Raw genomic sequence first — 144,179 nt, 5'->3', positions numbered from 1 at the left:
AACTATATGAAGCTCTTAAATATAGATACACCATTTGATGTGTAACAAACTGTGAAACAGCATTGAACGTCGGTTAGTGTATTAATATGCAGTGTATGATCAGGAAATACCCAAAGCTACTAATAAGAACAAAAAGGCTGTATGTAGCTTCTTGGTTTAAGAGCTCTGTGTTTATAAGTGTGTTAGGGGCATTGGCCATTTGGATTAGATGTCATGGAATATCAAGCCATGGGTGCCGTCTCTGCTTTTTGTGGGTAAATGTTCTTGTATCTAGCCGATAAAGCTCTTCCAGTCTGACCTATGTAATAACTAGGGCAATTGCTACAGGTAATTTTGTAAACACCTGATCGTGACAATTTATCATTAGTGTTACTTAAATAGTGGATTAAGTTCTTTTTAAGGTTATTATTAGTGGAGTAGGCGACTTTAAAGCCCTAACTCTAAGACGCACCTAATTTGTAAGAAGCTTTGCCTATAAACGGGATAGAAATGAAATTAATGGAGTGATCTTTATAAGCGGTACCTGGTTTAGATAAGGTCATAATGTTTCTATGTGTTTTCTTGTCATAGATCTGTTTCATGATATTTGGATTGTAATCATTATTTTGGGCAATATATTCAAGTGTCTTTAATTAATTCTGTAAATTGTCTGAAGAAAGTGGAATAGGTAGTGCTTGGTGTATAATTGAGTAGAAAAAGGCCATTTTGTCAAATTTTGATAATAGCTGACAATAAAATAAGTTTTAACATTTTCTGTAAAGACACTGTCTCCAATTATATTATTCCTGTTGATTCCACACCCCCCAAGCCCACAAAATGGCCTTTTTCCACTCAAGTATACACCGAGCACTACCTATTCCACTTTCTTCAGACAATTTACAGAATGAATTAAAGACACTTGAATATATTACCCAGAATAATGATTACAATCCAAATATTGTGAAACAAATCTAAGACAAGAAAACACATAGAAACATTACAACCTTATCTACACTAGGTACTGCTTATAAAGATCACTCCATTAATTTCATTTCTATCCCATTTATAGGCAAAGCTTCTTACAAAATAGGGCACATCTTAAAGAGTCAGGGTTTTCAAGTCACCTACTCCATTAATAATACCCTTAAAAAGAATTTAGTCCACTCTCTGAGTAAACACTAATGATACATTGTTACCATCAGATGTTTACAAAATTACCTGTAGCGATTGCTCGAGTTATTACGCAGGTCAGACAGGAAGAGATTTATCGGCTGGATACAAAGAGCATTTACCCACAAAAAGTGGAGATGGCACCTATGACGAGCAGAACATCTAATCCAAATGGCCAATGCCCCTAATCCACTTACAAACAAAGAGCTCTTAAACAAGAAGCAATGCAGGCTAGACACACTCGAAGAAATGCAAATTTTCAAACGCCTTCTTTATACTAAAGACAACTTGCTTAATGACCAATTGCAGTTGAAAAATAAGAACTTCTTCGAAGGATTTCAGCCCTTGCTTTGTCTACCGCGATGATGCGAGAGCTTCATGTTGCCTGATGCCATTGACCTCTTATCTTTATGTTTACATACACATTTCACGTAATCAGTATTATTTTCTGTTAGTTCAAGGCTATTTCACAATTTGATACATGTCAAATGACGTATCTCTTATTATGAGCTTAAAAGAGATAGCACACAACATGACTTCTTATAGCTGCCTTTATAATGACTTGTGGTGTGGTACACTGCTATGTACTACTTATTAACCCATTAGCTGTTTAGTCCCCCTTAAACATCCTAACAACCACCACCATTAACCCATTAAACCTAATACTGTATTTTGCTTACTACCCACACCAATATCTGGCTACAACATACAGTCTTTTTGTTCTTATTAGTAGCTTTGGGTATTTGCTGATCATACACTGCATATTTAATGCTGTTTCACAGTTTGTTACACATCAAATGGTGTATATACATTTAAGAGCTTCATAAAATTTGCGTGTAACTCTACTGGCTATACTGTCTTCGTAATGTTTTGTGGCATTGCATGCAACTATTATCCAATAAATCCATTACTTTATATAGTCTTATACCTACGTCAGTAGCTGGCTATGACATACAGCGTACTGGTTTTCTTATGTATTAATTGTTGATCACATACTGTATATCTCTCTGCTAACCTGTATGAGACAATTGTCCTTATTATCTTTCACATGCATTAATTCTTAGTTAAGTTCCACACATTTCAGGCACTGTTAACCTTAACTAATGGCCTTTTCTTATTTAAAGGTTCCTTTCCACTATATAACGTCATTTGCTTCTCATAGAGCTGTAACTTCAGTTATTATGGTTTATTTGCCAGTATCATTTCGAGCTGTTGTAACAAATAACGCTGTCAATTAATGTTCATTCATCCTTATGTACCGTACACTTTATATATGTCTTATGCGTTTTATGGAACGGTAACTTCAGTGACGTATGGTTTTAATGCCATCAATAGGCCGAACTACTGTAATAAACTATTTTCCATAATAATCTCAGTTAACATTCACTGGTTTTAAGTCTGTATTACTCCGCATGCATGCGACCACCAGTTGAGCGCACTGCGTCACTGCCTGTGGTGGCCAATTATGACTCAGCACCCGAGGCCTATCTGTCTCGCCCATTGGTGTGACCTATCGGCAAAACATTAGTAGAAGTGACACAATCTTATGACTATGTACTGTAGTACTAACATTTTAAGTTTGACAATGCCAGTATCTGACATGTTTTAATTTAATTTTATATTGTGACATTTCTGAAGAAGGCTACATTATTATAGCCTAAATCTAGGGAAAGTTCCTTTGCTTATGCAACTGGAGACTGAAATTTAATATTTTTACATTTTACGGTTGCTGACTCTGCTGCGCCATGCTAAAAATATTCATTATAGTAATGGCTTCCGTTTCATTGCCACTTTTGACTTCATACTGATTGTCAAAAGCATTTGGACCCAAAACTTTTCCAGTTTTGGGATATGTTTCAAATCCTGATACATCTGCATTATAAATTATTGTTGGTTCATTTAAATTGTCCAAATTATTACCCTGCTGAAGATGCTGATGAAGTTCATTGAACCACTGCCTGATATTTTCCTCAGTAACAGCTGCTCTAGCAGTATTTATGCACTTAGCATGCCATTCTCATACATAAGGGTGACGTTTCATGAATGACTTAAACCATTTTTCACCAGGTGTTCCATCTTTTAATGGTGTAAGTCTTCCATTCTCTTCATCCTCTGTCAGAATTGAACTTGGTCCCATCTTATGCTCCATATGTACTTTTCTTTTAATTTTAATTTTTAGCGTACTGAATGGAATACCAAAATCTTCCACATCTTTCATCATACTACTGCCATCTGCTTGAACTGTTTATATTGCACAGTTTTAGCCTTCCTCAGAATACTTAAAAAATTCTTTTTTCAGCTTACGCTATGTGATAAAAAGTATATGGACATCTGGCTTAAAATGACTTACAAGATCGTGGTGCCCTCTATCAGTAATGTTGGAATTCAGTATGGTGTTGGCCCGCTCTTAGCCTTGATGACAGCTTCCACTCTTGCAGGGATACCTTCAATCACGTGCTGGAAGGTTTCTTGGGGAATGGCAGCCCATTCTTCACGGGGTGCTCCACTGAGGAGAGGTTATTGATGTCGGTCGAGGAGGCCTGGCACGAAGTCGGTGTTCCAAAACATCCCAAAGGTGTTCTATAGGATTCAGGTCAGGCCTCTGTGCAGGCCAGTCCATTACAGGGAAATTGTTGTCATGTAACCACTCTGCCACAGGCTGCGCATTAGGAACAGGTGCTTGATCGTGTTGGGAAAGATGCAATCGCCATCCCCAAATTGTTCTTCAACAGTGGGAAGCATGAAGGTGTTTAAAACATCAATTTAGGCTTGTGGTGAGATAGTGCCATGCAAAACAACAAGGGGTGCAAGACCCCTCCATGAAAAACATGACCACACCATAACACCATCGCCTCCGAATTTTACTGTTGGCACAACACACACTGGCACATGACGTTCACTGTACGTTCGCCATACCCACAACCTGCTATCAGATCGCCACATTGTGTAACCTGATTTCTCACTCCACACAATGTATTTCGACTGTTCAGTCATCCAATGTTTATGCTCCTGACACCAAGCAATGTGTTGTTTGGCATTTACTGGAATAATGTGTGGCTTATGAGTAGCCACTCAACCATGAAGTCCAAGTTTTCTCACCTCCCTCATAACTGTCATAGTACTTGCAGTGTATCTGATGCAGTTTGGAATTCCTATGTGATGATGGTCAGGGCAGATGTCTGCCTTTTACACATTACGACCCTCTTCAACCGTCGGTGGTCTCTGTCAGTCAACAGATGAGGTCGGTCTGTACGCTTTTGTGCTGTTTGTGTCCCTTCACGTTTCCACTTCACTATCGCGTTGGAAACAGTGGACCTAATGATGTTTAGGAGTGTGGAAATCTCGCATACAGACGTATGACACAAGTGACAACCAATCACCTGACCACTTTTGAAGTCTGTGAGTTCTGCGGAGTGCCTCATTCTGCTTTCTTACAATATTTAATGGCTACTGAGGTCGCTGATATGGAGTACCTGGCAGTAGGTGGCAGCATAATGCACTAAATATGAAAAATGTATGTTTTTGGGGGTGTCCGGATACTTTTGATCACATATTGTATCTTCTTTTAGACCCATTTATTAATTCAGTGTTTAGATTTCACTTCTGAAAATAGAGGGATGAAAATAATGGTTGATAAAAATTTTATCTTCGTGTCACAAATATTTGTTGGTTCATCATAAGTAAACCAGTGGATGATTAACCCGATCAACTACTGGGAGCCACATAAATTTCACATTTCCATCGGTATGGTCAGAAGAAAGAAATGCATACTTGGTTCGTGGTTAAAAGCAACTCTTTATGAAAACATTTTAAAAAGATCAGTAATTGTTCAATATGAACAAACTTCTGGAAAACGTGCTTTTATGCACTCCAGTAGTTGATATACCCCCTCTTATAAATCAGTGAAGCAATATTTTACACTTCCTTTGTGATAAAAAATACCATCAATCATTCATAATGAGTTATCTATTAAAAGAGCATGTCATATTTCAGCAATTAGTATTTGTGTCGATAAATATTTGTATCCTGTAACCTAGCTTACGGTTAGTCTAGATGCTCTGACTCTCCACTGCTCAACACAGCATGAAAGGAAAGATTGTCTCGAAGCTATCAGTTCCCTCAAATTTTGTAACAATAGAAGAGACAAGTTTGCCAACATATGCTCTTATTTTCTCCTATATTTTTAAAAATGTCAGTGCCACCAACTCTTAAAATTTAAAGATTAGAATGAAACTGATCAACTACCAGATGGCGATCAGCACCAAAAATATTGCAGAAATGGAATGTGGTGTATGTACAGTTTCCACAGAATGGATCAGGAATCAGGGGCTCATATTATTAGCCAATCAACAGATTGTAATAATCCACAGAATGGATCAGTAATCACGGCCTCATATTATTAGCCAATCAACAGATTGTAATAATGCCTAGAAATTTTATTTTTTGTGTAAACACACACTTAATGAAACAATGCTTGTTGCCATAACTAACTAAAATAAAACTAGGGCAAATTAGAATGTCAGTGGTGGTTTCTGCAGGATTCTAGTGTGATTGTTTGTAAGATATCATATTTTGAAAAGTTTCCACACCAACACTTGTGTAATACCTGTGGTAGGGCACACCAAAGAACAATGTAAGTGCATACACTAATTATGTGGATTTTGACCAGTAATGAGACAATTGATCATCATAGATTGTTTTCAAAATGACCACTGGCAGCGCCAGTACATGCTTCCGGTCTGGTAAGCAAAGACTGCCGCACATGTGCAAGCATTTCAGTGAAGATGTCTGAGCAGGCTGCAGTAATATGTCATTCCATATCATCGGGTGCAGTGGGTATGTCTTTGTAGACGGTGTCTTTCTGCTTTCTCCACAGAAAGGTCTATAGGCGTCAAATCTGGGGAACAGGCTGGCCAAGGTGCAGGTCCTTTGCATCCAGTCCAGTGATTTGGACTGAGCAGGGGCACAGTGGTTAGTTCACTGGACTCGCTTTTGACGGGCAGCATTTCAAAACTGTGCCCAGCCATTCAGATTTACTTTTTCTGTGTTTTCCCAGAATCACTTCAGGCAAATGCTGGGATGGTTCCTTTGAAAGGGCATGGCCGATTTCCTTCCCTAATCTGATGACCTTGTTGATGGGATTTTAAACACGAATCTTCTCCTCCTCCAATGATTTGGTAACAGTTCACAAAGACATGCTGTAGTAATTCGTGCACTATGGGCTGGACAGCAATTATATTGGTACCACAGGTTCCAACTAGTCTGCAGAGGAATGTCTTCTAGTGTCTGGAAGTTGGTCTATTAGAAGGCTGTGATTTACACTCTATGGACACTGATGTTCCAACTGACGAAGCCAACAGGGATTGTTAACAGACAAAGAGTGTATTTCTCAGCATTTTATGTGGCCATGATTGGTTAATTTAGTGTCGTCACTAAACAAATTACATGATACACCTGGAGTATCCTATCTTAATATCCATGTACAGAAGTTCACACAGTTCTCATAACCATTTCTATGCAGCTCTTCATGGAGAGAGATGTGGTAGGGGTGGAAACTATGTTGATGGAGAATGTGTGGACACTTGCCTGACTCATTCACGCCAATGCCTCGTGCAGTTGTGCAGAAGCTAATCAACTGCAGCTGCAGCAAGAACATTAATTTCCCCCTGTTTTGTCATCACTTGTTTCCTGCTGTTACCTTGACTAGGTGTTATATTGCCAGCTTCACGTAAGTGGTTGAAGAAGTTGATAAATAATTGCAGAGATAGGTGATGTCTATTGGGATATCTTGCTGCGTACACCATACAAGAACAAACTTCGTACACTCTTCATACACCATGAGCATTTTAGCTTTTTCCGCACTGGTAGATCCCATCATCCCCTCATGATTTGCTTGCACTATCGCACACTAACTGACTAACAAGCTGCAATGCACTCAAGGAACACACAGGCACACTGTAAGCAAACATAACAACATTGTACCTATCAGCTGTGCAGGTTGAATGGCACAAAGAAGTGTTGATATGGAAACTCCTCAAAATATGATATCTCATAAACAACTCACACTAGAATCCTTCAACAAACACCACTGACATTCTAATGTACCTTACTTTTAGTTTGTTAAATCAGTAGGTATTGCTCCATTTTAAAAAGTGTATGTTTACACAAAAAATCACTTTCTAAGTATTATTACAATCCATTGATTGGCTAACGATACTAGTCCCTGAGTACCAATCCATTCAGTGAAAACCACAAATCGATTGTGCTTTCCATTTCTGATATATTTGTGGTGCAAGTTTTAGATGAATCTCCCTGTATACATATGACACGACTCTCATACTTCCTCAAGGAAAGGAGCTATTGTAGATGGAGCAAAAACACCCTTTCTGCTAGATGGTTGAGCCCAACACAGGAGATATCACAGCCAACAATGCCATACATCATTTAATTTTTAATTTGAATGTCTCCAGAATATTTTGTTCAATTGACATCTTCCAACATAATGTTTACCATACTATTTACTTAATGTGAAACTAACAACAGCATTTTTAAATGCTTGAAGTCACTACATATATGTCAGAAGTTCTGTGGCACAACAGCCTTCCCTACTGTTAACCCTTTAAAGTGATAATTAATGTACTCTCCATTGTGTGGATAGAGGAAAACAGAGTGTCATCCTTCTTGCAACATTTTTCAGATTTCCTTTAACAATAATCACTTTTAGGTGATTTTATAAGATAAGACAGTGTTTTTCTAGCTAGCATAATAAAGACATTACAATATGTACTAAATATGGTAATCAACAACTTCAAATATGGATGAGTTTAGTGGTGCAACAGTCAAGAAGTAAACCAAAGAAGAGGGCTGAATAAATTACACACACACATATTACTCTGGTTCACGTCAAGTAAAGGAACTTCAATTTAAAAAAATTGGAAATTCATGTATGCTTGATATTCCAACAAGGTACTACAAGACATTGGGGTGTAATATTGCTCTTTCTCCATGCCAAACAGATAGGAATTTGGCATTATTGGACCACTCTGTAAGTAGTATGATTACATGTTCTCAGCAACTACTCACTAGAATCCCTGTAATATTTCACTAAACACCCAAACAAAATTTGGAATGAGGAAATGCCAACATGGTCGGTTAATTTTTCTAACTTCTGCAGAATCACTGACTGTGAAAACCATTCTTTTCTGAGCAGTCTTAATACTTTTTTGATTCGGTTATTGCTTCTTTCATAGGTCACTGCACCGTCAAAACTGGCTGGGTAATTCAGTTCAGAGATGGGAAATATAATAATCCCCTTCTGGTTTAGTATAAAAAATTTCTTTAAGTCTTTCAGAGAGAAGTATTATTATAATGATGAGTCTCTGAAATAAAGAAAATTAAATGATCATCATAGTTGGTTTTTGTGGGCAGTCATTAATAGGGTGATGCTAGATTGTGTATCAATAATAAAGATTTGAATAGCTAATGCTGGCACGCATAAAAATGCATTCATCAAATTACAATGAGACTTCGTAAATCATTAAAAAATAGTGGAGAGAAGTTCTTTGAATGTTTCTGCAAATTTGCATATAATCGTCTATAATATCAGCCAATTGATAATGTTACCATATCAGGACTTCCTTGTTGTGTTCTCTCATGCTAAAGTGAAACAGATAACAAATGGGTAGAACAAGGCAGTTACAAACATTTCAGTACACATGAGTATTTCATTTTAACCAATATATAGTCATAAAATGTACAAGCATGAAAAAATACCACACTTCCTAATTACAGCAGATGTCTACCACAAAATAAAAGAAGACAAGAGAGTGTGTGTGTGTGAGTAAAGGAGACAAGATCCCTCACTAAAGAACCCAGTAACATTTGTTTCAGAAACTACATTTAACTTTTACAAAATCGTATTCCATCTGAGGACTGGTTGACTGTCAAAAAAAAAAAAAAAAAAAAAAAAAGGGGGGGGGGGGGTGTCACACAGCCCCCTTGAACAGCATTGACACAGTTTATTACCCAACTTTGTGATGCCATTCAACATCTAGTGAAATGGTTATGTAACACACATATTCATTTCTCACTAACCCATACTTACACTACAATCCAATTATCTACTTCACAAGACATGTTAAAGAATTTCATTTGACAAATATGTAAGGTGAAAGATAACAAATGGTAGTTTTTCTTTATTTACATGGGTATTGTCTTTTGCTCACTTTAGAGTCACATTGTTCTTTTTGTTTCAGCATAACATTCTCAACACATAGTCATTTCATTGTTATCAAAGTAAAGGTTTATTAAAGAATAAGGATAGCAGTTGTAGATTTTTTGCTGATTCTGTATCACATTATGTTTTATGCACAGATGTAGAACCATTGTCTCCCACTTTCTACAAACACTGAGAGCAAATTTACTCTTTTTGCTTATGACAAGACTATTCTGCTTGAAATCCAAACAACCAGTGAACTAGACAATAAATATAATACTGTACTTGTGAATATCATACACTGGTTTAAGATAACGAATTTAATCTAAATATTGAAAAAACTCAATATATAAAATTTCACACATCTCGAAAGGTAATGAAGTAACCTACTTGAACTCTGATAACCAAAATATAGTACTTTGTGAATCTACAAGGTTCCTGGCCATTCTAATTGAGGGTCAATGGAAGCGTCCGATTCCCCCGCCTGCTCTGACCCATGACATAACGGTGTTGTGGTGTGTGACGTCATTACGGCGCGGAATTTACCTTATGATGTTTGACTTTTGAATTTTTGAGGTGTTGTGGTTTGTGGTTTTGGTTTTGTTCTTTGTAGTTGTAGGCGTCGGTTTTTTCGTGTCAATAGTTGTGGTTGACCTGTATAGGTCAAGGGAAATGACCAATTAAGATTTTCGTAGTTTTATATGTAGATATTGGTGTTTTGGTATTGTCAGCTGTGGTCAAGGGAAATGTCCGATTCCAATTTCCGCAGTTTTTACTGTTGGCATTGATTTGGTTTCAACAGCTGCGGTTGGCCTCTTATTTATACGTATGTTCATGTTTGTTGCTGTGTGAATGTAGTCACATCATAGGCGCCATTATGGAGACACTTAGAATAGCAATTTCCGCCATATTGATGACGTCATGCATCAAAGTAGACGGGTGGATTCAGACACTTTCGTAAACCCCCACAATTGTATGATTTGTACACAATATGTATCACAGTTAGTATCAGACACTTGTGGTGGCAAGCTGAGAGTGTGCCAAGTGTAGGATTTGTATACAGCATATATCACAATTAGTAGTGAAAACTGATGTGGGTGACAATGTAAAATGGAAGGGGGGAGAGAGGAGTGCCAAAAGAAACGTTGTTTGGAGAAGATGGCGAGTGTGATTGTGAAAAGAGAGACGCAAGAAAAACTGGCTCGAATTTTAGTGGATAAGAGCGCCCAGAAAAGCTTAGTTTTTCTTTCTCCAGATGAAAAGTGGCTGCTAAAACATAACCATTATTGGATCCAAGTGATAAAGGCTGCAGGCGTATGTTCAGTTAAAGTAACAGTTAATGGCACCTCTTGTGAGTTTGAAATTGAGGTTGTAATCTTACACTCCCACACATCACTATCAAAATTCTTTGTCTATAAAAGTTTTAAAAGTTTCAAGAGACATAAGATATACAAAAGAAGAACTTTTACTTATCTTCAGTTTCTCTTTTTGTTGTTGTTGGCTTCAAGCCTTGTGTCTAGGAGTACATTCTTGTGGCTAAAATTTTGACTTAGTGGGTTCCTGATAACTGATTAACTGATGAAGACTTGCCTGTTGCTATGAATATCTTTTTATTTTATCCCATTCTTCCAAATCATACCGACTTTACAATCTCCATCTCATAAAACCTTCAATTACATTGTTGTTGACAAGATTGGCAAAACACATGCATTTCCATCAGAGGCATGCCCACTACTACCACTAACATTCTGCAGTACTCACAATATTCCAAAGTGTTTACAAAGCAAAAGTGCTTACAAACTTTCTTAACAAAAGAAGAATCATCACCAAGATATAACATTATTTTATAAATGAATCCAGAAATAAATTTAATAATTAGATTGTGCAATTAATAATGTAAATTTTAAGTATATCAGAAATTTTGTAAATTCAAATATTTTTAAAAGAAGAGTAATTTTAACTGTACGGACAGAGTACTAACAAATTAATTTCTTTTTACACATTTTAGTCTGAAGTATAATTCATCGTATACCAAAATCATATGAAATTCATTCAGTTAAACAGCTGAGATAATATTCTCTTATCCAAGAAACGATAATATAAACAGCATCAGTTATTTCTATAGAAAAAAAGGTAATTCAGTATTCAGTTTATTCACCACTGACCACTAACAGTGGAATAGTTCTGAACATTAAATATAAAATTAACAATAACTTTACAGTAAAGTTTTTACAATTTAATTCCACTTCTGTTAGGAATATTCTTATATACTAATGTCAATGATTATTTCAAAATATTCTGTCATAAAATGAGTGTTTGAGTAACCAGTCATAAATCTTATGTTTGAAAATATTACTGGTCAGTGACCGAGCAGATGTTGGAAATTTACTGAGGAGTTTTAAACTCATTACTTTGTGTGAGTTTGCAGTCTTTGTGAGCCTGTGTCTTGGTCTGTCAAAGACCAGTTTGCCTCTGGTGTTGTGGGGATGTATGTTCTCCCTGGTCTCGAACTCATTTAAGTTGCTTTTGACATAAAGCAGTGCTTTGTAGATGTATAGATTTACAGCAGTTAATATCATGTGCTTGATAAAGAGGGGGAGGCAGTGATCCTTAGGCTTAACTTTACTCATTATTCTAATTACTTTTTTTTTAATTTTCAGAATTTCAGTGATAAAGCAAGAATATCCCCATAACAATATGCCACAGGAAATGTACGATTGCAACAGGGCAAAATATACCAACTTTAGATACTCATCAGTGACTACATCTGTCAGTCTCCAGATGAGATAACACACTCTTGCTATTCTCTTGCAGATATAGCTAATCTGTCCTTCCCAGTTTAATTTTGAATCAATGTGGAATTCTAACAGTTTTACTGGTTTTCTTTTAAGATCTCTAGTTAAACCTAGAATTAGTTCTTGTGTTTTATCGGGATTACATAGGAGTTCATAAGAAGCAAACCAATTACTAGTTCTAGTTTTTCCTGTATTGCCTGATGCAGTTCTGTTGTATCATGGTGTGTATTGAGCAGTGTTGTGTCATCTGCATAACACACAATTGAATTTACTCCTACATGGTAAGGTAAGTCATTAATTGCAATGATGAACAGAAAAGGACCTAGGACCAAGCCCTGAGGCACTCCAGTCCGAAATTCCTTCAGCAAGAAGCATCTATTTTTAATTGATATAAACTGTCTCCAGTTACTTAAGTATGATTCGATTACATCTAAAGATGGTTTGTGTATGCCATAAAATTCCAGTTTTGCAAGTAGGGTGTTAAATGGTATGTAATTGAAGGCTTTGTAAGATCACCAAGTACAGCTGATACCAGATCATTATTTTCGAATGCAGTTAACACCTCGTTAACAACTTCAGTGACAGCATGGTATTTTTACCATGTTGATATGCAAACTGTCTGTTGGAGAGGAGATCATGCTTCTCTAAATAGTTATTTAGTTGCCTGTACATTAGATATTCAAGAACTTTAGAGAAAATTGGGACAATAGAAACTGGTCAATAGTTTTGGGGCAGATGCTTATCTCCCTTTTTAAAGACTGGCATCACTTAAGCAGTTTTGAGTGCATGTGGGAAAACTCCAGATTCTAAACCCATATTAAAAATTAAAGAAAGGGGTTGACGGATAAAGTGTATTTTTTTTTTTCATTATATTGTTAGAGATCCAATAACAGTGCATACTTTTGGAGTTGGTGAACCTTGCCACAGTTTTTACAATATCCTATGGGGTGACAACATTCCAGTGGAAAGTATACTTCCTATGGGGCACAGCACCTAGTTGATCTAGTGCACACTTTGCTTGATTTTGTTTTTCAGCTCACTCACTGAGGTTAGGAAGTAATTATTTACTTCTTCTGGGACCTGCATTGCATCTTGTGTGTGGGTTTGTGAATTATATTGGTTGATGATGTCACATACTGCCTTACATTTGTTGGGAGCACTTTCAATGTAATGTTCACATGCATGTTTTTTGGCCAAGGACAGTTTGTCTTTGTAGATGTTTTTACATTTTAGATAAGCTCTATAAGAAGTATTATCTGACTCAGTCCTTGTTTACAAGAATTTTTATATATTCTGTACAGTCTGAGCATCTCCTCCCTAGTGAGAGCTAGCTCATCTGCTTTCCATTTTAGCTGTTTGTTTTTCTGTTTATGCTTAGGGCTACTTTTGATTAATGGTGAGCAGGAGTACCATAACTCTGTGTGTATTTTCAGGAAGTTGTTAAACACCATTTCACCAGCACCCTTCCCAGGTTGTGTGTTGCATACAAAGTCCCAGTTAACATCAGATAATCTCTCAATAAATAAATTAATATATTCATCTTTCTGCCCTCTTATACATGTGGCATTAGACTTAATTCTGACTGATGTGTCTGATTTAGGCAACTGATCACAGCAGACCTTTAAAATCAACGGTTCATGATTAGCTCCACTGGCAAGTTTGACGTCATACAAATCTCTATAAAAATTTACTGCAATATTATCTCAGCATGCATTACCGTGTGTTGGTGTGTAATTTGTACATTGTAAATTTAGTGATCTTAAGATATTAAAAAATGTTCTCGTAACATGTTCATCACTGTTGGCTATTTCAATGTTGAAATCGCCACAGATAATTAGTTTTGTTTTAGATTTTAGTATTTTCCTCATAAGCAGCTCAAATCTTTTGAAAAATGTATTTACATCTCAACCTGGTCATCTATATAAGCTAAAAATTATAGTATTCTCTGCTTTTACTCTTACACAGCTAAATACTCCATCTAGTTCAGCACAGTAAGAGCTAACATCTATTGTGGTAAACATTATAGAATCCTTAACAAATATTAGAACACCTCTATTCTTTCTTTCACTTCTACACATAATGTCTTCAACAGCATACCCTTGAGGAACAAAATATTGTACCTGATGTTCTGTCAGCCAATGTTCTGAGACACCAACAACATCAATGTTTTCAATACTGCAAAAATGTTCTAATTGTAATACTTTGTACCTAATGCTGTGAATGTTAGTTTGCATCACAGTAACAGATTTGTGTTTATTGTTTATTGTCTGTGAACACTCTCCATTTGAATGTTACTTTCAGCAACTAGTTCAAGAACAGGAGGTTTATTTCCTGCCAATTCACTGACTTTTATACTAAAAAATGATGTACATTCCAGGTATTACTCAAACCGCTGCTTTCGTAGATTGTTTTATTCCATGTGAGTCTTTCTTTAATTATTTCGTTGACACGGTCGCACACAAACTTTATCCCTTCGTAGTTTAGGTGGTGCTCATGTCTGGTGTGACCGCAGCACAAATTACGTATTCAGAGCACAGTTCCTTTATTTTAATATTTGTTCTTCAAATTTCTTTATTAACTATAGATTAGATGGGCCAACAGAAGTGTCCGATTCCCCCGCCTGCTCTGACCCATGACATAACGGTGTTGTGGTGTGTGACGTCATTACTGCTTGAAGTTTATGATGTTTGACTTTTGAATATTTGAGGTGTTGTGGTTTGTGGTTTTGCTTTTGTTCTTGTTCTTTGTAGTTGTAGGCATTGGTTTTTTCGTGTCAATAGTTGTGGTTGACCTATATAGGTCAAGGGAAATGACCAATTAAGATTTTCGTAGTTTTATATGTAGATATTGGTATTTGATATTGTCAGCTGTGGTCAAGGGAAATGTCCGATTCCAATTTCCGTAGTTTTTACTGTTGGCGTTGATTTGATTTCAACAGCTGCGCTTGGCCTCTTATTTATACGTATTTTTGTGTTTGTTGCTGTGTGTATGTAGTCACATCACAGGCACCATTATGGAGATGCTTAGAATAGCTATTTTCTCCACATTGATGACGTCATGTATCAAAGTAGACGGGTGGATTCAGACACTTCCGTAAACCCCTAATTGATGGCATGTTAAATTGCTCAAGGCATATTCTACACCTTCAAAAAAGATTCAGCGTGGCAATTTATGCCCTGTGTGTACCCCTGTTAGTGAAATGAGTGCTATCAAAAGTGCTTATTTGGGCTATTTTCACTCTGTCATGTCATATGGTATAATCTTTTGGGGTAATCATCCTTTAGCCAAAATAATCCTTATTTCACAAAAGAGAGCAGTTAGAATCATGAGTGGTGTTCATCTGAGATAGTCTTGCAGAAGCCTGTTCCATAAGCTCCAAAGATTAACAACCTCTTCTGAATAGTTATTTCCTCTGGTGGTTTTTGTCTGTAATAACCATTCTCTCTTTACATCTAACAGTGCGTACCAAGCACACTAAAACAATATCTAAAAATGATTTACATAAGGATCTAAACATCTAAGTCTTGCACAAGAAGGCATTCACTATTCTGCCACAAAAGTTTTCAGTTCTCTTCCATCAGATATTGGAGTCCACATTAATGATCAACCTGTGTTTAAATCTAAATGAAGAAAATATGACCAATGACTTCAGCAGTTTCGTCCCTTAGGACTTCACACACATTTGAACATTTGAAGAAAATATGGAATCAAACGATGGAAAGTCTAGGATGGAATGTAACGGTATTATGAAAAGGAAAGTTGTTACTCACCATATAGCGGAGGTACTGAGTTGCAGATAGGCACAATAAAAAGACTGTCACAAATAAAGTTTTCGGCCAGTAAGGCCTTCATCAAAAATTGATGACACACACACACACACACTCAGCAAACGCAACTCACACACAACTGCAGTCTCGGGCAACTGAAGCCACAATGGTGCTGAAAGCTTTATTTGTGACAGTCTTCTTGTTGTGCCTATCTGTGACTCAGCATCTTCACTAAATGGTGAATAGCAACTGTCCTTTGCGTAATATTGAAGGAAATATGAATAAGTTATTTTACTCTCTTGATAAGTATATGAAGATTAATCAGTGATTATTTTTGTAAACTAGTATTGTGATTTGAATTCATGTTTTGAGACTTGCAATTTCTAATCTGCTAGCCGTTATTTTTCTTCATGGTATGTGATGGTCAATCTATAAATATACTTTTCTTTTTTAATTGTAAGAAATGCTCAGTAATGTATATTATTATGTACACTGTTTATTGTATCTATATAATAATGTAAACCTGATTCATTTCACATCCTTGTGATTCAACACAATGTGCATCTATGGAATTCGAAATAAATAAACAGAGACCATGTGTGATGAGCAATGCACAAGATGATGAGTGATATCAGACCAGGGAGTAAGAACCAAAAAAAGAGAGTTGTCTGGCTGGACTGACAGATGGCATTGCAAGATAACCACGATATGGTTCAGGTAGGCATTGTAGTCCACAATAATTGTGCTGAAAGAAAAGCATCAGACATAGAAATACAGAATTGTCGATCTCGACATCAAGTTCAGGGATATACAGTTAAAACGCTTTTTTATTTATTTTTGAGATCTGTTAAGTTTTCTGTCAAGGGACATGACCTTTTGTAAAGTTTATTTGCCTTTTTTGTTTTCTACTTGTTCACTGCAGCATCATCATGCAAGTTCTGCAGTTACTATTCAACACCACACAGTCTGTATCATCACAATTCACTATAAATGTTCGTAACACAGACTATTTACTAGATTCCATGTCATTCATTCTCTTTGTATTCATTGAAATATTACATTATTTGAAATTCATCAATAGCTGTTGTTCATAGCTAGGATTTTCACCTTGCTGTAAATGTTCATAACACGGACTATTTACTAGATTCCATGTTATTCATTCTCTTTGTATTCATTGAAATATTACATTATTTGAAATTCATCAATAGCTGTTGTTCATAGCTAGGATTTTCACCTGGTGTAAAAAAGGCAAAACAATGAGTTGAGTGTAGAAGCACAGTGTGTAACATGTTCCCATGTGCGAAATGCAAGGATGCTGCCACTACGATGAGTTCATTACCAACAGGCATCTCACACCGTAGACTGCAAGTAGTCCACTGCTTACCGGATACAGTTCAGATACACAAATAGTTTATTCTGTCTTTGAGTGTTTGCAAAATATTTCGTTCACAGGTAGCAACTTACACCAGACACTCGACCCTGCCTAGGTTCAAATCTTTACTTTAAAAAATGCATCACAGCAGGCACACACTTGCAAAATGGTTTCCCACTGTGGATCTTGGCAGGAACTTTAATAGTTTTCTTCTGCATTTGTAAGCATATCCTTGACCTTTACAAAAGTGTTGAATTTGTATCTCATTGGAACAGGTAAAGGTGAACAAATAGCAGTTAGGTCAGTCTGGGTTTTTGAATACACATTTGATACCAATGCTTCATTATTTAAACTTCAGACAAAAGGCATATTCTATATCGTGTAGGAAACATTTGCACATGGCAGAGCAAGAAAAACAGAAAATGTGTTTAAGTCACATGTGAACTAAGTCAAAGCAAAGAAAAGCCCAAATATGGAGCAACGCTAGACTGTATACATACAATTATCTACACTAAAACATTTGTCCACTAGTCACAAGTAGTTTCTTTTTCTATACAGAGTTAACAGAATAAGACCTTAAAAGGCTTTGAATATTCTTGCATGAATTACCAGAAGACCAAAATATATACAGGGTGGTCCATTGATAGTGACCAGGCCAAATACCTCACGAAATAAGCATAAAAAAAAACTACAAAGAACGAAACTCATCTAGCTTGAAAGGGGAAACCAGATGGCGCTATGGTTGGCCCGCTAGATGGCGCTGCCATAGGTCAAACGGATATCAACTGCGTTTTTTTAAAATAGGAACCCTCATTTGTTATTACATATTCATGTAGTAAGTAAAGAAATATGAATGTTTTAGTTGGACCACTTTTTTTGCTTTGTGATAGATAACGCTGTAATAGTCACAAACGTATATGGTATCATGTAACATCCCACCAGTGTGGACGGTATTTGCTTCATGATACGTTACCCACATGTAAATGGACCGTTTACCAATGCGGAAAAGGTCGATGTCGTGTTAATGTATGGCTATTGTGATTAAAATGCCCAATGGGCGTGTGCTACGTATGCTGCTCGGTATCCTGGACGACGACATCCAAGTGTCCGGACCGTTCGCCGTTGTTTAAGGAAACAGGAAGTGTTCAGCCAAAGTGTTCAGCCACATGTGAAACGTGAACCACGACCTGCAACAAATGATGATGACCAAGTAGGTGTTTTAGCTGCCATCGTGGCTAATCCGCACATCAGTAGCGGACAAATTGCGCGAGAATCGGCAATCTCAGAAACGTCGGTGTTGAGAATGGTACATCAACATCGATTGCACCCGTACCATATTTCTATGCACCAGGAATTGCAATGCGACGATTTTGAACGTCGTGTACAGTTCTGCCACTGGGCACCAGAGAAATTACGGGATGATGACAGATTTTTTGCACGCATTCTATTTAGCGACAAAGCGTCATTCACCAACAGCGGTAAGGTAAACCGGCATAATATGCACTATTGGGCAACGGAAAACCCACGAAGGCTGCGACAAGTGGAACATCAGCAATCTTGGCGGGTTATGGTAAGGCATTATGAGAGGAAGGATAATTGGCCCCCCATTTTATTGATGGCAATCTAAATGGCACAATGTATGCTGATTTCCTACGTAATGTTCAACCGATGTTAATACAAGAAAGTTTCACTACATGACAGAATGGCGATGTACTTCCAACATGATGGATGTCCGGCACATAGCTTGCGTGCAGTTGAAGCGGTATTGAATAGCATATTTCATGACAGGTGGATTGGTCGTCGAAGGACCATACCATGGCCCGCACGTTCACCGGATCTGATGTCCCCGGATTTCTTTCTGTGGGGAAAGTTGAAGGATATTTGCTATCGTTATCCACTGACAACGCCTGACAATATGCGTCAGCACATTGTCAATGCATGTGCGAACATTATGGAAGGCGAACTACTCGCTGTTGAGAGGAACATCGTTGCACGTATTGCCAAATGCACTGAGGTTGACTGACATCATTTTGAGTATTTATTGCATTAATGTGGCATTTACATGTAATCACGTTGTAACAGCATGCATTCTCAGAAATGATAAGTTCACAAAAGTACATGTATCACATTGGAACAACCGAAATAAAATGTTCAAATGTACCTACGTTCTGTATTTTAATTTAAAAAACCTACCTGTTACCAACTGTTCATCTAAAATTGTGAGCCATGTGTTTGTGACTATTGCAGTGCCATCTATCACAAAGCGAGAAAAGTAGTCCAACTAAAACATTCATATTTCTTTACGTATCACACAAATATGTAATAAAAAATGGGGGTTCCTATTTTAAAAAAAACGCAGTTGATATCCGTATGACCTATGGCAGCGCCATCTAGCGGGCCAACCGTAGCGCCATCTGGTTTCCCCCTTCAAGCTAGACAAGTTGCGTTCTTTGTAGTTTTTTTGTTTGACGCTTATTTCATGAGATATTTGGCTCGGTCAAGATCAATGTACCACCCTGTACATTGAAAATATGATTTCAATGTAAAATGTTTACATAATGAAAACCTCTTCAGTGCTGCCCATAAAAATTCATATCATTTGTATTCATGGACTTACAGCAGTTTAGTTGGCATTATGGTGCATAGAAAAACGTATAACCTAGTACGTACAATTAAATTCATATTATTCTTCAACATAAAGTCACAATAACCACTAAAGATAGTATAGTTCACGCCTCTTATTCTTTCATAGAGCACAGTGGTTATCTATTATTCAGATAAATTGTTTGCTCAAAGTGTTCACATTGGTTTTACATTAGTATCATGGAAACAATAAATCATTTTCACATACAGATCTTGCTGGTGGCCACTGGTAGTTTCTTGGTGACACAAACAAACAGTTAAAATTAAATTACCATCTCAGAACATAAGTGCATGTCATTTTATGCTAAACAAAATAATGGCTATATGGAATGTATGTGACATCAGATTACTCTTTAGTCATTCATACAGGAGATACATCAGTTGAGTACGCACAGTATACTGACATTAAATTACTATTCATAGAATGTAGTTAAATGTACAAAAACTTGGATCCATCACAACATTTCATAATCTGCTAGTAGTAAACATATATATTTTATGATAATTCTCAGCTTGAAAATTTTGTGGCTAACTGTGTAAATATATTGTCAGATCCTGGTGGGCATATAAACCTTTAATTTTCCCTGATCTTGGAAAAGCCAAAAGATAACTGCCAGGATTAAGTATACTAATGATTTTAAGCAGTATAAATTCAGTTTCTCAAGCATTTATTAGCACCACAGTTACCCCAAACAAAGAGAGTATGCCAAAGAGTAAAGATGCTCTACATGTACTAGGGAGACATACACACCAGTTATTACTATTGACATTGTGTCGGTAGAACAGTACATTATTGTGTATCTTGTACAGATGCTGAATTCTGTCAGATGGGTTGTCTGATAGAAGTGTTCTTAACTTATGCCACCTTGGATCTGAATCCTGCAATTTTGCCATGCTATTTCATATGTCTATATAGTACTGCATGTCATGGATGTCTTTTGTCAAAAGTATTCTGTAGTCTGTGATTTGTTCAGTGAGATCAGAAAGTTCGGTTACTGCTTGTGGTAGCCGTGATGAAATGTCATCGACAACATTATCCTTCCCTTATACACTGAAGCGCCAAAGAAACTGGTATAGGCATTCATATTCAAATACAGAGATATGTAAACAGGCAGAATATGGCGCTGCGGTCAGAAACGTCTATATAAGACAAGTGTCTGGCGCAGTTGTTAGATCAGTTACTGCTGCTACAATGGCAGGTTAACAAGATTTAAATGAGTTTGAACATGGTGTTATACTCGGCACACGAGCGATATAACTCAGCACCTCAAAAGTAATGATGAAATGGCGATTTTCCTGTGTGATCATTTCATGAGTGTACCATGAATATCAGAAATCCAACAGAACATCAAATCTCCAACATCAATGCGGCCAGAAAGAGATCCTGCAAGAATGGGACCAACAACAACTGAAGAGAATCGTTCAACGTGACAGAAGTGCAACCTTCCCGTGAGATTGTTGCAGATTTCAAAGCTGGTCCATCAAGAAGTGTCAGAGTTCACACTATTCAATGAAACATCATTGATATGAGCTTTTCGACCCGAAGGCCTGCTCGTGTACCCTTGATGACTGCATGACACTAAGATTTACACTTCACCAGTGCCCTTCAACACCGACATTGGACTGTTGATGATGGGAAAGGTGTTGCCTGCTCGGATGAGTCTTACTTCGAATTGTATCAATCAGATGGAGGCAACCTCATGAATCCATGGACCCTGCATGCCAGCAGGGGACTGTACAAGGTGGTGGAGGTTCTGTAATGGTTTGGGTGTGTGCTGTTGGAATTATATGGGACCCCTGATACATCTGGATATAACTCTGATGGGTGACACGTACGTAAGCATCCTGTCTGATCACCTGCATCCATTCACGTCCATTGTGCATTCCACCGGACTTGGGCAATTCCAGCAGAACAATGCGACACCCCACATGTCCAGAATCGCTACAGGGTGGCTGCAGGGACACTCTTCTGAGTTTGAACACTTCTGGTGGCTACCAAACTCCCCAGACATGAACATTATTGAGCATATCTGTGGTGCCTTGCAATGTGCTGTTCAGAAGAGATCTCCAGTCCCTTGTACTCTTACAGATTTATGGACAACCAAGAAGGATTCATGGGTGTCAATTCACTCCAGCACTACTTCAGACATTAGTCGAGTCCATTACACATCACATTGTGGCACTTCTGTGTGCTTATGGGGGCCCTACACGATATTATGCAGGTGTACCAGTTTCCTTGGCTCTTCAGTGTAGTAAGGAAAAGAGTGTAGAGAGTAAATGCCGTTGAGAAAAATCACAGAGAAGTTCACATCATTTGAAGTGCAATAAAATTGTTAAAGACTTAGATAAACTGTTCAAGCATCAATTACCTGTTGCACGCTTCCAACGTTTTTCGTCTTAAATTTTACAAGTATTGTCATAGCTATTGAAAATTCACACGGAAAAATTTTCGACGCTACCTGTATGGCGTTAGGAATCTGTAAGGCGCTTTGGAGAAATTATTTAATACCTTTTAGTCTATTTAAAAAAAAGTGTAATGTTAAAAAGTTTTTTACTTAAATAATTATTTTTTATTTAAATTCATAAGCAAATACGGCCTCTTGTGTAGAGTATTTTTTCACGAAAAATATTTGTCATCATTCGTTAAATTCCTTTGAATTGCAGTGCTAAATATAGTTTCACAATACGAATCATCCTTGCAGACATTGTTTACCGCATTGAATTTATTTTGACGGTGACATCTTACCTAGTCAAATGATTTCTCCCATTCGTATATATTTCTATGATTCATATGTGCATGTTTGTAAGTAATGGTTACTGCGTCTTTGTTTTCATCAGCCTGTTGGTACATAAGACTCACCTGCAGTATTATTTGTTTCCATTTAAGTGGTACAAACGAACAAAATACATTTATAAATTTCAAACTTTGCAGCTTCATACAATAATCGAAACACAATAATCTTGACGATGCAACTCAAGGTACACCTAATGGTAGTCTTGCATGTGTTGATATGTGTCTTGCGTAATAGTGTTAAATGTAGATTTGTTTTTCCTGTTGGAAGCATTTGTGTATCGTGTAAATGAAGCTAAAATGCTTAACCAGCTCAGCATTCGCCTAGACGAGTGTGAAGAAACTGCATAATAAACTGCACTCCGGCTAGCTGACAAAAGCAGTTATTCGAAGCGCCGAGGAATCAAACTGAAATGGCTCTTGCATTTCCAAGTCTGCTACACAGCAAACAGACACATTTTTGAAAGAAACACATCTTAAAACCACTCAACTGAATTACATTATAACATCTTGCACCAATTTTCAAATAAGCTGTGAGCGTTCTTGCTCAATGTTACTATGAACACAAATATACAGGGTGGCCCCAGTGCATCAGATCTGTGATTTGACCTTGTGTGTTAGGGGATAATAAAAATTCTGATTCTGTATCAATAAGAATCATCCGATTTGGCATGCCCATATTTCCGAAACTAATAAACATATACAATGAATTTTGTTTTTTGATGGACAGGAAACTCAAAAAGTTTTTTTTCATACCTTTTCATAGGTGTTCAATATGCCCCCCTTGAGACCGGCGTCATATGTCAATGCGGTATTCAGATTGTACCCACACAGCAGCGAGCATGTCTTAAGTTGGTTCCACAGCTGCTGTTATGCGATGTCTCAATTCGTTCAGTCCTTTATAAGCCCCTACAAGAAATAATCAGGTATAGTCAGGTCTGCTGACCTTGGAGTCCAGTATTGTAAGGCTGAATCATTTGGTCCAGTGCGACCGATCCATCGTTCAGTAATACTTTGATTTAAAAATTCCCGCACTTCCAGATGCCAGTGTGGCACTGCCCCATCCTGCTGGTAAATGAAGTCATTCGAATCAGTCTCCAATTGTGGGAAAAGAAAGTTCTCAAGCATATCGAGATATGTGCTTCCTGTAACAATGTTCTCAGCAAAGAAAAATGGACCATTCACCTTTTCCTGTAAAACTGCACAAAACACACTAAATTTTGCAGAGTTCCTCTAATGTTGTGCAACTTCATGTGGTTGTTCTGTACCCCATATTCTCACATTATGGCGGTTCACCTTTCCATTTAAATGGAATATTGCCTCGTCACTAAACACTAAGCGTGCTTACAAACTATCATCCTCCATCTTGCCAAGAACGAAATTACAGAACTCCACAGACTGTTGTTTCACATCTTCATGAAGAGCTTGCAGTACCTGAATTTTGTATGGTTTCACGCGTAAACATCGACGCAACAAACGTCAGATGGACATAGGTGGCACGTTGAGCGGTTGGCCTGCACGGTGAACAGATTTCTGCAGATTCTTTGTGAAACTATGGCGGATGCGTTCGACATCTGTGTCAGACACTTGGGGACTGTCTGGCGATTTGCTGTTACACAAACAACCTGTTTCTCGGAATTGTTCATGCCATCGTCTAATTCTCTGTGCTGTAGGAGGATCCATACCACACCTAGTACGAAGGTCACGTTGAACAGTTTTTACTGACCCGCACTGTAGAAGACAAAATGCTTTGTGTTGTCCTGACACCATTTTTACTAGAACTAAAATGGGCGCACACAGCTGCTACCTAGAGTGAACCATGTAAAACTCGAGAGTTTACTCTTTCCAACAGTACGTTCTTCAAGCACATTTCTCAAATAACATAATAGTTGTCATTAGAGACTGGATTACATGCATTTGCATATTGCACATGCATTTGCGTATTTGGCTCCTTTTCACCGGTAATTGCATGTTATGAATAAAAATTAGTGACAATGCATATTTTCGCTCTATGTTTACAATATTTTAAAAATTTAGACGGGAGGTCTCTAGCTCGATCTAGTTTTGATGTCTCACTCATTGACCGCAACCTACAACTGCGAGCAATCGCTAACCGAGAGGCGCTGCCTAGCGAAATTATTTCAGAAGAGGAACAGGATCAGGCAGACAGAGTCAATGCTTCTGCGCCCGCGCCCCCAGTTAATCCCCTCCGCTGTCAGAAAAAATTAAACTACGCTAGCTTTAAGTCGCACATCCGTTGTTTCAGTTTAGCTTTCTATTTACTTGTTCACAGTCGAACTTATTTACGACGTGTTGTACATAACGTGTTGGGCGCCATGCCACCCGAAAAAAAGAAACCTCGTTTCGTGCATAGCTGACCATCCTGGAACATTTACATATGACGGAATTGTTTTATACTATAGAGTTTGCGAGAAAAACGTTTTGTGCAAAAAAAAAGCTTCAAGATACCAGCATGTCAAGACAAGCCTTCTTATCGCAGGAGTGCAGAAGAAAGGACCACAACAACTTCTGGCAACAGCAAGTTGTAGCAGCAGGCATTTGTCCAAAGGTAACCAAAAAAATCGGTTTAACATGGATCTATGTGAAGCATTCATTACAAGCTATATTCCTCTCCACAAACTTACAAACCCAACCCTCAAGGGCTTCCTGCGCAAATATTGCTTAAATCAAAATATACCAGATGAATCAATATTGCGTAAAAATTACATACCGACAACTTACGTAAATGTTCTGGAAAGATTACGCAATGAACTTAAGGACAGCATTAAATGGATTTCAGTTGATGAAATTACAACCACTAGTGGCCATTACATTGCAAATTTAATTGTTTGTGCTTTAAAAGAAGAGCCGTCTTCTTCCCATTTAGCGACCTGCAAAGAACTTGAAAAAGTAAAACATTCTACTATTGCCAGATTTGTGGATGATGGTATTAGAAAAATATTTCCAGAACCTTCTGCAGATGAAAGGGTGTTTGTGTTTATTTCAGATTCTGCTCCCTATATGATAAAGCAAGAAAAGCCCTCCTGGTATTTTATCCCAATTTGATATGGTGACGTGCTTTGCTCATCAATTACATCGCATTCCATGTTTGTGAATGTAAATAAACTGGTTTCATCGACAAAGAAAGTGTTTTTAAAGGCTCCTGCTTGCATCAAGCCCTAAAAAAGAAGAACTACCAAATGTGCCTTTTTCTCCCGAACCAGTAGTAACTCGTTGGGGTGCATGGGTCGAAGCTGTGTCGCTTTACAATGAACATTTCGAGGCCATTATAGTGGTAGTAAACGACTTCGATAATGCCGAGGCTTTGGCAGTTTGCCAGTAGAAGGAAGCTTTTAATGATTCCGATATTAAAAAGGACATTACTGTGATTAGCACTCGCTTTTCCCATATACTTGCAAGCATTAAAAAGCTTGAAACTCAAGATTTGGCGTTGAATTAATCTATTCAGTTAATGAATAAAATTACTTCTCTTTGCTGGAGGTATTCCAAAGAACACTCAAAGAAAAATTTGATAACATTCCAGACAATAACCCAGTCTTTGAACGTTTGTGCTAAATTGATAGTTTTATTAATGGGAAGGGTGAACTTTCAACAGAAACAGTAAATGCCAACATAGCACCCAACTTCAAATACTGCGCAGTTACCTCAGTTGATGTAGAACAGTCGTTTTCTGCTTATAAAAATGTTTTGAGTGCTCGAAGACGCAATCTTACTAACGAACATTTGGAACAGTACTTGGTCGTTTATGTTACATTAGTAGAAAAATGTAAAATAAATTGTAAATGATGCTTTGGTCCAATAGTGTTAATTAATAGTTAATGCTCTTCAAAAATGTTCATGATTATATGTGCTTTTTAAATATAATATTACAGAGTTTTTGAGCGAGCCCCTCTGCGTGCAACATATCTCGAAGTCGGTCCTGTACGTATCGATTGTTTCGCTGCGACTCACCCTGCATCGCATCGGCTTGTTACTGACAACAATAGCAAAGAAGGAATAATTCTTGATACACGGTATGCGCCCCATTTTACAAATTTTTAGAAAATAATCCCTGAAAGGCCCAGTTCCTAACCTCTATCATAAAGTATTCAGAAAATGATAACAGCGGTCTAAATGTACCGATTTTTTACGTGGCCGGTATGGATTTGCACAAGTTCGATGTTGAGATATAATGCACGTAGTAACTACCATGTTTTTTTTTATTATTTGATCTTGCACATTTCGACACTTTATATGCATTTTTAAGAATTTTTTTGTATATTTGCACGCATATTTTAAGATTATATGATGCATATAATCCGGTCTCTAGTTATGAATTTTTTAAATCAAATGATTTTTTTGGTACACCTTGTATTTCAGTTAGCGTAGGGGAAATTTATAATTTTGCAGCATTGAGTTTCCCCGGATTGGCCCTAGTTTTGAGGGCATCTAGAGGTGTACTGGAAGGATTTTTATGCAACTGTCCGGGGTAAACCCGGACCTTTTTTCGTGTCTGGGGAAATTCGATTGATTGGAAATAAATATAGGGTGGTCCAAAAGTCCGGAAACACCCTCATAAAATCCAAATGGAGTAGCAAACAAGGAAACAGAGTCCCTACACACGAGGAACGGGAAGGGGGAAACTTTATAGGCTAATCCACCAACATGGCGGCCATCTTGAAAGCCGCCATCTTGGATTCAACTCCAAAATTTCAAATGGCCATGTGGTCATGTGACATATCAAACAGATAGAGAATTTCACCAGAAAAACAATGCCGTTGTTATTTTAAACATAGCTTTATTCATTCTCGGGTTATAGGCAGTTACGTGTGGCAGCGGTGGGGCGCTCGGCAGCATGTGTGTTATGTGCCGAAGAGGCATTACGCTGATGTTACACAGTCCCGAGAGACCACCAACGTGGTGGCCACTCCACAGCACCCCTACGACCAATCCACTTTTGAGGGAACTTCACATCCAGGTATGCTCGCAAATTGTGCCCATAATGTGGTGGCGCTCCTTCATGGTGGAAGCATTCCGAAAATGTCCCGTCCTCCGTTAACAATGAGGGAAACACTTCTTCATACAATAACCTCAGATAACCGTTGGCTGTTAACGTACCATCAATAAAAAATGGTCCAACGACTCTGGTACCCCACACACCACACCAGACCATCACTTTTTGTGAGTCGACCATTTTGGAAGAATCAATCCAGCGCCAATTTGTGTCGGACCAGTATCTGTGATTCTGATTGTTCACTTCACCATTGATAAACCAAATGGCTTCATCATTGATCAGCACCTGATAGGGGAAACGTGGGTGTATCTGCAGCTGCTGTGTCACCCATTCTGCGAACTGTACCCGACGGTCTGGTTCATCCTCGTTCAGGTGCTGGAGCAGCTGAATTTTGTACGGGTGCCATTTGTACTGCGATAAAATTCGCAGTATGGAGGTACGGCTAACCCCACATTCTTGTGACAGGCGACGAGTACCCCATTGCGGACTCTTGCTGAATGATGCCAACACGCTCACTGTTGTTGCTTCATTGGTGGCGTAGTTTGGTCTTCCAGCCTTATGTTTATCTTCAACAGAACCTGTTGCTCGAAATTTGGCAAAAGCTTGGCAACTGCGCTGTGAATGATGGGCTGTCTGGTTGGGTGACGACTGTTGAAATCCTCTCCTGATATCCTCTCCTGATATCCTCTCCTGATATCAAGATGATTTCAATGCATTCTTCATAAGTTATGGACATTTTGTAACCTGTAAACAAGGAAACAATGACTAAAACGTTAGCATGAGTAAAAGATAGCTAACAGTTAAACACATGTACCATATCAGGCATGGGATAGTCACTTTGCACCGTTTCAGACTCCATTTTACGACTTCTCAGTGCGTAATACTCACGCTGCCGAGTGTCCCACTGCTGCCACAAGTAATTGGCTATAACCCAAGAATGAATAAAGCTATGTTTAAAATAACGACAGAATTGTTTTTCTGGTGAAATTCTCTATCTGTTTGATATGTCACATGACCACATTCCCATTTGAAATTTTGGAGTTGAATCCAAGATGGCGGCTTTCAAGATGGCCGCCATGTTGGTGGCATAGCCTATAAAGTTTCCCCCTTCCCGTTCCTCGTGTGTAGGGACTATGTTTCCTTGTTTGCTACTCCATTTGGATTTTATGAGGGTGTTTCCGGACTCTTGGACCACCCTGTAGATTGTAACAAACCTTAGCTAAAAATTCATTACATAAGGACCGCCCCATTGGTAGTTTCTTCGTTTCAGTCTATTAAAAAGAGGCATGCACTGCTACACACATATAGGATGTTCCTAAATGATAGGTACAACTTCATTCACGTAGATTTCAGGTATGGGAATATGTAGAGATGTGCGGTTTGCAGCATAATGTTCAGACTTGCAGGAACTGTGAATTCGTGTCAGGGCAGCAACAGCACACGTTAGCGAGGACACACCAGGCCGAAAGTGGAACTGGAATATCGCTTTCATATTTGTGTGCTATAGATTGCACACACATTTAAGGTGACCAATCCGTTACACCGCCCCCCCCCCCCCCCCCCCATCCCCCATTTCCGTTTCATGACATTCATGATTTTTCTAGCTCCGTCCCGAATTTTTCAAAAGTAATTCAGGACACCTGATAGGGTATTTTCCCCACCAAGTAATGCATGGAGAAATGAAAAAAATGTAGTTTGTTGTAGATAATACGAAAGCAGTGTAAGCGACTATAATGAATTATGTTCAAACTTGAGTTGAATATTTTCTCATGCCGTTGAAGAATATAGACATGCTGAAAAAAAATTTATAGTACTGACGAAAATTGTTGTCTTCTAGCACTCCTGCATCTCAGAAGGTACTAATAAAATGTAAATTAATGTAATTCTTGCAGCAAAGTAAAAACTACGAAAGCAGTGTAAGTGACTATAATGAATTATGTTCAAACTTGAGTTGAATATTTTCACATGCCGTTGAAGAATATAGACATGCTGGAAAAAAATTTATGGTACTGACGAAAATTGTTGTCTTCTAGCACTCCTGCATCTCAGAAGGTACTAATAAAATATAAATTAATGTAATTCTTGCAACAAAGTAAAGAGATAGTTTACATTATTACATTTAATTAAATTCTTTTTTACAATATCAAAAGGTTTTTACGTGTCCCGAATTGTGGTCTAGAAAATATGGTCACCTTACCAGACTGATCTCTGTTAAACGGCTGCTAGAACCCTAGCTGTGTATGAACCACACGTTTCTACATCTCCTCATTTCTCAAATATAAGTGATCAAGGTTGTAAAGATAATTTTGGAACATCCTGTATTTTCCATATTTCTCCATTGAGACACTGACAAGGGAACCTCCCCATCGCACCCCCCTCAGATTTAGTTATAAGTTGGCACAGTGGATAGGCCTTGAAAAACCGAACACAGATCAATCGAGAAAACAGGAAGAAGTTGTGTAGAACTATGAAAAAATAAGCAAAATATACAAACTGAGTAGTCCATGCGCAAGATAAGCAACACGAAGGTTAGTGTTAGCCCAGAAGCGCCGTGGTCCCGTGGTTAGTGTGAGCAACTGCGGAACGAAAAGTCCTTGGTTCAAATCCCACCTCGAGTGAAAAGTTTACATTCTTTATTCTGGCAAAGTTATGATCTGTCAGTTCGAGCACTGACGTCTCTGTTCACTGTAATAAGTTTAGTGTCTGTATTTTGCGATCGCACCGCAAAACCGTGCCATTAGTAGACGAAAGGACGTGCCTCTCCAATGGGAATCGAAAACATTTGATCGCAAGGTCGTAGGTCATCCGATTCCTCCACAGGAAAACACGTCTGATATATTCTATACGACACTGGTGACGGAATGTGCGTCACTTGACAGGAATATGTTGTCCACCCACCTAACTTGTACACTTGGCGAATGGGTAAAAAGATTCTTCTACTTTGCCCGATTTAGGTTTTCTTGTGGATGTGATAATCACTCTCAAAAAAGTGATGAAAACATAAGAGTTTGTCACTTAAACTGAAAATAAAAAAATTAAAATTTTCGCGCGATGGGAGACTTGAACGAAGGACCCCTCGTGCCGCATCTGCTCACGCTATCCACGGGACCACAGCACTCCGCAGCTGACAGTATCCTTGATGTTGCTTGTAATACGCATGGACTACTCAGTTTGTATATTTTGCTTATTTTTTCATAGTTCCACACAACTTCTTCCTGTTTTCTCGATTGATCTGTGTTCAGTTTTTCAAGGCCTATCCACTGTGCCAACTTATAACTAAATCTGAGGGGGGTGCGATGGGGAGGTTCCCTTGTGAGAATCCAACAAACGGCGATCGCGTGCTCTGCGATGCGGTCCCGCCAGCCAGGTAACAATATTTTAAATGGCATTTGCCTTCTACTCATTTAGCTGTATTAAAACTGATTTAATTTACGTTATATTCCTTATTTCAAATGAGTACTAATGTTGAATATGAATGCCTCTAAAGCACTTACACAAATGCTTGTTAAATGAGTACTACGTTAGAACACGAACGTCTCTATAAAGCGCTTTCACAAATCCTTGTTACTCTTGTGTGTAATTTATATCTGCTGATGGGTAGGAGGCATGCGTCTGCTCCTGTTGTTATCACAGAAACGCAAGCGAGGAAACATTTCCCCTCTCACGTCCACGCTCCTGACGGAACGTAATGACCATTGGCTAAATTATCGTCGAAAAACTGTGTGTCCGCGAAAATAATCCGATTGGCTTAGATTTTATTTTATTTGGTCTATAGCAGTATAACTAATTAGCCAAATATGGCCCACATGTCCGGTGTTTTTGAAGTTTTAGTCTGAGGTTAGGAATTTAAGTGATGGCAGGCCCATCTCAGCGATACGTGAGCATAATAGTTACGTGTTAATGGCTCCTGGAAAAACTTAATCCATAACAATATGTGGATCAGTTTTAAATGATGAAAAAAATTGCTTCCTTCAATACATAATTAAATAAACATGTATAATGCTTATTTTAACTTTGGCCTACCCCCTGGGATATGCCTTCGCATATCGCGCGGGTGGGGGTGGTCGGCGGGGGTGGAGGGGGGGGGGGGGAGGGTTCAACCGAGGAAATTAGTGCAGGCTGGCTTCACCCAGAAAAATGAGTGCACAGCTCAGTCCAATAAAACATTAAAGAGTGGTTTCCGCTAAGAGAATGTATACGATGTTCAATCGACATAAAAGCTACTAACTGTTTCCGTTTGAGAAGGAAGAATGAATAATTCAATTAATATCCAAAGCTACAAGGGTGTGGGGCTGATGACCCTGTAGTTTGGTTGCTTTACTCCCCAAACCAACCAACTACAACGGAGTTGAATGCTTTCATTCGATTACTCCCACAGGCTTCTTCCACTCGCAGATAAAAAAAGAATAAACTACACACAAAACCACAATTGACTAACTCGATTGTTTTCATTCTCTGCCTCCCGTAGACTGGTTTAATTCAGAACAATGAATGTTTAACTGACCAACTGAACGATTGTTTCCATTCAGTTGCTACTACGGATTGGTTATATTCAAAATAATGAATTATTTATACCGACCAACTAAGCGATTGTTTTCATTCGGTTGCTCCTGCAGATTGGTGTTACTCAAAAGTGTGAATGAATAATTCAACTGAGAAATAAAAATACAACCAAATAAATCGATTGTATTACAACAACCGAATGAATTGATTGTTTTCATTCTGTTATCCCCAGCACTACCGAGGTTGTAATCAAAGGTATCACGAAAGCTGTGACTACGAGAACATTATTGCAGACCACCTGCATATCGTCATGCTTAAAAATGTGAATCTGTGATGTCTCTTCTTTCGGACACGTCTGAAAGAACAGACACGACGCGGAATCTGCAGCTGTGATACATATTACGTAAATTGAAGGTGGAAGCGGGAGAAAGGAAAGGAAAGGAATTCGTGATGGCAGCTGCAACGGGACCTTATGCGAAGTCAGCGGCAACGAGTGAAAAAATGTGCACATCCTCAATTGTCGCCACTGACTTTGCGTAACGCCTCTATGCAGGAGACATCATGAATTCCTTTCCTTACCTTTCACCTCCCCCCCCCCCCTTCCACCTTCCACGTCATATGTATCACAGCTATGGATACCACGTGGTGTGTGTTCCTTTGGACATGTACGAAAGCACAGACGCCACGCATTCATATAACTGATTTGGTTGAAGGGCTATGAATCCGCCACCTTCAGTGCGAATGGACAATGACTTTCAAGCAAAGCAGCGAGCAAGGAACACATGGATGGGGACTGCGGATAGGTGGCGCTGGGTGGGAATATGGGTCGGCCAACGGGTGTATAGAGATTGTCTACGCAATTGCGATAAACACTGTGTCCGAGGGGTGCAGTGGTTTACGCAACTGCTTAGTAAGCAGCAGAACTCAGATTCGAACCCTGATTCAGCACACATTTTCACTCATCGCCGCTGAATCCACATGAAGTCCAAACGCAACTGATGTCATGAATTCCTTCCCTTTCTTTTCCTTTCTCTCCTTCCCCATGTTCAATTTACATCCATGCTTAATGTCTTCCGTGACGGCAATGGCATCTTCCAGTAGGATAATTGTCACTGTCATGAGGCAAGAATAATGCTAAAAGGTTTGAGGAGTATAATAGTGAACTCACGTTGATTTTACTGATCTGACGGTGCTGCTGCGGTTGTTTTGAAACCTGGAGCTTGTAATGTCTCTTGCAGCGGTCTCTCCGCGATATTTTCAGAAATTTTATAAATTATATAACTCAGTACATATCTCGAAATATCTCTTCTTATCTTACCGATTCCTAAACTTTAATATACGATGATTATCAGTGCAAAGTAGTTTCAAGCCCTATTATTCCTTGGAGCGTCCATTTACTCCATGGAATAGCTTCTCTGCTATCTATGTTTTCTCTTATGAAAAGAATGAAGGAGATCTTACCGATTAGCCGTGAAAGAACGAAGATGTATAGGTATGTATTGTTGAGCTAGTCACCATCTTGATGAGATTCTGTATGAGAAGGAATTTAATACATGAGCTAAACTAAAGTAAGTGTCTTCGCGTATTATTTAACTGATTATTATTGACAGTGCCTGCTTACTACGCTGTGTTGCACGGGATCAGTGGGGAACGTCTGATTTACACTGGACGAACCTGTCGTTTTGTATGCTCAAGATATCCAATTTATTACTTCCAATAAATAGGCTAACACGGTCTTACCAGCAGATCTCCGATCTTCCCCATGTGATCACCGAAAGTTAATAATTATTACAAATGTTTTCAGGAGATCGACTGACAATTTTCGTCGCACCGAGACTTCGAAATTGCTTCACTGCCTTATGGAGTTTAAGTTAAGCTCAATTTAATCAGGACAGAACAGTATTGAACTGTGTGAATGTGATAAGCCTGCTTTGTGAATGAAAATTCCCTTAATATACGCATGTTTTTTACTATCCTGATCAGGCCGGTGTGAGAGGTTTCTAAATTTCAGATCCCACAAAAAAAATATTAAAAGCTCTCCCCACAACGTCGGACAAGGCCATGGTTGCTGACATTGGGGTACTTCCTGCCCCTCCCCATATGGCGCCTTCTGCCCAGGCGAGTAAAGCTCCAACTGTTGACAAGGTTCTGCATTCTAAGCCCCCCAAGACAAAGACGCCGAGGGTGAAGGTTTTGCCACCTGAGGAGACCAGTCAGGGTCAGTCCGATGCCGAGGCCATCGTACTGTCTGACATCTCCCTTGGGTCGCCATCGGAGGTGATGGACATTGATGTCGACCGGGGGCGATCTTCTCGCCCCAGGAATAAATCTCCGGCCAGTACGGGCTCTCCTCCAAACCACAGAGGCAGGGTAAAAGTTCAGCCACCATGATCACTGGCTCCCATATTACAGTGGAACCTGAATGGGTTCAGGACGCATGTGGCCGAATTACAACTCCTTGTACGAGAGCGCCCCTCGTGCTTATGTCTCCAAGAGACACATTTTCAGGCCACTGATGCTCCTTCTTTACGGGGCTATACCGTGTATTGAAAAGATGATCTGATGGGGGAAAGGGCAAAGGGTGGTGTTGCGGTTTTTGTCCGTGACATGCACCACTCATCTGAGCTCCCTCTCGTTACGGACTTGCAAGCAGTTGCAGTTGACCTTCTTGTGGGGCGGAGGCTCACAATCTGTTCCGTTTACTTACCGCCTCAGGATGCAATAGACTCTGAGGCTCTCACAGACCTTATTATCCAACTCCCCCGCCCATTTCTCCTTCTGGGGGACTTCCATGCCAATAATATCTTATGGGGCTCTACGACTACTTGCCCTAGGGGTCGCATTCTGGAAAGCCTCATGACGTCCAAAGAACTGTGTATCCTCAACTCTGGTGCTCCCACTCATTTCTATACTGCTTCTGGGTCGTCGTCAGCTATTGACCTTTCCTTTTGCTCTCCAGCACTCGCGGATTCTGCTCTGTGGGAGGTTGCTGCTGACCTCCATTCTAGTGACCACTTCCCCCTTTGGACTGGCCTCCTGGATGAGGCTGTGGCATTACCAGTGCCGCCCAGGTGGCACCTCTGCAGAGCTGACTGGACACTTTTCAGCCATCTGGCTGTTTTGGAACACCGTGCCAGCGTCCACGCATGGTTCGACCATGTTACAGCCGTGATCTCCCATGCTGCTGAATTGTCGATCCCACGGTTCTCAGGTCATCCCAAGAGGCGTCCTGTCCCTTGGTGGACCACTGAGTGCCGCTAAGCCATGAGAGCCTGCCGTGCAACTCTGCGCCGCTTCAAGTGCCGCCCCTCAGCTGACAATCTTGCGGCCTTTCGGGTGGCAAGGGCCAAGGCGCGGCGAGTGATTAAAGAGAACAAACGACGGTCATGGCAATCGTTCTTGAACTCCATCTCCCGCTCCACTAGTTCTACGAAAGTATGGGAAGCCATCAGGAGGATTTCCGGGAAATGCAGCCAACTACCTGTCACGGCATTGCTGCACCGGCATGTCTCCTCACGGCGCCGAGAGACATTGCCCAGACACTGGCCATGCATTTTGCGGAATCTACCGCCACTATTAACTGTGATTCAGATTTCTGCCGCTACCACACTGTCATCGAGAGGGGTCACTTGGACTTCCGGTCTCCAAATTCTGAACCCTACAACTGCCCCTTCACAATGTGAGAACTGGATTCGGCACTGTCTGTGGCTCATGATACTGCACCCAGTCATGATCAAATCCGGTACAGCGTGCTGCAGCACTTCTTGCTGCCATCCAAGGAAGTTCTCCTGAATTGTTTTAATATGATATGGTTATCCGGCACGTTCCCTGACTCGTGGAGGGAGGCGATTTTGATTCCCCTCCTCAAACCGAGGAAGGACCGAACGCATCCCAGTAGTTATTGGAGTATTGCTTTGATGAGCTGTGTCGTGAAGACGTTGGAACACATGGTTAACCGTCGTCTGGTTTGGCTGCTCGAGACCAGGCGGCTCCTTAGCCATTCTCAGTGTGGCTTTTGGAGATGTCGTTCAACTATAGACAATTTGACCCTGCTTGAGGCGGCCATCCAGCAGGCCGTCCTACATAACCAGCATAGTCTAGGTGTATTCTTTGACATTAATAAGGCGTATGACACTACTTGGCTCCGCCTTATCCTCAATCCATCAGTGGGGCTTTCGTGGCCATCTCCCCCATCTTCATTCGGTCCTTTCTTTCCCACCGCCTGTTTCGATATTGGGTTGGTAATGTGCTGTCTGATTTGTACGTGCAGGAGAATGGTGTTCCTCAGGGAAGTGTTTTAAGTGTCACCCACTTTGCCGTCGCCATTAACAGTATCACGTCCACTATCCGGAGTCCTGCCCAGTGCTCCTTGTTTGTGGACGATTTTGCTGTTTTCTGTTCTTCTTCCGGTCTTGTCACTGCTAGTCGGCAGTTGCAGCTTACGATAAAGCGATTAGAGGCATGGACTGCGAAGACGGGTTTTACCTTTTCTGCAGACAAATGTGTGTGTGTTCATTTTAATCGTTCTCGATGTCTTTTTACCTCCCCTTAATTGCGTCTGAGGGACACCATTCTTCCTTTTAGCGACTCTGTGAGGTTCCTGGGCCTCACTCCTGATTCCAAGTTGTCGTGGTTGCCGCATCTTAAAGACCTCAAGGTGCGGGCCTTGAAGGCACTGAATATTTTGAAGTGTCTGACCCATCGGTCCTGGGGAACATATCGGACGCATCTGCTGCAGTTTTATAGGGCTTTCGTCCGGTCGCGTCTTGACTATGGATGCACTGTGTATGGGTCAGCGAGGCCTTCGTATCTGAAGATTCTTGACGCAGTACACCATGAGGTTATTAGGCTGGCCACTGGTGCCTTCCATACCAGTCCCATCCCCAGCCTGTGTGCTGAGGCAGGGGAACCGCCGCTCGTCATCCGGCGGAAACTCCTCATGGTGCGACGGGTGTGTCAATTCCTTGCCTGTCCTACCTCCCCTGCATACGTTACCGTTGCCCGACCGCCTTTGGAACGTCTCTTTTTCCAGTCGTCCCAGGGCAACGAGACCATTTGGGATTCGTGCCAAGCATTTGCTAGAGTCCCTTGATGTGGAGCGTATGGCACCCCAACTCCGGGGTTTTACCCTCCTGCCTCCCTGGTTGCTCCAGAGGCCCAGCGTCCTTTTAGACTTGTCAGAGTACCGGAGGAGCTGCACTCCTGTGTTTGTTTTTACCTCCTTATTTTACTATATTTTAAACCAGCATCCCGACCATGTGCCAGCATTTACGGATGGCTCTAAACAGGGGGACTCTGTTGGTTGTGCTGTTGTTTTCCCTGATCGAGTCGTCAAGTTAAGGCTTCCTGCGGCGTTTACCATCTTTGATACCGAATTGTTTGCGATCTTGCGGGCATTGGAGCAGATGAGATGTGTTCCCAGTCTTAAGTTTCTCATCTGTTCTGACTCCCTGAGTGCCCTTCAGACCATGCAACACTCGTACCCAGCGGATACTGTCGTCCAGAACATCCATGATGCCCTACTCCACCTGCAACGTCAGGGGAAGGAGGTTTCTTTCTGCTGGGTGCCGGGGCACGTAGGTATTAGGGGAAACGAACTGGCGGATGTGGCTGACAAAGATGCATGTTCCCTCCCTCACGTTGTTGAATGTGCCATCCCCCTCCATGCTGTTACCTCCCTTTTGCGTTTTCGTGTTGTGCATCAATGGGAAGAGGAGTGGCTGGCAGTCGGTGAAAATAAGCTGCGTCTGGTCAAGGCCACCACGTGGCCATGGCGTACGTCCTACCAGTCATGCAGGCGGGATGAGGTTCTTCTCACTCGCCTCCGCATCGGGCACAGTACTTTAACGCATGGTTTTTTACTCCGGCGGGAGGACCCCCCCCTCAATCTGCAGTGCTTGTGGCGTCCAGATTACTGTCCGCCATATTTTACTTGACTGTCTTTTATTCTCTGACCAGAGGGCGGTGGTTTCCTTGCCACCGGATTTGCCTTCTATTTTGCAAGACATCGCAACGACTGTGGTTAAGGTCTTACGGTTTTGTGTCCTGTCCAATTTGTTGCCTCGGATTTTAGGGAGAGGATTTTAATGTGCTGCTGGGTGACTGGATCACCCAGGTTTTAGGTAAGAGGTCTGCCAGTCACGATTACCTACTTGTTTCACTTCGATTTCTGTTCTCTTTTCCTTGTGTTTCCTTTCCTTTTTTAGTGCGTTTCTTCTCCTCTTGTTTTGCCTCTGTATGTGAGGATTTGGAACTGCGTCAGGTCTGTGTCTTGTAGCCGTTCTCCTTGTTCGCTGTCCGTCTTCGTCCCTTCACCGCATGTGTTCCTGTTTCTATACGTTTGGGCGCTGATGACCATCTTGTTTAGCGACCGAAAACCTCAAACCACACACACACACGAACCCAATGGAACACATCTGGAACGCCAGATCCACAGCCACAAAAAACCAATCTATAATTTGTGTGACATGTACGTAGACATCTGGTGCCACATACCTCCAGAAAGCTAAAAAGGACTTGTCAGATCCATGGCATGCAGAATGGTCATTGCATTTTGTTCCAAAGGTAGACTGACACACTACCAAGCAGATGGTCATAATGCTTTGGCTCATCAACGTATGCCATTTTTGTAGTTTAGTCAGAGAGCACCATAATACCTACCCCAGCGCATCCTGGCTCTCAACGGCCTGTGTTGATGGCCACATAAAGCGCAAGGCCAGCTGATTAAGCTTTCAAGAAAGAGAAATATATCTAGAAAACTGTAAAACATAGAACAAATTTCAAACGACGGATTTCTCTGAATACAGTTGCTTGGTTTGAGAACATATTTCCACACAGGCGACTTATCATTTGGCGCCACTACCCCTCCCCCCCCCCCCCCCCCCCAATCCTCCTCTCTTTTCCCGCGTACACTCTCCCCGTGAACTGTCATAGGCACTGTATGCAAATGTTGCATTGAGGCACCCCTGCTGTCCCTCGCAGCTTGGTGAGCCAAGCTGGTGCTGCTTCCATTTGTGGTGTGTCCTATGCAGAAATCTTAGGCCGCCCTTTAGCAGAGGTACACTAGTGACGCTACTCGTGACATCATGAGTGGCGCCACTAGTTGCCAGAGGTTTTTGAACTGGGCAACTTGTGGTACCACTTTTTAATAACAGCTCAATTCTCTTCAGGAAATAGATGAGAGAATGGCGTCATATGAAGAACTATTTCTCCTTTAAAAAAGAAAAGCCTGCACAGTAGGAAAAGGAAGAAACATCCAATGTATATTGCTTGATTGACCAGAGGACTGTATTATAAGAGGGGCGTTTGAAAAGTCCGTGCAAAGTCCAAGAGATGGCAGCAAGTATCGAGGTCATATTTAGTTAGTAGCATCTTTGGAAAGAACACGCACCATGTTTCAGCCATATTTGTGTATTTCTTTGTGTTTGGCGTTCGTGTGAATCAAGGAAGTCGAATGATTGTCAAAAAATGGACGAAAAAGAATTAAGTGTAGTGATTAAATATTACTTTATGAAAGACAAAACGCCTGAGGAGACTAAAGAAAAGCTTGATAAGCATTACAGTCACTTTGCAATTTCAATTAGAGCAGTTTATAAGTGGTTTCAAAATTTTCGGAGTGGTCATATGGGCACAAGTGATGCTGAACGTTCTGGACGCCCTGTGGAGCTTACGACTCCAGAAATCATTGATAAAATCCATGATATGGTGACAGATGACAGAAGAGTTAATGTGCGTGAGATTGCTAGTGCTGTGGGCATTTCTAATGAGTGGGTACATAATATTTTGCATAAACATTTGGACATGATAAAGCTATCCGCAAGGTGGGTTCCGCGGTTGCTCAAGCTTAACCAAAAACGGAATCGTGTGAAGTGTTGCAAGGATGGTTTGCAGCTGTTCAGAAAGAATCCGCAGGACTTTAAGTGCCGTTTCGTCACTGTAGATGAAACATGGACACATTACTATACTCCTGAGACCAGACAACAATCTAAACAATGGGTTACCAAGGGAGAATCTGCACCAAAAAAGGCGAAGATCATTCCTTCTGCCAGAAAGGTTATGGCGACTGTCTTTTGGGATTCGCAAGGGATAATCCTAATCGACTATCTCAAAAAGGGTAAAACTATTACAGGTGCACATTATTCATCGTTATTGGACCGTTTGGAAACCGAGCTGCAAGAAAAACGCCGGCGATTGGACCGCAAAAAAGTCCTTCTGCCTCACGGGAATGCGCCAGCACACAACTCAGCAGTTGTGGTCGAAAAATTTATGGAAATAGGATTCCAACTCGTTTCACATCCCCTTATTCTCCAGACTTGGCTCCCTTGGACTACTATTTATTCCCCAATTTGAGGAAATGGCTGGCGGGACAAAGATTTTATTCAAATGAGGAGGTGATTGCCGCAACTAATAGCTATTTTGCAGACTTTGGAAGGGATCAACAAATTAGAACAGCGTTGGACGAAGTGTATAATTATAAAAGGAGACAATGTTGAAAAATAAAAAAGGTTTACGCCAAACACGTAAGTAGTTTTTATTTTTGCACGATTTTTTCAAACGCCCCTCGTACACCGTTCGACCGTCTAAATGCGGACGATGTTAAATTTTCCATCTGTCTTCGAATGTCGAAATCGACGTTTTACGAGCTGCTTCGCTACATAAAAGAAAATATAACTATTTTCAACGCAGAACTAAACAAGCATTTTTCAGCAGAAGAGAAATTGGTCCTCGCACTGAGCTAAATAATGCCGTAGTCGTTACTTTATTTCTCGTAATACATCTTTAACAATTTTCTATGATTTTGAAAAATAGTTTTTGGGACTAATAACAACAGGAAATTTATGGTAAATAAAGAACCAAGTAAATATTTGAACATGAGTATTTATTTATAAAACGTGAAACAGTAACCATTTAGATGCAAACAAACTTACTGAAAATGAACATATTTACTTGTTTGTGATATGCTAGTAGCCAATGGATAATCTGTTAATGGGTGCACTTGCAGAGGGGGTACTTGAAGAGAAGTGAAAGGAGGAAATTGTGTGGGATAATGAATTGCGTATGGCGTAGGTGCCTCAACATGATATGGCCTCTATTGGTTATCCGCCTGCACTACTGCCATAACTATGTCGGAACATTATGTAATTTTCTTTCAGGACTCACTTCGTGAATATTTGACAGAAGGAAGTGCCTCATTCGCTTCCTCCTTGGAATGTGCTCCCACTGTGATCTTTTTTACACCACAATAAGTTCACCATCTTCGTTTTTTTTAATGTTATTCTTTTTTCTTTTGAAGTTTCCAAATGTCAAAGTATGCTACTGTCAATCTCAGAAATTTATTCCCTCCCTCATTTCTCAGTCTACCTTACATGGTGTTTGCATATTTGTTTCATTATTACAACAGTAGTCATGTTGTGACTCACTGCAGCATACACAACACTCACTGTATTGTAGCAACAAGTTACTGAAGGACTGTGGCACTGAGAGCATGTGGTCGTGTGACGTGTCGCATGTGCGTGTAGGTCCGTTGGGCGAAAAGTGGCGCCACTAATGTCTAATAGGTATACCAAAAGGCCTCTTGACGGTAACTGCAAGTGGACAGCTACTGTCGGGCCCGGCAGCTAGTGGGTCAGTGGCGCCACTGGTTCCCGACGGCTAATGCAGTGCCTGTAACACACAGTGCACCTTTAACATCTGGTAGCTAGAATCGCCACTCGTGACGTCATGGGTGACTACATAGAAAATTTAATGTTTTTGTACTACATCTATAGTATGGAGCACGCGCGAGTTAGGGACATGTGTATTGATACTTTAGAAAACGACTTACCCTTCAGATGTCTGACTTTTTTACAATGAAGGCCAGCCGCTGTGGCCGAGCGGTTCTAGGCGCTTCAGTCCGGAACCACGCGATTGCTACGGTCGCAGGTCCGAATCCTGCCTCGGGCATCGATGTGTGTAGTGTCCTGAGGTTAGTTAGGTTTAAGTAGTTCTAAGTTCTAGGGGCCTGATGACCTCAGATGTTAAGTCCCGTAGTGCTCAGAGCCATTTGAACCATTTTTTTGCAATGAAGGGCTTGTCGCGAGCGGAACAACCACACGTATTGTATTACGCGACCTTGCTCTTTGGTGGTCTCTTTGGCAGCCGATATGCCTTGTAAAAATGGACAGTTTCACGCACCGTGTCTGTACGCATCTACAGTGTATAAACGATAACTGTTTAGAATGTACCACAGTCGTGTAGAGGAAGTCGAGGCGAACAGTTTTTTATATGACACTTGCGGTTATCAAGTTGGAAATAACCTCAAAGTGGTCTTCAAAAGCGACCCAAGCTACAAATCATGCACGTCGCATGAGTTTCCATTACCGTCTCAGTCTCTTACGCTACCGCCATAGTCGGCTATTTCATTAATTAATTTAAACTTCCCGAGAAGATAATGAAAGAAATCATACTTTCGTAAACATTAAGCATAAAGTAAATTACCTTTTCAATTCGATCTATGCGTAACCCTTTCAACCACGGTAGTTTCTTATAATGAGGACAGATAAGTGAAGCGATTGAATTCCCAAGCTTATGTCGATAAAAAGCCCAATTTCTGAGGTAAAATTTACACTAACTTTAATTTTACATGTTGTAAGTGCAATAACCAGAGCTTTTAATACTCAACAACCGAATTACATTTTCATCGAGACATTTGAGTCTCAAGTTTATTACTGCTAAGGATTGAAGCTGAAGTTATGAATTAAGATTTGTGTCAAAGCCAGGACTTGAACGCAGGCTTCCTGCTTACTAAGCCGATGCGCCTTCCACTACACCATCCCGGCACTGTGGTTCACACAGCTGCACAGAACACTGTAGTCCAACGCCCCCCTAACATGAACTTCAATTCACACCTCAGGCCATCTTGATTTTCCCCTGTTCAAATCGTCAGTATTACGAGGCTCTCCAATATTGGAAAAGCGCCCTAGCTTCTCTCCTTATCAAAGATAAAGTTGAGACTCAAATGTCTCTAGGAAGATGTAATTCCATCAGATCAAATCACCGAGGCCTGATGTACAGGCAGGATTTCCCCATTATGTACAAAGCTGGGATGCTATTCCAGTATCAGCGAATCTCAGTAATACTGACGATTTAAGAAGGGGAAAATGAAGATGAGCTGAGGTATCAATTGACGTTTGTGTTAGGGAGGAATCGAAACTAGAGTAGTTCGTGTTGCTCAAAAATGGTTATAATGGCTCTGAGCACTATGGGACTTAACATCTGAGGTCATCAGTCCCTTAGAACTTAGAATTACATAAACCTCACTAACCTAAGGACATCACACACATCCATGCCCGAGGCAGGATTAGAATCTGCGACCCTAGCGGTCGCGCGGTTCCAAACTGAAGCGTCTAGAACCGCTCGGCCACAACGGTCGGCAGTTCGTGTTGCTGTGCTAGCCATTACGTCAGGGTGGTTTAGTAGATAGCACATGTGCCAAGCAAGCAGGAGACATGGGTCAAATCACGGCATTAGCACAAATTTTAATTCATTACTTCAGCTGATATCCTCATCGAAAAATCTGGGACGGTTTTACCCAAAAACTCGTGCAATGTGCGTGCATTGTAGCTTATGTAGGTCAGTTTGAGGCTGTTTTCCTGCTTCATAGACCAAAAGGGTCCTATAGCAGTTCATTCGTCTCGATTTCACCTATAAAAGTGTGGTACATTGTAAACAGTTACCTTTTACAAGACGTGTAGCTCTGTCTTTCAAAGATTGGCATCTACCAGTTGCTAAGGTCAGCCCAAAGACGCGGTTGTGTCGAAGAAATTGGCGCGATTTCCCGTGAACATTGTAACAAGCAATCAAACGTAAGTTGTGCCCCAATTGGTAGAGCCATAGTGTTTCTCACGGCGGTCGCTCACGCCTAAGACTGTGGTTGTTGTTGTTGTGGTCCTCAGTCCTGAGACTGGTTTGATGCAGCTCTCCATACTACTCTATCCTGTGCAAGCTTCTTCATCTCCCAGTACTTACTGCAACCTACATCCTTCTGAATCTGCTTAGTGTATTCATCTCTCGGTCTCCCTCTACGATTTTTATCCTCCACACTGCCCTCCAATGCTAAATTTGTGATCCCCTGATGCCTCAGAACATGTCCTACCAACCGATCCCTTCTTCTAGTCAAGTTGTGCCACAAACATCTCTTCTCCTCAATCCTATTCAACACCTCCTCATTAGTTATGTGATCTACCCATCTAATTTTCAGCATTCTTCTGTAGCACCACATTTCGAAAGCTTCTATTCTCTTCTTGTCCAAACTATTTATCGTCCATGTTTCACTTCCATACATGGCTACACTCCATACAAATACTTTCAGAAACGACTTCCTGACACTTAAATCTATACTCGATGTTAACAAATTTCTCTCCTTCAGAAACGCTTTCCTTGCCGTTGCTAGTCTACATTTTATATCCTCTCTACTTCGACCATCATCAGTTATTTTGCTCCCCAAATAGCAAAACTCCTTTACTACTTTAAGTGTGTCATTTCCTAATTTAATTCCCTCAGCATCACCCGACTTAATTCGACTACATTCCATTATCCTCGTTTTGCTTTTGTTGATGTTCATCTTATATCCTCCTTTCAAGACACTGTCCATTCCGTTCAACTGCTCTTACAAGTCCTTTGCTGTCTCTGACAGAATTACAATGTCATCGGCAAACCTCAAAGTTTTTATTTCTTCTCCATGGGTTTTAATACCCACACCAAATTTTTCTTTTGTTTCCTTTTCTGCTTGCTCAATATACAGATTGAATAACATTGGGGAGAGGCTACAACCCTGTCTCACTCCCTTCCCAACCACTGCTTCCCTTTCATGTCCCTCGACTCTTATAACTGCCACCTGGTTTCTGTACAAATTGTAAATAGCCTTTCGCTCCCTGTATTTTACCCCTGCCACCTTTAGAATGTGAAAGAGAGTATTCCAGTCAACATTGTCAAAAGCTTTCTCTAAGTCTACAAATGCTAGAAACGTAGGTTCGCCTTTCCTTGATCTTTCTTCTAAGATAAGTCGTAAGGTCAGTACTGCCTCACGTGTTCCAACATTTCTGCGGAATCCAAACTGATCTTCCCCGAGGTCGACTTCTACCGGTGTTTCCATTCGTCTGTAAAGAATTCGCGTTAGTATTTTGCAGCTGTGTCTTACTAAACTGATAGTTCGGTAATTTTCACATCTGTCAACACCTGCTTTCTTTGGGATTGGAATTATTATATTCTTCTTGAAGTCTGAGGTTATTTCGCCTGTCTCATACATCTTGCTCACCAGATGGTAGAGTTTTGTCAGGACTGGCTCTCTCAAGGCCGTCAGTAGTTCTAATGGAATGTTGTCTACTCCCGGGGCCTTGTTTCGACTCAGGTCTTTCAGTGCTCTGTCAAACTCTTCACGCAGTATCATATCTCCCATTTCATCTTCATCTACATCCTCTTCCATTTCCATAATATTGTCCTCAAGTACATCGCCCTTGTATAGACCCCCTACATACTCCTTCCACCTTTCTGCTTTCCCTTCTTTGCTTAGAACTGGGTTTCCATCTGAGCTCTTAATATTCATACAAGTGGTTCTCTTTTCTCCAAAGGTCTCTTTAATTTTCCTGTAGGCAGTATCTATCTTACCCCTAGTGAGATAGGCCTCTACATCCTTACATTTATCCTCTAGCCATCTCTGCTTATGCATTTTGCATTTCCTGTCGATCTCATTTTTGAGACGTTTGTATTCCTTTTTGCCTGCTTCATTTACTGCATTTTTATATTTTCTCCTTTCATCAATTAAATTCAATATTTCTTCTGTTACCCAAGGATTTATACTAGCCCTCGTCTTTTTACCTACTTGATCCTCTGCTGCCTTCACTACTTCATCCCTCAAAGCTACCCATTCTTCTTCTACTGTATTTCTTTCCCCAATTCCTGCCATTTGTTCCCTTACGCTCTCCCTGAAACTCTGTACAACCTCTGGTTTAGTCAGTTTATCCTGGTCCCATCTCCTTAAATTCCCACGTTTTTGCAGTTTCTTCAGTTTTAATCCACAGTTCATAACCAATAGAGTGTGGTCAGAGTCCACATCTGCCACTGGAAATGTCTTACAATTTAAAACCTGATTCCTAAATCTCTGTCTTACCATTATATAATCTATCTGAAATCTGTCAGTATCTCCAGGCTTCTTCCATGCATACAACCATCTTTTATGATTCTTGAACCAAGTGTTAGCTATGATTAAGCTGTGCTCTGTGCAAAATTCTACCAGGCGGCTTCCTCTTTCATTTCTTAGCCCCAATCTATATTCACCTACTACGTTTCCTTCCCTCCCTTTTCCTACGCTTGAATTCCAATCACCAATGACTATTAAATTTTTATCTCCCTTCACTATCTGAATAATTTCTTTTATTTCGTCATACATTTCTTCAATTTCTTCGTCATCTGCAGAGCTAGTTGGCATATAAACTTGTACTACTGTAGTAGGTGTGGGCTTCGTGTCTATCTTGGCCACAATAATGTGTTCACTATGCTGTTTGTAGTAGCTAACAACTGTAAAATATCTGGCACTAGCCATACAGAGGGACCTAAAGCCGAATGACCACATAAAAATAATTACAGGAAAATCATATTCCAGACCGAGATTCATTGGAAGAATCCTAAGAAAATTTTAATGACCCACGACAAAACCCTCGTTTGACCAATTGTTTGGTATTGTTTATCACTGTGGCAACTTTACCAGGTGGAATTAGTTTGTTAGTCAGTGTGGGAATCTTACCAGTTACGTATTGTACGTCAGACTGATGTATCTCAAAAAAATTACGAGAGCTGACGCCTAAGAAGAGCCAGGCAACATCTATCCCACATACGAGGGGCGTTCAATATGTAAAGCAACACATCGTGGAATATTTCCGCTTCAGCCCCTACAGTTTCACGAAGTTCCGATAGCTGCTGGCGCTACACATAGCTTTCAAAATGACGTCTGTAACGGCGGTGCGTTCCAAGCAGAAAGTTGTGATTGAGTTTCTTCTGCCGGAAAACCAGAGCACCACAGATATTCATAGGTCTTGCAGAATTCCTTTGGAGACCGGTTATTGAACAAAAGCACGGTGAGTCGTTGGGAGAGGCATCTTTCATCATTGCCACAAGGCCGCCGCGTAAATATAACCGATCTCTGACGTGCCAGCCGGTCGTAACAGTTGAAGGGCTTATTTCAATAGTGGTACAAGTCAATTACCTCCACCTTTCTGTCTATAATCCTTCTGAAATTAATGAGCCAAACAAACAGCGAGAAAGGTTCATCTCTAGCTAGAAACCATATGCTTGAATATTTATGGTAGGCTATCTCAACTGGAGATTTTTTCAGCGGTCATTTAGGACTCTGTATCTCAATATGAACAAAAATGGACTTGTACCACTATTGAAATAAGCCCTTCAGTTGTGACTCCTGCAATGTTGCAATTTGCGGACCCTCTCATTCGAGGTGAACAACGGATCAGACTCAAACATCTCGCTGCTCAACTGGGCGCCTCTGTTCGAAGAGGTGACACATTCGTCCACCAGAGCGGGTACTCAAAGATGTGTGCCGGCTGGGATCCTCGCTGCGCATCAGGAGACCATAAAGAGCAAAGAAGGAACATCTGTGTGGAATTGCTTGCGCATTACGAGTCTGATCGTGGCAATTTTTTTGTCGAATGTCGTACAGGCTATGAAATATGGGTTCATCACTTCGAACTGGACAAAAACGGCAGTCCATGGAGTGACGCCACACCCACTCTCTACATCTACATCTGCATCTACATCGATACTCTGGAAATCACATTTAAGTGTCTGGCAGAGGGTTCATCGAACCACCTCCACAATTCTCTATTATTCCAATCTCGTATAGCGCGCGTATATCTTTCCGTACGAGCTCTGATTTCCCTTATTTTATCATGGTGATCGTTCCTCCCTATGTAGGTCGGCGTCAACAAAATATTTTCTCATTCGAAGGAGAAAGCTGGTGATTGGAATTTCGTGAGAAGATTCCGTTGCAACGAAAACCGCCTTTCTTTTAATGACGTCCAGCCCAAATCCTGTATCATTTCTGTGACATTCTCTCCCATGTTTCGCAATAATATAAAACGTGCTGCCTTTCTTTGAACTTTTTCTATGTACTCCGTCAGTCCTATCTGGTAAGGATCCCACACCGCGCAGCAGTATTCTAAAAGAGGACGGTCAAGCGTAGTGTAAGCAGTCTCCTTTAGTAGGTCTGTTACATTTTCTAAGTGTCCTGCCAATAAAACGCAGTCTTTGGTTAGCCTTCCGCACAACATTTTCTGTGTGTTCCTTCCAATTTAAGTTGTTCGTAATTGTAATACCTAGGTATTTAGTTGAATTTACGGCTTTTAGATTAGACTGATTTATCGTGTAACCAAAGTTTAACGAGTTCCTTTTAGCACTCATGTGGATGACCTCACACTTTTCGTTATTTAGTGTAAACTGCCACTTTTAGCACCATTCAGATATCTTTCCTAAATCGTTTTGCAGTTTTTTTCGATCTTCTGATGACTTTATTAGTCGATAAACGACAGCGTCATCTGCAAACAACCGAAGACGGCTGCTCAGATTGTCTCCCAAATCGTTTATGTAGATAAGGAACAGCAAAGGGTCTATAACACTACCTTGGGGAACGCTAGAAATCACTTCTGTTTTACTCTATGACTTTCGTCAGCTACATCTGTGACCTCTCTGACAGGAAATCACAAATCCAATCACATAACTGAGACGATATTCCATAACCACGCATTTCACTACGAGCCGCTTGTGTGGAACAGTGTCGAAAGCCTTCCGGAAATCCAGAAATACGGAATCGATCTGTCAGTAGCACTCAACACTTCATGTGAATAAAGAGTTAGTTGTGTTTGACAGGAACGATGTTTTCTAAACCCATGTTGACTGTGTGTCAATAGACCGTTTTCTTCGAGGTAATTCATAATGTTCGAACACGATATATGTTCCAAAATCCTGCTGCATATCGGCGTTAACGTTATGGGCCTGTAATTTAGTGGATTACTCCTACTACCTTTCTCGAATATTGGTGTGACCCGTGCAACTTTCCAGTCAAAGAAAAAGTTGAAAGCCGCAGCTTCAGCTTGTAAAGTCATAGCGACCGTCTTCTGGGACTCTGAAGAGGTTATTCTGTTTGATGGCCTCGCACCTTTCGATTTCCATCTTTTCGGCCCAATGAAGGATGCACTCTTCAGGAAGCTTTATGTGGATGATGGGGAGATTACTAATGTAGCAAGACGTTGGTTCTGACGTCCACCAGTACGGTCCCTACCAGTAAAGTGGGGTAAAGTCGTCGCATTGAACGGAGATTATGTTGAAAAATAAGGTTTTGTAGCCTAAAGAGATGTAATAATATGATGTACTGGAATGGTGAATAAAACCAACCTGCTCTCAGAAAAAAAGTGTAGCTTTACTTAATGAACGTCCCTCGTGTATCTAGTGAAAAGATCACAATGGAAAAAAACTGAAAAAATTGTAGGTTATAGAGAGTAAAGAAAACCGACGAGGAATTTGGAGAGGGAATAATAGTTCAGCGAACGGAAATAAACATTTTTTAGTTAGCCGATAACATTGTAATTCTGTCAACGGCGGCAAAGGACTTTGATGAGCAGCAGTACGGAATGGAAAGTGCCTGAAAAGATATTATAAAATGAAAATAAACAAAATGGAAACAAGAGTAACGGAATGTAGGCGAAATAAATCAGACGAAGGTGAAGGATATCAATTAGGTAACGAAACACCAAAAGTAGTAAATCAGTTTTGCTATTTAGACTGGAGAATAAGTGAGCATGGTAAAAGAAGGACATCAAACGCAAAATGGCTATATCACGAAAAGCATTTTTGAAAAAGAGGAGTTTGTTAACGACTAATATTAAGTTAAATATCAGGAATTCTTTTGTGCAGGTATTTGCTGGAGTGTAGCCTTGTTTGGAAGTGAAACCTGAACGATAAGTAGTTCATACAAGAAGAGAATAGGAGCTTCTGATATCTGGTGCTATAGAAGACTGGTGAAGACTAGGTGGACAGACTGAGCAATTACTGAGGAGCTACTGAATCGATTTTGGGGGAAAAAAGAAATTTTTGCCAGAACTTGACTAAAGAAGAGATCGGTTGAAAGGACACACTCTGAGGCATCAAGGGATCGTGAAACTGGTACACTGTAAGGTGCCTTGCGGTGTTAGATGTATGTGCAGATTCTGGAGCGTGCGCCACAGCAATTGGATGCATAACGGCCTTGGCTAGAGAGAGAGAGAGTTCGTTTGAGTCCACGTTACACAACGTTCCCGTCTGTGTATACATACACTGCAACCTTATCTTGTTCTGCCAAGCAGTGGTTGTTGTGTGCTACTTGGAAGATGAAGTATCATTTTTTGTCAAATGTTTGAACGCGGCGGATCAAGGCTCCCAAGAAACTGCCCTGTAGATTATTGTCCGAATTTTCGTATCCAAGCTAAGAGTGGGGAGTGGACACTTGGGGTATCAGACTAGGCTATCGTGAAGTCTGGTTTTAAACAAAAAAAGTTGGTTGAAAGTATTCAGAGTAATTAAGAAACATTTAATTAGTGATTAGAGGGAAAAATATTTCACGAACGGGTGCTGCTAGTGTGACGATGTGTCAACAAGTTTTTCTCCTCAAGGACCAGTTATTTTCCGCATAAGAAGTTACATTAGTGTGGTATTTAACTATCCAAACGGCTTTCTTCGAATCAAGTTCGTACTACATTCAGGATATTTCTAGAACAGAAGATGCCAGGAAAGCAAATGGTGTCATGCGTTCACCTGTCCAAGGCTAGTTATTTTGCCTGCAAAAGGTTGCTTTGGTGTGTTATTTGATTTTTGAAATGAGTTCCTTTGAATCAGATGCTAAATTTTTAAAAATTAAATAAAATATTATGTATTTCATGCTTTCTGAACGAAACGTGAAAATTAAAAAAAAAAAAAAACTGAAAAAATACCTGTCAAATGTGTTGTGAAATGATTTACCTAAAGGTTAGAAATCAAGCAGACGAGAGAAACATTTATGTGGCTTTGAATGACGTTCTAAATCATACAGCAAATGAGGCGGTGACAGAAATTAAAGTTCACTGTAGGATAGACTAACAATTATCCTATTGCTGTACTTGATTTCGAGCATCACTCCAATGAGTGCCAAATGTTCCTCTACTCTGCTTCATTTCTTACTTTTAGACGACTCATTCTACAAAACATTTGACCTTTCGTTTTTTTCAGTATTTTTTATTTCTTCCTTCTTGCACTTTGCTGTTGCCTCACTGTTATGTTGCGCATGAACTACGCATTCACTATCTTTAGTACCCCATCTTACTAACTGCGTTGCCCAACTGATCAGGGACAAACTACATACACCTAAAGGTCCTGAGCTAAGGCCAGGTAGTGCAATCCCCTACTTCCACCATTCTAGCACATAACCGTGAATAACCAGAAATAGTTTTCCACAGTATTTTCAAGAAACAATTCTTCTTCTAGGAACACAATAAATAGCTTACTGTCTAGCTTTCTAGCGTGTATTGACCATAAATGCCGAATGCCGACCTCTCAATCTCTAATACACTGAAGAGCCAAAGAAACTGATACTCCTGCCTAATATCGTGTAGGGCCTCCGTGAGCACGCAGTAGTGCCGCAACACGACGTGGCATGCACTCGACTAATGTCTGAAGTAGTGCTGGAAGGAATTGACACCATGAATCGAGCAGGGCTGTCCGTAAATCCGGAAGAGTACGAGACGGTGGAGATCTCTTCTGAAAAGCACGTTGCAATAATGTTCAAGTCGGGGGAGTCTGGTGGCCAGCGGAAGTGTTTCAAACCCGAAGATTATTTCTGGAGCCACTCTGTAACAATTCTGGACGTGTGGTGTGTCGCATTGTCCTGCTGGAGTTGCCCAAGTCCGTCGGAATGCACAATGGACATGAATGGATGCAGGTGATCAGACAGGATGCTTACGTACTCGTTACCTGTCAGAATCGTATCTAGATGTATCAGGAGTCCCATATCACCCCAACTGCACACGCCTCACACCATTACAGAGCCTCCACCAACTTGAACAGTCCCCTGCTGACATGCAGGTCCATTGATTCATGAAGTTGCTTGAGTACCCGTACACGTCCACCCGCTCGATACAATTTGAAACGAGGCCCGTCCGACCAGACAACATGTTTCCAATTACAAACAGTCCAACGTCGGTGTTGACGGGCCCAGGCGAGGCGTAAAGCTTTGTGTCGTGCAGTCATCAAGTGTACACGAGTGGGCCTTCGGGTGTGAAAGCCCATATCAGTTATCTTTTGTTGAATGTTTCGCACGCTGACACTGCCCAACATTGAAATCTGCAGCAATCTGTGGAAGGGTTGCACTTCTGTCACGTTGAAGACAGACACTTGTTGTCTTATATATGCGTTGCCGACCGCAGCGCCGTATTCTGCCTGTTTACAAATCTCTGTATTTGAATACCCATGCCTATACCAGTTTATTTGGCACTTCCGTGTATAATTGCATTGCTATATTATATTGTTGTTTGTGGTCTTCAGGACGAAGTTTAGTTTGATACAGCTCTCACGCTAGTTTCTCCTGTGTAAACTTCTTCATCTGTGTATAACTACTGGATACTACATGCCGTTGAACTTCACTATTGTATTCAAGCAGAATGTAGTATTTCCGCAGAGCAGTTCAAGTGTTGTGACACTCATCACTGTGCTACTAAGATAGAGTCGTCACAGAATCCGGCGACTGTTTTGTTAAAATTTATCCTTTCTTTTACACTCCTGGAAATTGAAATAAGAACACCGTGAATTCATTGTCCCAGGAAGGGGAAACTTTATTGACACATTCCTGGGGTCAGATACATCACATGATCACACTGACAGAACCACAGGCACATAGACACAGGCAACAGAGCATGCACAATGTCGGCACTAGTACAGTGTATATCCACCTTTCGCAGCAATGCAGGCTGCTATTCTCCCATGGAGACGATCGTAGAGATGCTGGATGTAGTCCTGTGGAACGGCTTGCCATGCCATTTCCACCTGGCGCCTCAGTTGGACCAGCGTTCGTGCTGGACGTGCAGACCGCGTGAGACGACGCTTCATCCAGTCCCAAACATGCTCAATGGGGGACAGATCCGGAGATCTTGCTGGCCAGGGTAGTTGACTTACACCTTCTAGAGCACGTTGGGTGGCACGGGATACATGCGGACGTGCATTGTCCTGTTGGAACAGCAAGTTCCCTTGCCGGTCTAGGAATGGTAGAACGATGGGTTCGATGACGGTTTGGATGTACCGTGCACTATTCAGTGTCCCCTCGACGATCACCAGTGGTGTACGGCCAGTGTAGGAGATCGCTCCCCACACCATGATGCCGGGTGTTGGCCCTGTGTGCCTCGGTCGTATGCAGTCCTGATTGTGGCGCTCACCTGCACGGCGCCAAACACGCATACGACCATCATTGGCACCAAGGCAGAAGCGACTCTCATCGCTGAAGACGACACGTCTCCATTCGTCCCTCCATTCACGCCTGTCGCGACACCACTGGAGGCGGGCTGAACGATGTTGGGGCGTGAGCGGGAGACGGCCTAACGGTGTGCGGGACCGTAGCCCAGCTTCATGGAGACGGTTGCGAATGGTCCTCGCCGATACCCCAGGAGCAACAGTGTCCCTAATTTGCTGGGAAGTGGCGGTGCGGTCCCCTACGGCACTGCGTAGGATCCTACGGTCTTGGCGTGCATCCGTGCGTCGCTGCGGTCCGGTCCCAGGTCGACGGGCACGTGCACCTTCCGCCGACCACTGGCGACAACATCGATGTACTGTGGAGACCTCACGCCCCACGTGTTGAGCAATTCGGCGGTACGTCCACCCGGCCTCCCGCATGCCCACTATACGCCCTCGCTCAAAGTCCGTCAACTGCACATACGGTTCACGTCCACGCTGTCGCGACATGCTACCAGTGTTAAAGACTGCGATGGAGCTCTGTATGCCACGGAAAACTGGCTGACACTGACGGCGGCGGTGCACAAATGCTGCGCAGCTAGCGCCATTCGACGGCCAACACCGCGGTTCCTGGTGTGTCCGCTGTGCCGTGCGTGTGATCATTGCTTGTACAGCCCTCTCGCAGTGTCCGGAGCAAGTATGGTGGGTCTGACACACCGATGTCAATGTGTTCTTTTTTCCATTTCCAGGAGTGTATATTACCTAGACTCGGTTCTATCAGAGAAAGCTCTAAATCTCGAATGCTATTGCACCATAACTCTATCTTTTTGAAGACAAGACCATTTGACCGAGCGAGGTGGCGCAGTGGTTAGCACACTGGACTCGCATTCGGGAGGACGACGGTTCAATCCCGTCTCCGGCCATCCTGATTTAGGTTTTCCGTGATTTCCCTAAATCGTTTCAGGCGAATGCCGAGATGGTTCCTTTGAAAGGGCACGGCCGATTTCCTTCCCAATCCTTCCCTCACCCGAGCTTGTGCTCCGTCTCTAATGACCTCGTTGTCGACGGGACGTTAAACACTAACCACCACCACCACCACCACAAGACCATTTCAGTTGTAAGTCCTCTATTTATAGACACGTCCGTCCCGATAGCTGAATGGTCGCCGGCACGGTAGCTCTGCGTGTTCGGTCAGAGGGTTTAGCTACGCTCTGTGATTAAAAAACTGAGTGAACGGATCAACGAAAAACCTGAACGGGTTCATCGGACGTCCGCCACGAACAAATTCAACCAACAATATAGAACAAAATGGGATTAAAAAAAAATGGTCAGCGTGACGGACTGCCGTCCTAAGGGGCCCGGGTTCGATTCCCGGCTGTGTCGGGGATTTTCTCCGCTCAGGGGCTGGGTGTTGTGTTGTCTTCATCATCATTTCATCCCCATCCGGCGCGCAAGTCACCCAATATAGCCGCCACGGTAGCTCAGCGTGTTCGGTCAGAGGGTTTAGCTACCCTATGCAATTAAAAAAAAAAAATATCCTGAGTGAACGAATCAACGAACAACCTGAACGAGTGACATCGGACGTCCGCCACGAACAAATTCAACGAACAAGATAGAACAAAATGAGATAAGAAAAATGTGACGTCCAATGTAATAAGACCCGCAACAAGGCGGCCGTACCTGCCCCGTACGGGGCCTCCCGGTCAATGACGCCAAACGCTCATTTCCATTTTTTATTTATAGGCACGACCGGTTTCGCAGCATTTTAGCTGCATTATGAGATGCAATAAAATCAAGTCATGTTCCGATAGAGGAAAGGGAATGGGATGACCCAGCTTTGGTAGCAATTTTTTTCTAAGTAGCAGACGTCAAATATAGGACTGCATGAAATAACATAGAACGTTCCCGCGATACCAAGACTACTAGTATATGGTGAGCTAACAGGATCCCATATACCGAACAAGTGAGGGAAGTGTGCTACATATTTCTATTAGGATTTCACGCTGCATAAGCAGAGACGAACCAGAAAGTTGCCAGTGTGCATGCAAGGTCAGCTATTTCGGAATACGGAGAGCGACAAGTCGGGTGTGTTTTGCAGAGTCGTACCAGACGAGCTGCGATAGCGCTATGGAGAGGTACACAGGTCGCGTTGCACTGGTTACCGGCGCCAGCGCGGGCATAGGCGCTGCCATAACGCAAGCTCTGCTCCGGCATGGCGTCACTGTGGTAGGCCTCGCAAGAAGAGTCGACAGGGTAAAGGTAGGCCATTGTTAATGCTATCCGAAACAAGCAAAAGCGTGCCTCCTTGGTTATGGGTCGTATTTGTGAGCTTTTCGTCCAGCATTTGTACATACAAACTCTCACAGCACATCAACCTCATCAACGTCTCATGTTGCGGTCTTGCCTAGTGCGTGAGGTGCCGAAAGCAGTAGTATGTGATAAAGTAAATCTTTATAACAGACTATCCAGATACTCCGGCAACGCTAGTTTCTTATTTTACAGAAATTTAAAAGAATCATCATCCGCGATTGTTCTGTTTCTATTTTTCACTATTCTGTGAGCATTTGCATTTTATACCACGAAAAAAATTTTCGGTTTTACTTTCAGATACTTGTGGTTTACCCTCGCTTCGATTTTTTTCCCAATTTTTTTTAACAATCTACGACATTTCGGTCTATGCTGTCTGTTGCTTTTTTTATCTCTTCGTGGAAAATGGAAATGAGCGTTTGGCGTCATTGGCCGGGAGGCCCCTTGCGGGGCAGGTCCGGCCGCCAGGGTGCAGGTCTTATTACATTCGACGCCACATTGGGCGACCTGCGCGCCGGATGTGGATGAAATGATGATGAAGACAACACAACACCCAGTCCCTGAGCGGAGAAAATCCCCGACCCAGCCGGAAATCGAATCCGGGCCCGTAGGACGGCAATCCTCAAGCAGACCACTCAGCTATCTTTTTTTTTAATCTCATTTTGTTCGTTTTCGTTCGGGGCGGACGTCGCAAAACACCCGTTCAGTTCGTCGTTGATCAAAGGGTTCAAATGGCTCTGAGCACTATGGGACTTAACATCTGAGGTCATCAGTCCCCTAGAACTTAGAACTACTTAAACCTAACTAGGGCATCACACACATCCATGGCCGAGGCAGGATTCGAACCTGCGACCGTAGCAGGCTTGCGGTTCCGGACTGAAGCGCCTAGAACCGCTCGGCCACACGCGACCGGCCGTCGTTGATCCATTAACTCAGTTTTTTTATTACAGAGGGCAGTTAACCCTCTGACCGAACACGCAGAGTTACCGTGCCGGCATGTACTCTAAATAAAAATTACTGGAACGCAGTCATAATAGAGCACTACTTACAAGACAATGGCAATAAAACTACACTAGGTTTACGACAATATCTGGTGCGTGGACAGTGATATATGGGCAGTCTTCTTTGGTTGACATTTTCATTCTCTGTTTTTGGGAGACTTGGGTGTACCCCTTTGAGAGCTTAAATGTACATATTTAAATAGAACTTACATCTACTCAACTTCAAGAAATAAGAAATGCACTGTAGTTGTACGTGAAAAAGGGTAGTATCTTTATGTAAATGCACGAGAGAGTTGAGTGAAAGATACCAACTTTGCGCCACTATTTTGACTCCAACTTGTAGGGCCTAAGTGCAGTCGATTCGTTGTGTTCATTCTTCTTTAAAAAGTAATGCAGCTACAACCCAAATGATGGTTTCACCATTTTCATCTAGAAGTTTTTCTGATACTGGCGGTAAACCCTTGCCTCCATGCAACTCGAGAAGTAACATAGCCAGGTATAGGAAAGGGCAAACTGTGTAAAATAAATAATGACGCTTTTTAGATGCGATTCGTAACATAACGTGAAGAGCAAGATACGAAAATGTTGAATGACTCATGATGAAGTGACTTTCTTGGCAAATTAAAGCTGTTGTTAGGACCTGGGAATGAAACCCGAAACACTGCCTTGCGTAGCAATGTTTTTATCACCTGTGTCCAGGCACGACCGACAACCCCGCTCCTTAGTTTGATTTCTGCCAGTACCTCTCTCCTACATCTTCTTCACAACGGGCATCACAGTCATAAATACGTTGAATGACGGTGACGTTTTTCCAGTGAGGCTGTATCATTTGTTGAAACCTCTTCTTACAATGAGTTATACAACTGTTTTCGAGTGTTTACCCAAAGCAAGGTGCCACAGGTCTGGAAACGTCACTAAACTCACACAGCGCGCTGCTATTCGTGATGCTTTATAAACTATATCAGAAATTTTGTTTGGGCTGGAACTATCTGTGTGACTAAGAAGAAGTGTTACTAAACACTACGGCATTAGTGGGAAAAGTCACGTTCGTTCAATCTCTCTTCTGCTTTTAAAACTTTACAGGCGTTCTCCTGCACGTATATCTGAATTAGCACTCGTTTCATTCAACTATGTATTACGGGAGCCCGCCCGGCTAGCCGCGCGGTCTAACGCACTGTTTCCTGACCGGGAAGGCGTGTCGGTCCCCGGCACGAATCCGCCCGGCTGATTAGTGTCGAGGACCGGTGTGCCGGCCAGACTGTGGATGGTTTTTCAGGCGGTTTTCCATCTACCTCGGCGAATGTGAACTGGTTCCCTTTATTCCGCCTCAGTTACACTATGTCGTCGATGGCTGTACAAACTCTGTCTCCACATAATCGTACTCAATAATTACTCTACCACTCAAACATGTCCACTTTTTGGCAGAGAAGCCGTCAGGATACTTAGGTGCAGCATCTATGCAAAAATCACACTTGTCTTCCACATATTAGTGCTTTTACAGGCATACAGTTTTTCGTGTTCTTTGCAGTAACAACATGAGTCCAGGACTTATTATTGCAAGAAATGGCAGATGGCAGCACCAAACGAACATACTCGGATCTTGTTTCATGTAGTGAATAGAATGCATGCCAGATGGCAGTACATCTGACGCCTGTGATCTTGTTACCTGTGTGCATTGTTGTAGCAGCTGCGTATACATTGTCGTTTAGTTTTGTTTATAGAACACGTTTCTTTGGATTATCTATGCACAATGTCGAAGAAGAGAGGTGCGCAACCGGAACTATATAAAAGAAATGTTATAAAAGCTGCCAGAACGAAGGGAATTGGTTACGTGAATTACAGTGGAAGAGAAATTAATGCTGTAAAAATAGGACCTGACTGTGGGTAAGTTCAAAGGCTATGTGAATTAATCTCTTGTCTGTGTATTTTTTACTTCTTAGAGGTTCCCATATGTTCTAAGTTTTATGGTACGTAAATATCATATGGATAATTTACTCTATCAATAAAAAATAATTGATTTTACGTAACTAAATTTTTTGCAACTCTTTTACATTTTCTGACAATGGTATTCGTGTATTAATATGTTTCAGATGTAAGAAACTGTGTTTCAAGAGGATCTCTGAACATGAACAGATATATACATTAACTAAATTTCACGATTTTGAGAGTATGAACACACAAGATGGTTACCTTGCAGGGCTGATCAAAAAAGAAAACGTGGTACGCAGAAGACCCCGGAAAAGTGATGGCCAGCCTAAGCCAAGAGCACTAAATTATCGATATCACGTGGTAACTGGAGATGCTGGGCGGATCTAAGTGTGCAAAAAGGCATTTTGTAGCCTTTTTGGCATTAGAAATGAACGTGTGCGACGAATTTGTAACTGTGTGAAAAATAATGTTCGCCTATGTGACAGTAGAGGATGTACTGCTTTAACCATTGCAACACCACATATAGTCCTATCGATAATTGAGGATCATATTAAAACATTCCCTACTAAAATCTCTCATTATTCAAGCAAAGAAATATATTACTTAAATCCTGAATTATCTGTAAAAAGTATGTACGAACTGTTCATGAAGTTATATCCTCATACCAGAGTGTCATATGGAATTTATTTAAGGGTTTTCAATGAGCGTTTTAACTTACGCTTTGGGCGGCCGCAAATCGATACTTGCTGCTGTTGTGAGTCACTTTCAGTGAAGACTAAGAGTCCATCATTGAGCGATACTGCAAAGCGTGTGGCCGTAGCGGAACCCATGGTACATAAAAGAATAAGCAAAAAATTCTATTTAAAGATGGGTGCTGTTAAGGAGAAGTGTGCAGAAAATGACCATGTGGTAGCATTGTGTTTCGATTATATGCAAAATCTGCAGTTGCCTAAGCTCCCAGTACAGGAAGCTTTTTATTTACGGCAAATTAACGTTAACGCATTCTGTATTACAGACCTAAAGAGCAACAAATACAAGGTATATCTGTACCATGAAGGTACTGCCCACAAAGGACCTAACAAAGTATGTTCGTTTTTGGTTGATTACATCAACATGGAGATACCTGATAGTGTTACTGAATTACACCTGTTCTCAGATGAGCGCCCTGCGCAAAATAAGAACAACACAGTGGTTAGGGTAATGAACTGCCTTGTAAGTTCTGGCAGATTCAAAGATGTATTCCAGCATTTTACTGTGTACGGCCATTCATTTTTATCATGTGATCGTACATTTGCTTCCACAAAGCGGGTGATAAGAAGAAAAGACAGGATATATTCTTTGTATGAGTACGTTCAATGTATGGTGACTTCATCCAAAAAACAAAATATTAATGTAAAGCTTGTTACCATGGAAGAGATTTTGGGTTACAAAAAATGGTAGCCCAAATTTTATAATCGATCCTGTTTGTCTGACGACAGTTATGGGACGAATGTGGACAAAAGCAGTAAAGTGAAATTCACAGTGTCCTCATTTATGAGCTTCCATCATAGTGAAATGTTTCCAGGTAAAGTTGACTGTTACTATCACATTGACGGTCTCGTAAAACACCGCTTTTCATTGCGACATTCATTACAGACAGAACCAAAGTTGCCTGCAGAAATTGCATATAATAACAAAGTTGCAATCAATGTCAAAAAATTGAAAGATGTGGGACAATTAATGCAATATATTCCTGATGAGCACAAAGCCTTTTATCTGGAATTGACTGAGTGGCCTTCTGTGGACACTCCTGAAGATGATTCATAATAAATTTTTTGTGTAAAATAACCTGTATAGTGTAGTGTTAATCCTTCGTTGTCCTGTGACGTGAAATAAGAAATTTAATTCCTAATGTCACGATTTACATCGTCATATCTTTAGTCTTTCCATGCGGTGTGTGCATACATTAACAATATTTTTCAATTTCTCTGTTAAACAATATTAGACATTGTACAAATAATATTGTATATTAAATTTGTACAATAAAGTAATTTTTGATAACATTAACAAATGTTGGTGTTAAAATGTCAGTCCAAAATGTCCATCCTGCAATAACAACATAAGTCTGTACAATTAAAAAAATCGTTCATGCAAAGTTATTACATTTAAAGTACTTTGTTTTATTGTTAAAGCATACGTAACATACACAGTCAATATTAAAATTAATGGATTTATCCTACTGTCCATTATTTAGCCTGTATACAGTTTTTTGCTTCTCCTGAAAAATTTACTTTTTTGGACTACTGTTGTTTTTACAATTACTGATTCACTTGTAAGAAGTCCATGAATGAGGAATTTATTGCTAGCGCACTCGAGCAGATGTAACTTCGATGGAATGCTCACGCGCAGCCTGCGATATGTAAGCTACAATAGAATCGCAGACCAGAGGGCAGTGTCGGCAGCAGCAGCAGTAGTAGTAGTAGTAGTAGTAGTAGTAGCTCGTAGTTGGGCGGTTGGGTCAGATCGCTCTTAGAGAGCAGTTGTCTAGTTGTATAGGTCACAGAGAGCACTTGTGTCTTGTATGGAGTTGCGGGGGCCGGTCGTGAAGAGCAATGGTGGTGCCTGTGCGATGTAGTATAAGATAAAACCAAAAATTACTATTTATAACAATTTGTAACAACTGATTTTGTACTTTTGTTATATCAATTCCCATGTAAATGTTTTTAAAAAATCTTTTAATAATAATCTTTCTTAGAAAACTAACTTTTGACAATCATTTATCTGAATTTAAAGATTTTACAAATTTTTCCTATCCATGGTTATCCCAAATATCGTAAAGAAAAATCAGTTGTTTCCTTTTATACATGACAAATCTAGCCGCCAGCATTGCACTGGGCTGTGCCAGAAATTTTTTTTATAGGAGCAGATATATACGCTTTATCCGGTGACATAATTGAGGTAAGAATTTTCAGTCTATTCAGAATGACTTTTCAGAGCCACTACGCAGCATTGCTGACGTCTAGATTACCAGTTTAGATTCAGTCAGTTAATTATTGACAGGTTAAAATACGAGTCACAATTTTATTGAGAGGTTAGTCACATTTTTATTGCGAGGTTACGTAAATAAACTGTTGGGAGGTTACAAACTGTTTTTTGTGCGAACAGTCAATGCAGGACAAAGGGGTACAGCTCCGAAAGGCGTTCGACGTTGGGCCACCACATCGTCGATTAATAGCCAACAAGCAGTCATACGGAGAATATTCGCAGTTTTGCGATTCTCTCCACGAAATTTTTTAACAATATAATTCAGTGTGTTATACTGCAAAGCGTATGTTCAACAGAAACTACGTTAACATTGGATGCCACTCAAGTAATTGTAGTAGAAAGATGTTCGCAGTAACTATACGACTTATCACATGGAGTCAGCAGCACTATCAGACTGTTCCCTGATGATCCTGTTATCTTACACACATAAGGAAATGTGGAATGACTTGGACAAAATTTCGACATGATCTGATGAAAGATAGCACTATCCAATTTGCAACAATGCAATATAACACCTATTGCAAAAAGAATATACCCGACAATATCCGACTGCAAGGTTAACTGAGATCGTAGTTTACGTATGTAGGGATTATCTACGTATATCTCTAAATGGCTAATCCTGTTCATGGCGTACAGCCCTAGTTGCAGGCTCCCTACCTAACGGCTTCCAGGCATAACAAATATTTGGTTTTCAATATTTCATATAAGTATTGCCCGAATTTATAAATTTAAAATGCTGTCATAATCATCTCATTAAGAGGCAAACTTGTATTAAATGCTTCAAATGGCTTAAAGCACTATGGGACTTAACATCTGAGGTCATTAGTCAGCTAGACTTAGAACTACTTAAACCTAACTTAGCCTAAGGACATCACACACGTATAGGACATAATCGTACAATTCCAGCACAGCAGTAACCATCCCTATATTGACGGATCAAGTGCAACAGGCATGGAACTCTATCCCATAAACTGGCATCCGGCACATGTACAACACAATGAATGCACTTTTGCATGCTTACATTCAACACTCTGGTGTCTACTCCGGTTATTAATGTACCTGCATTTCATATTTGCAATGGTTTATCTCGCACTTACATTAACCTGCCATATTGCAATGTTAATCACTTAAATATTTTTTCCTACACAAATGTATTCCCGAAATTTCTTTATTCTACAGTGATTATTTTTTGGAATTGCGATTTTTTTACGGTCGGTGTAGATAAGGTCTGTAATTATCTGCGCGGAATGATTTAGACATACTTCGAGTTATTACTGCATGAATTGTCTTATTCCCAGCAGGAGGAGGAGGAGATTAGTGTTTAACGTCCCGTCGACAACGAGGTCATTAGAGACGGAGCGCAAGCTCGGGTGAGGGAAGGATGGAGAACGAAATCGGCCGTGCCCTTTCAAAGGAACCATCCCGGCATTTGCCTGGAGCGATTTAGGGAAATCACGGAGAACCTAAATCAGGATGGCCGGAGACGGGATTGAACCGTCATCCTCCCGAATGCGAGTCCAGTGTGCTAACCACTGCGCCACCTCGCTCAGTATTCCCAGCAGGTTGTCTTCCAGTCACACATATGCGTTAGGAGCTGTAAACACCATCACCATAAAAAAAAATCGTTGTTTATACATATCTCTCAGCCAGCGCGGATTGAGATCTATAGCATATTGCGAAGATTGATTTGCCCATAGTTTCTAAATCTGTAACTGATTTTGATATTAAATGCCATAAAGCTGTTGAGGGAGTGAAATGTGGAAAGGATGAAACATGTGCGAATGTAGTATTCGCAGAACACTCCGTTAACTGATCCCACTCGCAGATTCAAAATTTCTCGTAGTGACATGTAGATAGTGTGCGACCCTTGCTAAAATGATTGTTGCATTTCCCTCATCAGTTGCAGCTCTTTTAGTTCGCGTATTTTATGCTCCACAGTTCCAGTTTCCTGATTTTTCTTTTTCTTTAGTAATGTTTGCAAATGTAACAACTATACTTTTATAAATATGTAAAATGTATTTTGACGAAGCCAATTGCATGGTAAACATGCTGAACGGCTAATAAATGAACATACGAAAGGGTGACAGTAAAGGATTGGCACGATAAGCATCGTTCAACATACAACGGCACCAGTGCTCTAACGGTTTGGCGAAATTCTCCGTAAAGCAGAACCGTATACACTTTTTCGACTGACATTGTGGAAATCTGTGTAGCTTCAATAGTTAAGTGACCTGATCGGTACAATAGCAGAGCACAGACTCATAGCCTTCAGGCGCACGGGTAGGCAGACGAACTTAAGGGTTTGCTTACATTATTGTTACACTGAAGCCCCCTTTACACCAGGGCGAATGAAAGCGATCACAAGCATACGTGCTTTCGCAGACAATTCGCGAATGTTCAGTACCATTCGCTTGCACGTGTGAACTAGCTTTTACACGGGAGGGAAAGCAAAATAACACGAGATATAACGGACATGGCCTATGGACGTTGCGTTATATTTTTTGGCACTAATAATCGGCACACGTGATACAGCACTATACGGCTAGCGCCACGATGCAAAATTTTGATGTTCGGAGAGGATTAATTTGCAAGGTGAGAGCCCTTTTTGGCGAAACAAGCCAAATGGCGTAGTAGGTAGTGCATCTAACACTGAGATGTCAGCTGACGCTTTCCGATTGCTTCTCATTCCAAATGAGCGGGAAATTTAAAAGCGGAACACTAAATGGTTCAAGTGGCTCTGAGCACTATGGGTCTCAACTTCTGAGGTCATTAGTCCCCTAGAACTTAGAACCAGTTAAACCTAACTAACCTAAGGACATGACACACATCCATGCCCGAGGCAGGATTCGAACCTGCGACCGTAACGGTCTCGCGGTTCCAGGCTGCAGCGCCTAGAAACGCACGGCCACTTCGGCCGGCAGGAACACTAAATTACCGACGACCAACATAACCTGAAGAAAGGCCAACATTTACACTCTGATTATTAGCAACCGGAGACATTTTCGTTAGTGGTTATGTTGCATTCCGGTAGCCGCTATATGGGTATATCAGTTGCTTTCTGATATCTGCAGTAATTTATACTATGCAGCAATCAGTCGACTTTTTTTTTTGTAGGTTTTATTTGGAAAATCCAGATTTAGTTTAGTGCCTATCTATTATCAATGCAGTATTTTCTAGTCTACTGTATTCAAAGAACTGTGACTGACGCCCGAACAACAGGGTTCTGGCATGCATCGAGACTAGAAAATAGAGCATTGATAATGTCTAGGCACTAGCCGAAATCTGGATTTGCCAAATAAAACCTGCAAAGAAAAGGACGACTGATTTCTGTGCTCTATAATTTATAAATTATATCACAGTCGCTGAGTGCACCCACTTTCCTAATGGAAGGTAACATGATGAGGTATGCTAAGCACTTCAAAGATTTTATTAAATCACGTAAAGGAAGATAATGTCAATAAAATATGATTAATGAAATAAGAAATATAAATATAATCTGTCACTTTATAAATTCCGCTATATTAATTGTTAGAGGGCAGACAGCATAATTCCGAGTAACCCATTTTTATGTATCATCCAAAATTTCTAACATAATAGTGATACATAAGCCGTCTAATTAAAGATACCATGAAGATCAGCAACGAGAAATATCATGCCCTTTGTATATTTTCAATTGTAATCAACATAATACATCCTTTCCATTATCAAGGAATTTTAATGTGCCTTTCTTTTTAGTAAAATGAATAAGCTTGTGCTTCTCCATTACGTTCCCGCTTGGTGCAAGCACCCATGAATTTATTTTCTTTCTTGTGCATACCCAGTAGGACCTTAGACCGCTTCATTAATTTTCTGCCAATCGTATTTCTTTTGCTTCGTCATTTTTACTGTGGATCTGTTGAACCCCAGAGATATGGAAGCTACTGTGAACTTCTGACGAAACTTTGCATAGATGTGTTGAACAGCGTTTCTAATACGCCCGCCGATCGCGTACAGAGCGCACAATGAGACGTAAAGATGCCTAGAAAATCGTATCTCTCGCCAAGTAAGAGTGCCTGTGAGAGGTTTCACCCGATTTTGTGCAGCCCACATAACGTAACTGCCATGCATTTCCTTCTTCATGACATTTCGGGGCCAGACACAGCGCAGGCAGTGAGGACGCACCTGCAGCGTTTTTGGTGGTAAGTAGTTTCGTCACCCACCATACAGACCGTACTTGGCTCTCCCTCTGATTTTTATCACTGCTCACAAGAACCGGTGGCTAGATTTTGAAACAGACAACAAGCTGCAGATCATCGTAGAGAAATGGCAAAAAGCACAGGCGGCTGCCTTCTATGATGAGGGTATCGGAAAGTGGGTACAATGCTAAGACAAATGTCTCAGTCGGAGCGGCGAGTATGCAGAGAACTAACTGGAAGTTATAGCTAACTGTTGCAAATAAAACATTTTTGATTTTCACTGTGGTTGCCATTTCGCGAGCAATCGAACCTTACTTTCCGAATAGCCCTCGTCTATTCTTCTAGTAGCAAGATTACACTCTCTTCAGACCACTCCATCGATGGCGCAATTCGTGTCAACAACAACAATCATAGAGGAGTAGACAGACGAAAGCTTTCTGCACTGCCGGGACCGAAGCGTAAAGCACACAGACATCCTTTGATCGTTCGTTTAAAGACCGACAACCAGCGAACCTCGAGCAAACTCAAGCGAATGCGAAGAGAACACACGACTGAATGCCGTTTGCAAAAGCGCCCATAGCGCTTGCACCAGAGGGAATAATTTTCGTTCGCTGTTGCATGTTCGCTAGTGTTTGCTTCTATGTAAAGGGGGTTTTTGGACCTCTTCTGACGGCAGGACAGTGGTTTGCGACGCTGTTATCTCGTTACTATTCCCGGCGGGGTCAGGGATTTTCTCTGCCTCGTGATGACTGGGTGTTGTGTGATGTCCTTACGTTAATTAGGTTTAAGTAGTTCTAAGTTCTAGGGGACTTATGACCATAGATGTTGAGTCCCATAGTGCTCAGAGCCATTTGAACCATTATCTCGTTACTATTTAATCAGTTTCCGTACATGTTACGTCTTTGAGGTGCTGATCAAAGACTCTTTCAAAGCAACAGGAACGTAGGATATAGTAGTTCCAATAACAAAACCTCTGTGTCACAATTCGACACCTATAACCGTTAAAAAATCTGCCACGTTGTCCAATACAAATTAGCTGAAACATCACCTCCATCTATTGACTAATTCTAGATATACGTATAGCAGTTGGCCTGCCATATGTCTATATGTACACGCAAAAAAATGGTTCAAATGGCTCTGAGCACTATGGGACTTAACAGCTGAGGTCATAATTCCCCTAGAACTTAGAACTACTTAAACCTAACTAACCAAAGGACATCACAGACATCCATGCCCAAGGCAGGATTCGAACCTGCGATCGTAGTAGTCGCGCGGTTCCGGACTGAAGTGCCTAGAACCGCTTTTTTTCACTTTTTTATTTGTTGTTCCGTGGGACCAAATTAAGGAGAAGTCTCCATGGTCATGGAACGAGTCAATACATAAAATTATTAGAATATAAAATTATTAGAAAATTAGAAAAATTAGAAAAATTATTAGAAAATAAATAGAATATAAAATATTAGAAACAGATAAAATGAAATATAAAAAAACATATTCACGTGACAAGTCGTAAGTTTAAATAAAGAAAATCAACAATGTAACACTGGAATTTGCTTAATTTTTTAGCTCTTCCAGGAGCTCCTCGACAGAATAGAAGGAGTGAGCCATGAGGAAACTGTTCAGTTTAGACTCAAAAGAGTTTGGGCTACTGCTAAGATTTTTGAGTTCTTGTGGTAGCTTATTGAAAATGGATGCAGCAGAATACTGCACTCCTTTCTGCACAAGAGTCAAGGAAGTGCATTCCACATTCAGATTGGATTTCTGCCTAGTATTAACTGAGTGAAAGCTGCTAACTCTTGGGAATAGGCTAATATTGCTAACAAGAAACGACATTAAAGAAAATATATACTGTGAGGGCAATGTCGGAATTCCCAGACTATTGAATAGGGGTCGACAATTGGTTCTCGAACTTACACCACATATAGCTCGAACAGCCCGTTTTTGAGCCAAAAATACCCTTTTTGAATCAGAAGAATTACCCCAAAAAATAATACCATACGACATAAGCGTATGAAAATATGCGAAGTAGACCACTTTTCGTGTTGAAGTGTCACTTATTTCAGATACTGTTCTAATGGTAAATAGAGCAGCATTTAGTATCCGAACACCTAGGAACTTGAACTGTTCCATCTCGCTTATAATATGCCCATTCTGTCTGATCAAAATATCGGTTCTTGTTGAATAGTGAGTTAGAAACTGTAAAAACTGAGTCTTACTGTGATTTAGCATCAAATTATTTTCCACAAGCCATGAACTTATTTCATGAACTACATTATTTGATACTGTTTCAATATTACACACAAGATCCTTCACTATCAAGCTGGTGTCATCAGCAAACAGAAAAATTTTTGATTCACCTGTAATACTAGAAGGCATATCATTTATGTAAATAAGAAACAGCCGTGGCCCCAGCACCGACTCTTGGGGAACGCCCCACTTAACAGTGCCCCATTGGGACTGAACATCACAACTACTCTCAACATTGCGGAGAATTACCTTCTGCTTTCTGTTCTTAAAGTAAGAGGTGAACCAATTGTAAGCTACTCCCCTTACTCCATAATGGTCCAACTTCTGCAGTAATATTTTGTGGTCAACACAGTCAAAAGCCTTCGTTAAATCAAGGAAAACACCTAATGCTCACAACCTTTTATTTAATCCATCCAAAACCTCACAGAGAAAAGAGAATATAGCATTAAGAGAATATAGCATTTTCAGTTGTTAAACCATTTCTAAAACCAAACTGAACATTTGACAGCAAATTATGTGAATTTAAATGCTCAGTAACCTTGTATATACAACCTTCTCGATAACTGTAGCAAACACCGATGACATAGAAATAGGTCTAAAATTGTCAACATTATCAATGTCTCCCTTTTTATAAAGTGGCTTCACTACCGAGTACTTTAATCGGTCAGGAAACCGACCACTCCTAAAGGAAAAGTTACAGATATGGCTAAGTATTGGGCTAACATACATAGAACAATACTTCAGTATTCTGCTAGATACCCCGTCATATCCATGAGAGTTCTAGGTCTTTAGTAATTTAATTATTAACTCAATCTACCTATTGTCAGTATCATGGAGGAGCATTTCAGGTAACAGTCTCGGAACACTCTTTTCTAAGAGCGCTATATGATTCCCTGTTGGGACTAGGTTTCTGTTTAGTTCACCTGCTACATTCAGAAAGTGATTATTAAATACTGTACATATATGCAACTTATCAGTAACAAGGACATTCCCACTATGCACTGATTCAATATCCTCGACCTGTCTCTGCAGACCAGCCACTTCCTTTACAACTGACCATATGGTTTTAATTTTATCCTGAGACTTAGCTATTCTATCTGCATACCACATACTTTTTGCCTTCCTAATAACATTTTAAGCACCTTACAATACTCTTTGTAATGGGCTGCCGCATTTATATTTTGACTGTTTCTAACGTTTTGATATAATTGCCACTTCGTTCTACAAGATATTCTTATCCCTCTAGTCAGTCACCCAGGCTGCCTGTTTGTGCCAGTACCCTGTTTTGAACATTCTAACGGAAAGCAACTTTCAAAGAGCACGAGAAAAGTCTTGAGAAAAGCATTATATTTATCGTCTACTGTATCATCGCTATAAACATCTTGCCATTCTTGTTCCTTGATAAGTTTTACAAAGGTCTCTACAGCAACTGGATCAGCTTTCCTAAACAGCTGATGACTATATTTAACACGTGTTGCAGCACAAAAATCTTTTAGAGTTAAAATTTGTGCATTATGATCTGAAAGGCCATTCACCTTTTTGCTAACAGAATGCCCTTCTAGTAATGAGGAATGAACAAAAATGTTGTCTATGGTTGTTCTACTGTTCCCTTGCACTCTCATTTGAAAGAATACGGTTTGCATAAGATTATATGAATTAAGGAGGTCTACCAGCATCCTCTTCCTTGCACAATCACTTATACAATTAATATTGAAGTCACCACATATAACTAACTTTTTGTATTTCCTATATAGTGAACCAAGAACCTCCTCTAGCTTTAGCAAAAATGTTGTGAAATCGGAGTCTGGGGATCTATAAATAACAACAGTTATAAGTTTAGCTCCATTAAATTTAACCACACCTGCACAACGTTCAAACACCTTTTCAGTGCAGTACTTTGAAACATCAATTGACTCAAAAGAGATGCCTTTTTCACATACATGGCTAATCCTCCACACCGCAAAGAGCTCCTCGAAAAGCTGCCAGCCAACCTGTGTCCTGGTAAAGGAAGCCTCTGAATTATCTCCTTATTTAAGAAGTGTTCAGATAAACCAATAATTTCAGAGTCAACATCTATAAGCAGTTCACTAACTTTATCTCTAATACCTTGTATATTTTGATGAAATATACTAATTCCCTCATTACGTGGATACCTAAGCTTTGTCAAAAGTGGTTCCTTTGTTAGAGAGACTTCCCTTAAGCAGGAATACCTATCAGCTGACTTCAATCTGAAAAAAGGTGCAGCTCTAACACCCACTACTGCAGGAATTTTCCCATGAGTGATCCCACCAACCCCACCTATGCTGTCACCTATAAGCTTTGCCAACCTCCCCTTCCCATATCTGTTGAGGTGCAGGCCATGTCTAGTGAAACCTGTCCTGCTGATAGACTCCACCGACACCACTGAAATGTGACCCATGCTTTCTGTCATCAGCGCACCCCCAAGTCTCATGTTATTGTGCCTGTCGGCTGTATTAAGAAGAGGCTGATCGTGATGCTGAAACAGTTCCACGAAATGCACATTCATGTTGCCAGTCTGAGTGGCTATCTTTTCCAGGTCACCATCTATGTCATACTCCCCATCCCTATCAATACTATTACCAGCCCCATCCACAATCACTACCTGATCCTCTTTAGTAAAATCCCTACATAACCCCCCTATGTTCACAGTCACCTGAGCCAATCCTGCATTAGGCTTCACAGTGCTGGTGACCTGGTACTCACTCCCCAGCACTTCCTGCAACTGCTGGCCTACACCTCTGCCATGAGAACTACCTAACAGCAGAGCTTTCTTCTTCCTCTTCGACTTTGCAACTGTTCTAGCCCCCGTAACAACTGAGATCTGCTGCATACTTCCTACATCTACAGCTACTAGAGATTCCTCTCCACTAGACTCTGACAGTTGGTCATATCTATTGTAAACACCAGTAGTAAAACTATCTGAAAATCTTCTTCTCCTAGCAGATCTCTTGCCAACAGCCAGCTCCCATTCCCCAACCCCCTTCTCCCTCCTCATCCTATCTAGCTCCTCCTGTGCATTTTTCAACTGCACCTGAAGGGCACAGATCTTACGCTCCTGCTCCTCTATCAACTTACTCTTGCTACATAACCTGCAGTTCCTGGAGAGGATCTCACCAGAATGCCCACTGGCTTCACCACTGCATTCCCCCCAGTGAAAATACTTCGAACAAGTCTCACACTGCAATCCACTACTCACGAACCTATGGCAAAGCCCACACTTCTCACTCATGGTAAAATTTTACTTTTTCTGAGTTCCGCTACTACAATAAGAAGATGTTAAAAACCTGACTACAATAATTACAAACTTACTCTACAAGGGAAGTAATTACTGTTATTAACAGTATTAATAAAAAACAAATGTGAATATAACAAAAGACTAATACAGAAAGCGAATCAAACATCTAATGACACAGTAACGAAGCTGAAAACAGTTCCCGAAAGGTTCTTCTGAAATTATTTCACCAGAAAACACAAAAAACACCAGTTGAAGACTATTAAAGTTCCTAAATAAACCACTATACACAAACAATTAATTAGTACTTAACTTTCGATGCGCCGCTACAGCTGCAACTGGTCAGCACGGAATGTAATCGCAGGTAAGAGGTTACGTTGCTCGATACGAAACACTCACAAGTATCAGGTCACAACACAAGAAAGGCAGAGGTGAATGAAGAAACCACTAATAAGTCACTTATATAGTAAATATTATCATAAAAACCGTTAAAATATGTATCTGAAACCTAAAAATATATAAAAACTTGAAGAGCGATCTCACACGCAGTCACTCCCTTATGACATTGCACCAAAGATATGTCCTATGGACACGTTTAACACATTCTTTTTTTTTATTTTACAAAGTGATGACCAGTTTCTGTAGCTGGACTACCATCTTCAGATCACATGCAGTATTATAAATGCACTCACAGTATACAAGACCGTTGCATCGTCCATAACACTCTTATTTTAAATCTTTGGGTAAACTGTGCTATGTACAGCCACATAATCTGTGACAGCAATTGAAACAAAAATCATGCACAGGGTCGTAAACAGTTGCTGTCACAGGTAGCGTGGATGTTTTTTTTTTTTTTTTTAATTCCACAAAAACAGTAACAAAAATGGCTTCAATGAAATGACATAAATAGGTGACAGATAATTGCAGTCATAAATTACAGCATTCAAGAAATGAGTCTTTAGCAGTAGCACAATTTAGCACCTTCACTGTCACCTTCAACTGGTGGCAGTTCAGCATGCACATTTTCTTCTTCTGCAGCCAGTTCCTCATCATCATTTTCCAGACCCAAATTAATCATTCAGTAAATCCTTGATGTGTGTTCCTTCCAGGGTAAATTACATGGACAGAAGAGCAGTCCCGAACTGCGACATCGCAAAATACTTCACTGCCTAGTTATTTTAGTCAGTTACAGCCTTCTAAATGCATCGATAGGGAGTTCAAGATCTTCCTTTATATCAGACACCAGATGTTTGTCACCATATTCTTGTATCTGCTGTACTACTGATTTATTTTTCATGTGTGGCTTGCAGGTGAGGTTAGGGTCGGAAACGTGACCCAACCCATTCCCTCTCTACTAGGAATCCAGTTCCTAACCTATACCCATTCTGTTGAAGACTCGGCCACCACGGCTGGCATATGTACATGCAGATTAAGATGTTGAAATATTAAAAGAATAACAATCATACAGCCTCACTGTAAGCTGTTATCAAAGGTGCTGCATTTCTAATGCAACCTTGAAGATTGAATTATTATTACTTCGCTTCAGGATCCTGTTTATCTATTATTCATCGACAAAGAGGAAAAAAGAAAGAAATTCCACTGGTATTTGTTAAACAGAGCAACTGTCTCAGTTCGTTATCTGAATGATGGTAGAGTTCCGCTACATACGTCCATGGCTGTTTCTTCTTAACGCTGCATGTAGGTATCTCAATTCTTGAGCCAAGTTTTCATCTTTAGACATCACATAACATCAGCAACATAAAGATGATGTTGATGAATCATCAAGGACATGAGCACCTCTCCATCCACACCCTAACCCAGGTGCCTGTACCTCGCCAAACACGGAGCTGAGGCGATTCGCTTTACACTGAACCTTGAAGGACAGTTCACAAGACGATGCATATATTAGGACGCCTGTACACTCAAAACAGTCTCATTCATCATGCAAGTTGACAACGGATTGCTTGCCATTCACCTCCTGTGTGATTCAGTGGGATGCCGCACACTGTGCCATTTCCAGGTGGCTCGCAGTGTCTGTCGACATTGACTGATTCCTCAGTTCTGAGAGATAAAGTACGTTTTTGTGATAATGAGTCAACGAATTTATTTATGAATTGAATAGTGCATGTTCACTCATTTTCTTCCTCTGCTTAAGTTGCAGTTAAAAATTCGTTTCACATTATCCACTTTACTTTTCTTCCATTAAGTTGCTTGATGAAGGGAACACTCCATATGTTACAAGATCGTAGGGAAAAGTGCTATCAGTCTCATAGTACATTAAACTCTATGGGCTTGGAAAATCGAGACCTGGATACAATATCCAGTGTTAGATTGTTGAAGCAAGAACTATTTCATCCACTATAGCCATTCTCCACAGTAGAAAATAATTCATCAGTATTCTAACATACCACTGACACAGCTGAGTTGTATGATTTTAAGTGATATATATTGAACCAATATTCACCAATTATTCAGTTCTGACACATTTCTCATCCACTGGATCAATACAGTTTATAAGATTCCTCAAGTGATAAAATCATCCGCAATCTTTCTCCAGTCTCCTCTTGTTGATACTTACATACACCATAAAACATTTTTGTGATCTCCGTTATGATAGATCCAATAATGGTTTCTCCTCATGCAAATTACACTGAGATTGAATCAAATATCCAGTCTATAGCTAAATATGAGGTTAAGTCAATTATTATCCGCAATTTAGTTATATTTTTGTTTATTTTGGTAGTACTGTCATTTTACGTTGGTGACACATGCTTTGTTTATTTGTTGTTACATCTTTGCAATTTTCAAGCTGCTAGGTTAGTTTCATTATCGCTGCTCTGCTGTTAACCATGGCTGCTCCGCTGTCTATTTGCACCAAAGAGGAGCAACGTTCAGTGATCCGCTTTTTGTGGTCGGAAGGCGTATCAGGGGCCGAAATTCATCGAAGATTTTCGGTACAGTGCGGGAACAGTGTTTTTCCACACCAGAGTGTCTATGAATGGATTGAAAAATTTCGAAATGGTCGCACAAGTGTTAAGCACGATGAAGAAGTCGGACGTGCATTTACCGTCACAAATTAAGAAACCATTGAGTGTTCATGTGAAACGATTCTCTTAGACAGACGATTAACTATTGACCAAGTGGCACATTGTCTACAATTTAGTCATGGTTCTGCCTACAAAATCATCCACAACAGACTTGGGTTTCATAAAGTTTGTGCAAGATGGGTCCCAAAACAACTCACACAGCTGCATAAACAAATGCGCTTGGACATGTGCAAAATACATTTGGATCACTATGGTAATGAAGGGGGCAACTTCTTAGACACAATCATTACTGGTGATGAAACATAGATCCATCATTGCGAGCCAGAGAGTAAACAGCAGAGCATGGAATGGAAACATCCAAATTCGCTGTGCAAGAAAAAGTTCAAGATCCAACTGTCCACAGGAAAACTGATGGGTACAGTTTTTTGGGACGCACAAGGTCCAGTACTGGAAAATTATGGGGAAAGGGGCACAACAATAAACAGTGCAAGTTGCAGTGAGATGCTTACTGCCAGGCTAAAGCCTGCACTTCGAAGCAAATGCCGAGGATTGCTGTAAAAAGGTGTTGTGTTGTTGCACGACAATGCCTATCTGCATGCTGCTGACCACACTGCTGAAACGCTCCAGAAACTCAAATTTGAAGTACTGGATCATCCTCCATATAGTCCAGATCTTGCCCCTTCTGACTATCGCTTGTTTGGTCCACTCAAACAGGCATTAAGGGACCATCGATTTGCCTCAGATGAAGCAGCTCAACCGAGAACCTTTTTTTGTGAGGGCATCAGGAAGCTTGTACAACAATGGACTAAGTGCATTGAAATGCAAGGAGACTATGTCGAAAAATGATGTTCTTGTAAGTTTCCTATTTGATTAGAATGAAAATTTATAACTAGTTTGCAGTTAATAATTGACTTACCCTCGTATATGTAAATGAAAAACTATGTATAACCTTACACTATTCAAGTTTGCAAAACATATAATGCACTACCTGTTGTAGTGCCCTGAAATGAGAAACGTCCTGTTCACTATCCTTCCCACCCCTTCCACAGTGGTATTCCACCGCCTACCAAACCTACACAATATACTCGTCCATCCCTACACAACCCTTGCTCCGAACTTGTTACCTCATGGCTCATACCCCTGTAATACATGTGGTTGCAAAACCTGTCTCTTACATCCTCCCACCACAACTTACTCCCATCCAGTCACAAACGTCACATATTCCCTCAAAGGCCACTACCTGTGAAACCAGTCGTGAGATCCACAAGGTAAACTGCAAATACTGTGCTGCATTCTATGTGGGCATGACAACCAACAATCTCTCTGTTTGCATGAATGGCCACCAACAAACTGTGGCCAAGAAACAAGTGGATCACCTTGTTGCTGAGCATTCTGCCAAACATAACATCCTTCATTTCAATGACTGCTTTACAGCCTGTGGATCCTTCCCACCAATACCAGCTTTTCTGAACTGCACAGTTTTGAACTTTCCCTGTAATACATCCTATGTTCCCATAACCCTCCTGGCCTCAACCTTCGTTAGTCACTGTCTTCACCCATCCAGCTCCATCTCTGTTCCCATTGTAGCACTACATAGCCCTCATTCCACCACTGCACCTCATCTTCTTACTTCTTTACTTCTTTCCTTATCCACTATCCCCCCCCCCCCCCCCCCTCTCCCTGCATCAAAGTGTGCTAGAAGCCCAGGATGGTAGACACAATAAAATTAATAAAAGGAATGATACTGAACACTTCAGTTATTGTTTTAAAATACAGATTGTTGTGTCACCACAACTTGTTTACACACATACTCATAACTTTAGTAATCTGTAAATGAATGGAGTTCTGCTGACATATACAGTTCTGCGGACATATACATTGCATCACTTGTGAAACCAGAACACTTTGATAACATTAACTTATTGTTACAAGATGTGGAAAACCAGTATCAAGTATACCTCAGACACAAACATACACTCCTGTAAAATAATATTAACTGTTAAAGTTAAGGACCTCAAAGGCGAGCCACATTCTGTAAAAATCACAGGACCTGTAGGCCTACTCTTGTGAAACTAAGGTGACAACAAATCTTCGTTTACACAGAATACATTCTTAAGCCTTGAAATATTCTCTTTATCTGTGGATGTTATTTTCAAGGCCATTATTATAACATTCAGTTGAGATAATAGTTTGCCTGCTTAAGAATTTTGGTTTTCTCTTTGCATTGAAAGTTTACTGCACACATGGCTTGCAAATTTCTCTCAAAATGTGCCAGGAGGTGGGCTCTGTGGATTAAGGGAAACATCTTTTGACCACTCTAGAAATCAAAGAGATGCATAAAATAACAAAATCAGCATAACATGACACATTTTTGAAGTACAGAAATTATAACTACTCTCCAGAGCAACAATTCCCAAAAGACAGAAAAAAAATCTTCCAACATAACAATGAACACACTGCACAATAGTCATACACACTCAAAAAAAGAATTTATATGCTGAAATTTTTAAATTAATGGGTTGTCGCCTGAGTACAACACACACTCTCTGGGTTGTCTCACATGTAAATACTGAAGTAAAACTATACAGTTCATGGAAACCTGCTGTGACACCAGCTGTCAACAGCCAATTTTGTCAAACAGGTACCAGTATCATAGAATAAAATATTCCACTTATTTATGAAACCACTTGTGCAACTTACACTCTGCATGTATGACAGGAACAATGAAAAATGCAAGGCATTGTGCTGTCTCTGATGCAAATGCTTGATATTGAAGTTAGATATACATCAACTTTGCAGATACGTTTGGAACATTTTGAGCTATATTCCATTGGTGTGCTATATTTTATCATAATGCTCAATTCTCAAGCTTTTCATTTCACTGTCCTTCATTAACTTACATATTGTAAACATTAAAGTTGAAAGTCACTGGATTTAAACATCAACACAAGCAGTCCATATTTAAACCAAAAATTTTAATTTAACTGAGGGGATCGATTTGTTACATACGGTAATATCGAACCCAACATTAAGTATTCGCTCGTTTATAATGAATTAACTTTATTTTGATCATGTCAGTACAAACACATCCGCTCGAATACAGAGTTCTGGACACACTGAGATCAACAGTTTTTGAAGAAGATTGTTCTCAATGATGAGGCGGTCGACTCTTGCAGTCGATAACCGCCACAGAGCCCCCGCCGGTAGTGCGGAGCACGGTTTTTGATAGGCACAACCAGTGGAGGGAAGGAGGCACGGAAGGAGTCCATAGGTTGACCGTGCCATGCTGCTGATGGCACGGTGGAAGCAAAAGGTGTCAGTGGGGAGAACATCTTCATGCCGAGGCTGTGCAGTGCAGCGGTGTTTTGATCCGATCAAAGGTGCGGAGTGCATCGAATATGCGATGCGAAGTATTGGCAAAGTATTTGCCGGCGAGTGCAACGTGTCCGGTAGCAGTTTGTTATTGGCTGTATGACATAAAGGAGCAAGCATGCTGTGGCTTAACAGGTTGCGTAAGAGATGCCGGATGAGCAACACTCATGGTAATGACGGAGTTATAGAGGCGCTTGATGTCGCAGCAGTGGAGAAAACAGCAAGCTGCAAATGACTGACCTTGGCGGTGGATGACTTCAGTGTAGACGGAAGCATCACCTCAGAGTCCGTGGACGGTGAGTGTGTTACAGCAGTAGATGGTAGGATGTTCCGAGCGGAGTTGACAGTGTCGGTGTTTTGATGTGCAAAACAGCCGTGATCGAAGGTGGGGGGGGGGGGGGGGGCGTGGCCGTGAGCCCTGTGCATGAGGCATGGTGAAGGCGAGAGGTGATGGAAAGCGGACGTGGTCGGCGAAACCGTGGTCGGAGCAGGAAGGCGATGAGACGTAATGCGAATGTGAAGAAGCCGAATCAGCGGATGAACTACTGGTCCGTGGCGGAGACGTGACACAGTTCGATGGAACTGTAGCTGTGTGTGTGCTGTCGCTGTCAGCGCTGCGGTCGAGTCGTAAGGCTGCAAGCTGCTTGCGCGAAACTGCTTCACGGTCGTGTGTCGGAGTGGAAAGATGCTCACTCGTCGAAGCAGAAATGGCACATGTGTTGGTCGTACAATGCTGAGGTAGTGAAGACGGCTGCAAAGCAAGCGGCACTGGAATGCGGCTGTTTATGCCGTGGTTCAGAAACGAAGTTTCTGGAACTACCAAGGAAAGCTGGCAGCGGCGTAAATAAGTTGCTTGTATCACATCAGTAACGTAGAATTTCCACTTGAGGTGGCGTGATGATGACAGTTGTGACATCTTGGACATAGATCCATGTAGCATGATCGTCAGGGTACTAGTTGTAGCTGGTAGTAATGGCAAAGGATCGTCAGCAGTTGGAGGTGGAACAATGACAGGAGCATCTCGTTGCATGTCGTGCTTGATCAGTGTCGGCTGCACCATATGTAACTGATCTTGTACCAACAAGCTGTATGTCGCAATTTGCTCACGTAGCTGTCGCAGTTGTTCAGGCGAAAATGTATGTCGTGAAGCAATCTGCTGTGTATCACTGAGTAAGTTGGGGTCGAAATCAGAATCTGTCTCTATCATAGCGTAACCTGGCATACAAGACAAGGTCGGCGACACAGTATTGACGTAACAGTTTGAGTAGAAGAGATCGTGTTTGCAATCATGAATGTGAAACTCAGTATTCAGCGGTGGCAGAGTGAGAACACGTTCACTGCTGTATGAAGCATTGATATGGCTGAAATTGTCTTCTGGGGCGAGAGAACAAGCTGTGGGCACGATTGAGTAGTGAACTGCTGGGCTGTAAGCGTGCATAGTGTCGGCGAGTCATTGACAAGATGTGGGTGCAGTAGCCGTGGTGGGATTGTATGTCATGCAGCTGTTTGTTTTGAATGGGTCAAGGTCAGTGAGCCAGCAGGCTGCGGCCGTGATGTCACTGTCGGTAGCGGTCGAGCAGAGTTGGTGCGGCTCGGGTGCTGTGTAGAGGGAGGCGTGGTGCGTCCAGTGCTGCATTGAGAAACAGCTGGAATTGTCATCGGTGTAATTGGTGCATTATCGTTGATCGGCAGGATGGCCTTGATGAAATTATTCCTGTGAATTCGACCAGGCATGCGATTTAGCCGTAGTTCGGAGTTCGTGCGAACTGGGATTTGCAACGTAGTCCCTGTTTGTTGCAGTCCATTGTTTGGCATGATTGTCCAGTATCGAAGCACTGCACAAAGTTAATTCATTACACAAAAGCAAGTCAAAATAGTCCAAATTAATTGGCGAAGGAGCACTGCACTGTCTGGAAGTGAAATTACCGACTCGTCGAGCGGGTTTTGACGGATGACATTTGCGCCTCGGTCACATTGTTGATGTGTGAGAAGGTGACGAAAGTTACCAAAAACCACGATTCACACAAGAGTCAGGAATTTACACACTAATTACACTTCCTGTACACTGCATCCAGATGCGGCGCGATGTGAAGTCGATGGACATAGAAATCCGACAAAGGGTTGCTGCATTGTTTGTCCATGGCGATGTTCCAGTACACATTTCTGGCTTCGTAAGCAGCATTCGAGAGCATCGGGGTCACCAGTGAGGGGATCGAGATGTTACATACGGTAATATTGAACCCAACATTAAGTATTCGCTCGTTTATAATGAATTAACATTATTTTGATCATGTCGGTACAAGCACATCCACTCGAATACAGAGTTTGGAACACACTGAGATCAACAGTTTTCAAAGAAGTTCATTCTCAAAGATGAAGCAGTCAGCTCTTGCAGTCAATAACCACCACATAACCAAGGCATTTACATGCAGCTGATTTTCCACTCCTGATGGACCCGCAAGCAACACAAGTAATGATTTTTTCACAAATTTGTGTTATCATTTTGGTGAATAACACAGCAATACAAATGCACACTACTCACATGTTTGGGTCTTCAAACTATGGTGTGGTGCATAAGCCACTGACCTCACATTTAAGGAGTTAGGGATCTCCATAGATTCTAACCTCCTAGGTCCTTCATTACTTGCAGCTGCACAACTTCTCTCTTATGGTCCACTGCTGTCAGAAACCTTATACAGGCCAAAGTTTTCATTTGAACCACTCAGAGAGTTTCTGTGACCTCTATGTAAAACAGTCCCTGACTTAAAAAATTTACAAAACTGCTTCTAACTGTTTCATGTAATATTCCATTTATGACAAACACATTTTTCATATTTAGTTTACACATTCATACAACAGTGGAACTATCACACATAGTAAGGAAATTTAAAAAATCACATTCATGGAAGAGGAAAAAATAATGTTATAGTGTCACTAACTTTGCTATAAATTAAAGTTTCTCTCCTGTGTGAACGGACTATTTTATCAGTACATTCAAACTCCACGTCACTGAATGCATGTGACCGAAGGGTGAAATTATTTCAGACATTATAGAGGCATTTTTCATTTCTGGAGGTTTTTATTCAGATGTTACTCAGTCTGTCAACAGTCAGCCTACTACCACAGCTCTAAGAAAGAAAAATCACGCTGATAGAGGGCCTTATCCTCTTGCAAAAAGCACCTTCAGCTTCTAGCCAACAGTGAGAAAAGTCACGGCCTTTGTCAACAAGTAATTACATAGAAGTGAGACCAATGAAACATTATAATGTAACCACCTTCTTAGGTTGACAACTGTTATTTTACTTCAGTTCTTGATGTTGAAATACAGGGTTCACAGCAGTTTGCTCCACCTGACTATTAGTTCCTGGATTCCCCAACACTGTCCGGCAGTTTATGCCTTAGTTAATCAAATTCTATAGAAATGATGTAGCAAAAACATTTAAATCTGTTTTCTAACACTATTATTACATCTCAAGAGGACATCACACACAACTGAGCCTTATACAATCAAGAATGAAATTGATAGACTCCGGCTAGTGGTGTCCAGATTTATATAGATTCTAGCCACCAGACCATAGCTATTTACATTGTTTAACATAGTAATTTTGATGAATTCAGTTAAAATTTTTTAGGATAAATTGCAAAATTTAGATGCATAAATCGTTACTAACATTCCAGAATAAGAAACAAGTGAGTATCATTAACATTGCTAAAACACAGAAAATGTGGTTTCATAATAATATATAATTTACAAAATTGAATATTTTTTTAATTACCAAATCTATTGTATTCATTTCAACGACTGAAATGGAAATAATGAATTTTTATAAATATAATTTTCAGTATTGTCAATATTTGATTATGCTTTTGGATTAAAACTATATTTCTTGATATTTTAATTACAGATTATCACAACAATTTAAAAAGTATGGAAAGAAACTTGAATTGACCTCTCAGCACTGTTACAATACATGTTCGGCACATTTATCGACTTCATGTGGTACATTGCACCTTAGTAACAGATTCTTTGAATACTGTTACTTTAAGATGTGGGAGTAGTGGGTGAGGCCACAGGCTCCATGTTAGCTACAATAAACTGCTATTGAGCCATGCTAGTTCACAGAAGCTCTTCCTCATACATTGCAAGACTAGCACTCCTGGAAGAAAGGTTGTGATGAAATACGAAAGCCCAGAGATGGTTTCCAGACTGAAATTATGACTCTGCAGTGGAGAGTGTGCTGTTTCAAAACTTCCAAGCAGGCTAAAACTGTATTTCAGTCTGAGACTTAAACCCAGAACCTTGTCTTTAATGGGCAATATTCTTACGGACTGAATTATCCAAATGTGACTTGTGAACCATCCACACACCTTCACTTCTGCTAGCATCTCTCTGCTTCTTGCTAAACTCAATAGGCGTTCTCTGGCATATACTATGCAGGACTAGTACCTGAGTAAAAAAGAATATTGCAAAGAAATAGTTTAGCCACAACCTTGTGAATTGTTACCAAAATAAAACTTTTAATCTGCAGCAGTATGTTTGCTGTTCTGAAGCTTCCTAGCAGATTAAAATTGTGCATGGGCTTGAACTCAAACTTGGAACCTTGTCTTTCATGGCCAATGCTGTTACCAATTATGGTAAAGATAATTTAGTTGCTTCAAGAGGGCTTCTCACTTCTGGTTGGATGTAGGTTTCCAGATAGAGATTCACACAAAGATCAAGCTGTCAAATTAAAAATTGCTATTAGAACAGCAAGCCAATTTGTAAATTTTTCAGTAATGAAGAAGAGTAATCTCAATTTACAAACTTTGACTTATCGGTGTGTTTCATGAAAGCCAAAATTTGAATCTTGTCTCCAATAATTTAGGGTACTATTGTTAATAATTGTGCAGAGCATCTGAAAATAAATGTTGTGAGCATTTGAAAAGCTGAGCTACAGTGTTCCTGTTATGTTATCCAATGAGATAGTCTCAGTGGATTTAGCCACAGGAAGTGTCAGATTCTGAGGGGGATAATTGACCTTTATTGTGGTTGCTGTTGATATGGAATCACAGTTAATATGCAGTATAATGGACTATATAAGTGCTGATGCCCAAACTTGCTGAATATCATACATATACAGACATCACTACCACTGCACTCTTCTAATGGAACTTAGTTTTAATATTTAGCTCATGTAAATTTTTGTTGTATTTATTTAAGGTACTGCTGTAATTAACAATTTTGTATGCAATTCTTCCTAGTTCACACATGAAGTTTAGTGCTTGATTTAGTTACCAGAGGCCACCAAGCCTGTCATCAGCTGCATGTAATTGCTATTTAGGTTAGAGCTCAAGGCTCTGCCAGCCACTTGTGTATTGCTAGTTGTGTTGTGCTTTGCACTCCAAATGTTTGACTTCAGTCATTTGTCCTTTAAGTTTAATTTCCATGGAGGCAGTGTTTAAATCTCTTCTTGAGCAGTAGTAGGAACTGACAGTTGCTATTTCTAGTTTAACTACATTTGCATGACCTGTGGCCCCACCAACAATGTATCCACAGAAGACTGGGACACTTACAAAGAATACCTGTGGCAGCATTTCCAGGCATTTTGGTTAACAGACGTTATCTTGTGCAATGTCCTGTTTTTGTCATGGATTTCACCTTGAAGGTATCAATTGTAGTGTCAGCTTGCTCCCTTACAAGAATCTTCGAGTCTTCATTTTGATAAGACGTGTGAGTTACTTTCTACCCATCATTGTAAATGAACTCACATTATTGCTGCTTGTGTGGGGTTTTACCAATGCCAAAAGCAGCTGAAACAGTCATTCAGATAATGGGCAGCAGAACTACATGGGCTTAGCCATTGTTGTAATTTTGTGGCAAATGTTCATAAAGAATCCTATGCTTATGAAAGTGTTGCACATAGCTCAGTCATTTGAAGTTTCACAAGTTGCAGGTAGCTAGATAGAAGCCTGGTCTGAAGTTTCAGAAATCAGTTCCTCTCACTCCTCCCAGCCATCAGTCAGTTTGCAAGAGAATGTAGACACTACTGCAGCAGTCCAGAAGGCATCTCAGCATCACACAGGTAACCATAGTTCGTGACAACAACAGCCCATGTCACAACAGCAACAGCCTTGTGCTCCACTGTCTTCATGCCCATACTGCTTCATTCAATATAAATTGACCACATGCCCCAAGCACTGGACAATGTGTAATAGGTGCCATAAGAAAGGACACATTGCTTTGCTATGTAAATCCTTTCCAAACCTGAGTGAGGATGACATGAACATGGATGTGAACAGTGTGTCAGCAGTGACGATGTCTCAAAGTGAGTTATACAGGGTGTACATAAAGTCCGGGAATACTTTCAATTATTTATTGCACAAGAACCAAATAATGTACAGATATCATACATATGAAATTTTGAAGAGAAACCTTGAAAGTTTTGTTTCATGTATACTGCCACAGCGTAGTTTGGTAATTTGCCGATAGTCAGTGCTAGTCGCAAACCTGGCGAGTTCAGGCATGGAGTGAGCTTTCTGCGTGTTGCATGGCATTGCTGATCGCTTAATTTTTAGTGATGAAGCCACTTTTCACACTAATGGGAAAGTGAACAGGCATAATTGTCGAATCTAGGGCACAAAGCATCCACTAATGGGAATGCATAGAGGCATAATTGTCGAATCTGGGGTACAAAGCAACCACACCAATGCACTGAATTTGAGCATGATTCCCAAAAGGTAAATGCTGATTACTGTATTAACGTCTGCCAGGTCCCTCATGGTTCACATATCGAATGTTTGTAAAATTAACTTTTGGAGTTTGTCTTCAAAATGCAATATGTATGACATCTGTACAATGTTTAGTTGTTGTGCAATAAATAATTGAAAGTGTTCATGGACTTTATGTACACCCTGTATATTGAAGTGCATGTGTTTAACAAACCATAGAGAATGCAGGTGGACATTGGTGCAGCAGCAACATTGGTGAATTCTCAGACACATGTGGATTTGGGTTCTCCCCCTTGATGCCAATGCCATGGCGGCTGGTGAGTTATAACATAAAGCACATTCCCATTCTCAGACAGTTCCTGCATCTGTGACTTGCAATACTGTAGTTTGTTCATTAACTTTCCTAGATGTGAACAATGCTTACACTGAAAATCTGTTTGGTTTGGATGTTCTTAAACTGTATGGATTCTCTTAAATGATGAAGTGCATTTGGTTTCTGATCAAGTTGCATATCAACAATTAAATGCTCTCTGTGCTAAATTTTCATCTCTTAATTTCTCCAGGACTGGGATGTCCCACAGAATTTCAGGCACGTATTATGATGAAACAGCTGCCTGTCACTGCTTTCTCTGGGTCCACCTGGTACTGGTGACTTTATAGGATCAAATACAAGCAGAATTAGATTGTTTTCAATCCCTTGATGTTATTTGACTCATTTCTTCCAGTGAATTGTCAGCACCACAGGTAATAGTCAAAAACCCTACCAGTAAATTATGTCAGGGATGATTTTAAAAAAACTGTTAATGCACAGTGAATCATTGATAACTATCTTTTGCTGTGGCCTGATGAACTGTTAGCAAAATTATTTGGGGGCCATTATTTTTCAAAGACCGACTTGGCAGATGTATATTTACATCTGCTGCTCGACAAGAAATCTAAACCACTTCTAGTCAGCTATACCCCATTTGGGCTTCATCAATACATGCATTTGCCTTTTGGTGTGGCTTAAGCAACAGCTATTTTTCAATATTGAGCAACTTATTGCATAAGTCCCAGGCTGCATCAACTATTTAGATGACATAGTAGTGTCTGGTGCCTCTACAGTGGAACATTTGTCGAACTTTCAGGTTCTATTTTCTGTTCTACAGTCTACAGGGTTAAAATGCAATTTAGACAAGACACAGATTTTCAACCATCTATTACTTATTTGAGTTTTGAAGTGTCATGTATTGGCATGCACCAGCATATTGATGCAGTGTTGCACTGCACATCCATCAAGGAATTAGAGGAAGTTTTAGACAAAATTACATACTACCACAAATTCATATTAGATGGTGCTACTGTGGCACAACAACTTGATGCATTATTATGTAAAGGTGTTCATTTCCACTGCTCCCTGGCTTGCAGTAGGGTATTCAAGTTGGTGAAATCTATGCTACAGTTGGCTGCTTGTTTGGTCACTTTCTAGCTGGGCCACCACATTGTGTTAGCAGCAGACATGTCTTGGTTTGGCCTTGGTGATGTCTTTGCTCAATGCAGACTGATCTGAATGTGCTACTGCATGTGCCTCTGAATCCTTAAATTCAGTGCAACAGTATTATTCTCAAATAGAGAAAGAGGCTTTCATGATCATGTATGATCTATAAAAATGGGTCTATGTTTCATCTGATCACATACCACAAACCACTGTAATCTGTTTTTAACCCTTTGGCATCCTTGATGGACAAAGCCACATACTGCTGGCAGTGATGAGCTCTTTTCCTGTCATAATACAATTCTGAGATACATTTCCAACATACGGTGCACCATGAAAATTCTGACATCTTATTGCATTTGCTGAATGGTCCAAATCCAGAGTTTCATAAAGAGGAATTGTTCTGTTTTCATTTAGACATGGAAGCTCAAAATATCATTGTAGTTTTTCCTATTACTAGCATTAAAATTGCAGCTGTGGTAGCTGCGGGTTCTCTTTTAAGTAATGATGTTTCCTTTGTGCAACACAGCTGGCTTGACAAACCTCTGGGCCATGCTTCTGGTCCTTTGATAAATTATTTTGCATTACAAAATTGTCTTCCTGTTTGGGGTGAAGTGCTGCTGTTTACTGTAGAGTACACCACTCCCCAGTTGTAGTCCCCTCTGCCCTTCAGCATGAGGTAGTGTGTTTATTACACGTGGACTAGTGGGGTACATCACATACAAAAGCATTAGCATGCAGACATGTTTTTTGGCTAGGTACTTATTGGGAAGTAACACAAGTTGTTACAGCATGCCTACAGTGTGCTACCCATCAGGTGGCTCCTCGTGTGTCTCGGTCACCGTGGCCAGATCTTCAGCAGCCTTGGAAATGCATTCATGTAGATTTTGTGAGACCTTTTTTAAATTTCTACTGGCTTGTTGTAATTGATGCTTATTCTAAGTTTCCATATATGATGCATTGTCTGTCTACTTCTGAGGCTACTACCTTTTCAGCTTAATCAATTTTTGCAATGGAGGGTCTTCTGTATATTTTGGTTACAGACAATGGCCCCCATTTCATATCTCAGGAACTTGAAGATTTTTGTAAAAAAATGGTGTTCATCATGTCACAGCTCCAGCCTTCCACCCTCAATTAAATTGGGAAGCAGAACATCTACTACAAACATTTAAGATTCAGATGAAAACATACATTTTGGATGTGTAACCAGAAGTAGCTCTTGACCAGTTCCTCAGTTCTATTAGGTTCACCCCTATTGGTGATAAGAGACCAGCAGAGTTGTTGCACTGCTGTCAGCCCTGGACTCCGCTCCATCTGCTTCAGCCAAAGCCAGACCATCTAACAGCATGGGCACCACAATGGTTCTGGCCTGACACAGCAGTTTGGGCTCATGGGTTTGGCAGCTGGGCAAAATAGATGCTGGTGGTAACTGAGAGTAACCATGGCTGACTCCTCTGCTTTATTTGCATGGCTGATGGGAGTGCGTGACAACATATTGACTAGCTATGACCTCGCATGAGCAACTGCACAACGGGTGCACCTCTGCCACCCCTGCGTCCTCTGTCTGCCTGGCCATCTCCTATGTTGCAGCCAGTGACCTTGCTCCACCACTGCTGCCAATGTCTTCACAACAGTCTCCTCTGCTGTGATTGCCTCCTTCAGCTGTTGTGGGCCACAGCAGGACCCTGGCTCCAACAATGTCACAGCAATGCTCCACCACTGCTGGCTCCATCACAGCTGGTACTGCCTGTTCCACCATCTTTGTCATAACCTCCTTCCCTGGGATTTGACTCAGATGTGGAACTGGAAGCTGCACGAGAATTGCTTGTCCTACCATATGACCTCTCATGTGGAGGCAGGCACCGCACCTGTCTGTGCTCATCCCACTTCCGACCCTACACATCGATGGCAGTGTCCTGCATGACTTGTCAGCCTACATGAACCACAAAACAAATGGACAGAAGCACAGTGCTCACTCCCATGAAAAGGAAGAGGAGTGCTGTTACTACCAATTTGGTGTGTGTGCCACTTCATAGTTCACATGCGAACTTTGCACTTAATTTGATCACTAGAAGCCATTCAGTCTGCTAATATGACAGCAGTTGCATGCACAACCTGCTGGTTGCAGCCATTGTTGGAACTAATTACTATACAGGCCATCGTAGAAGGCTCAGCTACCAACTTGTGTATCACTAATTGTGTTGTACCTTCTCTTCCATGTGTGTATAGGACCTACTGTTTGAGCAATAAGTTACAGCGTTCTTGGGTTAGAACTGGTAATCAAAGTTAATTGTATTATTTTTATGTATGCCTGAAGTGATTATCCTACCATGACTCTCCATGAACCTTTTTTGTATCCAGAGGTGAAGAGCAACCACTGTAATATATTCAGAATTAAAAACTCATATTAAATTATTTTTTGCACATATGTAGACATTAATTTACAGTAAATGTCTGTTGTAGGCTCTGGAAAGTAATGATGCACCTGGGAAACTGTATGCCTTAGAGGGTGATGTAAGAAATGAAGAACAGATTCTCAGTGCTTTCAAATGGATAAATGACCATCTTGGTGGTGTTGATATCCTGGTTAATAATGCTGGTGTTGCTCAAGATTCAGACCTTACAGGTAATAGTCTGCCTACCCCTTACATCACTCTATAAAATACACATTCCTTTGAATGTGTCCAGGAAACTGTTTATGTTTAAAATCCCAAGAAATCCTTGAACTGGAAATAGATAGCTGTGGGCAAAATGTCAGTTATATTACAGTGAAAGCATAGGATGTGGATAGATCAGTGCAACGTACAATGAATATCATTCAGTTGCATCTGACTCAACATGGAGATCAGAAATTTTACAGGTATGTGTAAAGTATATTTACATATTATATAAATGTTACAAAATTAATACACTACAGAAAGAATGTAATAAGTTAGTATCCGCCTGAGAACAGTTACAGAACTAGGCCCAGAACCTAACATTCTACACCTGCATCTACATCCATATTCTGCAAACAAATGTCAAGTTCATAGCAAAGGGTAATTCCCAGATATCAGGGCATTTTTCCATTCCATTGACAAATGGAGAGCAGGTAGAATGATTGCTAAAATGTCTCCAAGCATGCTGTAGTTAGTTGAATCATGCCAATTCAGTTTTTTCAGCATCTCCATTATGATATCCCATATGTCAAACAAACTTGTAGCCATTCATGGCACTCTTCTTTGTAAATGTTCAGTATCCATTGTTAGTCCTATTTGATGTGGCACCCATGCACTCCACAAGCAATACTCTAGGATAGGCTATGCCAGTGTCTTGTAAGTTATCTTCTTTATAGACTGATTGCATTTATGTATCATGCTACCAATGAACAAGTTTGTCAATCACTTTATCTACAGCTGAGCCATGTGATCATTCTATTTCTTACCCCAAAGGTTGTTAAGCCCAGGTATTTGCATCAGCTGACCAATTCCTTCCTTTCTGAAGTTCTCAGTCTTGTGACTAGTTTGAGGCAGCCTGCCATGAATTCCTCTCCTGTGCCAAGTCAGGGTAGCACTTGCTCCCTATGTCCTCAATTATTTGTTGGATGTATTTCATTCTCTGTCTTTCCCTACAATTTTCACACTCTACAGCTTTCTCTACTACCATGAAAGTTATTCCCTGATATCTTAACATACGTCCTGTCATCATGACCCTTCTTCTTGCCTGTGTTTCCCATGTGTACCTTTCGCCCGTTCTGTGGAGAACATCCTCATTCTCTACCTTATCATTCCACCTAATTTTCAACATCCTTCTAGAGCACCACACATCAAACACTTTAATTTTCTACTTTTTTTGTTCCCTCACAGTCTGAATTCCTTTACTTCATCTACTTCTTGGTCACCAATTTTGAAATTTATCAATAACCTCATTTATGCTACTCCTGATTGCTTCAATCTTTCTCAGGTTTGCTCTCAATCTGTAGAATGTGCTCATAGACTCTTCATTCCATTCAGTGTGCTCTGTAATTCTTCTTCACTTTCACTGAGGGTTACCAGCAGATCTTTGCACTGCTACTTTTTCATCACTCTTAAAATGTGATATCCTTTCACCATTCTTGAAACTTTAATTTCTGTTATTCCTTCTTCAGTTTGTAGATTGAACAGGAGGGACTAAAGATTGCATCCCTATCTTATACCCTTTCTAATTCGATCACTTTGTTTTGGCCCCCATTCTTATTGTTGCCTCTTGGTTCTTCTACATATTGTATATTACCTGTGTTTCCATATGGCATTCTCCTCTGGTTCTCAGAATTGCCAATGTCTTGCACCATTTTACATCGTTGAATGCTTTTTCTAGGTTGACAAATCTTATGGACATCTCTTGATTTTTCTTAAGCCTTGCTTTCATTATCAAGCACAATGTCAGGGCTGTCTTTCTGGCGCTTTTAGCTTTTTGAAAGCCAAACAATCATCACCTAACAACCCCTCAACTTTGTTCTCCATTCTCCTGTGTATTATTCTTATCATAAATTACCATGCATGAGCAGTTAAGCTAATTGTATGATAGTTCTTGCACTTATCTGTCGTTAGTATCTTCGGAATAGTGTGGATGATATTTTTCCAAAAGTCTGATGGTATGGCTCCAGTCTCACACATTCTGCATGCCAACATGAACAGTCATTTAGTTGCTACATCTCCCATGATTTTAGAAATTATAAATGAATATTATCTATACTTCCTGCCTTATTTGTTGCAAGTGTTCCAGATCTTCTTAAACTCTGGCCCTAATTCTGGATCCCCCATGCCTTTCATACCAACACACATTTTTTCATCTTTCACATCATCAGACAGTTCCTTCTTTCTCTAGAGACCTTCAGTGAACTCTTTCCACTCTCTGCTCTGCTTTTAACAGTCAAATTAATCTCACACTCTTAATGTTGATACATTTGCTTTTAATTTTCTCAAAAGTTTCTTTGATTTTTCCATATGCTGAATGAGCCCACCCAACATCGCTTTTCTTTTTTCAGTTTCTTCACATTTTTCCTACAGTCATTTCACCTTGACTTTACTGCACTTCCTATTTATTTCATTCCTAAGTGACTTAGACTGCTGTATTTCCGTCTTTCCTGGTAGTTAGTCCTATTTCTGTAACTGTCCTGTTTTGAGATGCCCACTCTCCTTCAACTGAACTGCTAACCATGGTATCTTTTATCACAGTTCCTACAGCCTTACAGAACATCAAACATGTCTCAGTACTTGAGTATCTCACTTCTTTCCACATTGATTTGTCCTGACAATCCTCTTGATGTTCAGTCTACTCTTCATCATAACTAAGTTGTGATCTGAGTCTGTATCTGGGCCTTGGTTTGCCTTACAGTCCAAGGATTTGAGAATTTTTGCCTGTCTGTGATTTAATCCAAAATTCAAAAGGCACCTTAAGAATCAAGACAGTTCTCAGTTGTTGTGTCATGGACATACTGAACATTCAATTTCTGAAGGAGCCAGACCTACAGCCATAAAACATAATGCAAATGTGAAACAAAATAGATTCATAATTGAGAGACAATTGATTTTAATTGTTTCTTGGGCAAGCAAGAGCTTGCATTCAGAGGATACTTTGAAGATGGAAGTTCCAACAACAAAGACAATTACCTTGAATTAGTGGAACTTTTGTCTTGACAGGAACAGTTTTTATGTGTTCATTTGCATTGCACTTCTGGCTTTAAAGGAATGTCAAGCACAATTCAGAAGAATTAACTGAATTGGCTACCAATGTTATTAATGATAACATTAAAAGAAGTTATAGTCATAAGAGTTTGTTAGCGTGCAGGTAGATGAAAGACTGGCTGTTCCTTGTAAGTCACAAATGAGTATTATTCTCAAGTTTTGTACACAGGACAGTCTGGTAGAAAGATTTATTGGTTTTCACAATGATTGTAGAGACAGAACTGCTCAGGGTTTATCAGAAATTATACTCAATGCATGTGCTGTTTGGGGAGTTACTGACAAAATAGTGAGCAAAATATATGATGGCGCTTCTCTTAAAATTATGGGGAGAGAGCTTAGACTCTCCTTATGCTGATTTTGGCCTCATTTAGTTTTTATTTGTCTGTGAGGCTTTGGCTATGTTTAAATTTGCAGTGCAGCTTTCTTTGCTTTCATAACAGCTTTCTAACACAGCTGTCAAACCATGGCCAGTCTTTGCTATGCCTCACAACTTTGCTCATCAATACCTGGCTAAAGTATACCATATTTTACAATGCTCTTTATCTTTTTCTGATATATAGATTTAAGTGTCAGGAAGTCGTTTCTGAAAGTATTTGTATGGAGTGTAGCCATGTATGGAAGTGAAACATGGACGATAACTAGTTTGGACAAGAAGAGAATAGAAGCTTTCGAAATGTGGTGCTACAGAAGAATGCTGAAGATAAGGTGGGTAGATCACGTAACTAATGAGGAGGTACTGAATAGGATTGGGGAGAAGAGAAGTTTGTGGCACAGTTTGACTAGAAGAAGGGATCGGTTGGTAGGACATGTTTTGAGGCATCAAGGGCTCACAAATTTAGCATTGGAGGGCAGCATGGAGGGTAAAAATCGTAGAGGGAGACCAAGAGATGAATACACAAAGCAGATTCAGAAGGATGTAGGTTTCAGTAGGTACTGGGAGATGAAGAAGCTTGCACAGGATAGAGTAGCATGGAGAGCTGCATCAAACCAGTCTCAGGACTGAAGACCACAACAACAACAACTGAATATTGTTACAGCTAGACATGAAATTTTTTTTGCTGGCTGCTCATGTAATCTGAAATCTGTTTCTTGTCACTCTTGCTAAGCAGAGTGATTTTCCTACCTTTTCTTGTATTCCTATATATGGTCAAATTCAGTGATGCTGTAATGGTCTTATGGTCACTGATACCCTGTTCTATGGTAACTGAGTTGCAAAGTTCATGTTGTTTGTCACTAGCAGATCTAAGATCTGTTCTCTGATTAACTACTCAAAGTAATTTTCAGATAAGGCCTACAGAACAATTTTACCTCATTTCCTGTGACTACTACCTGCCACAATTGCTTGAGTCTCCTAATCTATATCTGCTGAGTCGAAATTCCCATCTAATACTACAACATGAGTGAGGAATTTACATGAAAAATTCAAGTTTCCCCTCAAATGTTTTGCTACTACTGCTCTTGAGACGGGGATCTATAAAAGCATTTGAAACACATCTATGAGCCACCTTTAATACTTGTTTTCACTCAAATTATTTCACATTCAGAATCTGTGCAACTCTCTCATTAGATATCATATTTTTCTGACTATAAACACACCTACACCACCAGGGTCCATCCTATCTTTGTGATATACATTCCTGTCAGTGTTTAAAATTTAATTACTGTTAATGTCTGGTTTGAGCCAGCTTTCTGTCCATAGTACTATGTGGGCATTGTCGTTATTTATAAGCAAGACTATTCTGGGACATTTCCAAAAATGTTCTTGCAGTTAATTAATACTGTATTAGCATTTTCGTTTTCCAAATTGCTGTGATGAATGCTATCCTGTCTGAAATCAGAACTTATCTTACTGGGCCTGCAGAGGAATCACAGTCCTAAAAGATCCACTTGTTAGCCACTTCCTATGTGTAACGAATGTGTGACCTGTTAAGTGGGATTCTACAGTTCTCTGCCCAACAGTGGAGGTCTAGAATCCACATCCAAGATAATCATAGAGTCATCTGAGCCTCTGGTTTAGGCCTTCCACTTGGCTCCAAATCAAAAGACCATGATCAGTTCTGGGGATTATGATACAAAACGATAGTTCTGATTCCACCCCACAGACAAGGCTATCTGTCATCACCAAATCAGCCAGCAGCCTGTAAGAATTGAGGATGGTCTCTGTTCCCACGTGCCTGACATCATTCATACCTACACAAGCCACAGTTTGCAGCTGGGTGCACCCAGTGTGCTCAATCATTGCCAACAGAGTCTTCTCCACAACTTCGACCAAATTGGATGAAATTAACCTCCCCCCTCTTCTCCAGCAAGTACACAGAATGAACAATGGCCTTCTTTACCAAACTGCCCACAATTTTTGTGACAATCTTCATCACACATCTGACAATGGAGATCCCAGTGACAGGCAGTCTACTCTCTGTGCTTGTCCGGACCTCTCAAGAAGATCGAACCATTCCAACAGGCAGTGCATCCCATCCTAGCTCAGATGTACTTTCAGCAGTAGGCAATATCTCAAACCTGTGTTTAAGATGCAAGGAGACAGTCATATGGCCAGTACCCACTGTTCACCAATTGTCGGCAAGTAAGTGTTGACTGGCCGGGATATGTGAAGGCATCAGAGATCCCAGGCTATGCTATAAGTGATGGAGGTGTCAAAGCATTTATCTCAGGTGCCCCAATTCCACTGTAGCCCAGGGTAGCAGCCTGAAGCCTGTTAACCATGGGCAACATAGCATTCAGTTGTTTACAGACCAGGGCCATTTCCCCCTGAGTCTGTACACAACAGGTGTAGTCCTACCCATCTTTAACTAATTTTTGTCTGTACCACAAGTAATGTAACACTAGCCCAAGAAATCACTGATTGCAATCTAAGTTAGCTACTACACTACTTTTATTTTTAACCGCACTCCAAAGTCAGCTCACACAAAGATAATACACTGAAGTTTATGCAGATAGCTTATAGTAAGTTAGTAAATACTAGTCTATGTAACAAAATACACTGAAACAATTCACTTCTCTACAGAAGTTTGTGAAAAACAGAAGCTAAAGTAAATTCGTTTGTATAAAACAGAAAACTCTACTACTGTGCCAGTCACATCCGTTGGGCTCCTCAACTGCCACTACTCAACTTTTCTTCTAATATTGTGTTTGTGAATTTCACATTTCTTTTTAAATTCACTGAAATTATTAATGACAAATATCATTAGGAACTTAACATATTGGCGTGTGATATGGTAGTAAGAATTTCAAGGTTCCTGAAGAAGGTTCCACAAGATGTTAGCACAATATTCTTATCACAAGATTCTGTAAAAATAAATGCTTTTGTGGCATTACCTACATTCAAACAGAATAAAATTGTATCAAGTAAAAGCACATTAGCCACTTCGTCTGCAATTCATCTCAGTAAGAGAGAACTGTAAATGCAAAGCAGGAAGAACTATGTTCTTTGGTTGACTTATCTACATGCTGGTGCCAACATAGACTTTTATTCTTTTGGATGCTTAGGAATTTCATTATCAGAGGTTTTTGTAGTGTATGCCTATTTATCTCTACTCATGGCAGATGTAAATCATTTTCTTGTGTCAGAAATTGTATTGGATAAGCTTTTTGTAAAATTAAGAGATTCCTTTTTCATCTTATTCTGCAGGATATATTTTATTCTTCTTTGTAATGATAGCAAACTAAGTGGCAAATTATAATGTGCTCCTAACACAGGCATTACAGTCCCATTACTACTACATGAAAAATGTGGAAGTAGAAAGACCTGGTGTTCTGTTCAACAGAAAAATTGAGGACCATTTTTGCAACACTTGCTTTATGCAAGAAATAAATATTTTATGGGAGACACATTTATTTAATTAAGAAGCAAGTTGAGAAGAATTTTTTTTTTTTTTTTACAATTAGCAAATTTTGTATAGTTTCAAATATGTTTTAAGATAGTCTTTGAATATACACAAAATTTTTGTAGCTTATCAATGGCTGGGTGTAGAAAAACAGTTTTCTTTTTCAAAACTCACTTTATGATCAAACTAGATCAGTGATGTATGAATATTAAATGCCTGTTTTTTACATTAAAGTTTTTAAATAATGAAACTTGAAACTTCCTGGCAGATTAAAACTATGTGCCCGACCGAGACTTGAACTCGGACCTTTGTCTATCGCGGGCAAGTGCTCTACCAGCTGAGCTACCGAAGCACGACTCTTTGTAATAAGTTCTTTATGTAAAATAGGGCAGGCTATGTGGGTGAGGAGTAATATGTATTGTTACAAACTGCAACAATTTTAAATAATATTTCTTTTTTCTCTTCTGCACCACTTCAGTGGACCCTTCATCCTCAAATTCTCTATGAGCTGTTATGATCTTGATACTCTTCACCACCTGCAGAGAGTGTATCACTGTAGAAACTTGCTGCATCCTTAGAAATGGTAAAGAAATGCATGAGGTTCATTATATCCTTTTCTGCACTCAAGTATTTATCTTGGGAATAATCACAGCATGTTTCATGGTTTTGAATGAATGAAAGTTCTTCTTGAAACATCACAGCATACTTCTGCTCCAGATAAATATGTAATTTTAACAGCACATTGAATCTTAACATTCTCTGTAAGTTACTGATTGTACATCCATCATTTTAAAAGGCAAGGTAGACTTCAATAATTCCTTAGAGATTCAATTAGAAGTTGTAGGAATATCAGTCTTTTCTCCACACCAATGAGTTTCCAAGCTTCACAATGTGATTTGATCTCTTCCTTCTTCCAATAGTCAATCCAAACTGTACCAACTGTATGATCCAATAGCATGAAACTATATCTGCGAATAGAAAAGTAGTGAGTAAATTTGGAGAAGACTATAGTGTGTTCCATAAAATGTGGCAGCATAAAGAGCATTATAGAATTCTTGTTCTGGTTGGTGCACGTCTGAAAACAGCTCAGGTTTCAGTTTTCTCTTACCAATACCTCTAATCCCCTCTTCCAGATAATCTAGGAGAAAATTTGGTAGCAGAGATGCGATTTCATTTGCACCTCTTCCAGCTTCTGTTTCACACCAAATATACTGAGAAATATTATGGGTACCTTGTTTTGGTTCATGTATCAACTCAGTAAGGTTATAGAACCATACCTGTCATGCGTAAAAGACTTCTCCAACAGAGATCTGTGGCAAAGATTAATTTGTTGTATGTCAAAGACAACTTCAGTGTCTTCAGAGTATATATTCAGGAATACCTATAATGGATTTGGCAAGCTAAGTAGCATAAAGTGAGTTTTGGAAGTACCATTACATGTGCATGAGGTGAGACTTGCAAAAACCTGGTTGGTTGATCTGCAAGAAACTTCAGTGTCAAACTTTAATACATGACTTCTTATGTTGAACCTTTAATGTATGATTATACCTCTTGATTGGTTGATTTGGTATGTAACAGGACCAAACTAAAGGGTCATCAGTCCCTTGCAAAAACAGGTGGTATTTTGTGTTCTGTGAGTGTGGAATAAAACATGTTTTGCTAAAATCTGCTGCATAGGCTTGTAGAGAAAGTTGAACAGTATTTGTTAAGAAACAAAATTGAAAAATGTGTAAAGTGAGTTTTGTAAAAATGGTCCTAAATTCTTCTTCATTAAAATATTCAAGTAAAATTATTTTAGAATGCAGTTCTTTCATAGTAAACATTAAATTAACTTCTATTTATTTCTGAAAGTGCTGGTTGGCATGTTCTTTTTGTAGAATAATATTTATTTTCAGCTGCACCAACAGAAGAATGGAGAAAATCTTTTGAAATTAATGTCCTCGGACTAAGCATTTGTACAAGGGAGGCTGTACAAGGAATGTTGCAGAGGGGTGTCAATGATGGTTTCATTATAAACATAAGTAGGTAAGCAATTTTGGTTACTGATTACAATCATCAGCTTTGAAGTGCAAATATCACAAAACCCTCTTTATTAATTATTTTAACCTTGCCAATAACTAGCGCAAGTGTAGACCTCTGTTATAAAGTAGATTCTTTTCATTCATCAATAAAACATCATAGTATGTAGATATTACCAAAGAAATTACCTTTAAGAAAGTGAATAGGTCAAGATATTCAGAGATAGAGATCTATCAGAAACAATTTAAGTACTGTATTCTAACAGGTATATATTGTTGAAGAGAAATTTCTGAAGTCTATCTGTGCTTATAAAGCTTATAAATGAACTTCCATAAATATTTGTAAATATACACTGTTCTAAACATACAATAAAATAATCAGAGCACATATCAAGTTAGTTATATTCAAATAATTTTCTGAGATGAAGTCAACTATACAAAACATCCTTATAACACTCTGCAAAATTAATTATCACTATCCTTCAAATCATTGTAATACATTTTGTGCAAGTGGTGTTCCACAGCATGTTTATGCTCTGACAACAGCTGCTGAAGAAACAAATCTTTATTTGCTATATGTATTTTATCAGCAGTCTCAGAGGCACATAAATATACTTTCACCTGTGGCAGATTTGTTATGCCATACCACACTCATGATCGTGTCTTCTTATTCTTAAGTTAAAATGATGTTGTAATTGACATTTTAGTGAGTGGAGTGGTAGGGGCCAACCACCAGTCAGTCATAGTTCTTTCTTTAGAGTCATATGCTCACTGTGTTGCCAGATTTACAGGTAAATTCAGACTTGCCCAAGCTTGTCTGAATGTACATGGGAACACTGCCTCCCACAACTGCAATCTGTGAATCACAGAGTTATTTCATTTTAGCTACAGCCTGTAAATCTTGACTCCATTACAAAACCTAATTATATGTAGTACATCAGTACCACATATTCCCTCACAGCACTGACAAAACATGAAGAGTCAGGCATTTGGCACCTGTTTAAAATGTAGATATAATCTTTGACATGACATAAATATTTTATCTAAAATTTTGTGTTGGTATGATCACTACCAAGCTGTCAATCAGAATGAAAGCCAGTATAGAAACTGTCTCCATCAGCAAACAAATCTTTGTACCCTGCTCCTGAGAATGCTATGGAATATAACTTTTGGAACCTTTTAACTAGTTTTATCAGTTGTGTCGGTTGGAGATGCTCTGCAGACACAAGAGCTTCCACATATCAGGGTATTACTTGTGGGTGTAGGGTGCTCAGTAGCTGATTTTTGATGACTTTACTAAAAAAATTCCATATAAATTTGGTTAATATATTTGTAAAATGTAAAACTGAAATACAATCCCTCCCTTCCAGTTCATTCTCCCATTAATGTGCACCCCTCCCACGCAGGTATGAAACATTGAAGGATCATCTCACCAGAGGAGGAAACCATGCAATGTTGTCTTGAAAGGTGAAGTAACTGGACTTCAGTCACCATTCTCAGTCACTGGAAGGAACTGTGTGTCCTGGTTGGACAGCCAGTTTCAATGAACATGGTTTATTTTCCATTAATTCGTGCGACATGTACTCTATGACAATCAATTCACTGTTGTGGCACAAGGGGTCACAAAAGCATATTCAAAGCTTAAAATTTTAGAGGTTTGTCATCAGTTGAGTGTTATATGTTCATTCATCATGTTTCACAAACCCCATCAAGAAGGGGGATGTCCAGGGATGTGCAACAAGTCAATGTATACTTAACAAAAGCCAAGGAAATAATAAAACCTTAAGATGTATTACATATTAACAGGAAACTTCCACTACACCACTTAAAACTAGTCACACCCATGCAGGATGAATTTAATCACACAAATTAGAGAGAAGGATGCTAATCTGAAGAAATACTGCTACCTTAACAGCCAAAAGATCCCAGCTCATGTTCTCTGAATTCCTTAAACATGAACGCAGCCACAAATGACCCAGTTCCCTGAGATGCTCAGCATTTGACTAGGGCTCTCAAAGTAATGACTATATTTTGTACTGTATGTTTTCAGTATTGTTGGAACACATACCATTTACAAGATATTCAAAATCTCTACTTTTGTTACTGAAAGTTATTAACTTATTACACTGTGCAAAAGACTTGTTGAATCACTTTTTCGAAATGCAGTCATTATCTTCAGCTGTTATGCAGTAGCCTGAAAATTGTGCATTGTATCCTTGGGCTCAGTGGTGCTTGAAGCAGCAAGATGTCAACACTTGGGAAAAAAGGGCATAGCTCAAAAGTTCATGTGAGGTGTTAAGTGAGTTAATGATGTCACACTATAATTCTGCCAAATGCCACCACAATGTGTCACATGATGGGAAGGTCATCACATCCACCCTTACACTGTGGGACTGCAACCACATTGAACGTGATCTGAATCCTTTGAAGTGTAGTATGACCACAATTTTTGCTCTGGTATACAGGGTGGAATCACTGTGGACTTTACAATACCATACATTAAACTTTGAATGTGATCTGAAGCAGCAAAGATGAGTATGATTTTGAAGCTTCCTGTTTCACACCTTCCTGTGACATAATCACTGCAAGAATAAAACAGAAAAGGGTCACTCTAAGACCCCTCAATTCATTAGCACTCTCAGTACAACCCATACACCTTTGTCAAGCATTTTAAAAAACGTCCTTGCACGCAGACAACTGTTGATCGATTCCTATGCACCTGCAAACAGACAATCTCTTTGACACCACTCAGATTCTGTATATCTGCAAGAGCATAGTACCACTTGAAGGAAGAGTTTCAAGTGATTTCCTGCCTGCAGGTGCCTAACAATTGGTCACAGGTTGTCTCTGTATAGACAAATTTGTAAAGTTCTCAACAAAGGAGCATACAAGGCACCGAGGACATTGCCAAACTGGAAAGTCTTAGAGAGACACTTTGCACATGTCAGTGTCACATCCCACTGTGATCATGCCATAGGAGAGTGCAAAACAGGATGGCTGAAAAAGTATAAGCACTCTTTGCTGCTTTGGATCATATTCAGATTATGTCAAGTGGTTCTGAACAGTCCCTAGTGGTTCCACACTGTATACCAGAGCAAAAATTGCAGTTGCAATACACATTAAAGAGGTAGATCATATTAAGTGGTGTTGCAGCCTCACAATGTGCTTGGAGAAGGGTTGAATCATTCAGGGCATCAACAGCACCAAAGGATTTCAAGAAAAGTGTTCTGTGCACATCGTACTGTAAGCTGTCATTTTTTATCACAAAATATGTTTAAAAGAATAATCCAAGGAAGGAGGAGGAGGAGGAGATTAGTGTTTAACACCCTGTTGACAATGAGGTCATTAGAGATGGAGCACAAGCTCAGATTAGGGAAAGATGGGGAAGGTAACCAGCCCTGTCCTGTCAAAGGAACCATCCTGGCATTTGCCTGAATAAATTAAGGGAAATCATGGAAAACCTAAATCTGGATGCTGCAAGTGGGTTTGAACCCTCATCCTCCTGAATGCAAGTCCTGTGTGCTAAGCACTGTGCCACCTTGCTTGGTTCCAAGGAAGGGATGGTTTCATTGACACCCTTTATGCTCCCTCCTGGGGCCTATTTGTGTTGATTCTGGGCAGCAGTGTGTCTGAAATGTTTTCCTCAGTCACCCATTAAAAAACCACCTTTTCCACTGCTGGGCATCACAGTTATGACCTCCATCACAGAGGTGCCAAGAGAAGGGGTGGGTGTGGGTAAGGGGAGGGGTGTGATGATATTCCTATCACGTGACATATCCATGGTGACATTGGGAAGAATTGTGGTGATGTGATCAACGCACCTTACACCTCATGTGAACTTCTGAGCTCTAGCTTTCTTTCTACACGTCCCAACACTTGCTGAGTCCGAGGGTAAAAGCACAGAGCACCATGCTTTTGCACAATATAGAGGGAGGTTTAAGGCACCTTTGAGACAAATTTCACACTTCCGCATTGCCGTGGAAGAAAATGATGGGGTTTCAGAAAAGTGACCATTGCGTTTATTCTGGAATTCCCTTTAGTATGGAGAGCTGCATCAAACCAGTCTCAGGACTGAAGACAACAACAACAATTTATTGTAACCTTTCTGCACCTTCCATTATTGTTTATTGTTTCCATCTGAGATTTATATTACAGCTGACTGTTTTCTTCTTGAAATTTGTATTGCAGTTTATTGGTTTTATCTGGGTATTTCCAACATGACTTATAGTTTCTATTTTAAAGTTTTTAATTTTGCTTACTGTTTCCATGTAGGAATATCCAATATTGTTTATTGTTTCCATCATGGAATTTCTATTAATGTTTGTTATATCCAATGTGGAATTTTCAAAATTGTTTCTTGTTTCTGTCCTGAAATGTTCAGTGCTGTAAGTGTCTTAATCTGTAATCTGTAATTTTCATGCACTTAATGTTTAACCTGTAGTACCAAGATTTGTGTAACTTTTTAGCACTGGTGGTCTTCGTTCACCATCTACTCCAAGCCTTTGCATGTATAGTGCAAGTAAACATGCTGTTCAGGTGCTCACTGAAGGCCTCAGAAAAGACTTGGCTGACAAAAAATCTGGAATCAGAGTCACGGTATGATATCAGCTTTAGAGCTTCAAACATTCTTTACTTATGAGTTGAATTCTTTTCAGAGCAAAGTAGGGGAAAGAATACCAAGGGTTATAGCTCCACATAGTAATGTCACATCGTGAAGTAAGTAGTGAAGCCTTTTTGGTTTGGTTTTGCAGCTTTATTGATATTTGGAACATACTGAGGCAGTATAATATATGAAAATCTGAGAGATTGCTGTATTTCAATGGGGCACCTGTGCTTAAGTGGGTGGTGTTATTAATTGTTAATAAAAGTACAACTACTGATACCACCATCTGGGGATTATGGCCGAATGTTATGTCAAAATATTGCAAAGCTTGAGAAACATCATTAAATGCAATACCCGAAAATCCTCAGCAACATTTATTACATTGGGAATCGATAAACAGTACAAATGTCTTTGATATAACCCTTGTGTAGAATTTTAAAGCACACATTTGTGTATAATGGGAAATTAAAGACTTTAAGACAAAGTTTCATAGCACAGGAGACAACACTATGATTAATGAATGTGGTTAGTGAAATGGCAATGCAGTTTTAAACTTTTGGAACTAGACATTCATCCTTTTGGTATAAAATGTAAATACAGAAAATAATCCAGAAAATGATAAAAGATAAATATTTAAATTAATTATATACACAATATTACTTATTATCAAGCTAGACAGTTACTTAGTTCCTCCAATGCAAGGTAGCATATTGACCAACAAGTTTCCTTCTGCAAACCTGATCAGCTGCTTTTGCAAAATTTTATTTCCAGGTGTTGTGAGGTCTTTCTGTACACCTGTATCCATCTGTTGGTTTCCAAAACAGTGCTGTTTTGGGGATTCTTTCTTCTTCCATGTACATAACATGCCCCTTAAGCTCCAGTCTTCTTTCAGCAATGCTTTTATGCAGGCTGCATAGAGCACTTCTTTTCAGATCTTCATGAGAAATGTAGTCATGACAGTTGACATCCAAAATTTATCTCAAGCATATTTGGTGAAAAACTTTGTGATTATTTACTGATTTTGTGACATTTTCCAGGTCTCATATGCATAAATGGTTATCAGTAGGATGATAGAGGTATACAGCCAAGATGTTGTGCACATACTTGTAGAGTCTTACTGCCATGTTAATCACATTTGTTGGAGGACTGCTGAAGCTTTTCCAATTCTTCTGGTGATGTCTGCATTATCTACACCCCTGTTATTACAGATCAGGCTGCTGAGATAAGGAATTTGGCCAGTATCTTTTAATACTGTGTGTTGCACTATAATGTGTGTGTGTGTGTGTGTGTGTGTGTGTGTGTGTGTGTGTGTGTGTGTGTGTGTGTGTCATCCAAAAGATAACAAAGCCCTCAGTCTTATTTATGTATCTACCAAAGACCCAGTGCCTCAACTATTAAGTGGGTTTTTGTTTTTCCATAAATTATAAATGTTACGGCACACTCCAGATTATCCAGCTTAAGGTGGACCCAAGACATCCCATATAACAAAAAACACACATAATTCCAAACATAAATGTGTTTACTGGAAGCTGCTATTTATTGCATTTCCAAAACAATCTACAAGTCACATTTGAAAGCCCACTGTGTTACTTACAGGTTACTTGCCAGAAACAAACAACTTAATTAGAAAATTACACTTAATTCACAATGTGTTTCATATCTCTTGCTTTTGATCCACATTTGGGAAAATTGTAGTTTTCTTTCTTTTTGTTTTTATTTCACCTTTTCTCTGGTGAGACAGTTCTCATTCGCCAGTGAGTCAAAGTATCAGTATTGTCAAATTAATTTTGTCCTGCATGTACTCATAACAGATCAATGAATTTCAGTACCTCAGGGTTCATTATAATGAATTCTTCAACTGTCTTGTATTTGCTCTCACACTTTTTTCACAATGTCTACATTACTTAGCTGCTCAAATCACAGGTCATAGGCACCACTATTTAGACATGCATGAATTTTTTGTTATCAGCATCATAACTTGAAGTTCATATTCTAAATTAAAATATTAGTTGTAATTGAAAATTGTCACAACAGGCTTCATTTTTTGCTACTGCAATGTTGGACAAGCCTTTGTGTACTTGTTTGAGAGGTTTGTGTAAATTGTCACAGGATAGATATAGAGAATGTAACAGAATGTATCATTGCAATAATTTTTCTTATTCTGAGGTCAAATATGGTTTCTTCCATAGAGTGGGTTTTATATAAGCAAGTAAATATGAAACCCAATGATGGCAATTAAACAGCAGCTGTAGAGTGTAGCTAAGGAATCAGCAGCTTTTTGTAAAATGGCAGCTTTATTTGTACTTCACTTGATTGTATTTAGATATCATAAGCATGAATAACATTAGGCAATATAGTGACAGTTTGTTGTAAATACAGCATACAAATTAAACTACTAGGGTTTTCTTGTCTTTTGTAAATTTATGCCTTTCTTCTGCTTTCTTCGTTTGGGTCATCTAAGGACCATGCATCAATTTCAATGCTTCCTTCTTTGTTGTTCTTCTTCCTTTTTCCTCCAGTATTCTTTCATCTTTTCTACTATGTATCCTTTTTCTCTCTTCAGTTCATTCTGACCCTGTCTTCTTCTCCCTCCTGCCTTGTAATCCTTTCATTTTTAACATTTTCCTCTTGAAAATCTCTCTTTCTGTTGCATGTTTTTAACTTATGTTGTTTCTTTCCAAATCTTTCCTAACTTCTTGAATCCAGGATATTGTTGACTTATTGTCCCAGAGATATTTAAAAATCTGTTTGGTTAACCTGTTGCTGTTCATTCTGTATAAGTGTCCAAAAAATAGCAGTCACCTCTTTCTTAGTGTTTCATTTATGTTTCCTATGTTGTGATAACTACTTCTTCATTGCTTCTTAATTTCCATACCTCTGTATTTTTTGGTGGCCCAAGTACTTTTTGAATGATTTTTTTGTCCTAGGACTTCAAGTTTATGTAATTTGTGGTTCAGTACTAAACATTCACTTGCATAGAGTCATTCTGGTTTTACTACTGTGTTGTAGTGCTGTTTCTTAAAATTTTTAGACAAACACCTTTTGTTGTAGACATTCCCAGTTATTCCATAAGCTCTCTCCATTTTATGTACTCTTTCTTCTACAACAAATTCTTTGAAGCCATTTTCTTCAATAATTTCTCCCAAATATTTAAATTTATTTACTCTCTTTATCTGGCCAGTATCTGTTGCTAGGGATTCAGGAGCATTTCTTATACTTGTCATAAATTTTGTTTTTCTACATATATTCTTAAACCTGCTTTGTTGGCTATTTCTTTTAAGAGATTGATCTGTATTCCAGCATTTGTTAAGTTTTCAGAAAGAATGGCAAAATCATCTGCAAGTGCTAAATAGTGAATTTCAGTACCTTTGTTTTTAATTCCCAGTCTGATTGGTGATAGCTTCTGTTCTTTTAATTTTTGTTTCCATTCTCTTACTATTTTCTCTAGTACACAGTTAAAGAGGAGTGGAGACAGGCCATCACCTTGCCTTACACCTAGATTTATGTTGAATGGCTTCGATATTTCACCCTGAAACTTTACTTTTGATTTGGTGTCTGTGAGCATTTCATGAATATGGTTTGCTAATTTAGATTTGATGCCAAATTCTCTGATCACTTGAACTATCAACTGAGTCAAATACCTTTTTAAAATCCATAGAGTTACAACTATATCTTTGGAATTCGTAAGTCTGTGATGAATTATGGACTTCAGATTGAAAGTCTGTTCTGAGAAAGATCTTCCCTTTCTAAATCCACTCTGATATTCTCCCAATTGGCTATCAAATGTTGCTTCTACCTTGCCTTTATTTCTTGCACATCTGGGAAAGTTCTTCTACTTGATCAGACCAATGGAACACATTGAACGAACGAATGGAAAATGTTAGAAAATTATATAACAATTAAAAATGACCTAACAATTGACTATAATTTTTCTATATGTATGATTTTTTTCTGGTAACTTCTTTCAGGTCTAATAGCATCTTCAGAGTGTGTCATATTTTTGTTATACAACTTTTACATTTTGGCTGCCATTTTGGGATGGAACTAGACTTGAAAATTATTTAAAGGAAAGTAAATCATGAAATTGTACATAGCTGCTGTATTTTTTTTTTATCACTGTTAAGTTCGAACTATCATGGATAAAGATGTTATTTACAAGTTATTAACCATAAACTATTTGAGGATACTTAAAAAAAAAAAAAATAGGACTTCTTATTTCATCAAATGTATCTTTTATCCCAATTTATTATTGCTGTAATCAAAGAGCTTATTGTTGTTGTTATTGTGTGGCACAATGAGTTAATTAATGTGTGCACCTAACAATTTGTAAACTCATAGCAAATAGATTATTCAGTAAATTACATATATTCTAAAAATAAAATAATTATTTTAAAGCAATAAAATTTCTATGAAAATAAAAATGAAGACCATTTAATACTACTTGCATCCTCAAAATTCACGGTGTTGGTCAGAGCTGGGACCAGTGTTTACAAATTTTGCTCCATCTCATTACAGATGTGCTCAATGCGACTGAGACTAGGTAACAAGAGGGACCATACAAGCCTGTGGACTGCTCTTCAAATTATTCTTAAGTAATCTGGGCAAGATGGGGTGGAGTCTTTTCTTACTGAAGGCACAGATCACCTGTCATGATACTGTAGGTAGCCTAACAAACAAATTAGACAATAAGGTTAATTGGATACTCCATCAGTACCTGGAGGAACATTGACATATTAAAAACGTTGATACAAACTATAGGAATTGATTTTCTACTTGCCATCACAGTTGGATTCCTCAAGGGCAAGTTTCTGGGTAGGAAAAGAGGAAATACAATTAAACTGCACTGACATGTAAACAGTATTTATTGAATAAGAATAGCTACTACAGGGGATATAAAATGAATTAACATGCAGGCATGCTACTCATGATGTCAGCAAGAGATTATACAAAGTGTAAGGAAAGACACATGTACAATGGTTGAACTACCATGTCTTGGCTTGAAACAAAATCACTAAAGAGCTGAAATAAAGGCACAGTCACAAGTTCACTCTTGCAGGGCAGAGAACAAAACTGGTGCAATGAATGAGACCTCCTACATGACTTGCGTTTACACACTGAAAACACTATTTACAATATTTCACTCACAATGTTTTTGGGGGGTCATCTCTACATGAATTTAATTTACACAGAGCAAAAGGACACACTGTTCAGCCATAAACACATTAGATAGTGAATTATTCTAGCTGTAACTTTGTGTGAAAGGGTTAATACAATGATGTTATTTCATATGTTCATAGCCCACACACAGTTACATATTTGACTTGTCAAAAATATGTGAGGACTCTCAAACATACATGAATGGGCCTGTAAGCTGTGCCATTTGGCAGGTCTTGTAACACTGATCTTCTGTCCCGGCTAATGTTAATGTGGCAGTAATCGAGAAGCGATTCCTGGAGTTGCACCTGGAATAGCTTTCCGGAAAGAGTGGCTGCAGGTGCTTGTTCACATTTAAGAGGGGTAGGCCCAGTGGCTCTCACTGTTTATACAAGTAGCCTGCAATGCTTGCGCAGTGTAGTCACACAAGCCCAACTTACTGGTATGTAGCCTTCTGGCTGCTCATACACTTATCTGGTAGCACTATACAGCAAGCCTGTAAGTTCTATTGTTATATGGTGAAACACTGTACATCATTCAGCAGTGGTGTCTGAACACACTTGATCAGTGTCCACAAGAAAGAGTGCCAGCAGTGGGGAAAAAGCTTACAGCCACAACTGGCCCAAGAAAAACCTGCCTATGGCAAAGAGGCAGCCAGGGAGAGAGTCTATGATACCACAGTGCTGGTTGCATATTTGGCACGTGCCCATGCATCTTCTGCTGAAGTGTTTGCTTCATCTGAAGGGAAAACGAGTGGCAGATGTGAATGTTGGAGGGTGCATGTCACCACACATTCCTTTCCTCTCTCCCTGTGAGAAGGAAATGGTGGGGTGTAGGTTTAAGTAGAGTTCTTGGCAGTGAACCGGGGCATATGATAACAACAGCACTATCGGGTCAGGGCCAGTGGTGTAGGCTGGTGGCCCAGTACTGCAACACAGGAGGTGGTGATGTCATATGTGGTGAGCTTGTATACCTCACACAGCAAGCTTGGTGCATGGCATGGGTGCAGTGCAGAGAAAGTGCAGTATGGTGTGGGGCAGTGCCACTCTACACTGCCAACTGTGGCAGGGGTTGATGTTGTCCTGTGGCCAGGGGTATGGGCAGGTCCATGGCAACACAGTCACAGAGTCATGTGGGGGTTGTGGGCTGATAGGCTAGTACCTGTGCAGGTTGTGCATGGGCGGCGGTGCACTGGTGTGTGTTTGCTAAATGTGTATCGGTGCGTACTTGTGCCATGGGTAGCTGCTGTTTTGCGTATTGTTGGATGATCTCTTCCCATGTCACTGTGGGGGTTGTGTGCTGATATTGGGTTTAGTGTGCCAATGGGTTCAACTGGCACCGCAGAGAAGGTGATTGGTACACTGGTGCTGAAGGTGCAGGGGCAGCATGACACACTGTGAGTGGGGGCATCTGGGGTCAGGTCAGGTGGTAGGGTGAGGTGGTAGATACTGCAGGCAGCTCCTCTGGGACAGGTAGTGGCAGACTGAATGGTAGGGTGGCTTTGATACTCAGGTCTCAAGACCTGCCCATTGGGTCAGTGCTACCAGCAGGGCTGGTGGCATTGGTGGTGGCATCGTCATTGTCTGGTGCCAACTTGACCTTGACTGGAGGTGCAGAGAGGCTGGGGAGACTGGGAGTATACACCAGCTTAAACCAGTCAATGGAGGCCACTGAAATGCAGAAAATGGGTCTTTTCTCGATGCTTGAGAATGAGTGAGGGCCCAAGTACTGTGAGTTGTTTGTGGCTGGTAGGCATCTGTGGGGAGCTTGACAAGCAAGTACAACTATTCTGCTGTACAAACAGACTGTGTTCATCATGGTGCTGTGGGGTCATTGGGCATAAGCACAGGTGGCCATAGACAAGGGCTGTGCCTTGACAAAACCACCTGGCACAGCAAGCAGATGCCCAAATACAAACTAAGTGGTGGATGTCCTCAATTTGACCTTGTGGTCCACAAGCAAACCAAGGAGAACCAGTGACAGGGTGGCAGATCATGTGACAGTCTGGCAGGTGAGGACAGCTTTTGAAGTCATGTGAAACCACTCCACCAGTTCATCTGTGGCGTTGTAGTAGCTTGCAGTTAAGTGAACTAAAGTGCCACAAGTCTCAGTGGTTTGAAAATACAGGACGTAAAGTGTTGACTGCAGTCTGCAGTTAAGTGACAGGTGAAAACTGACAAGCAAGACACATGTCTCAGTGAAGACCTAGCAATGATATCTTATGAGATGCCCAGCACTGGCTCAGCCTCCAGCCAGTGAGCAAACCTGTCGACTATGGTGAGCATGTATCGGTAACCATTAGACCATCGAAGTGGGCCCATGTTGTCAACATTTACATGCGAGAAACATTATTCCACTGGGGGAAAACCAGCCTAATCAAAGCATGCATATGATGGCTAACTCTGGTGCACTGGCACAGTAACAGTCACAGGCCCAGTTACCGCAATCCTGCTGAATCCCAGGCCTGAAGAAGTGGTTCAGCATGAGAACCACCGACAGACAGACACTGCAGTGTGACAGGTCATAGAGATAGTCATAGGCCAGTTTGCACAAGTCAGAAGGGGAGGGGGAGGGAGTAAGGACAGTTATGATCTGGTCTGCTGAGCCATCTGACTGATCAAGGTTTGTAAGGAAGTCGTATCAGATATGAAGGTTGGTGGTAGCAACTTCTTGTGGTTGGAAGACAAGGCCAATGTTCAGGTCACATTGTAACTTGTGCAACTCAGGGTCAGAAGATTTGGAGGAGGCCAGGATAGTTTAGGTGGGAGATAAGGACACAGGAGGGGCTGAGGCAGTCAGCAGCAGTATTTTCAATGCCTACTATGTGTTGGATGTCTGTCATGAACTGCACCATGTACTCTTACTGGTGCAACAATCTGAGGGACATTTGGGGACTTTCCTTCTGACAAAATCCTATCATAAGATGGTGGTGGTCAGTGAAGATTGTGAAGGGGCATCCTTCAACTTAGGGACAGAAGTATTTGACCACCTCATAAACTATGAGGAGCTTGCGGTCATATATGGCCCATTTTTGCTGTAGCTTGGACAACTTCACTGAAAAGATGGCCACCAACTGCCAGGTTTATCCATATGTTGCTCGAGGATGGCGCCTAAGGTAGATTATCAGGCATCAGTGATGACTGCAGGTAGGGTGGCGGTGGGTCAGAAGGGTGATATCAAACAGGTCACACTTCATTCACACAAAACTGTCCATCATTTGGACACTCCAAAGCACAGGCTTATTTTCTTTTCCTTGGAAGTGGCAGTGAGGGGCTCTTGTACACTTGCAGCATTTTGTACATGACAGTAGGAAAAATTTGCCATGCTGAGGAACCGATAGAGTTCCTTGAAGGCTGTGAAGCACAGAAAGTCAGCTATTGCCTAGCCCTTCTTGGCGAGTGGTGTGTTCCAGAAGTTCAATTTCTGGAGTTTCAAAAACGTACTCCTCCAGGTTAATTATAACTCCTGCCATTGGAAGCAGAAGAGTAATATATGGAGTGTCAACAGTGCTCTGTGAGACTGCAAGGGTAGCATAGCATTGCAGGGCACAATGGTGAACGTTATCTAGAAAGCACTGCCAGATTTGAGCAGCATTGTGGAACCAAAACAGCATAAAAATTTCTCATAGAGGCTGAACGGTGTGATAATTGCTGTTTTATCTATCCTCCAGGTTGACCGGGATTTGCTTGAATGCTTCCGCACAATCATCTTGCTGAAGACTGTTGTGCTGGAGAGGTTGTCACTGTAGTTTCAAAGGTGGTGCATGGAGCGTAACAGCACCATGTCCTATCTTTTTTTGGGACCATGAGTAGGCCAGAGGCCAATGGACATTTACAGGGGTGGAGCATACTAGTGATGGTCACTGCCTTGATCTGTGTGTAAACAGCTCATCACTTGTCCAGTGGGAGGCAGTGAGAATGGTGGAAAACTGGAGGGCCCAGCATTGTTGCTATATAGTACACTGTGTCATGGTGCACCTCTTAGGGAGGGGCAGGAAGTGTGTGTGGCAAGAGGGAATTCTGTGAGAAGATTGGCAAAATGACCCGAGTAAGATAGCCATTTGATTGTGAAGTGAGTGGCTGTGTAGGATTCACAGGGGATGTGACAGTGGGATGTGCCATCCACAATGCGGCAGATCACCAGGTTGAAGAGCAGGACATAGTGGGAAATGAAATCAACACCAAGTATAGGGCCCATGCCATTGTCAGTGGTGAAAATTTCATAGGAAATTTTGACTGAGGGTTAGGTCAACAGATCAGGTGTGGGTACAGTAGGTGGTGATAACTGAGCCATTAGCTGCAGTGAGGAATAGAGAGAAAGTAGAGGTGCCTACTGCTGGTCACCACTAATGTTTGGAGCCCAAGAGCACAGTGCTCAACAGTGTGTGGCATTGCTACTGAAATGTTTGTGGTATCAGTAGAGCAGAGAATAGCAGAGACCACAATGGTCACAAATGTCTTGGTAGACACCACTTCATTGGCGGGGGTGGGGAAGGATTGGGGGGAGGGAAGGGTGTGCCTTTTGCAGGCATGTGCACTGGGGGCTATCAGGCAGACAACCATCATGGGTGTAGGCATAAAGAAAGCTGTACATACCAAGCTCACAATGCTTGTGGATGATGGTTGGCTGAATTGGCATGGCACGCAGGCGATCATGTTGAAGACTCTGTCTTTTAAAGTGGCTGCCTCATCAGTGTTTATGAAATCATATATGGCCAGGTGCCATGCAGATTGTGGTGGCCAGGTGCATGGGCTAGTTTGGGAATAATAGTTGTTTGGGCATTGTGATGGACTCTGTAAGGGCACAGAGGTGTTGGAAAAGCTGTGAAGGTTACATGTCAGTGCATTCTTCAAACAAAAATGTTGTGTATATGAACTGCATCTTGGATTATGTTCATTGCGATATCAAATGGTCTTTTGGCATGACAGAACTGTTGGACTGCAGTAGATTTGACATGATGTCAGGTGAGTGCTATGGTTCCTGGTCCTGTGCTCCATGCATTTGTTTGATGTGGGTGTGATCCCCAATGACTGACTGGCCCAAATGCCCCACATTTATGTTTTCATAATTATTTCATGGCACCTGAAGGAGAAGCTTCAAGCTTTGAAACTACTTGTGGCTTAAATTTAGAAAATTAGAAGCAACTGAAGTGGATTTTTACTCTACAAATACTTTCCTCAATTGGTGATGTACACCTGATCAAATATTTTGTGGAGTGAAAGTACTGATTAGACAAAAGTGAGCAGTCAGAATAACATGTGATGTTCACTGAAAATCGTCACCTAACCAAGGAGTTATGTATTTTAACTGGTCCTTCACAATAGACATATTTGCTTCTGGAATTCTTCATAAATAATCCATCAAAACTTAGCAAGAATATTAATATCCTGTAATACAACAGTAAAATAAAAAATAACATTTATTACTCATTGCTGTAGTTGTCAGTGGCTTAGAAAAGAATATAGTCACAGAACTCTTTGATCAGTTGCCCAATAATATTAATTTTTAATAATATTAAATCATATTCTAATATAAAACTAATTTCTGACAACAACATGGATAGGTTAGATTGCAACTCACCACATAGAGGAGATGTTGAGTCTCAAAGAGTCACAATGAAGAAAGGTAACAGAAATACTGTATTTCAGCTTTTGGACAAAATCATTCTTCAGAAGTAGAAAAAACACACACATTCACACAACAACAACTGGCACACATATAGCCATTGTTACCAGGCACTAAGGCCAGACTGCAACTGCATCTAACATGAGCAGAAATCAAGCTGGGTAGCTGGGCGAGTAAGAGGCATGAGATGGAGAGGGAGACTTATAGCAGTATAGACATGAGGGAACATGCTAATGCTGCCTGAGGAAGTGTGCAGGAGTATGGTGGGGGCAGGATAGGGAGGTGAATCATTGGGTTGCTGTGCTTGGGGGGGGGGGGGGGGGGGAAGGGAGGGAAGGGGGGGGGGAAGGGGGGGAGGAGGGAGATTGAGAGAGGAGAGAAGAGAAAAAGGCTATGTAGCTGTATAGGCTAGCGAATGCTGAGGCCAGGGGTGTCATGGGAAAACTAAACTCATTTCTTTTGGACAACTCCTATTCTGCAGATGAATTTTTAATTAAAATTTGTAACATGTGAGCTCAAAAAGAAAAATATGTGTTAAATATCTGTGTATCACTAATTACAAGACAAAAGTTTATTTCTATTAAATTTAAGGCAGTGTTTATTTAGTAAAGTCTAAACTATACAGTAAGTGAATACATTTACTACTTTCAATATTTACATTCCATCCAATACTTTATAATATTGTATCAGTGTTAAAAATATATGATAGTTGATTGTGACCTTTGTCCTCAATACATTATTGTTCACAGCAGTTCAATCTGGTGACATTCATAATGTGGGCTAGTTTGATTTAAATCATTTATCATGTTCCATAAAGGAGAACTTCAGGGCTGCAGATCAAGTTAGCATGTACACTGACAAGAGACAATTAATTTGATATCAAAAAAGAGAATAAGAACTATCATCATTTTTAACAAAGGTGCCTGTTTATAATAAACATTGCAACTTAACATGCAGCTAACAGGAGCATTCAGTTCTCGAAGCCAAATAATTTGCAATTTTGTATGTTAGCAGTGGCAACTAAAATTTTATTTTGAATTAGTACAGATTCTAAATGTCTAACTTTTACAAAATATAATGCAACTGAATAGATAAAAAATCTATTCACCAAGTAATGGCAGGAGAAAATATATATGAAGGTTAGAGAAATGTTCAAGCTTTCTTAGCCAGTGGTTTCTTCTTCTGGCAGAAGAATTGAAGGGAAAGGATGGGGGATGAAAGAAAACAAATGGACAGGTTTAGGAAATAGGTGGAGTTCAGAAAAGTTGCCCAGAACTCTGATCAGGGGAGACTTACCAGATAGGATGAGAAGGAAAGGCTGATTGTTGGAGAATGCACTGGATGAGATTTGAAAACCTGAGCTCTTAAAGGTGGGAGATAGGGTAATAAGCAAGACAGAGATTACTGACAAAAAACCCATTTGAGTATATTTCAAAATTGTTACAATGCTTTGTGAGTAACCAAATATTTGTACCTACCAAAAGGTCTGAAATTAACATATGGAAGAACTGAAAATATTCATCAAAGATTGTTTTGTAGATGCAAATTGGGGAGTTATATAGTATAAGTATACACCAGGCCATGTAATTAGATTTTTGGAAATGTAATATTTTGGAAATGTAAGAAACAGGGAAGTGTTACAAAATATTCTACTTTTGCTGAATAAGTAGCACTGACAGAAGCTGTCACTGAGATTAAGTTGATTCTGGATATTTTGATGCAAAGTCTGATGAATCTTTAAAAGTATATGATGACAACTCAGGGGCAGAGGGTATTGCTAAATATGGTAACTTTACAAAAAGCTGAAATGTGTTGAAGTACACTACCACTTTTAGAATGAATGTTACAGGAACAGAATTACTGACATTAGCACAATGGATTTAGAAAACAATGTAGCAGACACTTTAACAAAATTCATGTGCACGAGTAAATCTGTAAAATTTTGAGAAATGTTGGATGTAATTTGATTGCAATATAAATGTAAGGAGGCATGTTGGAATGTGGTACATTTATATCAATAGTATTGACAGTGTCAAGAGGGTTCTTAACAATAAGCATACATGAGTGTGTAATAGCCAGTTTGATATTCTGAGTATATTTGCTGCATGAAGACAGATGTAAATTGTATTTAACTTTTTGTTAATAAAAAGTCTTAACAGTCTTCTCCACCTATGACCATGTCTGGAATGTTTATTATGAAATAGCTCTATACTAATTATAACTTACCGCCATTTTGTCATTGCCTGAATGACTGGATTTGACACATTACTCCCATTACTTCTTACAGTATATCAGGCCATAGTACTTCTGCAATAGACCTGGTCACAGAGGCAGCTGGGCAGCGTTTCTGCACCAGTTTATTCAGGGTCTCTGCCTTCTTCCAGCTAAATGTGGAACACAGGAAGATCAAATAGGTGGATGGAGCCTCTGCTTCCTTCACATGTTTTTAATGCATTTAGATACAGAAATCATTAGAAATTAGCTTATGTGTGCTTCAGAGGGAAGAGAATGGCAGGAAAGTGTGGTGTCTTGCCCACACGTTGCTAATAGGGTGCTTACGGGATGCAGTGTTCTCGGAATGCTATGCAAAAATTCAATCAAATAACATTAGTAGCTTTATTTTCAAAAAGCAAATTAACGATTCTTAACTTGACTATAGCAAATGTTGCTAGTGAAAGGTGACATGAAAACAATATAGTCTGATAGTGAAGCACTAAACATGCTGCAGACTTGGACTGATCTAAGTGGCTGAGGCTAGCAGGAGCTGCGTATATATTCACTTGCTGCAGGGGACATGTCTGGTGCAGAGCGGTACAATGCCGTGCACCATTGGCTGCCCTTTCTGCACTGCCTTCTCTGCTGTAGCATGCCGGCTTTTCATTTCGGCATTTGTGGATATGCTGGAACAGAAAGAAAATGGTTTACAATATACTGTTACCTTTTAAATGCATGGGAATACAGTTTCCAAATTCACAGAAGTGAATTATGTATAAAGCTGACTTTGTATTTAGTAGGATATAAGTTGATATAGTTTTTATAAAGGATGAAGCAGTTGTAAAAGTAGGGCAACCATTATAATGTTGTTGTTATTGTTGTTGTGGTCTTCAGCCCAGACACTGGTTTGTTGCAGTTCTCCAAGCTACTCTATCCTGTGCAAGTTCTTCATCTCCGAGTAACTACTACAACCTACATCCCTCTGAATCTGCTTGCCGTATTCATCTCTTTGTCTCCCTCTATGATATTTCCCCAAAAGCCTGCCTCGAGTACTAAATTAGTAATCCCTTGATGCCTCAGAGTGTGTCCTACCAACTGATCCCTTCCTTTGGTCAGGTTGTACCACAAATTTCTCTTCTTCCCAATTCTATTCAGTACCTACTCATTAGTTATGTGGTCTATCCATCTAATCTTCCACATTCTTTTGTAGCACCACATTTCAAAAGCTTCAATTTTCTTCCTGTCTAAATTGTTTATCATCTATGTTTCACTCCCATACATGGCTACACTCCATACAAATACTTTCAGAAAGGACTTCCTGACACTTAAAACTATCCTGAGCATTAACAAATTTCTCTTCCTCATAAATACTTTTCTTTCCATTGCCAGTCTACATTTTATATCCTCCATACTTTGATCATCATCAGTTATTTTGCTCTCCAAATTACAAAACTCATTTACTATTTTAAGTGTCCCATTTCCTAATCTAATTCACTCCGCATCACCAGCTTTAATTTGACTACATTCCATTATCCTTGTTTTGCTATTGTTGATATTCATCTTATATCCTTCTTTCAAGTTATTGACCATTCTGTTCAACTGCTTTTCCAAGTCCTTTGCTGTCTCTGATGAATTTGCAATGTCATCGGAAAACCTCAAAATTTTATTTCTTCTCCTTGGACTTCAATTCCTACTCCAAATTTTTCTTTTGTTTCCTTTACTGCTTGCTCAGTATACAGATTGAATGACATTGGGGATAGGCTACAACCCTGTCTCACTTCCTTCACCATCACTGCTCCTCTTTTGTGCCCCTCAACTCTTATAACTTGTCATCTGGTTTCTGTACAAATTGTAAATATCCTTTTGCTCCCTGTATTTCACCACTGCCACCTTTAGAATTTGAAAAAGAATATTCCAGTCAACAATGTCACAAGCTTTATGTGAGTCTGCAAATGCTATAAACATAGGTTTGCCTTTCAATAACTTGCCTTCTGTGAAAGGTCATAGGGTCAGTATTGCCTTGCGTATTCCTACATTTCTCTGAAATCCAAACTCATCTTCCCTGAGGTTGGCTTCTATGAGTTTTTCCATTCTTCTGTAAAGTATTCATGTTAGTATTTTTCAGCCGTGACTTATTAAACTGATAGTTCAGTAATTTACAGTCCTGTCAGCACTTGCTTTCTTTGGAATTGTGGTTATTATATTCTTCTTGAAGTCTGAGGGTATTTTACCTGTCTCATACATCTTTCTCACCTGATGGAAGATTTTTGTAATAGCTGGCTCTCCCAAGGCTATCAGTAGCTCTAATGGAATATTGTCTACTCTTGGGGCCTTGTTTCAACTTAAGTCTTTCAGTGTTTTGTCAAATTCTTCATTCAGTATCATATCTCCCAGTTTTCCTCTACATCCTCTTCCATTTCTATAATACAGCCCTAAGTGCATCTTCCTTGTATAGACCCTCTATATACTCCTTCCAACTTTCTGCTTTCCCTTCTTTGCTTAGGACTAGTTTTCCATCTGAGCTCTTGATATTCATACAGGTGGTTGTCTTTTCTCTAAAGGTCTCTTTAATTTTTCTGTAGCCAGTGTCTATCTCAACCCTAGTGATATATGCTTCTACATCCTTACATTTGTCCTTTAGCCATCCTTGATTAGCCATTTTGCACTTCCTGTCAATCTCATCTTTTAGACATTTGTATTCCTTTCGCCCAATTTATTTATTACATTTTTATATTTTCTCCTCTCATCAATTAAATCCCATACCTCTTGTGTTACCCAACTGTTTCTACTAACCCTCGGATTTTTTCTGACTTGATCCTCTGCTGCCTTTACAATTTCACCTCTCAAAGCTACCCATTCTTCTTCTACTGTATTCCTTTTCTCTGTTCCTGGCAATTGTTCCCTAAGACTTCCTCTGAAATGCTCTACAACCTCTGGTTCTTTCAGTTTAGCCACATCCCATCTCCTGAAATTTTTTTCCTTTATTCATTTTCTTCAGTTTTTATCTGCAGTTCATAACGAATAACTTGTGGTCAGAGTCCACATCTGCCCCTAGAAATGCCTTACAATTTAAAATCTCGTTCTTAAATCTCTGTCCAGCCATTATATAATCAATCTGAAACCTTCCGGTGTCTCCAAGTCTCTTCCACATGTACAACCTTCTCTCATGATTCTTAAACCAAGTATTAGCTGTGATTAAATTATGCTCTGTGCAAAATTGTACCAGGCAGCTTCCTCTTTCATTCCTTTCCCCCAGTCCATATTCAACTACTAGTTTTCCTTCTCTTCCTTTTCCTACTAATGAATTCCAGCCCCCACGACTATTAAATTTTTGGCTCCCTTAACTATCTGAATAAATTCTTTTACCTCATCATACATTTACTTATCTCCTCCTCATCTGCAGAGCTAGTTGGCATATAAACTTGTACTACTGTGGCGGGTGTGGGCTTCTTGTCTACCTTGGCTACAATAATGCATTCACTATGCTGTTCATAGTAGTTTATCCATGCTCTTAATTTTTACTCATTATTAAACCTACTCCTGCATTACCCCTTTTGATTTTGTGCTTATAGCCCTGTATTCAACTGATCAGAAGTCCCATTCCTCCTGCCACCAAAATTCACAAAATCTGACTAAATCTGACTTTAACCTATCCATTTCTCTTTTTAAATTTTCTGCCTACCTGCTCAATTAAGGATTTGACATTCCACCCTCTGATTTGTAGAACATCAGTTTTGTTTTTCCTGATGACGATGTCCTCCTAAGTAGTCTCCACCAAGAGATCCAAATGAGGGACTATTTTGCCTCCAGAATATGTTATTCAGGAGTATGCCACCATCTTTGAACTATACAGTAGTGCTGCATGCCCTCGGGAAAAATTCAGCCATTCACAGTACAAGCACAGCAAGGCCATTTTGGTTGATGTTAGAAGGCCAGATCAGTCAATCATCCGGAGTTTTGGCTCTGTAACAACTTCAGATACCTTATGCTTGTCTGGCCTCTCAACAGAACCCCTCTGTTGTGGTTGCACCTATGGTACAACTATCTGCATTGCTGAGGTATGCAAGCCTACCCACCAGTGGCAACCTCTGGCTTTATTTTTATTTCTTCGTTAGATACATTCAAATAATAACTGTTTTTATAAGACCTTTGCTGCCTTAGTAAACTGATGATTAATTTTATGAGAGCAATTAATTTGTCATTATTTCAGTCAATATGTCCTGGATTAGTGAAAACTGAGATAATGGATAACCTGAAGATACTTGACAAGAAAAGGATTTATTCCAAACTTTCCTATCTTCAACCAGAACACATTGCAGATGCTGTTGTGTATGTACTCTCACAGCCTGTTATTTTGGAGGTAAGGTATCTTTCATGATCCAGCATCTCTTATTTAAGTAAACAGTAATTTGGAAGACCATAAGTGATAATGGTATTCTGTACACATTCTGTAATCAGTCTGTTCAGCCAGAATGAAGTCAAGGAGTGTATAATTCAAACACTTCTAGAAAGGGCTAATGTATTGTACTATTTAGTATATTGTTATTGCCTGCCCTTTCTTGTTTCAGAAACAGTTTTAATAGTTATTTTTTCAATTTTTAACATTTTTACTGTGCTGTCACTGATTAGTTATCTATTTTGTTCTATATTTTATATTCTTATTTTCTAGGTTCCTATGTTGGTAATACAGCATGTTGGACAGGGAAGAATAATTGAGTCACAGTGAAGAATTAAAACAAAACTTAGGATCATTCATAGAACTGATAACCAACAAGAAGCCACAAAACTGGAAATATACAACTGAATGTAAAAAATTAATATGAAATTCTGCTCATAATGTCCCTCCACTTTAGTTGAATTCATTGATAAAGTGAAGATACAATTTTACAAATAGTATTTCACACTGTGTATACTGTTGTTCTCTTTTTGGGTTCCATACCTTATTCAACAAAAATGGAACCCTTATAGGATCACTTTCTTGTCCTTCTGTCTGTCTGTCTGTCAGTCCAATTGTTAAGATTCCATTTTGAATGGGTAGAGGAATGAAGTTGGAATTTGTGTTACATTCTAAGGTATATGATACCTTGATGGTGTCAAAAATTTTATCTTCTAAGTCAATGCAATCAAAAGATGTGGCCATGTATGTCACATATTTTGATACTCACAAAGACACTCATCAAAACCTATAGGGTACTTCCTGTTGACCTAGACTCAGAAGATTTGGCAAGAAGCAAGGTTTCATGGTAAAAATAAAGGAAAAATCTGAAAATTGTGTTTGTATCACATTTTTTACTATTTGTTCTCTGTCTTCCTCTGTCTACCCGTCTGTTCAGACCCCTTTTCCCCTGAAATGGGTAGAGGTATTAAGTTGAAATTTATGTGAAATACTGAGTTATATGGGCCTTGGCAGTGTAAAAAATTTAAGCTTCAAAGTCAATACAATCAGAAGACCTCTTTTTGGCAAGAATGGATAGAGATATGAAATTGAAACCTGTCAAATAATAAGGTCTAAGGTACCTTGGGGGTGCAAATAATTTTAGCCTAAAGCAATGCAATCAAAAGATATGGCCATTTATGTCACATATTTTGATACTTGCAAACTTACTCATCAAAACCTGTAGATGAATTATGTATATATTTATTGGTCTTGGCGTAAAAGCAGTAAAGCATGTACATGGAAACCAAGAGGTTGCGAGATAGAATCTTGGCCCAACTACAGACTTTTCAGTCTTCATTTCAACCAATCCTTCACCTCCCAGTGATGAGAGGAGTTACTAGAAACTGCACATGATTCAGATTCCATGTTAAACTGTACATCCTCTTTCCCCATATGGAGAATCATTGAAATGATGCTTACACATTGCCTTATGTCTGTGAATTGTCAATTAGATGTTATGTAATCTCTGTGATACAGATGCTTTGTGCAAATAAAGGTACATTTATCTGATGTTTAAATTCGCTAACTGTTCCTGAACATTTTCTGGTGGTGAAACATAGGAAGGCCACAACAAAGAGAGAATTTTCAGAATCACAGGGATGTCGAAGATATACTGAGCGAGCATGCACCAGTTCCAAGTGACTATGTGGTTTACTACACAGCAGTATCTCTTCTCCCGTAATGTGCAGTGCTTTCCTCCATCTAAGTCATTCACGTATTGTGGCATTGTGTTTGCCTTTATTGATTACTGAAACATACTACATTACTGCCCACGTACTAGTAATTGAAGTAATACTTGAGTAGAACATAGGAGATAATTGATTTGTGACAAGCATAGCTTATCTCTAGTGAGAAGGTCAATACAGAAGCCTGCAGAGTACTGTCACGGATCATGGCCATGAATACTGAAACACAGATTGTCTCTCCAAGCTAAAATGTAGATGAGGAACGCAGCATTCCGACGTTACCCCTTTGTCAGTGAGGTGGAACATGTTAGCAATTGTCTGCAGGAGACAGCGTAAGAAGATTACACAAACTCGGAAAAGCGAGCTATCCTAAGGGCAATTTCAGATGTCACGTCTGTTAGGGTGATGTTGGGGGTTTCTGCACAGTTGTTGAACAGTGTTTGACTACCACAGATTAACTAGAGTCATTCTCCAGAACTTCAGCATTTGGCTCGCTTCTGGGAACAGTCTGAATCTTCCATTGAGGCAGACTCAAACTTGTCAGTTGTCAATAATCAGGTGTTTCTTCGAGGCTCTCTTGAGGAGGAAGGCCAGAATTATTCAGGTACATCTTGATTACCTGGAAGCCAACATGCATGAAACATCCGGTAACATCCGATTCCCTGAAAGCTCTGAACTTATCATTTATTGAATGTAATTGGTGCATCCGAACACTATAGGCGCCAGGGGAGAGCGTAGAATCTTATGGTCGAGAGCTAGTCCTTAAAATACTTCGTGCCTTCCAGAGGATAAATGTTCACGCTGGACAATCCATATCAAAAGCGTACTATTGTCTGAAGGAAACATTCTGAAACTAATAAATTTCTTGTCAGATGAGGTGAATGGAGGGCTGATGGTACAAAGCATTCGAAGGGAAACTCCCAGGGTACTTCACGTGATACGCAAGCCCCAGTGCTCACTCTAAGTCAGGAGATACAATATGTAAATCAGTTTTGGAGTTAGGAACCTACTGTGTATTTTCCAAGCAGCGTGGTCACTGGGAGGCAGTCAAGCTTGTTCAAGACCGCTTCAAAATTTTGACATCCATTAATAGGTGTTTTCTTTTCCTTGACGCTTTTGCAAGAAACGTTATCAAACGTCAGTCTATACAAATACCGAACATTCTATTTCGCCAGTTACTCCATCCGAAAAAATTTCTGTCAGCAATGTGAACATTGGATACCTAAGATACACATAAATTCAGGCGGGCTGCTTGTATGTAATACAAATACAAATGTTTTATTCCACTGTTGAGCATATTTACATGCGATTGGTGTCGTCAGTGTTTACATAATAATAATAATAATAATAATAATAATAATAATAATAATAATAATAATAATACTAACAATATAAACTTCGACAAGACAAATGTTATTAACTACAATATAATAATCCAGGTTGGATGCAATACATATTTGTGCAAATGTAAATACCAACAAGAAGTTTCCTAATAGATCAATTACAGGATGAATGAATTACATAGTTCAGTGAATGAGAAATAAATAATCAAACAGATAATTAACAATAAGTACATGAAACAGTAATAAAATAGTTGCACAGTGTGGCATATGTATAGTTTGCAGTTAATTTATAGTTCATTCTCATAAGGAAAGTGGGTCATTTGTCACATACTCAAGGAACTCTTGTGCAGTGTAAATTACTTTACTTTTGATTCATCTCGATAGACTAGTTTTAAATATATTTACTGGCACTGTGTAGGCATTTTCAGGTAATTTGTTGAAGTAGACAGCACCAAGATGTTTGTAGCTGTTATGTGTCTTTGCAAGCCTAGCATATCACATATTAATTGTATGTCCACTTCTTATATTATGGTCATGAACTGTTCTCATTAAGTCAAATTTACTCAGATTCACTTTAACGACGACAAGGCAGTTGTAAATGTACAGGCCAGGCACTGTCATTATATTTAGTTTTTTAAACTAATCTCGACATTATTCGTGTGGGCTAAGTTCTACTATGCACCTTATGGCTTTCTTTTGCCATTGAAATACTAATTTTGAGCCTACGGAATTGCCCCATAATAGTGTTCCATAACTCAGGTGCGAATGGAAGAATGCAAAATATGCATACCACACAAGTTCTTTACTGACACTGCTCCTCAGCTCGCACAGTAGATATATGGCACTTGCCAATTTGCCACATATGTTCCCCATGTGAATATCCCAGCTGAGCTTATGATCTATATTAAATCCTAATAATTTTACTGTTTTGTTACAATGACTGGGAGCATTAAGGTTGAATACAATAGCTTCAGTTTTACTATCATTCTTCTGCAGTACATTTGCCTCAAACCAAGTAGTGCACCTCTCCATTGCCACTGCAATGCTGTGTTGCACATTTTCAAGATTGGTAACACATGTGATAAGTGTTGTGTCATCAGCATATAGCACTGCATCACATGATACAACTGCAGGTAAATCATTTATATAAATAATGAAAAGGATAGGTCCAAGAACAGAGCCTTGAGGTACACCCTTTACAACTGAGAGACATTCTGACACTTGATTATTTACCTTAACTAACGGTTTTCTATTGTCCAAGTGTGAGTGCATTATACATAGAGCATTCTCTCTCACTCCATAGCGGTAGAGTTTTTTTTCTTTTAGAATATTGTGGGAGACCATATCAAAAGCTTTCCTGAGGTCCAACAATGTTGCACAGATAATATCTTTATTTTCAAAACAATTGTATATTTTTGCTATCATATTCTCAACTGCTTTGACTGTAGAAAGACTAGATCTGAAACCATACTGTGAGGAGGTGAGTATATTATTATGTTCAAAATGTTGACTCATCTGTTTATGCATGCAGTAATGGGACCCGCCAGAGTATGTAGACTCACATGCTGCATTCTAGACGAGGCAACCAGTCTAGTTTTATCAGTAGATTGTTGATTGATTACTTAAAACTAGAAGTCACTGGAAATCATCCACTAACCATCGATACATTTGAGTCTTCATTTTCTACATCACACACACACACACACACTTGACGTTTTGTCTGACTGACCCTGAGAAGCTCATGGAGCCATGCTCATAATGATGTTACTGCGATTGAGAGTTTTGATGCCTTTTCAACCTATCCGCCATACCTCAAGAATTTTAAACGAAACACATTACTAATTTTCAACTGGCCGACTTGGCAGAAGAATATGATAATCTTCCCATGGAGTGCCATGCATATCTCTAGCCTTTATACGTTCTAAAATCGTTTGGATTCTTAGCGAAATCGGTTAAGCCCGTTAACCTCGCCAACCTGCCACGCAACCAAGCGTTTAACAACACAGTCAGGGTCTTTTGGGATAATAGCGATATGCGACGATCAAGGTCGTAAAATGAGTGCGAAAGATTCAGAACACCAACGAGAAATTTCACGCTTTCTATTCTGTCGAGGATCAACGAAATACACAGTCTGTCTTCCACGAAAATCGAAAGTCATTCTTCCAAATAACCTCAGTAACGCCGAGAAACGTTCCCTTGCGTTGCAGTGACGTCTGGAGAAGAATGACGCCCTTAGTGTCGCATACGAGGCTCAAATGTCAAACTGCATCCAAAACGAACACATCGAACCGACCGACCACAGAACTGAGCCGACGCCTTCTATAAGCCTCACCGAATAGTAATAACGGAGAAACACAAAAGCGTGATATGGCGAATCGTGTTCGACGCATCTTCACACGAAAAGGAAAGGCCTTCACATAATGATGCCTTAGAAACCAGGCCCTCCTGCAGTAACCGCAGTACTTAAGGGTTTTCGAACGTGATGGTTTGCCATTGTCTGACCACTCGACGACAAATTTGGATCTCAGCTCTTCCAAAATTGTTACACACTCATGTAAAACGCTGGATAGAGGACTCAGGGACAACATTCACCCACGTTTTTTGTGATGGTTCTGAGCACTATGGCGACACCTGAGGTCATCAGTCCCCTAGAACTTAGAACTATACTACTGGCCATTAAAATTGCTACACCACGAAGATGTGCTACAGACGCGAAATTTAACCAACAGGATGAAGATGCTGTGATACGCAAATGATTAGCTTTTCAGAGCATTCACACAAGATTGGCGCCAGTGGTGACACCTACAACGTGCTGACATCAGGAAAGTTTCCAACCGAATAGGCCTACTCATACACAAACAGCAATTGACCGGCGTTGCCTGGTGAAGCGTTGTTGTGATGTTTCGTGTAAGAATTGTAGCCTATCACGATAGCGGTTTATTGCATCGCGACATTGCTGCTCGTGTTGGTCGAGATCCAATGACTGTTAGCAGAATATGGAATCGGTGGGTTCAGGAGGGTAATACGGAACGCCGTGCTGGATCGCAACGGCCTCGTATCACTAGCAGTCGAGATGACAGGCATCTTATCCGCATGGCTGTAACGGATCGTGCAGCCACGTCTCCATCGCTGAGTCAACACATGGAGACGTTTGCAAGACAACAACCATCTGCACGAACAGTACGACGACATTTGCAGCAGCATGGACTATCAGCTCGGAGACCATGGCTGTGGTTACCCTTGACACTGCATCAGAGACAGGAGCGCCTGTGATGGTGTACTCAACGACGAACCTGGGTGCACGAATGGCAAAACGTCATTTTTTCGGATGAATCCTGGTGCTGTTTACAGCATCATGATGGTCGCATCCGTGTTTGGCGACATCGTGGTGAACGCACATTGGAAGCGTGTATTCGTCATCGCCATACTGGCGTATCACCCGGCGTGATGTTTTGGGGTGCCATTGGTTACATGTCTCGATCACCTCTTGTTCGCATTGACGGCACTTTAAACAGTGGACGTTACTTTTAAGATGTGTTATGACCCGTGGCTCTACCCTTCATTCGACCCTTGCGAAACCCTACATTTCAGCAGGATAATGCACGACCGCATGTTGCAGGTCCTGTACGGGCCTTTCTGAATACAGAAAATGTTCGACTGCTGCCCTGGCCAGTACATTCTCCAGATCTCTCACCAATTGAAAACGTCTGGCCAATGGTGGCTGAGCAACTGGCTCGTCACAATACTCTTGACGAACTGTGGTATCGTGTTGAAGCTGCATGGGCAGCTGTACCTGTACACGCCATCCAAGCTCTGTTTGACTCAATGCCCAGGCGTATCAAGGCCGTTATTACGGCCAGAGGTGGTTGTTCTGGGTACTGATTTCTCAGGATCTATGCATCCAAATTGCGTGAAAATGTAATCACATGTCAGTTATAGTATATATATTTGTCCAATGAATAGCCGTTTATCATCTGCATTTCTTCTTGGTATAGCAATTTTAATGGCCAGTAGTGTACTTAAACCTAACTAACCCAAGGAAATCACCCACAACCACGCCAGTGGCAGGATCCGAACCTGCGACCGTGGCCGTCTCGCGGTTCCAGACTGAAGCGCCTAGAACCGCTCGGCCACCGAGGCCGGCTTTTTTGTGATGCTGCAGAGAGAGCATATGGAGGAGTCTTGTGTATCAGGTCAGCCGCTAATAGTGCCACGTTCAGTTAATCTATAGTAAACTAAGCCGCCTGCAGACGATCTGATTTGGTCAGGCGGTCTGGCGCATTTGGTCAAGTCAGACGCATTGTCGGGTCGTGTGTAGCTGTGTCGTACGTATGGGTAAAACCAACCAGTTAAAGCTGATGCCGGCATTTTAAATCTAAAAAACAGGTATGTTTAGGTATTTGCTTGGCCAAGGTTATAGTAGACGTTTTTTATTTTTTACTAATAACCGCGTAAAAAATCGGATTATCAGCTAGCTATAGCTGCATTCTAAAATTTTTCTTTTTTAAATAAACCATTTTTTTAAAAAAATGAGTGATTTTGATTCGTAAAACTTGCATTAGTTTGATAGATTGCGTTAAAAAAATGGGAAAAGCCATCCGTTCTATTTTAATAACAAAGGCGACGGAAACGAGCAACAACACGGTGTAAAAATCGGTGCAGCACCGCCCGGACAATAATGTCAATGTTTCCGCGTGTCATGGATTAAGGTAAGCTTGTACGTGCAATGTGCATGACTGCCCACACCCAGTCTGCACGGTAGTTTTGTACGGTCATCGCGGGAAATCCGTTATGTTGCAGAATGGCACCAACCCTCGACTGGAAATATTTTATGAAATAACGTATCAATTAAGTACAGTGTTTCATTTGCTTGAAAACATTAGATTTGTCTGCCATTTCTATAAAATAATAGAAGAGAAAGGAAATTATGGTATCAATAATACATTAAAAATTTGACAACAATTAATTCATAGTATACAATAAAAATATAAAGTAGCTAATCTACTGGTGTGTGTACACAGTATGGCTTTATCTGCTTGTAGCCTTTGAAAACGGACATATGATCACCAGAAATAGTTCTTCAGAATCAGTTTTCACCCTTTAATGCTGACTATTCGTAATGCCCAGATACTAATAAGATCCCCGAATAGAACATGATTTTTGAGCAGAGTTAAAAAAAATAGAATCAGTAGGAGAATACCGGTGATTATTTGTAGTATTCAGTCACTTACTACTTTTCCAGAAAACCTGTGAACGGTGGACGGACTAAGTTTTCTTTTGATTGCCTATTTACGAGTAATTCAGTATTTCGATTCTATGTATCTTGAAACTGAGCGAGTCAAAATTTTTCAGTTTTTGTTCGATTTCTACATTTATTACAGAAAATAACAGAAATAAAAAAATCGAAGATCGTTACTTTAGAAACTGGTCATTTTGAGCGGTTTTAACATTCAATTTGGTTGTATCGGCGATAACCGCCATCCCTATCTGGTCGGGTCACTGTCGAACGGCCGCGCCACCCGACCATCTGACCGCACCATAGCTCTGTCCCATGATAACGCTCGTCAATTGTCTCTGCACTTCATTGCCAGAAGGTCGTGCGCCTGTGCGTCATAATGGTGACTGTTGCAACAGAGCGACAAGTCTTTATGGAGTTCTTGGAACCACACAAGGACTTCAGAAGTTTGTGGGGAGAAGCAGTATTGCATCATGGATGCCGGAAATCAGGCATTACAAATCCTTGCACAGAAATTAAAAACAGTTGCAGTTTTCTGAACCTCAGAAGAAGATAACTCATTGCCTTAGATTCAGGAAAAGATTAATCGAGATGCCATAGTCGTTACTTTCAGCTGCACAAAAAATGTAAAGAAAAGAAAAAACAAAACAGCTGAGGTCTATTGGCGGGCTGTTAGCCTGCAGCTACGAGAACCGTATGACGTTCAACGTTGCACTGCAGAAAAAATATCTGAGGTTGTTTTTCATGGAAAATTAGGAAAGCTCACTGTGAAATCATCGATAGCGAATTTAAGTGAAATCAACCCGTGCCCTCACCGTCGCCTTCATCGTCATCATTTGTTAACACATGATATAGTATTTTAAAAAAGCGTGTATTTATTTTCAACGTTGTCACATGGTAAGTATTCAGGCCTGTCAAGTACAGGTTCAGTTGTTTCAGCAAATCGTGTAGTTCAACAGTTCCCCCAGTTATTTCAAATATACTCTGTTCTGCTGCACAACGTGAAGCAGAAGAAAAATAATTCTAAGACAGTGCTTACACTCTGAATTGGTTCCATGTATTTAAGAATACTGGTACCAGAAACCATTTCAATGATTTACATTTTCAGAAAGTGTTTTCTTTACATGTACACTACTCTCCGTAACTTTGAAAACACCAAATGATTAAGGATAATGGAAAGGAAATACATTATAAAATTGCATTTTATTTCTGTCTAAATGCCTACATTTAGGTGACAAAAGTCATTGGTACCTCCCAATATCATGTCGGGCCTCGTTTTGCCCGGCGCAGTGCAACAACCCGTCTTGGCATGAACTCAACAAGTCGTTCGAAATCACCTACAGAAATACAGAGGCCGGCCGGTATGGCCGAGCCCTTCTAGGCACTTCAGTCTGGAACCGCGCAACCGCTACGGTCGCAGGTTCGAATCCTGCCTCAGGCATGGACGTATGTGATGTCCTTAGGTTAGTTAGGTTTAAGTAGTTCTAAGTTCTAGGGGACTGATGACCATAGCTGTTAAGTCCCATAGTGCTCAGAGCCATTTGAACCATTTTTCGTCCATAATTGCGAAACTGTTGCTGGTGCCGGATTTTGTGTACGAACTGACCTCCCACATAGGTCCCGCATATGTTCGATGGCATTCATATCGGGCGTTCTGGTTGGCCAAATCAATTGCTCAAATTGTCCAGAATGTTCTCCAAACCAATCGGACACAATTGTGGCCCGTTGACATGGCTAATTGTCATCCATAGTAATTCCATCGTTGTTTGAGAACATGAAGTCCATGAATGGCTGCAAATGATCTCCTATTAGCTGAACATACCCGTTTTCAGTCAATGATTGGTTCAGTTGGACCAGAGTACCCAGTTCACTCCATTTAAACACAGCCCACACCATTGTGGAGCCACCACCAGCTTGCACAGTGCCTCGTTGACAACTTGGGTTCATGGTTTCACGGGGTCTGCGCCATATTCAAGCTCTACCATCAGCCCTTACCAACTGAAATCGAGATCCAGTGACGAGGCCACGTTTATGCAATCGTCGAGGGTCCAACCGATATGGTCGCGAGCCCTTGAGAGGCGCTGCAGGCGATGTTGTGCTGTTAGCAAAGGCACTCGCGTAGGTTGCCTGCTGCCATAGCCGGTTAACGCCAAATTTCGCGGCACTATCCTAGTGGATACGTTCGTCGTACGTCCCACGTTGATTTCTGCTGTCTGTACTGCTTGTCTGTTAGCACTGACAACTCTACGCAAATGCCGTTTCTGTCGGTCATTAGGTGAAGGCAATCAGCCCTTGCATTGGCCAGGTGAGAGGTAGCACTTGAAATTTGGTATTCTCGGCACACCCTTGACACTGTGGATCTCGGAGTATTGAATTTCCTAACGGTTTCCGAAATGGACTGCCCCGTGCGTCTAGTTCCATTTACGAATCCGTGTTCTAAGTCTGTTAATTTCCATCATGCGGCCTTCATCACGTCGGAAACCTTTTCACATGGATCACGTAAGTACAGATGACATCTCCGCCAATGCACTACCCTTTTATACATCGTGTACACTACAGTACCGCCATCTGTGTATGTGCATATCGTGATCATTCGAGTTTTATCACCTTAGTGTATTAAAGCTGTTGTAACCCCGAGTCGCACATAAATTACGCTTGAGCCATGGGAGGAGTTTTTAGACTGCATTTACGGCAGACGAAACTAGTACGTCAGTACTCCAGCCGACTTCTGCAGTGGTCGTCAACATTTAGGGACTATGTCCTGTGTCGCTGGCACGTGCAGAGAATAGGAAGGAGCTGCAGTATCACTCCGCACTATTGTATAGGTCGTACTCTGCGACCTAAGCGGTGTTTTTGTGTTATCCAGCGAAGAGTCTTCGAGAGTGTCCACAGCAGTAGCCGCCACAGCGACAGCCATACCGAACATTGGACTGAAAAAGAACTGATACTCTACGACAATGTTTCTTACATGATAGAGGTAGCATTTTATAATTGGACTTGGTCGCTGGCAGGACGGATACAGACTTGCATTGTACACTGATTTTGATTACGAGTATTTGTGTTCTTTTCATAGAATTGTGTCATTGGAACCTTGCACTGTAACTGTTTCAGTAGTTACGGTTTTAGAAGGGTTGGCTGATGTGAAAGTTGGAGTGGTGCACCATTTACATTGACGTCAGTGGCACCTCAAAAGCTGTTGTCAATATCCTATTTCACAACTCCTGAACCACAGCAGAAGTTGGTACGAGGCTCTCCGGAGCAGTAGATCCATAGCAAAATTCTGTGACCAGCGCTACAGAGTAATAGCTTGTATGCTCTATCACCGCAATGTTCTGTAAAGCTTCTCATCTGCCCTGACTGCAGGAAATCGCCTCCGCGGTCCGGAGCAAAGACGTAATTTTCCGTCAACAATATGCTAACCAAATGAACCTAGCTTATTGCACGTAGCGGTGCTGAAGTCATAGTATTTCCCGTCGCAGCAACGCTAAATCTACGACTTAACAGAATAACATGCAGCCGTTTCGGGCCTAGAGACGGTGTTGCCTTGTACGGAAGTGAAACATAGGGGATAAATAGTTCGGACAATAAGAGAATAGTAGCTTTGGAAATGTAAAGCTTTGGAGGAATTCAGAAGATTAGATGGGTCGATCTAATGATTAACGAGAAGATACTGAATGAAACTTGCGCAAAAATTGTGCACAACTTTACTAAAAGAAAAGATTGGTTGACGGGACACATCCTGAGACATGAAGGAGTGGTTAATTAGTGGGGGCAGGGGGGAGAGTAAAAAGTGGAGAGGGAGACCAAGCTTGAATACTGCAACAAGTCCAAATGCATATCGGTAGCAGTAGTTATTCAGAGATGCAGAGGTTTTTACACAATGATTTTGACGATCTTTGGTTTCTGGGGCCCTCAACTGCTTGGTCATCAGCGCCCGTACAAAGTCCCAATCTTTACACAGTCCAATTTTCTTTTCACAATCCACTGTAGTCACTGTCACAAATGATAATGATGAAATGATGAGTACAACGTAAACACCCAGCCCCAGGCAGAGAAAATCCCCAACCCAGCCGGGACAGGTTTTTACACAATAGACTAGCATAAAGAGCTGCACGAGAACAGTCTCCTGCATGAAGACCACAGTAACATAAATTACGTAATATCAGTTTCAATACAGAGAAAAACATTCCTACGGATGGTCAGAGTATATACCTGTTATTACGTGTGCAGAACGTTACTGGAAATGCACATCGTGAAAAAATCTTCCACTCTGGCTGTTAAGATACTCTCATTAAAAAGTCACGACTTGTTCCGCATCAGTGGAGTTGCATCTTTGGGTGATCTGTTTAAGAAACTGAAACGTTAAAGAATTACTTTGGCTTTAGAAATAGATACGTCATACCACAAAGCGCCATCTATCAGTGTCAGCTTAGTACTCACAAGTTTCTTTATCTTTTTAAACAGCCGTGGTACGAGCCAATCACCATCGTTTATCGTCAATGTTAAACCAACAGCGAGCTAAAAGCTGTTGCCTGTCATCAGACTGACTGGGATCGTGGCGAACCTATAAGGGAGAGAAAGATGGGTAAAACTTCTAAATTTCTACACACTACTTTATATGAAGGGCAACCACAGCTGAAATATACCACGATTTGAATAAATAAGACAGCTGCGAGTGTTAGAATTCTTTATTGGAGAACACGACCAGTTTCGCCAATTAAATTTCCATCTTAAGGTGTTTCAAATCAAAAGATTAAAGGTTCTGTTTAAACTGGATGAAACCATTCCCAAGATTTATATCTCAGGTATATAAAACTTCTGACTCACAAAAGTGCGATCGTCTATTATAAAATGTGTTAAGGGTTAAGGCCATCCCTAACCTATATTGTAGACAGCCTGGGGAGGAAGCGATGCTGTTGCGGGGGGCTCGCAGACTTGTGTGTCAGAAGTTTTAAATACCTGGCTGTAAATGTTGGGAGTGGCTTTATCCAGTTTAAATAGAATCTTTAAACTTTTGTCTTGAAGCACCTAAAGATTCAATTTCAATTTACGAAACAGGTGGTGTTCTCCAATAAAGAATTTTAACAGTCCGGAGCGGTCTTGTTAATTCAAATCGTTTTAAATTTCTGACTTCCGTATAGTTATGAGAAGAACTAAACACACCACATTAGCATTTCTCAACTTCGACAGAGAAGTGCACTAGAGCCTTGAACGCCTTGCCTTGCCTAGACTGCGTAGGAGAGTGCGCGGCGCCAGCGTAAACAGTACAGAAGGGTCGGAATTACGAGCCACGTGTGCAAGGTGGCGCTAGCTCGAGTCACGGACCGAACTGATGCGGTTTATGACAACAGAGGTGGGGGTTGACTTTACGTGTTATGTGGTCAGCTCAAAGTCCATTTGTGTGAAACAGGCCATTCAATTATTAGCCTCTATTCAAATTTGCAGGTGCTGCACTGTGAAAATAAGGGTATATCAACGTTTTAGAGAAGACTGAAATTTATCGGTCACTAAAAACGTTCCCCGAAACTACTCTTAACGTGCAGACGGAGCTGCGCCACAGGCGTCTACTATCCAATTTTGATAGATAATAGTTAGCTCACCTAACTGTTGCATCCATACAGGAGACTGTTATTCTTTGTTGTAACTTTGCTTTCGTAAGAATTGTTTTGTTTATTTTTATTTTCAGTTAACGTAATTGGTTTCAAAAACTTCTTTATGTGCTGTGCAATAGTACGGATACGCTATACGCTTGCTGGTTCTAAAATATATGGCGCAATGTAGCATTTAAAAGATTTACGTTATTAACTAGGTTTTTTCAGTAGTGTACTAACTTGTATTTTAACGGTTTTTAACTATAAATGTTTTTTTTAAAAAACAAATTCCTAATGACCATAAACACGTAAGCCAACCCCCACCTTTCTTGTCATAGATGCGTGAGTTCGGACCGATTCTCGCGCTAGCGCCACCTTGCGCAGGTGGCTAGTACTGTTTGCAATGGCGTCGTGCACACTTCCATGTCTACACATGGCTAGACATTCAAGGCCCTTTTACACTTCTCTCTCGAAAATAAGATGCGCTAATGTGGCGTTTTTAGTTGTTTCCTTCATTACACTGAAGTCAGAAATTTAAACAGTTTTATCTGGATTCCTCTCGCTTATAGGTGCGGCGCGATCCCAGTTAGTTTGACCGCAGACAACCTATTTTAGCGCGCTTTTGGTTGAATATTGGTCCTCCCGTATCCTGATGTCCCTTAAACCTGGTAAACCGCCGTCTGCTGTCTCCTCCTACCGTCCCATCAGCCTTACCTCGGTCTTCAGCAAGGTCCTGGAATCTATCCTCACCTGACGCATCCACCAGCATCTCCGCCAGCATCGCCTCCTTCCCGTTACCCAGTGTGGCTTTCCGCCGTCCTTCTCTTCCAACGACCTTCTCCTTCACCTCACTCATCTCCTTTCCGAACAGCTTAATTCCCGTCATTCCGCAATCTTCCTCTCCCTGGACCTCGAACGTGCTTATGACCATGTATGGCATTCCAGTCTCCTCTTCAAGCTCCAAACCTTCGCCCTTCCCATTGACTACGTCTGTCTGATCGGCTCCTTCCTCTCCCACCGTCCTTCCTACGTCACCATCCATAACACGGATTTCTACACCTTTTTTTCCCTCCGCCGGTGTGCACCAAGTCGTCTCCCCCCCTTCTGTACCTTTTGTATACCCTATCCTCTGTTATCCCCATCCTGCGTGGATCTCCGCCCCCCCTACCTTTTACAAGTCCCTTCAGATCCTTGAACGCCATGCTCTCGGCCTCGCCTATCACATCCGTCTCCTCTCCCCCACGCAGATCCTGTACGACCTCATTCCGTTCCCCCACCTCCTCCTTTTCCTTGAATGGATACAGATCCTCTACACCTCCTGTAAACTCGATCCTTCTCACCCGCTTGTCTCCCCCATCCTCTCCCACCCCCACCCGCTGCCGCACCTGTATTCCCATGTCCCACCTGCTCTCCATCTCTCCACCCTCCTTAACCTCTCCCAAGGTGGCTTCCACCAGCTCCCCGTCCCTGATGATGCCCTCCTCCCCTCCATCTACCCCTCCTACCAACTTTGATCCTCCCTCCCTTTTCCTGTGTTTGCTTCTTTGGGCACCCTCCCTCCCATCTCTCCCCCTTCCCTCCCTCCTCCATTTCTTCCCACTCCTCCCCAGGCTTCCCCTCCCCTGTCCCTCTACTCCTCCTCCCATCTCCTCACCCATTGGCATCTTTGTTCTCCCCTCTCCCCCCCCCTCTCACCCTTCTTCCCCTCTTGGCAGGTCCCCGGACTCGCACACGCTACGTGGACATTCGCGCGCCGGAGATCATCGCCATCAGTATCTCGTGTGTGCCATTGTGTTTAGTGTTCAGTGTTCACCGTCACACTCCATTGTTCACCTGTGCCATCGACATCTTCAGTGTTTGTGCGTCGTGTCAACAGTTTGTAGTGTGGATTATCGTCGAGTGTGAATGGCTCCGTGTTTGTCTTTATGTGTCTACTGTTTTATTACCCACCGTTATGTAACTTATATGTATTCTTTCTGTTGTTTCATTGTTTATTCTATGGCTGAAGGGCAGTGTAACATGCTGCTAACAGCCTGCCTGTTGTACGGGTTTAAAAATAACAATAAAGAAAAAAAAAAGAATATTGGTGGTTCACCTGTGCTGTCTAAGTCGTCAGTGTTTGTGCACCGTGCCGATAGTTTTTAGAGTGTTTTCGTGGAGTGTGAATGGCTTCGTGTTTTTTGTTTCCTGTGTCTACTGTTTATTGCCCGCCACTTTGCTCAGTCCCTTTCTGTGTCTTCTTTATATTTTTTAATTGTCAAACCTGTGGCTGAAGAGCGGTGTAGGATGCTGCTGTCAGCCCACCTTCTGTAAAGGTGTTAAAATAACAATAAAGGAAAAAAAAATGAATCTTGGTGATAAACGATGGGAACGGCCTCGTAGCATTTATTCTACCACGAAATGACCGTTCAAAAAGACAGGGAAACTTCTGAGTACTCAGCTCTCACTGATGTATGGCGCTTTCTGGTATGGCATAGCTGTTTTTGAAACCACCGCAATTCTTTAATTTTCAGTTTCTTACACACATCACCTGAAGATGCATTTCCATTGAAGCGAAACCGGTCATGACTTTTTTTATAAAAGTATTTTAATAGCCTATGCGGACGATTTTTGCCCCATGTGCAACTCTGGCTGCGGTTGCCTGACCTGTAAAACAATATGTTGCTTGAACTTTACAGCTGGAAATCATAACACAACATGGCCAGATAACATGCACATGCTGCCTGTTGCCGTGCAGGTGTGGATTCTGGGATTTGGTGCAGGACAGGGATTCAAAGTTTGGATGTTTATAATAATAATTGTACTAAAATATACAAAATGTTTCAGCACAATAGTAATAATAATTATTTAATTGCCATAAAGTATATATAGAATTTTAATGCAAATAATAATAAAACAATAGTAACAATAGGTTATTTACGTCAGTAATTAGAACACTACTTTTTCATAACAACTAAGAAACTGCAGTTCAGAAAAATATAAAGCCTTTGAAAAGTTTAAACCAAAAAATTTGAGAAGTACATGTGTAGCCTTTGAAAAGTTTAAGCCAAAAAAATTGAGAAGTACATGTGTCATTCAATTAAGGGGAAGTTTACTATTTTTTGGTTCAAAAAATCGATCTGTTTTAAATTGCATTTATTGGTCCATTAAAGTGTTTAGAATCCACTCCTGAAACGGTTTTTCCAAATACGGAACGGAAATGTTTGTTATTCGCTGTTGAACAAAAAAGTGCACCTGCTTGAAATCGGCCTTTTTCACGCACCATTTTTTTCTTTCGGAGGACGAATTATTGTACTGGTGCTTTGGAAGAAACACACAAAATTCAAATGAAAGTTTGAACGCGCGTGTTTGGAAGTGAGCCCCCCAGCATTTGCATTCTGGTGCGAAGACTGTGGAGATTACAACTTTCCTGGCAGTGAGCAGCTTCGACGAAGGGTATTCAGCAATTCTGTAGACCATGACAACGAGGGACGTCACCCTGGGACTCTGTTCGACGCAGTTCGCCAAGCATTCAGACGACCACTGGGGATTCAAGTGGCCGAAAACTGCTTGTCACCGGCCGTACGAGAGGCTCTGGAGCAGCGCAGGATGGTCCAGATCGAGCAGAACGCCCTCTGTGAGGGAGAGGAAGGACTAGTTTATGGACCCGGAATAGCAGATTGAACGTACGTTGCATAATATTGCATTTATATGTAGTCAAAACTTCAAACGCGTTTTTCTCGAAATGACGTTTATTTGTCACGCGGCATGGTAACTTCAAATCTACTGAACTGATTGACATGTTTCTTTGTTTCCGACGAAGCTAACTAAACTGTCCAGGAATTGTACCTCTTTTATTCCGATCCATCAACTATAAATATTTTTACTTGGCCGACGAAGTCGAAAAATCGATGAAAAAAACCCTATTTTATTTCAAATGGCCGCCATTTTGTTTCCTATGGTCCAAATAACTTAAGCGAGGTACAACTCCTAAAGAATCTTATATACTTCGCTAATGTCAACTCAATTTTTATTTCAGACGAGCCGGCTGACCTGTGACCCCCTCAGGGGACTCTGCATTCATTTGCTGGGTACGGGCTTGGCGAACCCGGGGTCCCCGAGCTGTGGACTGGTGTGCGCCGCCAGTCCTCTGACACGTGTGGCGCAACGGTGGAACGTTGTGTGCCGCAGGGACCTGGGATCTTGGCTTGATTGCCTGGATCGCGAAGACAATACATATCTCTATAAAAAACCCTTCAATCTTAAGGTGTGCTGCACGCCGATAAGATGCATGGTTGTTGAGGTGGAACGGTCGCTAGCGGGCAACCTCTGGGGAACCTGCCGCACCTCAGTTGTACAAGGCTTATCTAGGCATGCGGTGTTCTGTCTGGATGGACATAAGAGTCCCTAGCTGCTCGTGGGACGACCATGGATACCACGAATTCTTCCTCTTTTTCTCCTTCTAATTTTTCACTGGTACCGCTGGTAGGCACTACCACCCAATCAAACAAGAGGGCTAGGTTAGCCAGTCCTCCTGACTCAGGCGTCAGCAAACGTACAGCAGTTCAGAGTAACAGAGCACATGCTGATAACCAGAATGTGTTTTTATTAATAAAAAGGAAAGAGGGTTCCTTTGAAAGGTTTCCCCATTCTATATTCAAAACGGTCTAGAAGGAATAGCTGGAATTTTAAAATCAGTGAAGCGTTTACGGAATGGGACACTGCTTGTTGAAACATCAACTTCTCATCAAGCAGTTAACCTTCAAACAGCTAAAAGCTTGGGGGAATACACAATCGATACAGAGCTTCACAGCACCCTGAACTTCAGTAAGGGTGTTGTGACCTGTAGGGATCTCGTTGACATTCCTGTAGAAGAATTAAAGAGTGAGTGGGCTCAGGAGGGAATTGTTGACGTTTAGAACATCATGAAAAGGGTGGATGGGAACCTGGTGAAATCTGACTCCTTCATTCTTACTTTCAATTCCCCCCAAACTCCCAGAACACGTCAACGCAGGATTTCTTCGCCTAAACGTACAGTCGTCTGTCCCAAACCCAATGCGCTGTTTTAAGTGCCAGCGTTTTGGGCATGCAACTCTAGGGTGTAAAGGAGAAGCGATGTATGGCAACTGTAGTAAGGCTGCCCATGACAGAGTTGACTGTTCGTCTCCTGTCAGATGTATAAACTGTTCTGAAAGCCAGCCTGTTTGGAGTAAGGCTTGTAGAATCTTCCTAGAGGAACGTAAAATACAAGAAATAAAAACAACTAAGCGTATCCCCTACAGTGAAGCCAAAAAGATCTTTAAGGCCATGCACCCCCCACATTCCTTACGTCTTTTGCCTCCATTATTCAGAAGCCGCCTCCAAAAGTTGATGCATCTACACAGACGGAGGTTGTTAGTGTTGGCACGAACACCTGCACATGTCAGTGCACATGCAAGGCAGCAAGTGTATCAGAGCCTGTAGCCCCTCCTCGAACAGCAGAGAAAGGTACAGTAGCTAATATGGAAGAGCCCCAGGCATCTCAGATGGCTGAGGCTGTTCCAAAGCCCAGCATGGTCATAAGCACCCCAGCTCCAGTTCCAGCAAAGCCCCCTAAACAAAGGAAAGCACACGTCAAGCAGCACCAACAGATTAAATCGGCTGGTAAACCCTCGGATCACGTTAATGTGGTCCCACCAGACGCTTCATCAGACTCTTCCCCAGAGCTGATGGAGTCTGAGAATATGGGGCAATCATCTCGCCCCAAGACTGAGCCTCCACCCGCTGCGGTCTCCCACCACGGCGGAAAGAGAGGCAGAAAATAAAACCCCCGTGATGGCTCCCATATTACAATGGAACCTGCAAGGGTTCAGGACACATGTGGAGGAACTACGTCTATTGATTCACGATAGACCTATGTGTGTGTGTCTGCAAGAGACAAATTTTAGTGAAACATACACCCCTGAGCTACGTGGTTATGTCCTCCACAAAAAGGGCGATCTGAGTGGACAGAGAGCTCGAGGAGGAGTAGGCATCTTCGTCAACACCGACTACCACTCCTCGCCTCTCTCCCTCACGACGAATTTACAGGCAGTTGCGATATTAGTACATCTGCGTCATATACTAACAGTATGTTCGCTTTACCTGCCCCCACATGATGTGCTCGACAAAGAAGCTCTCAGTGATCTTCTTACACAGCTCCCCTAAACCTTCATCCTCTGTGGTGATTTTAATGCACACAAAGTACTTTGGAGCTCTGTGAGTACTTGCTCCAGGGGTAGAGCAATTGAGCGGCTTCTTCTGTCTTCCAGTGCCTATTTGCTAAATACAGGTCAAAGCACGCATTTTTGCATTGCAAGTGGGTCGTTCTCTGCCATTGATCTGTCTCTTTGCTCTCCAGCCATCGCCCACACAGCTGAATGGGAAGTGGTAGATGACGTACATGGCAGCAATCACTTCCCCATCTGGATTCACCTGGCACATGCAGTGGAACCGGAAAGGAAACCGCGTCAATGGGTGCTCGGTAGAGCCAACTGGGCACTGTATAGTCAGATAGTCCAGTTTGAACATCGGGTCAGTGTCCGGGAATGGGTGGATCATATTACTGAAGTGATCCACCGCGCCAGTGAAGCGTCCATCCCACAGTCTACGGGACAACTGAAGCGGCAGCCTGTCCCTTGGTGGAGCGACGAATGCCACTCTGCAATCAGGGCTAGGCAGGCAGCTCTGTGTAGGTTTAAATGCCGGACAACTGTAGAGAACCTTGCAGCCTTTCGGGTGGCGAGGGCAAATTTTCGTCGGATTATACGAGAGAGCAAGAAGAGGTCGTGGCAGCAGTTCCTGAACACCACTAATCGTTCTACACGAAGTTCCATTGTATGGGAGACCATCAGGAGGATTTCTGGGAGAGGTGGGAGGTGCCCTATGGCTGCTATAATGTGGAATGGTACTCTCCAAACAACCCCAAAAGATGTTGCCCAGTCTATGGCGGCTCATTTCAGCTATTACTGCAACCACCAGTGAAAATCCAGCTTTCCAGCCCCACAGAGTGGCTGCTGAGAGGAGCAGTTTTGACTTCCGCTCACCAAATACAGAAGAGTACAACTGCCCATTTTCCATGTGGAAACTGGATTCTGCATTGTGTGGGGCTCGTGATACATCCCCTGGTCAGGATAGAATCCACTATAGCATGCTGCGGCGCCTCACAGGGAGAAATAAAGAAATCCTCCTCCGACTTTTTAATCTTGTTTGGATGTCCGGTCACTTCCCTGACTCGTGGCGTGAAGCAATTTTAATTCCTCTTTTAAAACTTGGGAAAGAGCACACGTGCCCGGGTAGCTACCATAGTGTTGCCCTCACTAGATGCGTGGGAAAGACCTTGGAGCGGATGGTCAACCGCCGCCTTGTCTGGATGTTAGAATCCAGACAACTCCTTAGTCGCTTTCAGTGTGGGTTCAGGAGGTATCGCTCCACCTTTGATAACCTGGCCCTCCTGGAGGCAGCTCTACAACAGGCTTTGCTGCGCCAGCATCACCTGTTGGGAATATTTTTTGACATTGAAAAGGCATACGACACTACTTGGAGGCATCTTATCATCAGGCAGCTCCACGAATGGGGTTTTCGTGGATGTCTTCCCAATTTTATTCGGTCCTTCCTGTCACCACGTTATTTTCGGTACCGAGTCGGAGACGTACTGTCTGGTCGCTTTGAACAAGAGAAGGGTGTCCCTCAAGGTAGTGTTTTAAGTGTGACGGTCTTTGCCATTGCTATTAATAGTATTACGTCTGTCGTGAAAAGTCCTGTGCAGTGTTCCTTGATTGTGGACGATTTCTCTGTATTTTGCTCTTTTTCAAGCCTTGCAACGACGACCCGTCAATTGCAACTCACTCTGCGACGTTTGGATGAATGGGCACAGAATAGTGGTTTTAAGTTTTCAACTGATAAGTCAGTGTGTGTTCTTTTTAACCGTTCTCGTTCCATTTTTGACATGCCTGAGTTGAGGATGAGGGACACCGTTCTGAATTTTAAAGACACGGTGAAGTTTCTGGGCCTCACTTTTGATTGTAAGCTTACGTGGCTGCCACACATTAAGGAACTGAAAGAACTGTCTGTTAAGGCGCTGTCTATTTTAAAATGTCTTAGTCACCACACATGGGGAGCAGACAGGACTTGTCTGCTCCGGTTTCACAGAGCCTTCGTGCGGTCCCGGCTTGATTATGGATGCACGGTGTATGGGCCTGCAAGACCCACTTATTTAAAGCTCTTGAATGTGGTGCACCATGAGGGGATTCGGTTGGCCACTGGGGCGTTCAGAACGAGCCCCATACCGAGCCTCTGTGCAGAGGCAGGTGGACTGCCACTTCACCTCCAGCGGCGTCTACTAATGGTGCGCCAGGCCTATAAAACATTATCCACACCATACACACCTGCTTACCACACTGTTGCTCGGCCTCCACTGGAAAGGCTTTTTCGAAACCGGCAGCGAGCAACAAGGCCCTATGGGATTCGTGCAAAGGATTGCATTTTAGAGATGGGTGTGGTCAGTTTTAATGTTTCACGTCGAGGTTGGAGCAGATATCCACCTTGGCTCCTCCAGAGGCCCAGACTGATTTTAGATTTGACAAATTTTAAGAAAGACAGTACATCAGATTTTACTTTCAAATCTTTGTTTTTTAATATTTTAGATAGGCATCATGATTTTACAGTAGTCTACACTGATGGATCCCAACAGGGGGATTTTCTTGGCTGCTCAGTAGTGTTCCCCGAACGTGTCATCAGGATTCACCTTCCCTAGGAATACACAGTTTTTTCCTCAGAACTTCACGCGATCCTGAAGGCATTGGAGCGATACGGTGTACTCAGGGCAAACACTTTCTAATTTGCTCTAACTCACTGAGTGCATTACAGTCATTGCAGAACCTGTACCCAGCGGAGAAGTTGGAACAGCTGATTTACGACCAACTGTACATCCTCCAACGTCAGGGCAAGCAAGTGTCCTTTTGCTGGGTGCCAGGGCATGTGGGCATACGAGGAAATGAACAAGCTGATCGAGCTGCCAAGGACCCCTGCAGATTACCGGAGGTGACACAATGTTCTATTCCTTTGCAAGGTGTCGTTTCTGTGCTGCTGCGGAAGTATATGCAATTGTGGGAGGAGGAATGGCTGGCAGTGAGGGAAAATAAGCTGCGGTTGGTGAAACCCACCATCCAGCCGTGGTGTTCCTCCTGACGGTCACCTAGGCATGACGAAGTGACCCTTACACGTCTTCGCATAGGGCACTGTCCTCTTACGCGTGCCTTCTTACTACGGCGAGAGGAACCCCCGCTGTGTGATGCCTATGGCGTACCAATCACTGTACGCCACATTTTAGTTGCGTGTGATTTACATCGTTCCGTCAGGGCGGAAGTTAATATTAGTGGGTATCTGCCCTCGATTTTAGCCGATGACGAGGCGAGCGTCAAAAGAGTTCTAAGGTACAGTGACGTTTCATGGCTTCAGCCTAAAATTTTAGGTTGGAATTTTTAGTGTGTTGCCGAGTGGCTGACCACTCCTTTTTATTCTTGTAATAGGCCAGCTCCAAACATGTGCTATGTGTTTCATTTTAACTCCTTCCCCTATGTTCTCTTGCAGTTCTCCTCTTTATATGCTGCTTTCCACATTGCTACTGTTGACGTGCACAGTGCCTAAGTAGACTGTCACCTTTAATTTTAGTCTTATTTTTGCACTTGCTGCATTTTAGTGACACTCGTACGTTATTGTTTCCGTTCGGGCGCTAAAGACTACACTGTTGAGCGCCCATAACAACATATCCACCTTGACCTGTGACATACAGTGCATGGAGGTCTACATCTAAATTTTGTTTCATTCCGACGGCACTTCCGCCTTTGCTCTTCGACATTTCCTGTCGAAAAAATTCCAGTTTGTGGAGGAAATACCAATAAACATTTTGACCAAATGTGACATTGATATCTATAACACATCCCGAGAAAAAAATTCCCAATGAACATACTTTTTCGGGCCTCCCCTTAATTTAAGACAAATTGCCTGTTGTCTTCCGTCTACGGTTCTTCAGCCGATGTATGGTTGACGATTTTTCTGACGTTTCGTCAGCGCGAGTGGCTGGCTTTGTCAAAGCTTCACCGTGCACTGGTGGTGGTGGACAGGAGTCGAGCTCCCGGCCGCCGATTACAATATTTACCTGGCGCGCCAACGTCCAAGGACTTATCCGTGGGCATTAGATCTAATGCCCACGGAAGTCCGCAGCTCGTGGTCTTGCGGTAGTGTTCTCGCTTCCGCGCGCGGGGTCCCGGGTTCGATTACCGGCGGGGTCAGGGATTTTCTCTGCCTCGCGATGACTGGGTGTTGTGTGTTCATCTTCATTTAATCATCATTGACTTGCAAGTCACCGAAGTGGCGTCAGCTAAAAAAGAACTTGCAAAAAGGCGGCTGAACTTTCCTGCATGGGGCCTCCCGGCCAACAATGCCATACGAT

The 144,179-nt window shown here is 40.9% G+C and overlaps 1 protein-coding gene across 1 annotated transcript; it reads left to right on the top strand.

Moving 5' to 3' along the window:
• The first annotated feature begins 55,865 nt into the window (after nucleotides 1-55,865).
• Nucleotides 55,866-120,218, top strand: LOC124777705 (dehydrogenase/reductase SDR family member 11-like). The gene is made up of 6 exons (XM_047253200.1): nucleotides 55,866-55,997; nucleotides 88,739-88,901; nucleotides 97,718-97,847; nucleotides 102,307-102,436; nucleotides 119,647-119,796; nucleotides 120,106-120,218. Exons 1-6 carry the CDS (start codon nucleotides 55,866-55,868, stop codon nucleotides 120,160-120,162), a joined length of 762 nt encoding a protein of 253 aa, XP_047109156.1. The 3' UTR covers nucleotides 120,163-120,218.
• The last annotated feature ends 23,961 nt before the right edge of the window (nucleotides 120,219-144,179 follow it).

This window comes from Schistocerca piceifrons, chromosome 2 (assembly GCF_021461385.2).
Source record: "Schistocerca piceifrons isolate TAMUIC-IGC-003096 chromosome 2, iqSchPice1.1, whole genome shotgun sequence".
Lineage (NCBI taxonomy): Eukaryota > Metazoa > Arthropoda > Insecta > Orthoptera > Acrididae > Schistocerca > Schistocerca piceifrons.
Note: the sequence above shows the minus strand (reverse complement) of the source record. Positions and strands in the feature narration are given on the sequence as shown.

What these genes read in the sequence shown, in the direction of transcription:
- LOC124777705 (XM_047253200.1), top strand. Translation starts at nt 55,866, where the DNA reads ATGGAGAGGTACACAGGTCGCGTTGCACTGGTTACCGGCGCCAGCGCG. An exon ending in TCAAGATTCAGACCTTACAG is followed by an intron (nt 88,902 to 97,717) that starts GTAATAGTCTGC and finishes ATTTATTTTCAG; the next exon opens with CTGCACCAACAGAAGAATGG. An exon ending in TTCATTATAAACATAAGTAG is followed by an intron (nt 97,848 to 102,306) that starts GTAAGCAATTTT and finishes GTAACTTTTTAG; the next exon opens with CACTGGTGGTCTTCGTTCAC.